At 39.2% G+C, this 121,896-nt stretch overlaps 4 protein-coding genes across 10 annotated transcripts; all 4 read left to right on the top strand.

The window, feature by feature from the left end:
• Positions 1-659: 659 nt before the first annotated feature.
• On the top strand, positions 660-10,778 carry LOC146639509 (tropomyosin alpha-1 chain-like). Of its 5 annotated transcripts, XM_085353110.1 has the most exons (10): positions 660-849; positions 1,654-1,779; positions 3,792-3,925; positions 4,972-5,089; positions 5,238-5,308; positions 5,389-5,464; positions 5,583-5,645; positions 5,882-5,951; positions 6,567-6,645; positions 7,018-7,095. In XM_085353110.1, the coding sequence occupies exons 1-10, from the start codon at positions 736-738 to the stop codon at positions 7,019-7,021; spliced, it is 855 nt and encodes a 284-aa protein (XP_085209236.1). In that variant the 5' UTR covers positions 660-735; the 3' UTR covers positions 7,022-7,095. The 5 variants fall into 5 exon arrangements, with proteins under 5 accessions (XP_085209236.1, XP_085209244.1, XP_085209228.1 ...); XM_085353118.1 differs by lacking the exons at positions 6,567-6,645; positions 7,018-7,095 and adding an exon at positions 10,696-10,778; XM_085353102.1 differs by lacking the exon at positions 7,018-7,095 and having other exon boundaries at positions 6,567-6,649.
• Positions 10,779-11,993: 1,215 nt separating this feature from the next.
• Positions 11,994-18,516, top strand: fbxo22 (F-box protein 22). Its single transcript, XM_085353090.1, has 7 exons — positions 11,994-12,170; positions 12,435-12,567; positions 13,565-13,652; positions 15,568-15,660; positions 16,724-16,876; positions 16,964-17,129; positions 17,508-18,516. Exons 1-7 carry the CDS (start codon positions 12,040-12,042, stop codon positions 17,899-17,901), a joined length of 1,158 nt encoding a protein of 385 aa, XP_085209216.1. The 5' UTR covers positions 11,994-12,039; the 3' UTR covers positions 17,902-18,516.
• A 1,991-nt stretch (positions 18,517-20,507) lies between these two features.
• Positions 20,508-70,968, top strand: LOC146639507 (transmembrane protein 266-like). The gene is made up of 10 exons (XM_085351178.1): positions 20,508-20,743; positions 32,606-32,797; positions 57,298-57,452; positions 58,843-58,916; positions 60,061-60,117; positions 61,520-61,658; positions 64,655-64,770; positions 65,582-65,777; positions 70,179-70,241; positions 70,328-70,968. Exons 1-10 carry the CDS (start codon positions 20,508-20,510, stop codon positions 70,966-70,968), a joined length of 1,869 nt encoding a protein of 622 aa, XP_085207304.1.
• A 12,926-nt stretch (positions 70,969-83,894) lies between these two features.
• Positions 83,895-87,769, top strand: isl2b (ISL LIM homeobox 2b). Of its 3 annotated transcripts, none has more exons than XM_085353076.1 (6): positions 83,895-83,952; positions 84,312-84,501; positions 84,896-85,158; positions 86,225-86,508; positions 87,202-87,369; positions 87,653-87,769. In XM_085353076.1, the coding sequence occupies exons 1-6, from the start codon at positions 83,895-83,897 to the stop codon at positions 87,767-87,769; spliced, it is 1,080 nt and encodes a 359-aa protein (XP_085209202.1). The 3 variants fall into 3 exon arrangements, with proteins under 3 accessions (XP_085209202.1, XP_085209194.1, XP_085209185.1); XM_085353068.1 differs by having other exon boundaries at positions 86,222-86,508; XM_085353059.1 differs by having other exon boundaries at positions 86,222-86,520.
• Positions 87,770-121,896: the final 34,127 nt, after the last annotated feature.

Raw genomic sequence — 121,896 nt, 5'->3', positions numbered from 1 at the left:
GCTTTGATGCAAGAACTGGTACCATAATTCTTTAAGTGTTTATTTCTGGATACAGAACAAAATGTTTGATTAAGTAAGCAAGTAAGTAAAATTGATTTATATAGCAAATTTTAAGGCAAAAACAACCACAAAGTGCTTTGGAAAGGTATTAAAAATGTGGTTTTGGCCCAGTTTGGTGGATGCAGTTTGGCTCTGTTGTGTAAAAAGTAGGTTTTAAAATAATTATAGGATAAACGTCAGTTGATGTCTTAAATGTACATTTTCTCACATGTATTGTAGTTTGTGGCTTATCCTTCTGGGTGCTAACTGAGTCGTCATTACCAACGCATTTATTCCAAATAACCCCCCTCAGAGAACTACTCTTTGAGTCCTGACACTTTACTTCCACTTGGAAGGTGTTAGAAACAGGAGTGGACGTCTTGCTGTGAGAGGGTAGTGCCTTCCTGACGTCTGTACCCCATGTATAGTCATAGAAGTGGTCAAATGTCTCGGAAGAGCGAATCAGTGAAGAGATTTAGGAAAAAAAGAAGGGTCTCCACGTTGGCAAGCAGCTGTAGTTCATTCCGAAACTGTATTCGGTATCCAGTAACTGCCCAGCCAAAATACATATTTGACTCACTACAGACTAACCGAGCTCGCACTCCAGCTTGGCGTTCAGAGTGGTCCAGACGCTCCGATCCCTTCATTCAGTTTCTTTTGTTTGGTTTACGCAGAGACCGCCGACACTAACCAGCCATGGATGCCATCAAGAAGAAGATGCAGATGCTCAAGCTCGACAAGGAGAATGCCTTGGACAGAGCTGAGCAGGCCGAGTCAGATAAGAAAGCATCTGAGGACAGAAGCAAACAGGTCGGCATCCAGTGTGAAACTCGCTCTGATGCTTTTACGCAGCAGTGCCATTGGCACGTTGCGCAAGGCGCTGCATGATTCTTTCCGATGATCTCCCACTGAGGATTATTATTTGATTAAAAAAAAATCACTTTTAAATAATAACCTTAAAAATAGCTTTTCTTTTAGCGTTTCTTTACTCCATATGTTGACTGCATGAGGTTGGCACGATTGGAAACTGCACATTTCTAGTTGGATCCTTTATTCATTAGTTATGCTGTTAAGCAATGAGATAAATATCAATTTCAAGGGCGACCTTGGCTCAGGGGGTTGGGAATCGCATCTGTAACCGGAAGGTCGCCGGTTCGATCCCTGGGCTCTCTGTCCTGGTCGTTGTGTCCTTGGGCAAGACACTTTACCTTACTGACAAGACACTACCTCCCACTTTACCTAGCCACAGCTACCCTGGGCCGATGCCCCAGGGCAGCTGTGGCTACAACTGTAGCTTGCCTCCACCAGTGTATGAATGGGAGAGTGAATGAATAGTGTTATTGTAAAGCGCTTTGGGTGCCTTGAAAAGCGCTATATAAATCCAATCCATTATTATTATCATTTAAGAAATCCTTAAATAATAGTAATTAATAGAATTAATAGAAATAATAGTCTTTTAATAGAAATTCATTCGTTTAGTAACAAATATATATGTGTGTGTCCCTTTTTTAATTAATAAAAGCGTGTTTTGATTCCGCGTTGTTTGTGTTGAGAATTAATCTGAGAAAATCATCCTCACGTAAATAAAAATCTTCTCGTTTCTCTGCGTACCAGCTTGATGATGACCTGGTAGCACTGCAGAAGAAGCTGAAGGCAACTGAGGATGAGTTGGACAAATACTCTGAAGCCCTGAAGGAGGCCCAGGAGAAATTGGAGCTCGCAGAGAAGAAAGCCACAGATGTGAGTTTGGGCCGAAGGAACCCATTTGGCGCACCCACTGCCTAATGATATGACCTTGATACACTCCTTTTGAGTCCCGTCTGGAAACTAAGATCACCAGCCATGAAACAGACACCCTAATGCTTAAGTTATGCATTAATCAATTATAAGAGAGTTGTGGGCTTCATAAGAATATATGGATAGTTAAATTTAGCTCTTGTGCTGTATAAGGTAAAGTCACAGCTCACTGGCTTACCGTTGCGTTCCACCACCATTTGGACGAATCTGAGGGCCAGTGTCTGATTTCAGTCGTGTATTTTACAAGCATATTATGAAGTGCATTTTGACAGATTTGTGGCCCTGTTGGCCACAGAACGTACTCCGCGGTTATACTCAACCCAGATGAAATTACCAGTTTATTGGCAGCGTTCATTCTTACGCCAATAAAGCCTAATTGATGACGTCAGGAGCAGAGACGACGTCAGCAGCAGCAACAAAATTTTTAACATCCGTGAGATAGACTCATGTTGACTGATTTAATGACAGAGTATAAACATAGCAATATATTTGAATATTATAGACTACAATAGAGCATGGGTGTCTTCTGTGCTCTTTAAGCCAGTTTAGTGCAGGAAGACAAAGTTCTGCAGGTCTAATTAGCACAATTATGAATATCGAGAACATTAATAACACTGTCCGAATAATTAAACTTATAATGTGTGTATTATGTGTGTATAAGTGATTTAAGGCACTCTCTTGCTGTCTTTAGATTAAGTTGATGTTTGGAACTGTGATTTTGAAAGGCTTAGCTCAAATTAGCAGTAGGGGACGCACTTAAACTAACTGGTTCATAATGTAGTTTTGTCGTAGCCAAAAAGCATTAAAATGGCTTGATAAATATTTTAAAAGACCATTACTAATAATTATGATCCACATATTCAGTTCACTAAATTTATTCAACTATTTTCGAGTAAAATGAGTTACTTCCGGGGTTGGTGGCACGTCCCAATCCTCATCAGCGGTTGATTAAAGGCGGTGGGGGCAGGGATCAAACGCGCCGCATCTCCAAGTGTGCTTGTGTCTGCGTGTGGGGAAGCACGCAAAAAACGGAGAGAAAACTAGCTTAGCTGAGACAAACAGAGCAAAAAAATGGCCGGTGGGAGCTCCCTGGAAGCGGTGAAAAAGAAAATCAAGTCATTGCAGGAGCAGGCCGATGCGGCGGAGGACCGGGCGGCGTTACTACAGCGGGACCTGAACCAGGAGAGGAGTGCGAGGGAAGCAGTAAGCGGCTAATGACTCTATAAGGCAATTAGTCCCCGGGGAGCCCAGAGCATTAGGAGTAAATCTGGTCAAAAAGCATGGTTGCTAAGTAGGCCCAGACCGCCTCGGTATATGGTCGAAAACAGGTAGCAGGTTGGCGAGTTTGAAATTAGCCCACCGATGGATGTGAGTAAGGGATGGGTGGATGCGAAAGGACTCCACCCGGTAGATCCCGAATAAACAAAACGGTCCTTTTCAAGTAAGCTAACGGCACAGCAGCCCCGCAACACCGCAGGTCCAGTGAGATAAAGCCCTCCCTTGTGTGACTGGCTAGTTTAGGCACAGGGACCTCCATTTATCCACCTTGCGACATAACAAAACGTAGCCGTTTAGCTAATTTGTTTAAGACTAAATCACAGCGAGCCACGAAATTACAGGTTTGGCTGGGAAAACGCCAGAGAGGGTGGATAAGTTTGTCTCCTTTAAGAAATCCTGTTGTATTCTAACCAAAAAAAAGGTTAGAATAAAATGTGTTAGAAAAAGAGAAATGACGCACACTCTTTAACTGGTGTTGGAAAATGTACATAAACAACCTGCATCCCTCTATTGGACAAGCTGACCCAGGCCAATCTCTCCAGGGAGAGCATGAGTTATTTTATCTGCCTAAGATCTCACAGCAGCTGAAAGCCTGCAGAGCCAAACATAACACACGAATTTCAGTTAAATGAATAAACTTGTTGTGCCTGTAGATGACTGGTGTTGTGCTCTCCTAGGCTGAGGGTGATGTAGCTTCCCTGAACAGACGTATCCAGCTGGTTGAGGAGGAGTTGGACCGTGCTCAGGAGCGTCTGGCCACAGCTCTGACCAAGCTGGAGGAGGCTGAGAAGGCTGCTGATGAGAGCGAGAGGTGGGTATTTTGCATCTGGAAAACTGGCACTAAACGGGCACCGCTCTCCCACCCCTCTTATATTATTCATACTCATTTGCAGAGTACTGTAATGGAAAAAGGGTGACAAAGAAGGGTTAAGACAAGCTCGGAAAAGAAAATCCTGCGTTGAGTCTCTTGTTGTTGCTAACTTTTAAAAGGCAAGGCAAGTTTATTTATATAGCACAATTCAACAGCAAGGTGATTCAAAGTGCTTTACAGAGACATTAAAAAACAGAAAGCATGATTTAAACTGGAAAAAAGAGGAAGGAAAGGTAAATAAAATCAGTAGTTAAAATGTAAGTTTTGAAATTTAAGCTTAAAAGTTAAACAGTGTGGATTTGGTGCTTTATTCAAATGCAGCTGAGAACAGGTGAGTTAAAAGCATTAAACATAAATGGAAATTTAAGTATGAAGCGCTTTAATACTGGATTTTGCTAAACTTTATTATATTATAAAACCAAACATTTGCACATGACACATGCTCTTTGAGTGTCACTTAAGATTGGGCTCACTGCTGCCACCGGTGGCTTGAAGTTGTATTGTATCACTCTTCACAAATGTGCAGGTATTTAAATAATTGCATTTAATTTAATTGTTGCTTTGTGTAATATTATAATATTGAGATGGTTACTGTTTCTTTATGATCGAAAATGCATAGCTCCTGATCAGTGGCTAATCCACACCTGTGGAAATTTAATAGAACGTTATTCCGGTTCATGCCCATGATTTTGTGTTGTGCTTCATTTGGTATTCAATTCATCCTTATCCTCTCAGACAGTTGCCATGTGCTTGGCAGAACATGACAGATGAGGATGTGTGTTAAGTATTTAGACACTTTGTCCATATAGTCATGTAGTGGTCTCTCTCTCTCTCTAATTTTATCTCTACTTCACTAATACAAGGTATTGGTATGATCCATATGCTTTGCACTAAATGTTTCTTTTAAGAGTGGAATTTCCTGTTCCTCTATGACGCATAGTGTAAACATTACTAAGACTCACCTTATACCACTTCCCTTCCCTCAGAGGCATGAAGGTCATTGAGAACAGGGCAATGAAGGACGAGGAGAAGATGGAGCTGCAGGAGATCCAGCTGAAGGAGGCCAAACACATCGCTGAGGAGGCTGACCGCAAATATGAGGAGGCGAGTTTCTCAGCTGTTCAGTGCACCCTGAACTTTGACAATTGTTCAGTTATTTACTTTGATGCAATGCTTGACATGTCTGACCAGTATAGGATGCACTAATGTGTTAAGCTAGTGTGGGACTAAACTTAAGGAGTTGTGACTTCAGGTTGCCCGTAAGCTGGTGATCATTGAGGGTGACTTGGAACGTACAGAAGAGCGTGCTGAGCTGTCTGAGAGGTAATGATCACATTTTCCTCACACCTCTCTTGCTTTCTGTGGTTTTTCTCTACGTGTTTAATCACACCATAACTCTGCAGCAAATGCTCTGAGCTTGAGGAGGAGCTGAAAACTGTGCAGAACAACCTGAAGTCTCTGGAGGCCCAGGCAGAAAAGGTAAGATTATTGACAAATATTCATAGTATAAACCTATAAAGTTTGTTTGAAACTTATTTTTGTTGCATTTTCATGTTTTGTATATTTGAGTGACTCTGCCCTGTGTATGTAACCACAGTACTCACAGAAGGAGGACAAGTACGAGGAGGAGATCAAGGTCCTGACAGACAGGCTAAAGGAGGTGAGTTAGAGTTATCAGTGAGTCATACGTTTATGTATCCTAAATTAAATTTTAAATAGAAGCTTCTCTTGAAACTGAAGATTGAATCGATTGCATTACTTAATTGAATAAATATGCTGTGTGTGTGTGTATATTTTTTACTCATACTTAAGGGCTTCCTTTCCTCTGGGGCTGTGGTTATTAATTTCCATTAGGAGGTTTACATTACCAATGTTTTATTGCTGTCCTCCACATAGGCTGAGACCCGTGCCGAGTTCGCTGAGAGATCAGTTGCCAAGCTGGAGAAGACCATTGATGACCTTGAGGGTATGAATGTTTTACACTTGGTTTTTAGTCTTTGGTGCAGCGTTTCATGTTCATTTTCCATATAAGCAAACATCTGTTACTCTTATTACAAAATTTATTGATGCAAAAAGCAACCCAGTGACAAGTCTTCGTCTAAAGTAGAGTCCTGGTTTCTGAAAGGGAAACTAATAAAAGGCAAATCTCTCATGTGGGGCTGTTTGAGGTATTTATCTGGTCAGCAGGTTGTTAAATAATCCCCAGGACAAATATCTACACTGTCAGTTGTCTGCCAGAAGAAAAACAAAACTAATAAGCAGAACCTGCCATGATATGATTCATGTTAGCATCAACATTTCTCACTGCAGTACAGTTTGGCATGGTGGTGTATTGAGCGTTCAAGGCCAGCTAGCCCCGAGAAGTGTTCACAGGGTCACGGAACATGTGAGGCAGTTTCTCGGTGACTCCTCAGGAATTTGACACGGTGTCAGCAGCTGTTCATGTTCCTTCCTATTTCTGTCCTGCCTTTTTATTTCAGTTCCTCAGTTTGCATTTTCTTTTGGCTTTCATTTCTTGACGCTGTTATTTTTCTGTTCACTGCCCCCTCACTGCCACTCTATAATAATTGCAACTCTATAGATGAGCTGTATGCCCAGAAACTGAAGTACAAGGCCATCAGCGAGGAGCTGGACCACGCCCTCAACGACATGACTTCCATGTAATTCACAACACGCTTGTTTCCGTGCTGTCTTAGAGCTTTATCTCCTTAACCACAGCAACAACATACAGTAGCGCCCTCTTGTGGCATGTTTGAGTGCCGTGACTTAACTCTGCTAAACTACAACTTTAAATCCTTCCGTGCTTGTCTAACACTAATTTATGAGTGACCTAATCATGTTTGATTTCTTTTTAAAAAAAATATATTTTAATACAATTTTTTTTGCAGACCTTTTAACATGAGTGCTTACTTAGTAGAGCTTGTTCCCTGTCTCAGTTCTTAGTTCTGCATCCATTTTTCTCTCTCATGTCATATGTTTTCATTCTTTTATTTCTCCCTCCAACATTTTTGTTCTTTTGTTTTTGTTCACAGCTAAATTCTCACACTCTTCACTCCAGAAGCTGCTTGAGCATCATCCTTTCTCTCCTGTGCAGCACAGCCCTACTTTCTGTCTCCTTTGTCTATTTATTTCTTTACTGCCCTGGCAGTACTGCACATTGGTCTTTCAGACCTTTGAGCCACATTGCTTTATATAAAATAAACATTTTTCCATCTATGTCATCCTTTTCTTTTTCTCTCGCAATGCTTCTTCATTTCCATTTGTCCTTTTTTGTTATTATTTTACCTTCTTTGTGTTTTAATTTATACTGTTTAGTAGCTTTTGAATAAACTCCTGAGTTACTTGTAGTGGCAGTGAATTGTATTCAATTTTTTAATCAGCTGATTGGGGATTTTATATCTTTAGTTATATTTTATTGTTTTAAGGCTTCCTCACACCTTCAGATTCAGCTGTAGTTAAATGCAGTTGATGTACTTTAGAAATAGCAAGTTAACATTTTCAATACTCATTGAGTGTTTGCAGATGTGAACGTAGCCAAAAAAATAAAACCAAAAAATAAAACACTCCTCATATTGTAGGTCTAAATAGCAAATCAACTAGACTCCAAGCCAGTATTGGCAGACATGGTCACTAAAACTACTACTATAGATTTTTTTATTTTATTTTATTTATTTATTTATTTTTAATTCTTTAATTTAAAGAATGCTAATACAGTCACAGGGGCTATTGCAGAGAAATGCGACTGTAAATTATAAACAATTGAGTAGGATAAGATTTGTTTAGTTTCACTTGCTAAATTAAATCTATTGAAACTCGAATGGGATTGGCCACAAAATTGTAAGGCTGTTTGGGGTGGCCCAAATGTCTTATGTCATAGTCACAGTAGTTCACATGAACTAATTGCATGCAGATTGAACCTCATAGATTTAAAGTAGAAATAGAAAGTTCCCCACAAATGGTGACATAGTTGCTACAGAATGGCAATTTAACTGTAGAATTACATGCTCTGCAATGTTCCCTTTATATAGGAATATACACAGAGTTCAACTAGGTGCCAACCGGTTGAGTCAAGTCCACTGCTTCAATGAGGTGACATTGTTGCGCAGATAAGATGTGTTCATTGGTACAGGCTGCACAAACTGTCTGCAGTCAGAGTTGGACCAGGTTAACTCCCATCAGGTGACCTCTGCAGTTCTCTGGTGATTGAAAGTGGCTGCTGCAGCTAGATGCAAAAAGATCCAGTACAAACATGTGCATCATCATTATTTTTCTATTTGTGAGTGTGTGTTGTTTTGTCCCCTAACTAATCCCAAGGTGGTTGCAGTCTTATCATTCTAGTCTAAGTAATTAATAAGCAGTGAAAAGGAAACAGTGTTTGTAAAACCAGTAGTGTGTGTGAGTTTTCTGTGGTTAGCCAAGATGGCAGGCTTATGACTGTCTTTAAAAAAACAAAAACATATTTCTTGAGCCTTCTGTGTTCATTAGGTCAGGAAATCAACAAACTTATTTTGTGATTACCTTCAAAGCGTCACTCTTTATACTAACCTCCTTTCTTTGTCTTTCCTTTTTCTCCTACCTGCTTTCTGACTGTCAAGACCACCTATACAAGCAGCTTGAGAAAAATCGTCTTCTCACCAATGAACTGAGAGTAGCTCTAAACGAGGCATAAACTGGAAGGGAATCTTGTATGCTTTAATGTTTCTGAAATTCCAGTCACCAGGAATGTTGTTGTACTGTTTATTTAAATAACTATACACAGCAGCAGTTATGTCTTAAAAACAAAACAAGTTACGCTTTCAAAAAAGTGGGAATACAAGTGAGAGATTTTCACATGCATGTTCCAATAACTGCTTCAAGTGGAAGGTTACACAGGTTCAGGAGAGGGACGAAATTCAGTTGATATATTTTCTCAGTTATTGTCAGGGCTACATAATTGAAATCTGGTCTGCAATATGTGCTTCTATCCATGAAAAGGAGGCCTTGGAATATTGCAATGGACTGAACAAATATCATCACTTTTAAAATTACTTGGATTATACCCAGATTTTCCTTTTTGTACTTGGGTGAGATGGATGGTTGGACAGGTGTGTAGTTTTTACTTGTAGCATTTCAGCGAAGCATTCACATTTTAATTATGAATTGCAATAATTTAATAAATTCAATTATGTAGCACTAGTTTACAGCAGCAGTCACCTAAAGCACTAAATATTATAATGTAAAGGCCCTGAAGATTAGAGGGAAACCCCAACAATCAAACAATTCCCTTTGAGGAAGCACTCTGTGACAATAGGGAAAAGGAACTGTCTTTTAACAGGGAGATCTTGGGGAGGATGGCAGCATACTGTGATTGGTTGGGGTGTGAGGAGAAAGATGACTAAACGCACCAAGAGAGACTAGATGGAAAAATAATGGTATACAATAGTGGCATGTAAATGCATCAGGGGTGAAGAGGGAAGTGAAGAAATCCTGAGTGCGTCATTGGACGTCCTCCAGCAGCCTTAACTTGTAGCAGTATAAATAACTAAAGCTTTATTCAAAATAATTTTGTTTTTCAAATGTAATCTTAAAAGTAAAGAGTTTTTTTCCCAAACTTCAACTGGGAGCTCATTTGATAGGAGAGGAGCCAGATATCTGAAGGCTCTGTCTCCCATTCTACTTTTAGAAATTCTAGGAACAACAAGTAAGCCTGCAGTCTGAGAGCGAAGTGCTTTGTTGGGAACTGTTCCCACAAACCTCATAGTTATCTGTAGAGATGTCTGCCTTCTCCAAGAATATAATAAAACTACATGGTGCTCACCTTGCGATGCTAAAAGTGCCAAATAATTGGGTTGTGACTTCAGGAAAGAAACATTCCAGCTGAATTTTTCCCAATGTTTATTTTGGGGCGCTTTAAGCATCACAAGGCAAGATGTTGCTTGCCTTGTGATGCTTAAAGCAAGGCAAGCAACATTTAGTTTCATTATATATCCTCAGGACATAGCAGCTTAAGCCAAAACAGTGTAGCTGGATAAAGAGAACTTCAAAGAAAAGGTGTGCAGTTTTATTTAGCGGCGAACTGTTTGTTAATCGTAGCACAGGAGGAGATTGATCATATGATTCACCTGTAGCAACAAGGAAGTGTTGGCGGTAAGGAAGATGTGAATAACAGATTTCACAGTACCCCCTGTATGATCTGTCAGTAATTTGTCTAAGTGAATGGGGAAGAAAAAAGGACGTGGAGTGTGCATATACAATAAAAGTAAAGTGATACTGGTCCAATAGTAAAAGGAGACAATTATTAGTGCTTAGAAGAGTTTTCAGTTTTTTCCTCAAAAGTGCTAGGGTTTTATACTTTGGTCAATTCCACTGCCAAATCATATATTACAAAAAAGGAAAGCTTTTCCCCCTCCCCTTGCATAAACTCACCACGTCTATTCTTGACCACAGCCCTGTCAATAGTGTGAGTTTTTACTATTTCTAGTATACTTTAAATAAAAGTTCAAATCTGATTAGTTATATCAGAAAATCTAAATAACTTGAGGATATCGACTCCGCTAATAAGTGCTGACCTCTTACTGGGAAAAAAAAAACAAACTGGGGTATGTAACGATATCCAGCATATGTTTGTCACTGTACCTGAGGTAAACCTTTGTCTGACTATATTCTGTGTCTCTTGCAACTGTTTTTCTTTCTTTTTTTGGATTTTAACTGATGCAATGCTATATTAACAGATAAACTCACACGTGCTAAAGAAGAGGGCCTGAGCATAAAGCAGATGCTGGATCATACTCTAATGGAGATGGTTAACCTTTGACCTAGCTCTGTTCCCCTCCTCACATTGCCTCATCTGCTCTGAATATGGCTGGCTCCCATATGACTATGACTGCTACACGCAAAGCTGGAGCTTGTGTTTGTCTCCTCTGACCGTGGCATCTTGAAGACACAAGCTCTGCGCAAGTTAGAAGCTCATCTACAGTTTCCTTTATGCACTGTAGTCAAAGGTCATTTAAAGTTTACTGTACATCTTTAATTGTTTACATGTACGTGTGGGGAATTTGCACTTTTTTGGGGAATATACTGCACATGATCGTCATGAATGAAGCCATAATTTAAGCCAAGGTTATGAAAGGGACTTTTATTATGTGTACTTTTGTAAAGTTGCTTATGTGTTAGTTTCTTTTTGTATTGTAAAAATGTATTCACTGTAAGTGATATTCTCTTCCAGTTTAGCAAGGAAGGAATTCTTAGCACAGTAGCGAAACTCATTATATTGTTTCAACTAAGCAAACTAAATACTTGTGGCGTACTTATCTATGTAGGTGTTTTCTTTTTGAAACACTCATTTTTGTTTTTTATCTTGGAGATGTACAAATCATAAATAAATATGCGAATCAACCTGGCTGTTGCAATTGTTAATTGTTCTTGGAAGAAAGAAGCTTGAGTTTCCCCCAAGACCTTGACTGCCTGCTTCCAAGGAGTCAAGGTCTTGGAGTGATGAATCCTCAGAACCTGGACTTGAACATTATTGAAGAAGTGTGGGATCATCAAGAAACCTGGAGAACTCTGAAAACCACTTCAAGAAAGTTTACATACAAGAGTTCAGGCTGTTTCTCATTTTCCTAGCAAAATTTAAAGAAATAAAGGGTTACTCAAGAAATTTGCATAGTAGTGTTAAAAAAAAAAAGTTTTCTTGATGCCATCTCAACATGCAAAGGCAAACACAAGATTAAACTTTTCTAGCTTGGGGGGAAAAAGGCAACTGGACCTCCCTAAACTTGTTGTTACAGCTCTCATCCAAAGGCATATGGGTCTAGAGATGAAAATGCCCGAATTGTACCTTTAATAAAAATAAATTAAATCATCTTTATCATCCAATTATTTAAGGTTTGATTATGTGTTGGATCAAAGTGAAAGATTTTCACATGCCTGTAGGGGTGCCTTAACTGCTATAGTTCCTCCTCGCCGCAGGGAGGCGCCAATAAACAGGCTATCCCTCTACAGCGGTGGGAGTGCAGGGGTCGAAGTTCGTAGTTGGAGTCTGTGTTGTGAGTCTCACGACTACTACAGAGCGAAACATGAGCGAGAACTCAGATTTTGTTGATTTTTTTCCGGATTCTAAGGCAGAGTACGTACTCAGCAATGTTGCGGAAGTGGTTGAGAGGATTCTTACGTTCATACCAACCAAATCGCTTCTCCAGCTCGCGAGGTAGGTGGTTGATCTTTGTACGCATCACTGTGAGCTAACGCTAATGGCCGCCGATAGAAGTGAAACTCCGACGCAAAAACTTACGGAAGAGCTAAAGCAGCAGCTAGCCTAGCGGTTGTTATTGTCTGTTGGACTCTAATCAAGGGCTTGCTTTCAGCTACTCTGCCTGGATATAAAGACGAGCTGAGTCTTTCTTTCTTTTTTTTAACTAAGCGATTGTACCTGGTCAGCAAGTGAGACAGAGTTTATCTTTTACCGTTTCAGTGTGTGCAGACTCTGGAGAAACTGTGCTCGCAGAGTGCTTAGGACTCAGCAACAGCTGACCTGGGTGTCGGCCTCTGGACATCCCAGCACGGAGTCCCATGCCCTCAATAGCATCTTAGCCGAAGAAGTGGAGGTAAACTTTAAAACTCTCATAGAATGGTATTTAAATAATTAGTGACACTAAATGAAAACGTTAAAGATAAATGTGAGTAGACAGCTCTTGGTTAATAGTTTTAAAACAGCATACCAGTACCCTATATGCTACCCACTCCTTGAGTAAGCTATCCATCGCGCAAAAAATTTGTTCAGCTTTATTTCAAACACTTCCCGAGAGTTCACCATGGGCCTCACACTTGTATAAAGGCCGTACATTAACATCTGTATCAAACTGACCCCACCCCCTCCTTTCTTGTCACATTGGTGCGAGCTAGATCTCCTGCTATAAGCAGGCACCAACCTGCTGTCCTCCCTGGAACACCCTGCTGTCTTCAAGCAAAAAGGTGTTGCATCAAGCCAGGAACCTTCCTTATTATGCATACCTCAGAGAATTTCTCTGTAACGTCCAGAGGTGTCTCAGGGAGAACATTTGCTCCAAACAATCTGAACTGTGGTCACCTTACCTGATAGATTTGGCTACTTACAACTTCATCCTCAACCCCAACATAGAATTTAAGTTATAGGGTTGCATTTTTGACACAATGGAGAAAATCCAAAGAGCATCACAAATGCGCACGTGCAAGCAGTATTAAAGATTTCAAGTTGAAGTGGAGAATCTCAAAAGATATGTAGCCTTTATGCTACTAAGATTGCTATGATATGAACTTTGTGTTATACATATCCTCCTGAGACCCAGCCTATTCACTTATGTTCTCTGTAATGGAGGGTTGTTTTTGGTCTATATCTTTTGACTTATTTGAACTACCCTACTATGTCCTGATGTACTGAATAGAGGACATCGTGGCCTTTCCAATGATATCTCATGTGCTTGTGTAACCTCTTTTAGCTCCAAAGAGGCAGGATATCACACAAAAAAAAGTTAAGCTAAAAGAGACTTTATTGTTTGGTTCTCAGGAGGGTATGATCAGGAACTGTTTTTTTTTCTAAAAACTCTAATTCAAATAATTTTACAGAAAGTATACCTGCTGCCTAAAACAGTTCTGGTAATGGCAGACTCTGAGATCCTCAATGGAGGAGCCTTTTGCTACAAACAGAACAAAGGTTGGTACAAAATATATTTCTTTTGTAAACTGTATACTTCCCTTAAGGCACAACTCTCTCATACATTATTATTGACTTAACTGCAAGGTGCAAATGCATAATCCTCTAGGAAAGCAGAAGTGTCTTTACAACATATTCTATAAATAAGTACTTCTAATAAGAGCTTATTTTAGTGTCATTTTGTAACAGTAAGTCTGTTTGTATAAACATTTGCAGGCTAGTGTTTGTTTGGTATCTTTAATTACCTGCCATACTTCCTTGAAATGATATTTGAGGTGCACCTATTCTATCCATATAGACAACGTTGCACATGTTTTTTAGAAGCGTTTGTTTGAAGAGAGCATACAGAGAACATTGTTATTTGAATTCTAGAAAACTTTAAAACTGTTGCACCCTGAACAGTTTTTGAAAGGTGAAAAACCTGCCCAGTTTCTCAAATGAAGCTGTTCAAAGCATCTTAGATAACTTAATTACAGTTCTTTTATGGATTTAGGTCCACTATCTTCTGTCTCCTCTCCCATTAGTCACACAGGCCTAGAGATCGCTTGATGCCAATGGCAACCTTTCCCGTCCATAGGGAAAAACTGTGTATTCCACAACAGGTTGGCGTGTGATTGCTTGCACTCACTGGGTGAAATTGCACCACAAACCTTGTTGTGATTGCCCTAGTTTGCATGGAAGTTGTGCATTACCCCTGAAACCAATGAAAATGGTGACTTTAACAGAGAAAAGCATTTCTTTTTATGGTTTGTGTTACAGTTTCACTACTGCCTGGTAAGTATTTTGGAAATTCTGACAGACAAGTCTTCGTCTTCTATGCAAACTACTACTACTGCGACTACAGTAACCTGCTAGTCACCAGAACAATTACAACAAGGTTTTTGGAGCAGAGCTGTTAACTTCTTTGTGGCCAATTTTATGATAGCGAGTGTCAAGAACTTTCAGCAACCATTCACCAACTAGTTGTGGAATACATTATTTCACTGGTGACTGCTGGTTATCAGGAGGGGGTCACTGACTGACTGGTCTCTGGGCCGCCATGAACAAGGCTTTAAAGACTTGATTTGTTTTTTTTGTTTTTTTAGCGACTGCTAGCAGTCTCCCATAACTACTTGCAACTGGTTGGGGAATACACATTTTTCATTAGCAGGTGGTGGTCACTAGGGGAAAAATGTGTGCTGTGTGACTGGATCTTAGAAAAAACTATTTTGATGCTTACTTATCTTTGTTAACCAAGGCTTTTTTCCTCAGGCTCCGTGCACACTCCTGTAAATGATAGTATATGATGTGTCACTTATATGGCATCCGTAGTGTTTTCGTATTGTTTATTATTTAGTCAAATCAAAAATTCATTTTATGATGGGATATTCTAAATAATATTAATAGACTAGTCAGTTTATAATCTGTGTACTATTAAGGAGCAATTTCAGCGGTGTCAAACAAACTGGACACAAGTCAGGACTTGTTTACGATGAAGTACAAAAAATAAAAAGCCATATCAAAAACAATTTAAAGCATAATAGAATAAAACATAAACCAGCGAGTCAAAATCTTATCTGTATAAATAAAAAATGTCTTCAGTTGCTTTTAAAAGAATAAGTAAAGTCTGTACAGTGTAAATATAGTGAAAGAAAATTCCAAAACCAAAACCCAGATCCCCAAAAGTTTTGAACAACAAGGTGGGCAAAGAGCCCTGCAGCAGAGCAGTTGGGGACATGGAGACTCTTAGTCCACTTTGTTGCTATGGCTAATGCTTTGTCATTCAGACTGTATGTTTGGAATCGTCATGCTATAAAACAAAATGGACATATATCACATGCTGCCCTAATGGTATTAATCACAACGTAAAGTGTTTCCACAGTAGTACACTTGTGTGGCCTTTCTTCTCATTAACATGTTTTTTTCCCCACTGAAGCAAAAAAGAGTCGCAACAGTCTCGACGCAGAACTGAACGAGCTCTTCCCCAGAGGCTGTGATGTCATGGGCGTTGCTACACCAGGAATAGTCTGTAAGTGTTCCTTATTTCTGTCTCTCATATTTCTTCATTTATGAGGAAGAAAATAAAATTTCCCCCTCAAACCAAAATAAATCATGTGATTTGATATAAAACACTATTATTTTTAATGAGTTTCAAAGCTATCATGATACAAATGTGGCTTTTGGTTAATATACTACCATGCTCTAAATATGAAAGCTAACCACTTTTCAAGCATATTCAAGGAGAATACTTCATATATCAGCAGGGAGGACTCGCATTAATCCCCACCACTGCTGCCTAGTTAGAAAGTACCACTGGTGGCTTGCATCTCTGTGCCTCTCTCGCTGATAGATTGCCTAGTCTGCCTGATGCTGTGCTCCCCATTTCTCTATATAATCACAGCCCTCTGCAGAAGTGACACTCCATCAGCCATGTTCTCTTTCCTCAAGATGATGGCTTATCAGGCTCCCATCGTCTATCAGGTTTAATGGAAGCCTCAGCCGTTTGTGATAACACTCGCATTTTGTGATATAGTAGCCTAAGGTCACCACAGGGTCAACACGCCCAGCTAATTCAACTAAATTAGATCTTTAATCAGATAAGGCTGAGAGTTTGTGTAGTAACACTTAAACATTGGTTCTATGTTTAAAACTGTTCTCACCCCTGTAGCACACACCCAGTTCAGTGCTGAATCCACTACCAGCTGCAGTTCCTCTCATAGCCACTAGATGGTGACTCTTTGAAACTTTAGATACATTTGGTGAACTTCTCACTTCAAATGAAAAATGAAAGAGAATTTCCTTGAGGTGGCTTTAGTTAATTTCTTCTTTGGTTCTATTGATGGTAATATCAATTGTCAAAAACTGTAAATCTTTAAGGGTTGTTTCCTTCATTAGTAGGTCACCACTGGTTTCCTCTTGTGTCATACCTCTGCTCAATATTTTTTTTCTTTTTTAAACATTTGAGTTTTCAGTACATCTATAACTAAGTATAAGGATAAACAATGCTGCTGATGCTGGTTAACAAATAATCCATTAAAACATGCATAAAAACGTATACTTTTATGGTGCTTCATGATTGGCTCTCTGTACAGTGACACCCAGCGGCTCTTGCAGCAACCCTCCCCAGGAGTACCAAGATGGGGGAGCTGGCTTTGCAATCATGCTTCCAGCTATTGAGGGTGTCCAGATCCAGCCTTTTCACTTTTGTAAGAGAACCATCTCCCCGACAGCCCTTAAAGAAGCAGGTAAGCATCGACTACCTGCTTGTTAGTTATTCAATAATATAAACTTCAATAAAATCTTTAATGTTTTGTTTTGTTATTTCTTTCCAGGACTAGTTGACAACCCAGAGCTACGTGTGATACTGATTTTCTTCTATGAGGCATATAAACCAGGAGGCGCACGCTTCCTTAACCAGATACTAGAGCCGCTTTCGAAGACCAAAGCTCTGATTGCTGGAGGCCTGGTAGAGAATGCCTTCGCTCCTTCCAGATACTGGTGAGTTAATTTCCCGAGTGTAAACTAGATATTTTATGGGGTAAATGTAGTAGTGGATTTCCTGCAAATATTTTTGGTCTGATCCTGTGGTAGTTTATCAAATGGTATTTCAGTCTGTATATGGAAAAATACAAGAGTATAATTGACTGCCCCCACTCAGAGACAACAATCACGATCTACTGCTACAGGGTAAATATTAGCTGTTCAAAACAGAAGTTTGACATCTAAATTTCTCCATTGGGTATCTCCTTTATCTCACTACCAATAGGATGTAATTGATTTTGATAATTAACTGGTAGTGTCTGAGGTAAATTATGAATAGCCTTTTCAGTATGCACTCTACAATACTCACACATTCCATGATCTCTCACTCTGTAGCTGTAGCCAGGGTTCATATGGTGTGATAGGCCTGGCCCTGAGTGGGCCTAAAGTTCAGGGGGCGTCTGTGCTGTTGGAGGAAGACGTCATCAGCGCAAAAGCGGCTGAAGCCACAATCCGACGACTAAAGGCAGCCAAAATTCCAGAGAAAAACACCCTGGGATTTATGTTTGCCTGCGTGGGGAGAGGGCAGAACTACTACAACAACCAGAGCAATGTCGAGGCAGATGCTTTCCGCAAGGTGTTCCCCAACACCCCGCTCTTTGGGCTGTTTGGAAACGGCGAGATTGGCTGCGACCGAATCATAAAAGATGACTACACACTGTGTGACACTGACACGGACAACCTGCAGCACGAGTACACTACTGTCATGACCCTGGTCCATCTAGGCTGAATGTCCTGCAGCAGCGGTCAACACACAGGATGAAAGATGACACGTCATGCTTTTGTTTGTAACAGCAGTCGAGAGCAACAAACATTGTGTACAGAGTAACGGTACAGCATAGAAGAATATCGCTGTCACTATTTCTACTCATAAAGACGAACAGTAATCTTTTTAACCCTCAGTGTAATGGCAGCATGTGGCATAGTATCCCTTGGAGACTGTGTGGAAACCCAGGCTTTATATTAAAACCAGTGCATTCATACAGTTCAGACATAACAATACAAACTCGGAAGAATGTGATATAGCACATATAATAAAATGCAAGAAAAAGGGCCCCTATTATGCTCACTTAGGAACTGCAATGTTTACTTTGTATCTGAAGGAATTAGCTCACATGCACTATGAAGTGCTGCAGAACTGTTTCTTACCTCATATCTTTAATAGTTTGTTAGGAAAATCCCAGATGGTCCTGATTGGTCAGATGGCACTATGAACGTGAGGGCGTGCTTAGTACACACAGAGCAACATAAAATATTAGCCACATTATGAAGAGGTTCTGACATTCTTTGTGAATGATCATTTTATATGTAAATAACTGAAATCACAACACATCTGTTTTCTGTAACTTGCTTATGTAAATGCTTTTTTTTTTTTCTTTTTCTTTTTTTTTTTTAAATTGCTGCTATAGCATCAGTATTTTAGCAGTGCAGTACGACTAGCTGAAAATTACTTTGAGAATTCCTACTTTACTTGATGGGCTCTGTTTGCATCACACTTTCATATTCACTTTTGTTATATGGCAGCACAACCAGAAAAAATATGGAAAGGATTTAATCTTATTGGGATTTGTAGTCATCATTGGATCATTTGGTGCACTTTGCTCATGGTTAGCTTAGCTGGGTCAGACAGCCAGGCTGGTACTGTGTCACTGTGCTCCATAGTGATAGATAAGTCACTGAAGAAAGCCTGGCCTGCAAAGGAGAAGTTTCAGGAAGTTCAGTAGGAGTGTTTTCTATGGGAACGTGTAACTCCCGGTAACTTTGAAAACCATTATATACATAAAAAGACAAACAAACAAAAAAACTTGGGGTATAATTGGGGCACTTTAATATTCATGATTCTGCAAATGCACTTTTAATTCATGTGATGACTCTGGGCCTTCCTCAAAACATCCAGCCAAGGTTTTACACATCTGTCTTACCAATGGATAATGTACACGCCACTGTAGCCTACAAGTTCATACTGATAGGATTCACAATTATTGAATTGGGTCCAGAAAATACAGTTTGTCTCCCCCCCACCCACCCACGCTAAGTTACATCTGCCACTACCTGCTCCCAACTGTTGGGCTTAAAGTCACATCAGCTAACTAAGCTCCTAGAGAATGGGACCAAATAGCTGCCCTGTTGGGTGTGCAAGTGACACCTACTTACTTTTAGTATTGGCTCTCCTGCACTTTCTGACTTTATAAAGCAGGTGTTGATGGTTGGAAATAATTGAAGAAATGTGAAAAGCTGTCAGAATTGTACAATACTTTAGGACGCTGTAATGTTATACACATCTTGGCTTTTTCCTCAGATGGCCCTGTCTTTTAATACATTCTCTGGTTGCTTTGAAAAAAAAAAAAACTGAGATAAAGGTGCAATTTCCAAGTTATACTGTGTTTGTCAGGTAGTTGTATGTTGAAAAATGGCTTACGTTTTCTGTAAAAACTGCAATGATTGTAGCAAAAAGTGGATGTTTTCAAGAAATGTACATTATTTTTTACTTTTTGAAAGACTATTTGCAGCTTAGTTGATGTGTTTCTCTTTTTGTTCATTTTTCCCCATCTTTAATCGTTTTTGGAGAAGAAATTAAACTGAATCTAAATGGCTTAATGAACAAACTTGTTTTGGTGTTGAAGTTCTTTTCTAAATGTGCCAAATCATATCTCTTTTGCTCATCTCAATAAATTACACCCAAAAACAATATAAATAGATATCTGTTATCTTGTTTTCTTAAACCCACTATTTTTGAACGCACTGTGAATCTTTGAAAGACAGCCTTTGAGCCCACTGGGTGCTAAGCATCCGTCTTCGGTTGTAACTACAGGCTAACTACAGTTAATTTAGATCACCGGTTTTCGTTTTTTGCGCACACCCTGAAATTGCACCTCAGCCTATAACATCTCCAGCAGCCCACGTCCAGGCGTGTTTAAATAAAGGAAGAGACGCTTCAGTCTGATTGATGTGCGCTTTAACCATCGACTGGCTAATCCCGATGAATGACAAACGGTTAAGCCAATTGCTGTAAAGGCAATTTATATTCCCATAGTATCTTTATTTTGGGAAACCATAAAAAACGCTCATGACACGGAGAGGGACGACCAACCAGGCGTAAAGCTAATAAAATCATCTGTGGCGATAATCCGCTCTCAAATTGGCCTCATTCGGGAATTGAGAAAAATTACTCTCAGGCTTTCTTTTTCTCTCACACATACATACATACACACGCACGCGCGCGCACACACACATCCACCCCACGGCCAACATTTTTAGACTGCTATGTCGTGACCGGAGCGATGCAAATGTCACACGATTCGCTGGCTACTGTCAGTCTACGGAACAAAAGCGTCAATGTTTTGGTGGCCTTTGGATGAAATTCGCTTCGCGTTGCCCGGCTGCAGCTGTGGAAGGGGGTCGTTAGAGACCCGAGGCTTCATCGGGGCTCGCTTCAGCACCTGGACAGCTCCCCTCGCAGGGTTCCCCGCTGCGCTCGCCGGGGAAACCCTCGGCTGGGGAGCGGAACCTGGATCTGGATCTGGATCAAGCCTCATCAATCTCAGCGAGGAGGAGGCTGCACTTAAAGGGCCGTTATTTCACCGCTCTGATAACAATTACAGCTAATATGATCTTGCCGAGTGACGATGCTTCTTGCATTTGAGCTTCAGCCCCTCTTTGGTTTTGCACTGAAATCCGAGCAGCGGAAGCAGCAGCAGCAGCAACGGCGGCGGTGGTGGTGCTCGTCCAATGCAAAAGTGCTAAGGATAGCTGCAGCCTACACACCGTGCGAGCCTGCTGCTGCTTCACTTACATTGATCACCGCCGAGAGAGACATTTCTATCAGCAAGGGGGCAGCGGGAGGCACAATTACCCGTCAACAATGTAAATCTCACACAGGTAGGTCCTTCGTGCCACATAATTCATGTAAGTGCAGAGTGGATCTGTTAGTAGTTGCACACACAACTGTCATTTAGTTTCTCTCATGACAGCAAGTGAATCAGTGCAGGTTTATATCAGGTGCTATTATTACTCTGATGGAGCGTGGGAAGTCTGACATGCTTCCAACTCTGTTGGAGTGCTAAATATTTGAGAGAGAAGAGAAGATAAAAGCTTTATGACTGAGCAAAAGTTTACTTTTGCACAAGTTTTACTGTGTATTCTTTTGAGATTCTGCTAGTCTTTTTGTTTAAATAACCGCACAAAATGTAGACTTCAGATTATTAATATTTGTAAATATTATAATCTGATTGCCACTTTTGAAAACTTGCAGGGCTTGCACAACAGATATTTATCACTATGTTGTGAAGAAGCTTAATTTGGAAAGCCAGTTTGATACACTATCAAATGTCAGATCACTATAATAAAATGTGTTGGCCACGAGTTATGTGTTGGAAGCAAGCTGCCAAATTTCAAATTTTTCCAAGGCATTAAAGAAAGACGACAATTTAGAGTAAGTAAACGGTAAATAAATTAGTGCACTAAAATTGTGACAGTGTTAAAACTGGCATTATTAGAGTGTTTAACAGTGTGCGTGCACAATTTCGAAATTTGAGGTGTGGCTGATTTTACCTACATTTACACTTATATCCATAAGTTGTTAAAAAGGATACTTGTATACTTTATGTACTGTACTGTAATGAATGTATTCTTCTCAGGGTTCAGCATGAAAGCAGCATCTCTCAGGTGGGAAGTTGACCTGCAGCACTAAAACAGACAGAAGTGAGTGGAAACCTTTTGACAACCTCCACCACATCTCTATCTCCTCCATCACCCAGGATCATGGCTAATTCTGAGTAAGTACAGCGTACACACAATTTTGACCACTGATTGATTTTTTTAAAATTTTTTCCTCATTATCTGTTAAATTTGCAAACTGGTATACCAAAAAACTGAACTCCTACACATTTCCTGTCTTAGAAAAACCCCCAATCAAAGTGTCATTAAATGACAGAAAAATAATCACATAAACGCTACACTGTGTCAGCTGGACATAAGACTTTTTTTTAATCACTCTTCCTTTTTCTTCTTATTTTCCCAGTGTGCCCATTTTTTTTTTTTTTTTTAGATTTCCTCTTTTGCCATTTCCCGGTTTTCCATTTCTACAATAATGATCTTTATTCACTCAGACACTGCGCCCGTTGAGGTATCTCTGACCCTCCTCACTCTGAATGCACAGGCACATGCTGAAATGCAGATTCATGCAAACACACCTGCACAATGCTGACTGTAGAGCGTCTGTTCTACAACCTTAAACGCAGGTCACTATGTTAATATCTTCTGTGGAGCAACATCCGCTATATTCTTTATTGTGCCCCGTGACCATTACAAATGACCACAATTCTTTCAGCATACATCTCCACCCCCAGTTTTCTCCAAGCTTTCCCTTTTTAATCTTCCCTCTTCAACCTGTGTACTAAGAACAGCTGATGCATTACTGAGGGAACATGCTGTAGCCTGTGTGTATGTTTTGAATGTGTGAAGGCAAAGTAAGAGATATGGGAGAATGCTGAAAATCATTATTCTGTGTCACTTCATGATTCTGCTGGTAGTATGACTCTGTAATTTGTTTCATTGTAACCAACTGCATTTATTCTCTTGACCTAGATGAATAGCTCTAAAGCTTTGCTACATTTGCGCTTTTTTGAGAGAACCGGTTCTGCTGATGGTCCCATATGAAGCACAGCTCAGCAGCTCTCAGTAGCAGTGCTGTCTCATGTTGTGTTTAAGGTGAAACGCATCCTAAAACAGATGACTGTGGCCCACATTTGCACTCGAAACTAATGATTACGCAGTATGTTATAGGCAGAACGAAAAAAATTTAATATTTTTATTGCTCTTAACATCCAGCCACTTGTGCACTATTCACCACCTCATCTTGGTTTTTAAGGATGAGATGTCACCGGATTTATTTACATTTATGTTTCAGGCAAATTTGCAAGGCTGATTCTACATTAGCACATCTTTTCAGCTTCATAACAATTTGGTTTAAGTTAAAGCGAAATTTAAAGCAAGCAATAATTATAAAATACACAAATTCATATATAAAAAAGTAAACCCGATAAAAACCAAAAACTTACACCGAGAAAAGCACGGAGAAGGAGAGAGACAGCTCATGATCCAGAGCATACCACATCATCTGTCACATATGGTGGAGGCAATGTTATAGCATAGGCTTGTATGGCTGCCAGTGGATCAGGGTCACTATTGTTTACTGATGTTATGACTTAGGATAGAAGGAACAGGATGAATTCTGAAGTGTATAGGCTATACTCTCTGCTCAGATTCAGACAAATTAGGCTTGATTGGACTGATGGGATGCCACTTTGCAGTGCAGCTATATAATGACCCAAAGGATACTGCAAAAGCAACTCAAGGGTTTCTTAAGGCAAAGAAATTGGCTATTCTTTAATGGCAAAGTCAGTCACCTGATCTCAACCCAAGAAAGTAGCTTTTTCGTTATTAAATACAAAGCAGAGAGCAGAAAGACCCACAAACAAGCAGCAACTGAAGGTGGCTGCGTCATCCTAATGGAGGAGATCTGGTGGTGTCCATGTGTTCTTTCCTCAGGCGGTCATTAACTCTCTCTTAATCCGAGTGTAGAAACAATCCTAAATATTAAAATTATGTTAGTTTGTCTAACAAATATGTACATAAATGTACTAAAAGTTCCATAATTTCTAAAGACTTGCTGTATTTCGTTCTTACGCCCCTTGAATTGAAGCTAAAAGTGTAATCTAGTTACTTACTTTCCACCACAGCTTTATTTTTGCTGCAGTTCCATATTTTCTCACCTAACAATGCTCGAGGTTTGTAGCTTGACTGAAGCTTTAGAGAAAGATGTGCTCATGTTCACAGAGTCTCACTTTGTGGAAATAATTTATACAGTAAACTACATTTTAGTTTAGATTTTCCCTTTTGGAACTTTGAGGGTTCCTTGAAGCTCGACGGGACCATTCATCTTTCTCACCCCATTGCTGTTTACACTGATGTTAATGCAGTGCTAGTGGGAGGTTGGAGAGGCTGTACAGTTTTTCTTTTTTAGTTTGGAGGGTGGGAGTTTATATGCTCATCATATCTTTCTGGGCTATTGGAAGAAACACTGCCTTTGACCTTATAATCCCTTCATTCTACTATACTGATGTTATATGCACCTATGCACAATAACAAATCTGGGTCATGGAATCTCCATTCACATGGTGCATTAATTGTTCCTGTAAATATAGTTCACCCCTTGCAATTTAAATACAACACAATAAAAAGACACAAGTGTTTCTTCTGTTTTAGCTATACTTCATGTACAGGCGACACCTCAAATGCACTCCTATGATTTCTCTTACGTTTGGCAGTGGAGAAGAAACCACTGTTAAAATCAGCTTTACGAGTCTACAGAACTCCGTGTTTCCAGCCTTTAAAGCTTTCAAGACCAATTTTCCTTCAAGTGTCTGTAGAAATTAAAATAATCTATTATTGGATACTGACACAGTGTAAAAAGGTCCATGGACCTCTCCATTATGAGGGAGACATCTGCTGTCTTAGTCCTGCCCCACAAGGGTCTCTGTGTCTCCCGTGTCTTCTGCTGCTTGTATCTGTAAAGGTCAGATAAGAGACTGGTCACAGCAGGGCCAGAACAGTCCATTGTGCAGTCTTCCAATTCATCATAGGTTAATCTGCAATATTATTAATGAGCTAATGTGCCTGGCAGACTTCATTAATATCCACTGGCATGAAATTATGCAAGTTTTTCTGGAAGTTGAATTGGGTTTTCTAGGAAATTACCCAAGGCAGTTTGTAAATTCTGCAGAAGTGACAGGTACTACAAGCTCGACGTTTTGTTAAACACCAAGATTTGTTAGCAAAGTTGCTGCTTTGAAATGACTGGTGGCTGTTGGCATTGTTGTTTTGGAAAGGCTTGAATGATGCCAGAATCATAAATTCTGTCTTTCTTTTTCCTTATGCATATTACTTTGTCTGTGGGTCAACATTAAAAATCATCATTAGACTTTTGCTGTCTTGGAAGCAAAAGACTATATTGTGTTGTATTTAGTATGGAATATATTTTATGTAGACATATATATGGTTCAAGTATTGTGTCTTACTACAGGATATAACTTGTGAAATACTCTACAGCTGGCTGTTCCAGACTCATGTGAGATGATGAGTCTGTAACACTAATACACAATGATGCCCAGCTTCTCCAAAGTTCTCCACAGCAGCTGGTGAGAGCAGTGAACATCTGCTTTTTCTTCAGTGTTCTGGCCAAGTATGGGAGTATTTTAGATCCTCAGGCGTTGGCCTCAAACAACCCAGTCTAACATGTGTGTGTTGATCTTGTAGTCCACCGAGGCCATAAACTGAGTGGAGTGTGGTTCTGTATAAAATGCGCCTGGATGTTTATATATTTTCTCTACACCCCCAGACTGTGTATTTGCAAAGCTGCCACTGGGCCTTTGGAGGGGAGGTGATAGGCAGCGTAGCACCTGTGCTTGATGTAATGTTTGCGCTGAAATGATGGCTTACAGTTTTTATGTTTCATTTTACTGATAGATGCGTATGTTTACACTGTATATCAACACAGTAAAGCACAGCAATGTTGGACATATATTTCACAAATTCCCATTTTTACGGCAACATTTTTCTCCGTACTACATACTACCTGTGCACATGTCGAATCCAATAACACCACAACACTTTATCACTGCTAATGTAGTGGTGGTTTTTCAGAACAGAGTAGATTGTATTTCTTATAATTCAGAGTTTGTAGTTGGACTTTATGATTTATTGAAGTTGCAAAAAAGTAAATGCAATTATGAAGTGAGTTTAAAGTCAAATTGATTCTAAGTGTAGGCTTCCATACATTTTAAAGCTTTTTTTTTTTTGCAGAGAAACCCCAAAGTCCCTCAAGCCCAGAGGTGTCCCATCTTCTATAAATCGAATTGAGTCTATTTATCTGTTTATTTTTCAAAACTTTTATGGAAGGGAAGCTCTTGAGGAACGGGACAAAGATATTTCAACAAGAGCAATTTATCTACAGCTGCATTAGCGCTTCAGTTTATGCTTTGAGCTAAATGCTGACTTCTGTATGTTATTATATGCTCACAATGCTAACATGGCATCTTAGTTTGGTGTAATAAAATGCTAACATTTGCTAATGAGCAAACTGAGGCTCATGAGTGAGACGCTTTCACATGTTTGAGGAACAACACTCTTCGGTGCCGCCGGCCCACAGTTACTTAACATGACCTTATGTTTTGCTCAGTGAAATCCCTTGAGCAGCTTTTGTCACACAACGACCTTTCATACCTGGCCCACAACACCACAATCCACTATTTAATTTTATCTGCCACCCTCAGGGAGACCTTTTCCCCTGAATATCACTCCTTTCCTGTGGGTACTCTTCTGCAGTTTGCAGTCGTGTTAGTCTTTCCATGAAATAATTTCAGAATTTTGCAATTGCCCCTTTCTGTTAGATAAGAGCGTCATGGTTATCTGGAAAGGTCAGTATTTGTATTAAAGACAGCAGAATTTTTTTTATTTTTTGCACTTGGATAGAAACAGAGGTATATTTGCCTTTTAGGTTTTCGGGTTCATTGGATTTCATGTTAATACACTGAAGACATTACCATCTTTAATATTAAACAATTATAATAAAGCTGCAGCAAAGCGACATTTTACGCAAGGAGATAAATAAATTCTTTATGTAATATGTGTAATTATTAAAGCTGTTAAAGTCTATGATGTAAACTTAATTGGTCCACTTTTTCACTCTTCCAGTCCAGATAAATATAATAAAATGGGCATACACTATAATAGATGACATGCACAGGAAGGTTTTAAGTTTCACAAAGTGAAGCAGGAAAAACTAAGATGAAAAGATTTCTCAAAAAAAATCTTAAAATTCACGATAAAGCCCTTTCCCTTAGATAGGAAAATTGCTGAACATTGTGGAAATCCATAGCCTGGGTCAGCACCTTTTCCTGATATCTTGACTGCCAGCCAGGCAGAGCACCAGACACATGGGCTGCTAGGCTCTGGACAGCTTGTGTCTGTCATGAGTAGTTATGTGTATGGTCCTGATTGTTTGGGAAAACAGCCAAACCTGCTGCTGTACTGTGGATGAGAGGTGGTATGGATGAGATGTTGTTTGCAGGAAAAGAGTGGAGAAAACAACTATCAGACCTACACACTACGGTATCATATTGAACATATCCAGCCTCAAAGTAAAATATGCCTGCAGGATTTTGTCACTGAGGCATATAGATACATTTTTACAGTACAGCAGTATACTCCATCTCATGTGCTATAATGGAAGATAAACCCCCCCACAATGCATCTCATTGGGGTTTAGTGCAACACTGGTCACAGAGCAGTAACGATGATGTTGCATTACAAATGTTCTCCTTTAAAAAAAAGAAAACACCCAAAACCCAACGTGTAATCTCTGGTCTTCAGGCAAACATCTGCTAACTTCTCCCAGGTTTACAATTATGGATATGGATTATGGATGATTATAGATATTTGTGCTTTTTTTCCAACTTTTGGAAAACTTTGTTTACATAAAAAACTACTCTCCATTTTTGAAACTTAATGAATGTTCAGATTTTAACGCATCTGCTGCTTCACAGTTATTCCTTTAAGTTGTTCATTATTTTATGTCCCTACACGTGTACTGTACCTTGTCTTTAGCAAAGTCATGCCATGTTATGAACAGGGCAGAAAGAGCTATTGTCTGTTATTCATTTTTAATGATGTAATATCCATATATTTCACTCATATAAAACATATTGCATTATTGAACACGAGTCAACAAAATAACAGAATAACCTCTAGTCCATATATTCATAACTATAAAGAATAAATATCGTCAAAGTAATGCAAGGCCCTCTTGCCAAGGGAAATCATCCCTTCAAATTGGGATGAGGACAGCTGCTTTGAGACTAGACGGCAATAACACTTCTAGAAAGTGAAGCCTTTTAATAATGAAAAACCAAAGACACTGTTCTCAGAAACTCCCAGAAACTCTGGTCTTTATTTATTTATTTATTATTAAAGAAGGCTTCACCATTATTTATATCAGTATCAACATAAAAACTTGTCTGTGCATTATTCTGGTATCTATTAGCTCCTGGTTGTAACTTCTCATCAGTCAAACAAACTACTTCTGCTTGAACAGCTGCTTGGAAAATTCATCTGGTTGTGGTTTACTGACTTCCTGCCTACATCAAAAGAATTTGGCAAAAGTTTTTGTTCTTTCTTCTCTCCTCTAATTTGGTTTGATTAAATGAAAAAAAAAGGAGATTCAAAGATTCACTTATTCCTTAAGTAATTTATATTCAGGCCTTGTGGAAAAAACACATCATGATCTATTCCGAGTGACTGGTGTCTATTTCTGTCTTTCCCAGAACCTCAGTTTACACAGACAAAGCGTTTTGGGGTCACTGATCACATCCCCCATAAATAATCCTTGTAGAATACACCTCCTGACGAGAAATGTAACTCATTCAACTTCTGTGTGAGTGGTTGAGTTTCCAAACGTTCTCGTTACTCTCTTGTTACGTTTATGTGTCAAAAAACACTCCAGTTTGGTGCTTTTTTAATGTTACAGTTACATAATTTAAGAAGCAACAAACTGATAACAGCTTGGTGTAGCACTGTAATCCAGTTGGATTTGTACTGGCGATACAAATATAACCCTATTTAATATTATTTTTTATAAATCAGAAAGTGGGTTTGGGCATTACATCTGCATACCTTTCAGTATGTAGGAAATGTATATGTCTTCACCAAACCTTATAGCAAAGAGCTATTGTTTAAAACTACATTAAAGTAGTTCTCTAATAATTAGCTTTGGTGTATTATGCTAGCATTGATTAATGATGGTGTTGGTCTTATGCAGATATGCGGAAGGCCCTAAAGAATGCTGATAAGCTACTAACTCGACAGCCAGAGATTTATTACCAACTACCCATGTATGCTTATCCACGGGGAAACAAGTGGACAGATTTGTTCTTTTGCAGACTTATCAAGTTCATTTCTTGCAGTTCCTTCTTTCCCCCTACACATGAAATAGAACTTCAAATACAGGAAACTGATTGAAAAGTTGATTTAGAGCATGGTTTTCTAAGTTCTGGGTGCTGAATGGCAGTTTAGAGAGAGCTATTTTGGCCTGCTGCCCTCTCACAAGGGTTCGCCACAGCAGCCACAGCCTCATGTTAGATTTGGCAAATGTTTTATGCCAGATTTCTTTCTCTGATCGAACCCTAAAGTGATTTGTGGATCCTCCTGGAATCAAACCAAAGACCTTTCACTTGTTTGTCAAATATGTAAACCACTACACTACGGAGCCACTGAGTCACATAACACAGAGAGGCAGAAAAAAAATGCATCAGTCACTTTTAGTTAGTGTTTGTAATGTTCCTGTTTATACAATGGTGGTTTATGTTGGCAGGTGTAATTGTTGTGCTACATTGTGGTTTTTCAGCCTTTAGTTGAGTGGCTGTTTTTTTTCTGACTCCAGCTGTATTTGTGTATGTTGGCACTGTTGAGTCTGCAATGATGGCGTGAACAGAAGTGTTAATACTGAAGAGACATGATCCGTTGGCTTCATTCTGTGCTGTTATAATATGACATGACTGTTGAATGAATTAAATACACAGTGGTGGAGTCTTTCCTTGTCGTGCTTGCAGGCCACACAACATGTTACCAGAGACTGCCACTGAGAACCCAGGCTTAGAAAGATGCAAGAAAGTTTCAAGTTTTCTTCTGAAAAACTTTCATGTATTATCTGACTAAAAATACACTTAACAAAAGGAGCAGGACATTTGATTTAAGTTGTTAACTAAATTGACCCAGTTCACACCGCAAATCTTGAACTTCTTATTTTGAAATTTGCAACTGACAAAAACAGAGGTCAATGATATCCTAGCTTGCCACTATTAACAGTGGTAAATGGCCTGTATTTATATAGCGCTTTACTAGTCCCTAAGGACCCCAAAGCGCTTTACATATCCTGTCATCCACCCATTCACACACACATTCACACACTGGTGATGGCAAGCTACGTTGTAGCCACAGCCACCCTGGGCGCACTGACAGAGGCGAGGCTGCTGGACACTGGCGCCACCAGGCCCTCTGACCACCACCAGTAGGCAACGGGTGACGTGTCTTGCCCAAGGACACAACGACCGAGACTGTCCAAGCCGGGGCTCGAACCGGCAACCTTCCGATTACAAGGCGAACTCCCAACTCTTGAGCCACGATCGCCCCAAGCAGTGCTGCCAGTATGATTCAGTAGTAAAAAAATCTAGGTAGAAAAAAACAGACAATTAAAAAATATAAAACCATCCTCCTGCAGCTCTCCCCTCTCTGTTTTACACCCCTCCCACCAATAAATAAAAGAATAAAATAAGGATTTGTGTTCATGCACTGTTCTCTGCTTAACCACTCTACAACACCACTTATTATCTACTTTGTGGACTTTTTAAGTCTCTTGTACTACTTTGTAAAGTGTTTAAAAAGGAACTGTGAGTCTCTACAGTATGAAATCCGAGTCCAGGCCACACAACCATTATCAACAATTAATTTTTTTTGAGTGCCTCAGCCATGATGTAAATAGAGAGTAGGCGGAAATATTGCGTGACCATGACATACGATGGTTTATGTTTGTTAGTATCACATGCTTCTGCAGCAAAATTTTGAGAATTCAGTGTCGGTCCTGTGCTTAGTGGCCAAATTTCTCACGTCGCTACCAGCTTGAGAGCCTAAAAAGATGGATGTCATTTTCCCTCAGTTTGTTCCTGCTCTGTCCTCATTTCTCTTCCTTGGTGAAATAGAGCACAGGGGCCTTTACTTTTACCACATTGTTTCTTTTCCTCATCAACTTATCAGCTCTACATTACCATTTCCTTTTTCACTTTGCCCTTTCTGTTGTCAGGCTTCCTTCCCCGCGTCTCCATCCTGACCCCTTTCTCTCTACCTCGCTTCCTTTTTATCGCTTTTACTTTTGTGTTGCATCTGCTTCGACACTTCTAGTTCTCCTCCTGAGCCTTTTTAGTCTTCCATCCTCATTTGTCACTTTTTCTTGTGCCTGTCTGGTTCCAGCCGTAATTGAGGTTTTTTTTTTTTTTAATAACCCCTGGTTTCTTTACACTCACACCACTCCTCTATTTCCCCCTTGCCTTTCACCTTTTTTTCTGACTTCCTTTGACGTTTGAAGGAGAGTGGGGATCCACTCAGCTGACAAAGAGAGAGGCAGTGACGTCACAGCAGACATGATACACCAGCATCTGCTCTGGTCTAAAAATACACACCACAGGGCACACACAGTCAGTCTGCAGCTGCACTCAGCGTTTGTTTTCACACGCTCTGCTGAGATGGCCCAGCTTTTACACAACTGGGGCTTGTGGGCACGCTGGGCTACATGCTGCTGGCCTTAAACCGAACACCCAAGATGTGTTCAGATATTAAGACTCCGGGTTGATGCGGGTGCTGAAATGAACCCCGTGGAGGCTGCAAGGAATGTCAAATTGTTCAAAGCCCTTACTGCTGACTGATAAAATCTGTGGCACTTAGATATCTTAGAAAGTGTTCAAGATTTTTTTTGGGGGGAGTTTCATTTATAGTAATTGTTTATTCAGTTGTCACACCAATTGTCTGTTATTGTTGTCTGTTCAGCAATTTTGTGATAAAAATATTTATACATGTCTGTAATCCGGGTAATGCAGTTTTACTGATAGAAGGAGAACTGTAGCCTATGTTCAAAACAGTTGTGCTTATTGAAATTTAAAAATAAACTAAAGTGCAAAGTAAATCTGGGAGCAATTGAAAGTTCAACTGGGACAAGCATTTGCATTTGTATGGTTTCAGTCATGTACCACTATAAAAAAACAAACAAAGAAAATACAAGTAAAAAGTCAGTATTCACCTCTTAGTGCCCAGCTGCTCATTACTTAAATGCTGTTCAGCTGTTTAGATTATATAGTAAGCCAGTTTGAGGACAGCCACTCAAACTTTCAGTGATCTTTTGGAGGAAGGGGCACCTGTATCTCTGCTGCTCCTTAACAGTGGAGTACATACTGTAGTCGTTCTTTGGTGCTGCGTGGGTGTTAAACCTCCCCAACCCTATGCTTATTCCCTAATGCCATTACAGTAAATAAGAATGTTTTCCTTGTGAAGCTGCTGGGCAGCATAATAATAATAATAATAATAATAATTATTATTATTATTATTTTAATTGCACCACTTTTTTGATACATACATATAGGTCTTCAACAAACCTTGCCTATTTTCTCTGTAAATTTTTCTTTGCCATCAATGATAAAATTATGAGTTTGATAAAGGTATCTGAAAAATGTGATCATTTCTCAAATAATGCTTGTCTTTTTCTGTTTTTCTCCACTGCGTGCTTGTCTGTGTGCATGTCATTTGTCTGTTTGTTGTTGCTGGCATGTAACTAGCGAAGTGGAGCAGGCAGGTCTGTCAGATTTGGAGATCATCTCCCAGCCGGTGGAGGATGAGAACCAGTGCTTGGCTCCTCCAGTCCAGCTGGTGAGTTTTGGCTACAGAGATCTGCCCCTTGCAGCTCTGGACCTCTCCCTGGCTGGCTCACAGCTGCTCTCCAATGCAGATGAAGATGAAAACAGGGAAGGGTGAGTGAAACTTGTGTTTTATATGTATATATGTAAAATTTGTTTCTCTAAACTCTGTGCTGTCCTATAAAAAACTGCATGAAACATTATTACTTGTATTGGAATTAACAGGGTAAGATTCACCGAGGTACTGCTAATCAAATGTGCTTGATTAACTGATTATCAGCAATTGTGTCCACCTCTGTGAAAGCAGATGTTTGGGCAGTTTGCTAGTTGAGAGCAGCAGGTGTGTGTTAATACAATGGAAAAAAAAAATCGCCAGTAAAATTTAAGAAGCATGATAGTAAATTAAGAAAAAAGACTGAACAAGTGTAGCTTGTTTGGATGGGTTCCCAGGAGGAAGCCTCTTCTCTCTAAAAAGAACATGGCACCACATCTCGGGTCTGTAAAGATGCATCTGAACAAATCACAAGACTTCTGGAACAACGTCCTTTGGACAGACATGACCAAAGTGAAAATATTTGGCCATAATGCATAAACGTGAATCAGTTGTGGTGAAAATCAAACACAGCATATCAACACAAATACGTCATACCTCAAGCACAGAGGTACTGGGGAGATGATTTGGGTTTTCTTTGCAGCTGCAGGACCTGGGCACCTTGCAGTCACTGAGTGAGCCACGAACTCCTCTGTTTACCAAAGTATTCTTGAGTCAAATGTGAGGCCATCTGTCTGACAGCTAAAGCCTGGCCTAAATTGGGTCATGCAATGATAATGGCTGAAACAGAACAAAATCAAGGCATTGCAATGGCCCACTGAAAGTCCAGACCTCCACTTATTTGAGGTCTAGACTGCTGTGGTCCTGCTGTGGTGGGACCTTAAGGGATCTGAGCACAAACTAATGTCCACAAACCTGAATGAACTGAAGCAATGTTCTAAAGAAGAGTCATACAGAAAACCATTACTTCACGTTATTGCTGCTAAATGTGGTTCTAAAAGCTACTGAATCATGTGGTATACTTTTTCATAGCACTGCATGCCTCATACCTCAGTCCCAGTTCTTCTATACTGTTTAGGTACAGAAAGTAGGTATGTATTAGCACATTTTGCAGTCCTATATTTATATGCACTTATGCTGTTATATATTTTTATTTCATGTGTACTGTACATGTATGCATGTGTCTAAATTTTATATTTAGAGGCATGCAACCTTCCAGTGTTAAGACCATTAACACAGCCATTGTGGAACAGGCACTTAAATCTGCTGTCTGCGGTTATCGCAGCCAACAATGTAGATTTTAAGTTTACATAAAACAGCAGCCACTGTTTGTAGACTTACACACCAACACACACATGCACACGACCCATCACACTTGCATAAATGCCACATGGTATGCAAGATTATCATCCATCATGTGTTAAATCTCCCGCCCCAAGTCCTTGACTTGCTGTCCCCGTTGCTCAGTATTACGTCCATTTATCATTAAGTGACAACCTCTGGGTTGTCCTGCGTCCATAAGTTAACTGAGATCAATTCATCATTTCAGGCTAAATATCTGCCCTCCTCGCCTGCCTGCTGACAATAGGAGCCTTTATTGTAAGTGACATTTTACAGTGCATGAGCCAGAAGCCGATAGTATCACACACTTAATTTCTTTTACTGTCTAACTATACATGCTGTCACGTTTAATTACTTTATTGAGTCCGCAGTTGATCAAAAGTTGGCAGTTAAAGGTTGTACGCCTCCACGCTTCCAAGTTTTCCTTAGTCTTTGATGTTTAAGTAATTTAAATCCTGAAAATGATCAAAAGCTGTTCCATAATGATTTGTGCTTTGTATCCATATTATACAGTAACTAGTCATTATTATCTTGTGTTTTTTTTTCTTTTATTCATACTTTTCCCTATGACTGGGAATCCTGGACTTTTCCATGATTCTCAGGTAAACTTTACGAAAATGGGACTCAAGTTTAATCAGAATCAGAATACTTTAAGGAAATCGTGTGGCTACAGTTGTTCCAAGACAAAGTACTAGAAGTAGCACTTTGTAGTAGTAGTAGTACTTTACACTCTAGTACTTTATTATAAAGTACTAGAGTGTAAAATGTTAAACATATCTCAGTTACTGTGAGCGAGACAATAATTTTGTCTCAGTAATTGTGTGATACTTACGAACTGCTTATCACAGTCCTTGTTATTCTATCCTTTCACATGATTGTGCAAATTTTAGGTTTGACATATGGATATGAGGTCAGATCACAGCTGTCTTTGAGATTAGTCACAACATTAACAACCTTTTTTTTCACCATGCAAAATCTGCCCACCGTCCAGTCTTTGCATTCTGTCCAGCAACTGTGACTCAAACCTGGCTCTTAGCGTGAGATCTCACTAGGATGCACATAAACACCATAAGCTGTACTACAGGATCCAAAACATGCACACATACACAAACACACACAACATATCCATACATGCTGCCTCATCCAAGTACTCCGTTTGACACCAAATCAGGTCTCACTCCATTGGTTCGCTTCAGTTAGCCTCTCATGGCCAGAAACAGATGGATTTCACAGACGCATCGTGCTGACACTCACACTGCGCCAGTATTACAACCAGTACAGTCCTTGTGTGTCCTATTCCAGATCAGGGTCACTGGTACCATGCATTTCCTTCCCTATACTTAATGGTTAGATGTTTCAGTGTTTGTTGTGAATGTGCTGTGACACCACCAGCTCAGTGTCTGGATTTGGTGTTGTTAGGAAACACTTTAGTGTACAGATATGAATTATGAATGCAGCATTTCCTATTGTAGCTCAACCTGTGACATATACCTGGAAGGCATTTCTTAAACCAAGAGTTATCCGGTAAATGGGTCACGTCCCTGCCGTTGTAATCACAAAAATGAGAACAGCAATCTCTCCAAATGAGCTTGGGTTTGAGGGCATGAGACTAAATTTCTCCTTCTGGTCCAGATGCTGAAAAACTTTAAGAAGCCCTGCTGTAAGAGGCTAGAACAACAGATTTAGCAGACACCGTTTTAAAGGTTATTTTACCAGTGGGCTCAATTTACTCAAAACGAGCTTAGCGTGATGGGGTCACTATTTCATATTCAAGCCATTAGTGTAAAACGTCTGCCTGTAAAAACGCTGCCAGTGGGAGTTGTAAAAGTCATCATTCTTTCTTTTAGCTTTAATGAAATTCCATTTAAATCCACCAGGCATGAGCTTCAGTAACGTGTACTTTGCATCTTCTCTAAACCTTAAACGATGTACTAATCTTTCAAATTAATCACTGTTACCGGTCCTTGTCGCTGGCCTTTGGTTTGTCCGGTTTGTTAGGATGTTCCCATATCTCCTCCTTTGTGGCTAATGTGTAGAAATTTCAAAAACCTTTGCTGTTTATAGGTCTCGTGTCAGATCACATTTTTTTTTCTAAACTATGAGATTTTGAGATTTAACAAAAGCCCTCTGAAGTAGTCATAAGCAAGCACTGGATGTGAAAATCGTAAAATATTTAAAAAAAACAAAGTGCCTACTGACATTAAGGCCATTAGAAAATGCAAGATGTTGCAAGTGTGTCCAAATGAACGCGTCACTCAGCCTGACGCCCTCCAAGACCCGAATCTATTTTATTCTGTGGGTTTCAGCACCGCTGGGCTTTCGGTGATTACGCCTGTGCCTCCGTCTCCTCATTACCGTATCGATCTACCTTTCAAAGAGACAGCAGCCATTAGCCCTCCTTAAATGACATTCACAAACATCACGCCCCATGCCCCATCATCATGTTTTACTATGTTCCCCTGCGGCAGTGGGCAGCTTTCTTAAATCAGCGCTTTAACATCACCTCCCAGTGAGTTGACTTTGTTGGGTCGTAACAGTGTGTACGCACCATCCTGCCCGTATCTGTCTTCGCCTTCAGAATGCAAATGGGAAACACTGGAGTGCATCTACCAGAGTGACTGATGGGTAAACTCACCTTTAGGGAAATGGGGCAGGGGAAATGAACCTTTCTTATGGGCGTGAGGAATGATGAAGTGAAGTTGAGAGGAGGCAAGACAGCGGCAGCGCGATGGCAATCCACAGTCATCAAAATGAAAATGTATGTCGGAGAGAAATCTGTTGGCTGCTCCGCTGACTTTACCTGGGAAAGTCGATTGCCACCGACACCACACCCCCGCAGACCCCGCCACTTTCAGTCTGCATTAGATGGCTCATTGGCTTTCTGAGAGTGAAAGAGCGTCATGAAGAAAACAGTGCATGGGAAATGTTTAGGCATGCTCTGTAGCGATGTTTGGCAAAACGAGAGTGCACGCCCATGAAAGTGAGAATGTCACAAGCATGGTAGAGGTGTTTCATCAACAAGGTGATGGTTCATTGGTTGAGGGGCTGAAGTTATTTTCAGTGGCAGTTTGGGAATGTGTTACTGTCAGCTAAACTTTTCTCGTCTACTCATTCCAGAGAGAAAGTGGGTGTAAATGAAAAATATGCAAATTCAAAACAGATATGTTTTCTCTTTAAAGACACAGTTTACAGTAAATTTAATGTACCAGCTTGCAGCATATTTTAAAGTTATTGAACTAATCACTTTTGTTGATGAGATCCTGAAATGAAAATCTGCATGGAAAATAAATCACACATTTATATGTTGGGAGTGGAAGACAAGGCACAAGCTGTTTTTCTTTTTTCCTCCTCTCACAGATTTACAGATTAATTGCAAAATGAAAAGCAGTTTGTGTTATTATGGTTTGCCAATACTATAAAGATGCAGCGTGTTTCATAGCAGGATGCAAGCAGAGGGGATTAATCAAGAGAAAAGGCTCCTGTGTCAAGCTGCCACTGTGTGATGAAGCACCTACTGTCAGGCATGTTCGCATATCATAGCCTTTAGCATTGTGAAGGTGGAGCTGACCTTACTGCTATCTCTCTCGTATAGTGTGCTGCCCTCACTTCACACAGTGGGAAAGTAGTCACTCACAGATCGCCGCTCATTTATTTACTTTTCCTCTCTCTTCCTTACACACACACACACACACACACACACACACACACACACACACACACACACACACACACACATACATATGTATATGCATGCATGAACAGAAGGAGAGTACGTAGAGGATATATAGACTGAGAACAGAAAGGAAACAAGGCCAGGCCTGAAAAGCTTTCTCACTGCATTGCGTAGTGGTTGTTATCTAACCCTCTGTAATCATGGTTCACTTCATATTCCAGTTTATACTGGGCTGTCACACCTCATTAGGAACAATAGTGCTCCTTCATTGATGCTTCTGCACATTTAGATAGGCTCTTCTTTCTCTCTCTTTCACCACCTTTTTACATATTTCCATTGTTTCTCTGTATTCTTGCTTCTTCTCTTATTCCCTCAGCTTCTTGCTTCTTTTCACATTCACCGTCTCATCTTTTTCTGCCGAATTTCACACAAAGTACACCTTCCCATACTGAATACCAATCTCGACTGTAACTAGACTAAATGCCAAAAAAGCTCTCTTTTTTTGCATTGCTGTACCACCAGTACAGAAGCCCCTTCACAATCCTGCAGGAACATCCAGGATTGTCATTCGGTGGTGATGTTGAAGAAAGGTGGACAGGTTGGAGATTTCCACCACCAGCTTTCTGTACTGTTGCCTAACAGAATGTTCCTATCAGGAGAGAAGTGGGCGACATTGTGGGAGGTGGTTGTTCTAGCTAGCATCAGGGGGCAGTTGCAGTGTTAGCAGTTTTGGCGCCATGGTAAGTGGAGTGTAGTTATTATTAGAGTTGGGCCCATCCATCTTCCTGTCTAGGAAAAATGCTGGGAGGACCAAGGTGGCGTGGGCTTGTGTTCAGCACTTTCATGGCCGCCCACTCTCCCCATAGTCATCAAGCTGCTTTTGTTTGTTTGCTCACTTTTTTTTATGTTGAAGGGTTCTTTTGGTGCATTTCAGCTTGTATTTGTGTTGGCTGCTGCTAGTGTGCGACTTCATCGGAAAAAGATTTTTGGGCGTAACAAAGAATGACAGAGAAGAAGATCTGCAGGTACGGCATTAATCAAAGGCTCCGTTTTTGGTTTAAACTGAACATAAGACTGATGATGACAATATGATGATGATGACTTCTTAACAAAATTACATATTTTTTGAAAGAATTTCCAGCTTTACCGTATTTTCTCTTATTTTAAACTTGAAAAACACATTTTGAGCCAAATGGACTATCCCTATAATCAGCCAGACAGAAAGTAGACCAGCTTTTTGTAAGCCAACTGCTTGATAAAGCCTATCGTGATGATTAGAACTCTGCGTATAGTGCAAACATTATATAGAATAAAATTTAACCTTCAACTAAAATAAAAAAATTGCAGCAGCTGCTCAGCCTGCTCTGTACCTGAACTTATATCACTTCCAGCCTCCGAGGTCTGATGTGCACATAAAAAGGTATGAAAAGCTGGTCATGGTATGGGGTATGATGCTGACATTGTGCTAAGGGATAAGGGGAACTAGCTGATCTTATTATTGTCTGAGCTCAAGGGATCTAGATAAAAAGTGCAGTGTAAAATTATATTAAAATTCAAGTTGCCAGACCAGTCCAGCCCCTGCTCCTGGACTGCAATTACAAGTGCACACCTGAGCAGTGGAATGGTGTCACCTCCCATCGTTGTGATGGGCGCATGGTTGCCAGACATGGAGACAGAAGCATATGTTGCTGATACGGCTGGTCCAAATGTGCAAGGAGTCCAGGGTTAGGTACCAACACCAGATGGTTCATCTAAATCTGTAGTGAGCAGGGGTGGGGGGGAGGAAAAAAAAAAGGACTCCTACCCTTTACCACCCAACAGCTTTAGGCCAGGGTTCCAAATGTTCTATTTTGGAAATAACTACTGGCCCATTTTCAAGTCTTAGAAAGTGGTTGATGAAGGAAAATAAACACTTCCCTCTTTATACAATCACAAACAACTCTGGAGTGATTTTGTCATCAAATTGGTTCTGAGATTAGACTTTTTAAAAACGTGGGCATGAACGAAACTGTTACTGTTTTGAATAGTGGGACTTTTAAACCTTTCTTGTTAAAACATCTCAGAGCAATCTTGATTTCATGAATATGTCAAATAAGAAAGACGTTTGTTAACCTGAATTTGGAGGTGTGAGATCTGTGCTGCTAGTTAGTATTTTTGTTGATAGCACACTATTTTTACTCAACCTGCTTTAACTTTGTTAGAGAGCAAAGATTAAATATTGAAGTCTTACTTTTTGGAATAATGCATTCTCTGAAGGCTTTCACCCGGTCGAGCCAATTTGGCCTGATTTAATTAGAGAGAACGGGAAGTTGTCTGAGACGGCGACCAGGGAGTGACCGTCCTTCTCGTTATCTCCCAGACTTCTTAATTCCTCTGCCAATGGGACAGCTGTAGGCCTGTATAGTGTAGGAGTTCACTGTTTGCCAAATCACAATTATCCATAACTTTTGAGGAAAAATAAACATGGTGAACCTTTACTGCCAGGGATGGCCTGAAATATAAACCAAAATTTTTAGATTTTGAAACGATAACTGTATAGATGATAGATTCTGTAGTTTGCCACCCTGCCATTACTGTTCCTCCTGCAAAGCAGTTAATTTAACACTAAATCACTATGTGTACATTGTTTTATTGAAACTGGTTTTCATACAATAATTGGCCTGCTCATTTACCATAAGATGCAATATTTTTGTCACAAAAAATGGTAATTTTGATACACAAAACGACCAGTTTCTAGTAGAAAGCCATGCCATATATACCACATATAACCATGTTCACATTGCACATGGCACAAAGGAGAAGAGTTGAAGTGTCTGAGTAAAAGTCGAGACCACTTTGAAAGTTTTGTTGCAGATTTCTGTGTGTTTACATCTGTATTTAAAGCATAATTTATCTAACAAACTGATATCTTACTCCCCAAAACAAAATAATTATATGTGATCTGTGTTCATTAAAAACAAAGGTTAGCTAATAACTGTGCATGAAACACACTGATACTCAGAAAGTTTTGCTGGCTGAAGAGTTTTACTCATTTACTATAACAAAAGTGGTTGCTAGGGAAATGGTAGTTTACTTAAATTTTGATCTTAAATGCTTTCCTGATTAGTTTATGGTCTAATTTGCTAGTTTTTAGTTGTACTGACTACAGCCTGATGTTCATTTTTTAAGTCATGGTCCCCATTAGATTTAAAAAAGATCTCAGTCAGATCTACCCCCTTTCTCACCAGTTTTGGGTTCAAAACATCACAACAACCAAAATGCTAAGTTCGACACATCATGACAAGGCTTCTCTATCCAAGTGTTGATATAATAGTGGCTTTGTCCAGTCTAAGAGTATATTTCTATACATACATACACACACACACACACTAATCAATGTGTGGGACTCAAGTCATCTAAAGAAATCTCTTAAATGTTGACACCTGGCTTTTTAAAAAACATTTTTTTAAATATATTTTAGCCTTTTTTAAGAGGGAATAGTAAGGAAAGCTTACAGTAAATCAAAGATAATGTGTGCTCCTACTAACCTTTGGTATATGGGTTGCCTGCTGAACCAGCTACAGTAGTGTGCTTATTTTAATCTATCTCATAATAATTAAGACACAATTGACATCTTTTATTATGAATTTACTTTTCTTTTGGTCAGTGAAAATTCGTATTGTATTGTGTATTTTTTTTACTCTGTACTAAAGCAGTAGTGACATGGCACATGTTAAGATCTAAAGAAACACATGGAGATTTCAGTTTCTGATGTAAAGTGTAATAATATTGATCCTTAAAAGCCAATTTATTAGAGTGTTTTGCTCAGCTGCATCCTAAGGTGCATGGTCATTTAGCTCTGTTATCAGGGATATGTGAAAGTGTTGTTTTGAAAGCACCATGCACAGTCTCATTAGTCTTTCTTGTCCATGACGTCAAAACCTGTCAGGTTTTGTTTCCTGCATCTTAAATAAGCAGCAAAATGGTTTGAGATTTACTCAATTCTGAACTGACATCCATAACGATCTGCAGTCGTGACGCTATACTGATTAAAGCTTGCTGTGATTGGGTGCATGCACCCTTATCAGTGCACATATACAGTATGCGATATACACACGGAATACAGAATACATCAAATGCAGGCATACACACACAGAGACACACACGCGCACATACTGACCTTCCAGTCCCCTTGTAACATACAAATGAGTCTTTCCTCAGCGCTCCCACGGGACACAGGGGGGAAGCTGAACACCAGTTGCCCTTGTTCGTTGTGTTTTGCACTACTCACGGTAAACTTAAGCCTCTAGCTGCTGCAGGTTCAGCGTAATCTAAAATCTTTCTTGTAGCCTACACATAACATCAATGTGATGTCTTTTAGCATCAAGCTTAAAGGCTTGTAATTATGCAGCTCTGGGAAGTATGGCATAAAATGCATCTATAACCATATAAAAGTAGTATGGTGGCATTCTCTGTATGACTCAGTCTCAGATTCAAAGATGTGTAGTGAGTGAAAATTGGAAATGAAATGTAAAGCCCTGGTTCCTAGCAATAATAATTTAATATAATTTAATATAAACGACACTAGTTAAGACTTTTGAATGTAAAATTAAATTAAGAAACAGCTGCTACTGGCAGTTCTAAAAAAACTACAGTCTCCGGCTTTGTAGTTGCTTTGTGCCTCTTATAGGTCTTTCTTTGTAGGTTGGCTTCACTTTGTAACAACGAGTGATATCAGACCTTTGATGCAGAGGTTGTGTCCCTGGCTTCTATTAGAGTTGCACAGTCATTACTATTTGTTACTTTTAAAAACATGTAATACTTTATGTTACTTGAGAACTCTGTGGAGAAAGTAATGTGCTTCACTACACATTACATTAGCTTTGCATTGCTCCACAACACTGACAGATGGCCTCTGATCTCTGATTCACTGTAAGAAAATCAACACCTGTACTGGTATAAAATATTAAAAATCCTTATCCTAATAAGAACACACACAATATTTCTTTTAGTCTGTAAATTTGTAAATTTTCAGGTTTGCTTTTGTGTACACTGGCTGTCACCATTTAGACAGTAATCATTTAAACTTGAATCCTTTTGCCTCTACCGGCGCTGTGCAAATAAGTGAACGATTAGTATAAATAATTTGCCCGTCTGGAGATGTTGTTTATGTAAGAAGGTAAATGCGGTACTAAAAATGCAGTCGCTATATTTACTTTTAGATTGCAAAAGTCAAAGAAAAAAAAGGAGTCAGTGCTTTTCTGGTGTTTTGGGGCTTACCTTCTCATTGCTGATGTGTTGTGATGAATGGCACACAGGCATTGGTAATGGGGAAACTTTCAAATGTAAAATTAATTACCTGCAATCTGACAGCATCGGGAAAACTCAGCATGTATTTTATGCTTAGCTGGTACGCCTTCTTTTCCAGGCTTGCCTGCTGTCAAGCTCTGTCTGTTTCTATGCTTCCTATCTGGTTCACCATTTTTATTTGCTGGGACTAAATTTGTCATTGGCGGGTAGAGACTTTGCCTAAGGGATGCACATAATCATTACTTCAGAATAAGGCTTTTATCCCTTGTCTTCTTTTTTGTTAAAATCAAATTATGTAATTCTAGCAGTGCCTTTTCACAGTATGCTTTATCACACTCTGTAGCGGTTTCTGGTTTGGTACTAACGAACTGTGCTTTTGTCTTACACTTGTAGAGTTTCCTCCAATTGTTTTAATGATATACTGTACACCATGCTAAGATATGTCAAGTTTTTGGCTAATAACTCTTTGTAAATCACCTTTTTGTTGTGAAAATTATATTTATATGTCTATGAAACTCTGTTGTATTAGCATTTAAAAAAAAAAATTAACTAAAGAAATGGGAACAAGTTATTTGTTTTATGACAGGCTGTGTGTAACAAACTGCCAAAAGATGCAATTTGCAAGTTGTCTGTTATATGTAGACACAACAATGGCTCATCCTTTGTGTCAGGTGTTCCACATATTTATTGGAAAAGGTCAGGTACGAGGACTGGAATGAAAATGAGTAAAAAAAGCAGTTGAAGTCCAAAGAAAAATGTTTAAAGAGCTGGAAAAGCATGAAAACTACCATAAAAAATAAATTACAAGAAAATCTGGCTCCTCTGAATGCACCTACGTGGACCTCAGGGCAGCAGCGCATGTGCATGAAAATGGCTCAGGATGATAAAGATTAAGCAAAGAAACAAACAAGACAATAAATGCTAAATTAAATGAACACAGTGCAGCAGTTTTTGTTCTCTGTCTCTGTATGGGTATAAATGTGTTTGTTCCACCGGGGTCACATTTCTAGCATAGCACTGCAATATAAATAAGTGTTGAGATGATCTCACTTAACTTCTAAATTCACACTCACACTTCTCTTCCCAGGATTAGCTGTCATCGCTATTTTCAAAGCTCCTCGGGCACCTAGCCAATAATAGAACTCAAGTCAAAGAATTTTTTTTTTTTAGTAGTTTTGGCTAAAAATAAAAATTACAGCAGGTTTTGCCCCAATTCATTACATCAGATATCACTAATGCATTGCCAAGATTCAGCTGAATTTATTACATCATGGAAATGCAGTCCAGTCCATCAGGTCACTATAATGTGACACCACCATTAGCTGTAAACTAGTTTGAACAATTGACCATTAACTTGGCTCTCATCCCATGTTTAAATCCAATGATTATGAATCAAACCAATAAAAAAAGGAGAATTTGTTCTATTATTAATAATTATGAATTTAAGTCTTCACATCTCCTAAATAATAATTTTAGATATTTATACATCCATAAAGAAATTAACAACAACGGTTCATCAATCAAGCCTCGTCTTTCCTTAAGCACAATAAAAAGTCTTGAGTTTATTGTGTTGCCATTGCTGATAATCTGCCAATATGGCAGAATAAAAGGAAGGATAAAATAAGGAGACGCAGAAGTATAGCACTTGAACTCTAATATGTACAAAGAGTAAACGTTTAAGAAGCATCTCTGCAGTGGAGTACTTTATCTGATGAGACCATCAGGTGCTGTTAGTCTGACAGTCCCAGTGTTTGGTGGCTCACTCGACATGCTCGTATTGATCACTTTGCCTGATTTAATCTCCCTCCTCTATTTCCCTGTCGAGCTTCTCTCAGTCTCACCAGTAGAGGGGAACACTGACAGCTATATCAACCTGCTAAATGTGCACTGATATCAGAAGGGATGCAGAGCCAAGGGAAGGAGCGCAGAGAATAGCGAGATAATAGCAGACATAAAGCAGAAGTGTAGAGAGACAGAAATGCAGAAATATCTTTGTGTTTGTGTTCAAATAGTCTGTCGTGCAAGTTGACCAAAAATTACAAAGGCACTATAACTGTTATTTGGTAAATCAATATTAGGTTGTGAAAAAGCCAAAGACAGTCTGAAAACAACCGGTTTGAGGGGTGACCTTGTCCACTAAATGTGCTTGTCTGCTACTGATTTGGGCCAGGTGGTTCTGTCAGACTGTCAGGGCCGACGGGGTCAGAGAAACAACATTTGCCACTGTTCTGTTGCTTTAATAAGACTCATTAATATACTGCATGTGTCACCAGCAGCGTCTGACTGCGTCCCCTCTGGGCTGGGCTAGTTTTGGCATGACATGAAGTTAAGGACACACACAGTCGCTGAATTCAGCCTATTTGTCATACATATCAAGGATGAGTCTTCAAACCGCCTGTGAACTCTCACCTCTTATTTATCTGTGTTGTGTTGTATCGACTTGCGTGGTCCTTTATCCTGTATAAAGCAGGTGGATGTTATTGATTTTGGACAGATTGTTCCACAGATTTATTGCTTTGCTGACTCATTTTAATATCCTCACATAATAGATTCGATCTTGAATATCTTTTGAGGCACTATAAACACATGAGTTTACAGGGACTATTTAGGGCTTGTGTGTGTGTGTGGGGAATTGTGCATATATACTAAACTATAATAAATGACCTATTAATTTCACCTGGTTGGGTAAACCTTCTCATGTTTATTGCACATATGTGCATGGTTTATCCTTGTCTTCGAGTTTGAGATATGACTGTCCAGTGCCTCTTAATGGCCCATGGGAGTAATACATTTTATCTTGCTCCATGAGCAAGTTTAGATTTGTGCTTAATGATTCAGTTTTAGCCTGCTATCCATCAGAAAAGGAGCTAGCTTCTCATTTAACTCAATGTATGCCTAGTTCTTTTTGATGTTACTTTATATTTCAAGCTTTGATTTCTTGTTTGAAGAAACTCAAATCTGTCAATTTTGCTTGGTTCCCCTCTGACTACACAATGTGTTGTTTGCCAGCTTACTGGAGATCAGTACAAGCAGTTTTCTTAAACGATGATAATGACTTCATTAGAAGGCAGTATTTGTAAAGGTGAGTTGGTCATTTATTATGAGCATCAATTTTTAAAATATAATAATCATACTGTAAAAAAAAAAAAAAATATTTAGTAACTTATTTGTGCAGAAAAACATTGAAACACTGTATGTGTATATACCAAAAGTTATCTTTCAGCACTGATCCCTTGATGAGCATTAATAGATGTAACTGTTTAAAATGGCTAAAGTTGCTAAAATTTGTTTTAGCTTATCTAATTTGTCTGTTTCACAGAGCATCTGACGGTGGTGTTACTAGGGTCTGTTGGGAGCATGTGCCTCCCTCCAACCAGTGGGTCATCTCCATTATGTTATTGTAAATTTAATAATGTTAATAATGTTAGGTATCCTCCACTGTCATTGCAAACTTTGCACTGTACCCTGCTGTAGTTTAAAGTTTATTAGTCCTTGGTGCACCTCCACTGGCCTGGGACCCCAAGCATTTATTGGCCATGCGTGGTGGCGGCTGGAATAGAGGACAGGGTCTCTATAAAAATTGTATAAAATTGTATAATATACATGGCAAGATTGGAAAAAAAGTTTTTAAAGAAAAATATGCCAATTTATGAGGAAAGCAGGCTTTCTATGGTATCTAAAAGTGATCACCACTGCCATGAAGGGATATACAGTAAAATTTACCAAGATGTGGACCTTGCCTTTAAAAATTGCTTTTAATACTCTTCTTTGTAATTGGCTTGACTTTGGCATAATTGCTGTGATCCATTAAAGCTTGAGAAGACTGTACCCTTTAAAATTGTTGTGAGGATAATATTTCATTTTTCTGCACTTCATTTTACTACTCCCCCTCAAAGAGTTTTATAGTACTTGTAATGTTTTTCTTATTATTATTTTTACCCCCTTGCAGAGGTTTGATGAAGCATGAAATCATTTGATGCACTTTTATGGACCGTCAGATCCTATGGTAAAAGTTTCACGTCCGGAAATCGAGTTTGTTTCCACCAGAGACATGTCTGGATTGACTTGAAGGCATGGAGTAGTTTTTCAAACTATGGCTTACGACGGTGACTTTCACAGACAGGAAACCAGACCCCCCCCCCCCCCCCCCGTACACACAAGCATCTACTATTTACCTATTTAATAAGATAAATTGGATCACTGAAAAAGATCAGTTGTTCATCTCGATTTTAAACAAAGTATATTGAAATATTGACAACAAAAAACCTGCTGTAGTGTGTGACATGGTTAATTGTCAGTATGTACGGGTGGATTAAAATATGAATGAAAAACAAACGTGGAGTGTTGGCAAAGCAGCTTGCTAAACTTATTACACTTAGAGATTCTCATAGATGCTAATCTGACCCTACACTTGGTCACCTTGCCTGTTTATTAGACTGGACATAATCAGAGGTACCATCCCCTCGCCATTCATTGTCAAAGCTGTCCTTACTAATGTACTAAATGAGTTAAATTTAATCTTGTATACATCATACAAGTTGGCCATGGTGGTTAGCAGGGCAAAGCTGTTACAATCATCTGTTACAAAGATAAATCACTGAAACTGGTTTACTAGCTATGCTATGCTAGCTGTGTTTCTACAAAAAGTGCAGATCGTAACTGATCTCACAGCACTGAGAGCAGACCCAGCGACAACTTGCCTTGCATGTGCAGAAAAAAGAAGGCTCTTACGTTAATGTTGTTAATGATATAACAACATTATATCATTGTCATTGTCAAAGGAAGACAGACACACACTCAAAACAGAGAGAGCTGCAGTCTCTTACGAGATTAAAATAAGCACAGCTTTCAGCCAATAACTGACTCCAGCCACAAGACGGCAGTAATGTAGTGGCTGGATGCACATATTGACAGGTGAGGAGCTTTATGACAGCACTGTCTGAGATGAAAGGAGAGAGACTGCTTTACTTTGGTATATTTTCATTTATTTCTGTTTTTAGATTTGACAAGGCCTTGTTTATCCTTTCAAAACTATACCTTACTTGCATTACTTGAATTGACAAGAATCTATTGTACTTATAATTATTTAATAATTACTTTAAATGAAACAAGTTTGGATAAATTCAGCTTCAGCAAATCATGGTAAAGAAGTTGCATAACGATACAGTCATGTGAAAGGAAAGTTTCGTGCAAACTATATATACCCTTGCTGCTGCTGTTGGACCAGGTGTGTGTTAACACAATGCCACAATTTTCAGTAAATATCCCAGCAAATTCACCTCAAGGCCAGACTGCCCAGAGGAACTGCAAAAAACCCCCATACAAACAAGAGATACATCTCTGACTCATAAAAGAAGAGAAGCTTTTAAAAAAAATTTAATTGCAAAATCTGCTGCAGATTTATTGTCATTGTTTTTTTTGTTTCATTGCTTATATATATATATATATATATATATATATATATATATATATATTAGGGGTGCAACGATACACAAAATTCACGGTTCGGTTCGGTTCGATACTTTGGTGTCACGGTTCGATGTTTTTTCGATACAAAAAAATGTTCATGCCTTTTTAATTTGTCATTTATTAAAATTATAAATATATATTTTAACTCAAAAGTACAGTTTTTAAATTTAACCCTAACCCTTGTGCGCGTTTTTTATTTTGACAGCGAATGCGCACCTGCGGACCACTTATGTGCATCCCTGGTTATTTAGCTCGTCATATTGCAGCCACAGAAATTCTTTTGTCCATGAAACCATAAAGCTGCACTTTCTTTTTGCCTTATAGTCTCATTTGTCATAACTTCTCCGTTTTGTGGTAAGCTTTTCTTTGGCTGTCACTTCTTCACCCCGACCTGTCTTATTTGGCTCAGCAGAACTAAAATATATATACAGCTACTTTTACACACGGACTCACATAAGCTCAGCGATTCTCTGCGCGATCAACCTCTCACATGTTTAAGCTTGCTGCGGGAGATTTCACTTGTCATGTTTGCATAGTAAGCTAACGATTAATAAGACGATGTCAGAGGAATTGGTGCACAAATTATCATCACTCACAGATCAGTGCTGTCATTGCAAAGTGAAAGCAAAAAAACAAGCGCAAATTCAAACGCGATTTCAATATGTCACATATTGACAGTGGCTCACCGATGCCAATGACATAATTACCCAGCTACATTTCTGAAAGAATGCAAAAGCATTGACATATATTTTTCCTACAATAGCCCGACGGGCAGGGAAGAGATAGATTTTTGTAGCCCGACTGGAAAGATCGCTAGCTCCGGGACGTCGGGCTAGCGATTTTGCAAGCCCTGTATCTGATTGAGGAATCACTCATCTTTGGAAAAGAGAGTTTATTACAGAGAAATGTCTCTTTCCAAAATAAAAGCTATACTATCCGCTTCTTCTGGGCTATATTCTCAGCAGCATAAGGAGAATCACGTGCTAACAGCTGTCTAAATGACTCGGGTAAAGTTAGTAGCATGCTTGTTGTTTTTGTCTTTGCACTAGGATGATGTCGGCGTAAATGTGCAGTCATATTCGTTGTGTTCCCACTAGTGCTTTCAGGTTAATCTCGTTGAAATGACCTTAACGCCACAACACGGCAAATCTCCGTTAACGAGCTACCGCCGATCGCCCCGTGCATGGGGCTAGACGGCCAACACGTTAACGAGCTAACTGCGCTAACACACTAGTTCACACCAATGTAATTAAGCATTGCATGGCACATCCAACATACTGTTTTACTTTAGTCCATGACTCGCTTACCTTCAGGGTCATACGTCACATGAAAACCAAAATAATTCCAAACGCCAGATCTGAATGAGGGTGGGGGAGGTCCATCTTGCAAGGAGAGCTTAACTTCTGTCTCGCTAGCTTGCCCTGCGCTCTTCCTCCTGACTATGCTGTCTGTGTTGAGCGCTCAGTGGATCTGCGCTCGACAGTGCAGCCTAGGCGGAGTAGTCGAACGCAGATTCACTGAGCGCTCAACACAGACAGCATCGTCAGAAGGAAAGTTGATAAAATAAATTACAAATGTTGTATTGTTCGATACATATGCGTACCGAACCGAAAGCACTGTATCGAACGGTTCAATATCGATACGAATATCGTTGCACCCCTAATAAATATATATATATATATATATATATATATATATATATATAAATATATATATATATATATATATATAAAACACCCAGCACGCCCCTGCGGGCGGTTTATCCTTAAGCTCGGGTCCTCTACCAGAGGCCTGGGAGCTTGAGGGTCCTGCGCAGTATCTTAGCTGTTCCCAGGACTGCGCTCTTCTGGACAGAGATCTCCGATGTTGTTCCCGGGATCTGCTGGAGCCACTCGCCTAGCTTGGGAGTCACCGCACCTAGTGCTCCGATTACCACGGGGACCACCGTTACCTTCACCCTCCACATCCTCTCGAGCTCTTCTCTGAGCCCTTGGTATTTCTCCAGCTTCTCGTGTTCCTTCTTCCTGATATTGCTGTCATTCGGAACCGCTACATCGATCACTACGGCCGTCTTCTTCTTTTTGTCTACCACCACTATGTCCGGTTGGTTAGCCACCACCATTTTGTCCGTCTGTATCTGGAAGTCCCACAGGATCTTAGCTCGGTCATTCTCCACCACCCTTGGGGGCATCTCCCATTTTGACCTCGGGACTTCCAGGTTATACTTGGCACAGATGTTCCTGTACACTATGCCGGCCACTTGGTTATGGCGTTCCATGTATGCCTTGCCTGCTAGCATCTTGCACCCTGCTGTTATGTGCTGGATTGTCTCTGGGGCATCTTTACACAGCCTGCACCTGGGGTCTTGCCTGGTGTGATAGACCCCAGCCTCTATGGATCTTGTGCTCAGAGCTTGTTCTTGTGCTGCCATGATTAGTGCCTCTGTGCTGTCTTTCAGTCCAGCTTTGTCCAGCCACTGGTAGGATTTCTGGATATCAGCCACCTCCTCTATCTGCCGGTGGTACATACCGTGCAGGGGCCTGTCCTTCCATGATGGTTCCTCGTCTCCCTCCTCTTTCTTGGGTTTCTGCTGCCTGAGGTATTCACTGAGCACTCGGTCAGTTGGGGCCATCTTCCCAATGTATTCTTGGATGTTCGTTGTCTCATCCTGGACTGTGGTGCTGACACTCACCAGTCCCCGGCCCCCTTCCTTCCGCTTAGCGTACAGCCTCAGGGTGCTGGACTTGGGGTGAAACCCTCCATGCATGGTGAGGAGCTTTCTTGTCTTTATGTCAGACAAGAAATATATATATATATATATATATATATATATATATATATATATATATATATATATATATATATATATATATATATATATATAAGGACCCCAAGAAGGGACCGGTCCCCTCCAACTACCGACCAATAACCTGCCTCAGTACTACATGGAAGCTCCTGTCAGGCATCATATCGGCTAAGATGAACAGGCACATGGGTCAATACATGAGCGGGACACAGAAAGGAATTGGCAAGAATACCAGAGGCGCAAAACACCAGCTACTGGTAGACAGAACAATCAGCCGAGACTGCAAGACCAGACTGACCAACCTGTGCACTGCCTGGATTGATTACAAGAAGGCCTATGACTCAATGCCCCACAGCTGGATACTGGAATGCCTAGAATTGTACAAGATCAATGGGACCCTAAGAGCCTTCATCAGGAACTCAATGGGGATGTGGCGTACAACACTAGAGGCCAACTCCAAGCCCATAGCACAAGTCACCATCAAGTGCGGGATCTACCAAGGAGATGCTCTGTCCCCACTGCTGTTCTGCATAGGCCTGAACCCCCTCAGTGAGATCATTAACAAGACTGGCTACGGATACCGACTACGGAACGGAGCAATTGTCAGCCACCTCCTGTACATGGATGACATCAAGCTGTATGCCAAGTGTGAACGAGACATCGATTCACTGATCCACACTACCAGGCTATACAGCAATGACATTGGAATGTCGTTCGGACTGGAGAAGTGTAGTCGGATGGTAACAAAGAGAGGGAAGGTAGTCAGAACTGAGGGGATTGAACTACCAGAAGGCAACATTGCAGACATAGAGGACAGTTACAAGTACTTGGGGATCCCGCAGGCGAATGGGAACCATGAAGAGGCCGCTAGAAAAGCTGCAACCACCAAGTACCTGCAGAGGGTCAGGCAAGTCCTGAGGAGTCAGCTGAATGGTAAGAACAAGATCCGGGCCATCAATCAGAATCAGAATCAGAATACTTTATTGATCCCTGGGGGAAATTATTTTTTGTTACAGTGCTCCATTTTAAACCAACATTAAGACAAGACAGACAATACGCTAACTAAGAATAGTACAATATATACATATATATACATACATACATACATAAGTCACTTATAAATAAATATTTGGAAAAGAAACATGTGTAGTTGTAGCAGCAAACAGTGTGTTAAGTGGATGCGTTGTACAGGGAGATGGCCACAGGCAGGAATGATTTCCTGTGTCGTTCAGTGGTGCTTTTCGGTAATCTCAGTCTCTCACTGAACGAGCTCCTGTGACTGACCAACATGTCATGGAGTGGGTGGGAGGTGTTATCCAACATTGTCTTTATCTTGGACAGCATCCGCCTCTCCGACACCACCTTGAGGGAGTCCAGCTCCATCCCCACAACATTGCTGGCCTTACGGATCAGTTTATTAAATCTGTTGGCATCTGCGACCCTCTGCCCGTGATCAGGTACCCTGCTGGGGTAATAGGCTGGCCAAAGGAGGAGATAGAAGCCACTGACATAAAGACAAGAAAGCTCCTTACCATGCATGGAGGGTTTCACCCCAAGTCCAGCACCCTGAGGCTGTACGCTAAGCGGAAGGAAGGGGGCCGGGGACTGGTGAGTGTCAGCACCACAGTCCAGGATGAGACAACGAACATCCAAGAATACATTGGGAAGATGGCCCCAACTGACCGAGTGCTCAGTGAATACCTCAGGCAGCAGAAACCCAAGAAAGAGGAGGGAGACGAGGAACCATCATGGAAGGACAGGCCCCTGCACGGTATGTACCACCGGCAGATAGAGGAGGTGGCTGATATCCAGAAATCCTACCAGTGGCTGGACAAAGCTGGACTGAAAGACAGCACAGAGGCACTAATCATGGCAGCACAAGAACAAGCTCTGAGCACAAGATCCATAGAGGCTGGGGTCTATCACACCAGACAAGACCCCAGGTGCAGGCTGTGTAAAGATGCCCCAGAGACAATCCAGCACATAACAGCAGGGTGCAAGATGCTAGCAGGCAAGGCATACATGGAACGCCATAACCAAGTGGCCGGCATAGTGTACAGGAACATCTGTGCTGAGTATAACCTGGAAGTCCCGAGGTCAAAATGGGAGATGCCCCCAAGGGTGGTGGAGAATGACCGAGCTAAGATCCTGTGGGACTTCCAGATACAGACGGACAAAATGGTGGTGGCTAACCAACCGGACATAGTGGTGGTAGACAAACAGAAGAAGACGGCCGTAGTGATCGATGTAGCGGTTCCGAATGACAGCAATATCAGGAAGAAGGAACACGAGAAGCTGGAGAAATACCAAGGGCTCAGAGAAGAGCTCGAGAGGATGTGGAGGGTGAAGGTAACGGTGGTCCCCGTGGTAATCGGAGCACTAGGTGCGGTGACTCCCAAGCTAGGCGAGTGGCTCCAGCAGATCCCGGGAACAACATCGGAGATCTCTGTCCAGAAGAGCGCAGTCCTGGGAACAGCTAAGATACTGCGCAGGACCCTCAAGCTCCCAGGCCTCTGGTAGAGGACCCGAGCTTGAAGGATAAACCGCCCGCAGGGGCGTGCTGGGTGTTTTTTTTTTTTAATATATATATTTTCTTCATTTTTTAACAAATATAGTGATGAAAAGTAAGATCAACCTTCAAACTTTAAAAGAATAGTTGCTTTGCATTGTATACACCTAACATGAGCAGCAGTGCACAGGTTGCTAGAAGAAAAACTTGCATTGCATGGAAGAAACTAACACACAAGGATCAGTGTTTTGGAGATAATATTTGTTTGCTACAAGAGCAAGTTCTGTTTGTCTGTTTTGGTCTTAACTGCAAACAGACCAAGTAAAAAACAGTTCTGTCAACTCAGCTTTCTCTTTTAGCGTCTAGCTCAGTTTCATTATGTTACTTTAGGTTTAACACTTTTTGGGAAGCCTTTTTTGTTCTTATTGTAGTGTACTTAATTGCTATTACATTCACTTCTCTTGTATTCTATTCAGTTCAATTCTTATTTATACAGCGCCAAATGACAACAACCATCACCTCGAGGCGCTTTATACTGTAAGGTAGACCCTACAAAAATAATAATAATATAATAATAAGACTTCTGGAACAACTTACTTAGGACAGATGAGACCAAAGTGAAAATATTTCATATATATAAGGCACAGTGTCATGTTTGGCAAAAACCAAACACAGCATATCAGCTCATACACCTTATACTAGCTGTCAAGCACGGTGGTGCAGGGGTGGTAATGTGAAATTTGAGGCCATTTGTCCACCAGTTGAAGGTTGGCCAAAGTTAGGTCGTGTAACAGGACAATAATCCCAAACACAGCAGCAAAGCTACAACAGAATGGATATAGGTGTAATAGGGCCTTAAGAGAACTGTACATAAATGAATGTCCACCAGCCTCAATGAACTGAAGCAATGTTGTAAAGAAGAGCGAGCAGGAATTCCTCCATAACAATGTAAGAAATGTATAAATTCATGTAGAAAATGATTGCTAACTAACGGTGGTGCTACAGGATATTGAATAATGAAATGTACTTGGCTGTTCACATGTCTGCACAGAATTTTGTTAAAACTTTCTTTCTCTCGTAACTGCATATTTAGCCATGGTAAGTAACAAGGATCAAATCAGTTACACAGGATAAGTGAAATCAACTGTGGGTCCCTGATTGAGTTTGGTCAAGACTGCACAAAAATTTTCTTTAGATAATTTGCTCAGCGTGTCAGATTATGATGTATATTTATGCAAAATCTCCAAAAGCTTAATCAGTTTGTCAATTTCCTATTTTGCACATTGTGATTTGAGCTCTCTAACTCTGAGAAACTTTATGGCCTTGAAGGTGTTAACACTAACTCCAAAACAACTGAAAGCACATGTATTAAAAATATGCATCACAAATACATCAATATTTTCTTATCGCAGGATGCCCAGGTGTTCTGGAATATAGGCTGATACACATAATGGCATCATACCTGGCATCCACAGAGTCTCTGCAAGACTGGTGGTGCAGATTTTATACCATCTGGAGCTTGCACACTTGTGCCACCCCACCCAGTGCCAAGAAGATGATTGCTATCAGCATGATTATGCCTTTATTACATTAGCCGTGCATTGTTTACAGACTTGTGGCTCTACCCATGCCAGGCTGTAAGGAATACTTTTATGTGAGAAAGCAGTGGGGGGGTGGAGTGATCAGCTCGACAGCTGCTAAAAACATTTTCCTCATTGCTACGTAAACGTGCCACTGCGGGAGGAAATTATAAAGAGGGGCCCTCTGAAAATGCTTTTGTTAGGATTTCCTTCTTAAGGGATATTCTTGATTTTACTGTGAATAATAATTTTGCAGGTTCTGTTTCAACACTTGCACTTGATCGGATAATCAAAAATACGTGTGAAGTGAGTATATAGTATACACTATATACTTGCCTCAAAGATTTCTGGTAGTAGATGATAAAAATGGACTTTTATGCTTCAAGTACTCCTAGAGTTCATTAATATCATCCCTTCTAACACAGCATTTAAAAGAAGTAATTTCAAGGATAGACAGAAATTCCTCCAACATTTTAAAACAGGGAACGTGGAGAGTTTAGATATGACTTCTGTGATGAATATAGCAAATTCATTTTGAAGCTATGGTGAAAATGGAGCCATTTTGCCACCGTTGCAGCTCATATTAGTGGCATGCCAAGGAATGAAGACATGATCAGAGGAGGGAAATGCTCTGCCAATGTCTGCCTCTTCTATGCCAGAGCATGGGGAGAAGGGAAAGGTGGTGGGCAGTGCCAACTTTCCATACCAGCTGGAGAGCCGGTGAAAGGCATTGTTTCTCTCAGCTCCTGTCAGCCCTTGTAGTAGCTGATCTGTATGACCATCCCACTATTTCAAAATAGAATTAGGCTATCTCGCCAGACACACTAGTGGCCTAAATGCTGATTTCTTACAGTGAAAATAAAGCTTAGTCTGAAATGTATTGAAATGTTAATCTGTCATTTTATCTTAAACATAAACCAGTCTGTCTGTTTTTAAATTATATGACAGACTATCATTTTCTATACAGTAACATTGATGTTTTATTTAAACCTGTATGCCGTAGCCAAAGAAATAGGCCACAGACACTGGGTTATTAAAATTAATTACATTTTTTTCCCTTCATTCCACACCACATTTAACTTATGTCCCAAGCTAAACATGTGAAATCATTCCTTCTTAGCAGCATCCTCTACAGTGACTCCCTTCATTCCCATATAAAAAAGAGGCCATCAGTATTCCACTCACACTGCTGATGGTCAGAACACTAGTTCACAGAGCTTCACTGTCTTTTTCTCTGTCAATGCTCCCTCTGAGTACACTTTTCTTTGGCCATCACTACCAAACTTTGGCCAGATTTAAACAGACATCACCTTTCATAAGTGTAAACTACCACCCTCTCTTGGCCATGTCGGGGAGTTCAGCTGTTCATATTCATATACCTACTGAAATATAATTACTGGGGTCATGCAATCAGTCACAGAGAGTTCTGCAGTCAGAAATGCAATTCTAAATGGTATATATAAACATGATATGTACACATATCAGTACTTTATTTTGTGCTATTTTTTTAACCTAAATTTTCATTTCTACCGTGTACATTAAACAGTTAAAGTAGATAAAAGGATAAATCTACACAGTCAAAAAGTCAGTGGTTTTGGATCCTGGTTTAGCTCAGTGCATTGAGCGGGTGCCCATGGGCCTGGGTTCGAGACCGACCTGTGGCCCTTTGCCTCTTGTCTTCCCCCTTTTCTCTCTGACCCCGCTTTCCTGTCATTTCTTCACTGAATCTAACAATAAAGTTGATAAAGACCCAAAAAAAAGGCAGTGGTTTTTATTAAGGGTTCGGTTGTGGTTTTACAAGCTTCTGACTCTGCTTTGGTATTTAAATTAAAATCGTAAATGCTGGTTGAAATTTACGTTGCATTAAAATATCCCCCCCTTCCTTGTCCCTTTAGGTCCAACTGGCTGAAGCCGTGCTGTGGGCATCGAGTGGCCCTGTGGCAGGTCTGTCTGCTCAGTGCTGGCTTCAATTGCATCCTGGTGGCCTGCGTTATCCTGGTGGTGCTTTTCCTGTCTTTGGAGCTGCTCATAGACACCAAACTCTTACAATGTAAACAGTGTGCTTTTATTTGTCCCGTTTTAGCCGGTACTATTATGTAAGGAAAAATCTGCTGAGCATGCATATTCTTATCCATTAATACACAGTGTGACGTTCATAAAACACTTGGGAGGCATATAGTAGCAGCTCCACTGGAGCAGTGGGGAGTTAAACAGTTTAGTGTCCTCGAGAATTAAACACTGATGCTGTGTCTGCACTGTGCCCTACCTTCTGCTAGGATCACATTAAGGAAATATAGTTTCAGAAATATATAAGGTGTGCCATTATTTTTTTTCATTATTGTTTACACTGGACTTTCTCTATACATCAACCTGGGCAGTCATCGCTGCTTTGCAGCCTAAATGTCTTTAAAGGGAACCCTTTTAAGGTCAAGCAGAAGTATAAGTAATGTAAATAATGCATTTAAAGAAGCTGAAACTATCTTCACTTTACTGAGCTTCAAAAGAAAAGGGCTTCTTCCATATTACTATAAACAGCTATGATATTATAATAGGAGTTATTTTTCTACAGAATAAGTACCTGTACCAGATACTTGATATTTTTACTTATATTGAACTTTCGCTTGTTGTATCTGTGCTTTTGATCAAATAAAGCCTCTCAATATATCTTCCAATAATGCCATTATGAAAATACATGCTGCTGTTTACAAAGACCTAATTTTCCATTAAAATAAATGCATATGACTTAGATTGTGTTTACAGTCATGGTCACATATTGTAGAGTTTACAGTTACACAATACGTGCAACTCCGAAATCTGGCTCTTATACTATTTCACCTCAGTATGTATAGTAATTTATTTAAAAAAAAACAAACAAAAACAACAAAAATAACCCCTGTAAAGATCCATTACATTTATTGTAGGTGCCATTGAAACTATTAGTAATTTTCTGTTGAACTTCTTGTGATAATGTCCACATTTAACTGTATTTTGTGCGCATTTTTGCTGTTTGTGTAGTCCTACTACACAAACAACTTGTGGAGCTGGACAATAAATGGTTATGATGGAGAGTGATGGATAGAGGTGATAATGAACCAAGATTCTTGTCAGTGGCAGCAGGCAGCCATCCTCATCGATTACTGGCCAGCGTCCAGCTCTGTTGATACTCGAGTCTCGCTGTGGGGACTGCAGGACTCTAGTCACTTTAGATCTATTGTAATCTAGTTCTCAAGTCCACTACCTGCCCCACAAGAGAAATAGCAGATGGGCAATAACATGGGATTGGGCAAGAGAGTGCAGAAACATATTAGTAGTATAGGAAGTGGGTATGCTGGTAGCACAGTGAGTTAATGGATGGACATGATTACACCAATTAGTTTTCTTACACTGTGCACCTTAAGGACAGTGCAAATAAACATTTATTCTGTTTCCTCTCTAAATAGTTTCCAATGCGTTCCAATTTGCCAGCATTATCCACTGGATCAGCCTTATCATTCTGTCACTCTTCTTCTCAGAGGTAAGATCTGTATATTATTCTCAATTACGTCACATTTTGGTTCCATCATTAACATAATCTCTTTTACTTTCCGAAATCTTTGCTCTTGGGCCAACGTAATAATCACAGAACGTTTAAATTGCAAAGATTCACTAAGATCTCACTTTTCTTGTTCATTTGCAATTAAATTAAACCAGCTAAACTATGTAACACCTCCATATCTGCAAACCAGGTTCAAACCTAAGGGAACTAGAGTAGGTAGTTGCTACCATTTATATTCCAATATTGTCTAGTCTTGATTAAGCTATAGCTTAAAAATGCTACCTGGAAGCAGAATCAGAATTAAATTTAAGCCATTGTTTGATAAAGTAATGTCTTTTCATTACTTTGTGATTATGAAAATAACATAAAGAGGAGAATATGGCCTAGAGGCCTCCACTCCAGTGCAAACCAATTACCCTGACAGCCTCAGCCCCAATGCCCTAACCCAAACTTTAATTACCGGTGAGCCAGCATGAGCAATAATTAAAGCTGAGCTTACAGAGCAGTGGGGATGGGGTTACAGTGATGTGATCCATGCACACAGGGCACCCACTGGCATCACAGAAGAAGAGGTGCACCAGCCAGTCCCCCTGCACCAATCAGAAAACACAATTCTTACATGTGGGCGGAGCAGCTGCTCGTCTCACCTGATACCAGCATTATTGTCTAACATGTGCTCCAGATGATGGATTAGCAGGACCACCTCTAGCTAATTAGAGTGTAAATCAATGTCCCTGCTTAACAGTGTACTGCAGCTAGCCACATTTTCCAGAGCATAAGTAGAATTTGATATGTGTGTATGTGTTTTCGCAAATTTCATGCCATATTTCCATCAACAGAAATAATTATGCAATAACAGATTTACCACAGAGTATTATCAGTGGAAGGTATCATGTAGAAGTGCAGTAACTAAATACCTCCACTGAGATATTTAATGTAAATGTAATTTATATATTTATTTTTGGATACTTTTCTATTAAGAAGAAAATACTTTCTTTCCCATATATTAGAAAATTAGCAATTTTTGGATGTAAACATGACTTAAAGGAGTCTTTCACATCTATCAGCTTGCTGCCTCAATTATTCATTTCAAAATATCCCTTTATCTCTCTGTGTGCCTCAGACTGTCTTCAGAATTGTTGTTCTTGGGATCTGGGACTACATAGAAAACAAAGTTGAGGTTAGTACTGCTATACCGACAAATCTTCATGTCAGATTTTAGTATATTATGTTTAATTCAGTTTAATCTGAATATTTATTTTTAACGTTTTCTATTTTTATTATTTTTAATTTAGCCTCCGGTTCTTGCATGGTATGACCATACTGACCTTTCCCACTTAAACACTCTTATTGACCTTCTTGATGAAGGTTGATGGAAAGATTGTATAATTAATAACATCAAGGTAAACATGACATTTCTACATGCTAAAAACTCACTAGCTGGAGGTTAACAGAAACACTGGAAACATTTGAAAATAGCTGGTTGTGCCCAAGGTAAGAAAACTATACCAACCATACAAAAATAAATGAGATATAAAAAGGTTGTTAGCAGCACTGACTCATGCTTATGTGACAACTTTTGAACCTTTTGACAGGGCCACAGCCTGCTATCTGTTTTCACCAGTAGTGCTAAGCTGTGTCAGCCAGTTTCTGGTAGACAGATGAGAAGTACGATCAGAACGTTAAATTAAATACATTAAAAACGAAAAATTGATAGCGTGTGGTTATTCTCTTTAATGCAATCTTCTTGTGGAGCAATGCGTCATTTGCGACAGATCAAAATATAGCATCCTTTGCTATTACTAATCTCTCACTGGATGCCCTATTCCAGTTATTTGCTGTCGTGTGTTTGCAGCTGCTGGTATTCCTGCATTAAAATCGATAACCTTTAACTCAATTTAAATTTTTGGGAAAAAAAGGAGTCACAGGGAATTGGTTTTAGTGAATAAAGTGGGTGATATACAATGATTATGTTGGTGTGTCCCAAAAAATTGGGTGCCCTTTATTGCAATCTTACTGAACTTAATGCTGGCAGTATGACACTGGAGGAGGAGTTCATGGGGCACAATTCCATTAATTTTGAAGAAAATGAAGTGCACATTTCTGGCTGTTCTGGGACTTTTTTCATTGAAATCTGCAGCTTCCACATTACACTGAAGGTAGTTTGTTGGAGCCACAGTTTCCTTTCTGTTTGTTTGTTGAGGTCCATGGTGAAAATGCAAGTGCACTGAAAGTAGTTAGAAGTGACTTACGGGGAGCGATCTAAAAGTAGTCGAGAGTCGTAAGAGGTCGCTTTAAGGCATGGTATTTTTATTTTTGTTTGTGATCGCATCTGTTCATGTCAACTGAACCTCAGATAGAATTCAATTAGGTAAATAAGGACTTTACCAAAATGTTAAAATATTCCTCTGAAGCAAAAAACTACATACATCCATGAATAAAATCCACATATAAATATTATATTTGAGTCTCGCTAAATCAAGACCATAGAACTGGGGTCAGGGGTTGAGGGTTAACGGAATGGAGTTATGGCTCGTACGCTGAACTTGTTTTAATTCTGTATTTACTTTTGTCCCAAAAAGGTGTTTGATGGTGCAGTTATTGTGCTGTCCCTGGCCCCAATGGTGGCATCCACAGTGGCCAATGGGCCCAGCAGCCCCTGGGACGCCATCAGCCTCATCATCACACTACGCATTTGGAGGGTCAAGAGGATCATTGATGGTAAGGCAGACAAAAACTCTTTTTCCATCAAAATCCAGACTCAATTTCCAGAAATTTGAAAGTGACACATAAAATTCACACAGCATGCCAGTGGTCTTCTTCTTTTTTTTTTTCAAAGGGGTCACACAGATGCAGCTAAGTGACCCCATTCTTTCCATGATTATACAAATTATTTGTGATTCAGAACAATACAGCTATTGATCATTCCTCAGAGTAAATTGCTTCCACTCTGCTACTCTAACTTGTATTGATTGCAAGCGTCTAGCTAAGTAGATTCACAGAAGCCATAATGAATATAGTGGTTGTTCTCTCCTATGCTAATATAGACTGGTTCGATATCCGCTCAGAGGTCACCCTCATGACGGATCTCTGAATGCATACAGGATGAGGTGCATGCAGAGCACATAGGAATTCAGTGTACAGTTCGTCCACGTCCAGTATTTTAATGTAAATATGTGTCTGTTGTTTTCTACAAAGCTTTAATACAGAGTTTAGGGAAACACACACCCACACATTCTATTTCTTTTTTTTTTTGTTAACATTAACGTGCAGCTGCTCACGTGATTTCTAGGGAGGGAACATGTGATTTTCCTGGCGCACCTCAAACTACTAGGGAAAAAAAGTGAACACAACCCAAAAAATATAAAGTTAAAGGACTGGCTCAGTTATCACATGACAGTCATCAAATCTTTGGAAAAAAGAGTTTGAGATATAAAGTGGCAAAGTTTGTGCAAGAGTGAATTTCACCACAATTTGTCATGATCATCAGGTAATGTTAATCTCTCAAACTTTGAAATTAGTTCTCTAGAAACAAAACAACCAAAAAACAGAAAAAAATCTCCATCATTATCAGTTTGACTCACCAGCGCTTGAACACTGCTTAACAATGAACCAGGAAGGTTAAGTTGCTATTTTTTCATGCTGAATGTAAGCTAGAGGTTGGTCTAAATCACTGAATATGAATTATCTATACTTTATTATAAATGCCTAATAAGATGTTTTTGATTTTCTGCATTGACCTCTGATACCAAAATTTGTAGTACAGATAAACGTCTGTAAAATACAAATCCAACAAGCTATTATGCAACACCTTGAGCAAAGCATATGTATATAGTGTGTACATAATATATAATGAAATGTAATTAAAAAAAAGAAATGTAACTTTTGGGTGTAGCAGATTGGAGAGAGAGTTGATTTTATGGCTTCAATACACAAGGGATCTGTGAAACATGTGAGTGGAGAAAGTGCAGCAAGGAATCTGTGAGGATTGTGGATGTTTTCATGCACTGATTGTGTTAAAATGCACTTATTCTACATCATGTAACCTGACATACAGTCTAGAAAAGTCTAGAAAATGTGTTTATTTTTCATGCATTCACCAATTCCATGCAAGGCACTGGCCTGCCTTTAGGTTCAGTGCCTGGGACACTGGGACAGAGGCCAGGGCAATCAAACCACCACCAACACTGGACTCTGAGAAGTTGTTGGATTAATTGTGGTGTGAATTACACTGTTGTGCAAGTGCTGGCAGAAACTGTCACCACAGCTGTGGCACACACATGCACGCACAGACACTATAATCACATAACCAACCCTGCTAAACTTGTAAATGCACAGTGCCACACAAATGTATTGCATTGTGTAGCTAAATAATTGAAGCTCTGATTGAGCTTTTCATGCTGGTTTGATTTCTGACTGAACTGACCCCATCTAATGTCTTCTCCTGTTTGATGTGTGTGCGCGTGCGCAACATTACTATAAATAGATACAAGGAGCATGTGGCAATGGCTGTGTGCTTTGCTCAGCTACTCTCTGTAGCAAAAGGCCTAGTTTCATTGTCATCTCAGCATGTTCAGAAAAATCCTAGTGTGTCCTTGTGACTAGGACCCATAGAATTAATGATTATATTTGACAAGTTTATGCCACTCATTGCAGGATACGCAGCATTAGCATGTGTGATATCATGTGGCAGACTTACAAATGTGACAAAAAAAGGTGTAAAAGACTGATTGTCTTCCAACTGTGTTGACAGCAGCAGTCCACAATTATTCTCACCATTCTTTTTTTAGGTTCCTTCATGTCCTACTCCACAAAGTGTGTCATGTATAAATAAAATACAAATTATAGGAAGAGCTGTTACTGACTGACAGAAAAGCAAGAGTTATTAAAGGTCAAATAAAGTATTCTAGCAACACTCCAGCAATAAACTCTTATTAGATGAAGATGAAGTAGAAGGTGATCGTCTGCTGGCCATGCAAAAGTACACATTCAGAAAATTCTATCAGAAAAACATTGAAACATACCACACATGCCACAATAGCAGCATTTATTTAAAGAATCTTAAAGCTTCACATTTCTGTTTTTATCACATTAAGTGATATCAGCATGCAAACAGACTGAGTATTCATGTCTGTGACATTTTTACAATATATGTGCGCTTGATTCATTTTCTAATTACTGCTCACTGTTCTGCTCAGGATAAGTTGGAGAAGGGTAGATTGATGCAAGACATTAACCACAAGTGTCTGAATGTCAGGCCAAAATACCTGTGTTTTTTGGTGTTCTTTGAAGACCCTCGCATCTAAAGTGGTTTCCAGGACCACAATGGAGTTGTGTCTTCACTTTAAGGTGCTGTTTTTGTAAAGGTCCAGTGACATGTTTGCACTGAATATAGGCTGAGAATGTACTTACACTTTATGACTCATTAAGTCAGATCAAAATCTTTTGCATCTAGTTTCATTCTTTAGTATTCAGTATAGTGTTACTAATTGCATTAATAAAGGTTGTGTGTGTGATGACAGAGTTCTTAGGAACAAATGACACAGGGTCAAGAAATATCTCTGCCCTCTGACCTTGATGTGCTTGATGTAAATTGCCTTAACTAACTGAACCAGCTCTGTTACCTGTGACACTTTTGTTAGTAAGTCTTAATGCCTCTTTATACATTACAAATATTTTCAGCCCATTCTCGTTCTCACCCTTCTCTCCAATTTTAGCGTATGTGTTACAAGTCAAAGTTGAAATGGAACTGGAGATCCAGCAGTGTGAGAAGACCAAGGCTGTGAGAGAGGAGCAGCTGGAGCGTCTCACTCAGATTTGTCAGGAGCAGGCTGTGAGTACCAACACATCTGAGATTTACTTTGCATTACTTACTTTTAATTGATGTGGAAAGGTTTTCTAATGGCGACTTTACAGTACAAAACTTTGATGGTCTCATTTTCTGTAGTAGTGCCTGTGTAAAACTCGAAGGACATTAACTGACAAGAATAGAGCTTTAAAAGCACCTTGGATGCAGGCACAATAATTTGTGTTGGCTAATAGCGCATGTAGTCATACTGCATTGTATTGCAATGAAGAACATTTATTTTAACTTTAGACGCCATGGATCTAGCTGTCCTTATTAAACTCTTTACTGCACTAAAGGACTGATTAAGGATACACGTTGTTCTTGGTCACATAAGCGACTGTAAGTTGATCTCTCACCAGAAGAGGGCAGCAAAACATCACAAACATGTTTCCTGCTTACCTGATTCGGATCAGCAGAAGAAAATGGAAACACACTCTGACACTCCCACAATTATGATGAAGACAGTTACCAAATTCTGGTTCTTTAAAAAAAAGGAGACAGTATTTCACAGTATCTGTATAAAAAATGTTTGCTTGTTTCTACTTTTGTGTATTCCAGAAACATGCTTTCTTTTCCTGTTTTTTCTCTTATTCCTGCACCACCTCATCCTTCCCTGTCCTCTCTCTTCCCTTTCTTCTATTTTGTTTTTGTCTCGTTTTGCTGTTCTCCAAATTTTTTATCGGGCTTCAATTTTCACGTTCCTGCACTTTCTCAAACTACTTGCTCACCCTTTTCTACAACCCCCTGTGACTTTCCATATTTATTTGTGTTTTTCCTCTTCATATTTATTCTTAAGTTTGAGATCAGGCAACTGAGGGCACATCTGGCCCAGCAGGACCTGGACCTTGCAGCAGAGCGTGAAGCAGCCATGCAGATCCACCATGTTTGGGACAAACAGGGCAGGAATTTTCAGGTTGTGGAAGGTTTGCCTCCTGGGGAGTCTGACGATGAGGGTGGTCAGAGAAACCCCAGGGAGCCACATGTCACTTCAGGTATAGTATAGCTTTTAAAACTGAGCTTATATCAACTGAAGGGTGTTTGAATTGGTTATAAAAGATAAATTAAAAAACTGAAAATGACTGAATCAAAGACTAAAATCTGTAACTTCAAAAAATAGCACAGTGGTTAGCACTGTTGCTTCATAGCAAAAAGATCTGAAATCACAGGCTGGCTGGTGAATTTTTGTGTGGACCTTGTTCTCCCCGTGCCAGCATGGCTCTGGCTTCTTCCCACAGTCCAAAGATATGTATATTAGGATAATTGGGACTTCTAAATTGGCTTTAGGTATGAATGCTAGTGTCAATGGTTGTATCTTCATCTGCCCTGCAACAGACTGGTGAACATTCCATGCTGTGTAGTCAAATGTTTGTGCATGCTGGAGGTATTTTCCCTCTTTGTTTTGATCAGTTTTGAGGGTCATTACTCGAAAAAAGTAAAATAAAGTAAAATAAAGTAAAAAAAATTGTTATGCATATTATAAAGAACACTCCTCTTAAAGTTGTGCAGTATGTTACTTAATTACACCCAAGAGAAAGACTTACGTTAACGTTACTTTCATCTTATTCTGTAAAATGACCTGAAACTCATTGTCTTATAATTATCAATTAACAATATAAACCTTTAGCACTCACCAAGCTTTAAAATCACTCTGGGTTCTTGGCTAGCTTAGAGTTAGCACGCTGCGCTTGTGAAGATCTGAAGTTGTGTTAACAGTATGATGCAGTTGTTTTTGTCCTGGAGCAGTCTCCACTTTACCATCATTCTCTCATACTTTTGTGCAATAAAATTAAAAGTAATGTCCATTCCATGCTGTAGACTGCTCCAATATTTTTCATCTCTGACTACGAACTGAAATCAGCTGATCGTTGCGAGAATGCAAGAACCGATAAGTGGGATCAATAGGCAGGCAGACTAACGATTCCAAGGAATTGGACTGCTGGGAACCAGTTCTCTACAAAAACCAGTTCTTGATTCTCATCCATGCTTAGACTCTGAACTGGACATGCATGGATGGATGAATGGATTGATTGGTTATATACCCTACCAGGTGCAAATTTTGTTTGAGGAAACAGTGTAACAAACCAGAAGAGAGGTGCAACATAAAGTATGTACATAATTATATGGAACAAAAAGTCTGTTACACGGTAGCATCAGGTGAACTGAATGCCAGAGCAGTGTACACTTAATCTGGAGCAGTACCCCTGGAGCATCTTTGAGGCCAAGCTCTTAGCCCTTCCATGCTCACATGCAATACCCATCTGACCGCAGGCGCTCTGGGATCAATGCGGGGGCAAAAAAGCTTTTAGCATCTGGTGAATCCTGGAGAAAACAAGTATGTTCACTGACACTACGTCAGGTTGCATGGCTTCTGTCATGCCCCAACTATCTCTCTTACTGCCCCCCTCATGGCAAGGCCAGCGGAGCAATCCCAAACTGACTGGGCTGTTTCAGGTACAGAGTGTTCTGTGCATTGGGCCTTGTTAGTAGGGAGTCGGCTCCTGTCAACATCTGTTCCCCTTCACCTGCAAACCACAATAGGGCACCAAGAGGCTCCATGGTGGCCACAATATTACCCCGAGGGCATAGTGGGAAATCTGGCACACAGAAACAAGTGGGGCTTTTTACAGAAACATGGTCACTGGGATGAGCACTTAGACCACAAAGCTCAAGTCAAGTCAGGTGAACTCAATTCAAGCTTATTTGTTTTACACACAATGTTTCAGCTGGCTTCTCACCCTCCACATGGAGAGCCATTAAACCTCCAAGCGCTCATAAAAGGCAAGAATAAGCTATATATCAGGAGTGTGATGATTTTGACACCTACATGTACTCTGAATGCTGCAATAGTACAGAAACAGTAAAACAAAAGGTGGATCAACATTCTTGATTGTAGTGAGCATTTTTAAAAAACCCTACTGTGACTATTAAAAGAAATGCTTAAGTTAGATATTACACTAAAAGAGCACAGGTCTTTCTATTTCAAACCCAATTTTGTTACCTAATCTTAACCAAACCGAGACTGAAAGACAAACATTCAAAGAATAAGTCTAATGCAGTTTCATTCACTACATGTCCTTCCTTATAAAGACCTGCCTTAATTTCAGGATGAAATGCATGAAGGCATATTTTTTCCTATCATAGGATAGGTGGGCATCTTGTGGTCGAGTTGAGTATTGCAAAAAAAAAACTGAAAATGGGTAGAAATGGGAACAAAATGACACACAAGCTGGAAAAACCTTTACTCAACTCTTCTTAAGTCAAGAACTTATAACGTTACAATTCAGTTTTTGCCTCCCAGGGTTACCATAAGGTTACAATAAGAGGCTGGCGAGCATTACAAACAAATTGATATCAGTGATGACATTAGATAAAAACTCATGGGATCACCATATAGTATTGTACATTGTATAGAGAGACCACTAATGTCTCTAAAGAATTTTGAGCACAAAAAATGCACAAAATATCAGATATTCTGTTGTTGAGTCCAGATGACAGACTGACACTTTTAAATTCTTCTTGTACTTCTTTCGGGTGTTCTGCTTTGGGGTCACTGGAGCAGCTCATCTGCTTCCATCTCAGTCTTTCCCTAGCATCCTCTTCTGTCACACCAACCCTCTGGATGTTCTCCGTCACTGCATCCTTGAATCTTCTCAGTGGTCTTCGACTGATCTTCGCCGTCCTTTGTCTGTTATATACACTTTATTTAGCCTTACCTCTCTGACTTTGTCTTTAATGCAATCAACCTAAGCTGTCCCTCTAATGACACTTTTAGTTAGCGTGGCTAAAAGGTCTCTATAGACAGGTGTTGGACACTAACTCTTCAGAAACATTGTGTTATAAAATCAAAAGTCATATGTTCCAAATCTAAAGTTATCTTTAATTTTTATATGTCACCATTAGTTTCCATAATTGTTCTGTTTCCCAGGATCTGTCCCAACTATTTCACCTGTGGTTTATTGCTTGGTGTGCTAAAATAATTTTATAGTTGTAGTTTGAACTAAAAGAACCTCGGCATGTCACCTCTCCTTTTCCACAGAGATGACGACTTGGTAACTTGACTGTCACAGAAAGAAGAGGAGAGTCTTTATGTATGCTGGACTGCGCATTCTTTTTTCTTAAGACTCATGTGTTATTAATTGTGGAGTGATTGTCTCAGCCTTGTTTTAGTGAGTGCAATGCTTCCTCTCCAGGGGTGGCTCAGGGATTAATATTTTAGACTGAAAAATAAATGAAATTACCCATCAGAGTCTGCAGCATGTCCCGCGGGACAGGGGCTAGCACTCAGGGTACTCTGGGTTCGCACTCAGCCAGCGGACAGTGAGCTTAAGACCAATCAAGCGAACAGAAGAGCACAGCAGATCACAGTTATTCACCATGCACACTGAGGCAGGCTAGACTGGAGGGCTCAGAGCCTGAACAAAGAGCTCCTAGACTCTCTCACTCTCCCCCATTTCTCTAATCCCTGAAACCAACCCCACCCTGTCTCTGTCCCAGTTTATTCCTAGTACACTAAGGTTTGGCTAATGCACAAATGTAGCAGTGCGTGATCCAGGCCACTTGTCTATAAAGCACCTGTGGCCTGGGGCAGAAGTCATCTCTGTCAATATTCTGTTGTAAACATACAAGATATTTTCCATTTGGACTAGTTTGCACTATGAACATTGACATGGACCAAGGTTTGGACAAATAGGTGTGTAATCCAAACCCAGTGACTTACACATGATTATTAGGATGTGTCCGTTAAAGTATATTTAATCCTAATCTCACACTACTGTAAGATAATTATACTTTTGATTCCATTTTATATTCATAATAGTTAAAAAGTGTTTACAGTACTGTTAGTAACAACAGTAATTAGATTTGTTTAGTTTGTTTAGTTATCATGTCAACTATACATGAGAGGATACAAAACACTGTATGACAGGCAAGAAAAACTGGGCCTGGCATCTTTTAGCAAATAGATTATATATACTTGCCCTAACATATACTGGACGTGTCCATGCCCCAGCATCCAATTGGTTGGTTTAGTGCTATGCAGAGGTTTGCAGACACACATGCACATGCTGTAGTTGTGATATACATTCACTGGCATTTCATTCGCCTGTTTGTGACATAGATTTAATAAGGTGTTGGAAACATTTCTCGGAAATGTTTTTCCATAGGGATATGACAGCATCACATAGTTAACCATCCACGATGTGAATCTCCTGTTGCACAGCAAGCCAAAGAAACAAATAAAGAGGATGGTTAAAAAGTACGGATGAGTGGAAGTAAGAATGCAACCAGAAAAATTGATTCTGAAAAAAATATTCATGCATGTTTCAGTATTTTAATTTAGAAATCAGCTGAAACAAAAATAACTGTCATTGTTTTATTCTCTATTTTTAACTCAGATCCAGTTGTACGTGATGACATGAACAACTACATCAGCCAATATTACAGTGAAGCAAGCAGCGGTAAGTGACAGTAGCAAATAAAAAAAGCCATATTTGTATGGATGTCTTTATCTGCATATACTTTTTCTAAACACGTGTCTGTCAAGATGCTGGGGCTTCTGGCTTAGGTGCACGGGTCATCACAACAGCAGCCATTGACGTTCACCTACCCACCAGTACAAACGTCATCCAGTCAAATCCTATGCTTGCTATGGAGCGGGTGGGCAGCGCTGTAAGTGATGCCTCCACCAGCATATCACGGTCCAGTGGCAGCCTCACAGCCCGCCCCCACAGCCTGAGTAGCCATACTCCGGGTTCATCAATGACAGACTGCAGCAGCAGCGCAGCTCAGGACTTCAGTCTGAGCTACAGCTCCCATCGCTGCTGCCCCCCTTCCTTCTCAGGCCAGGACCCCTGCAAGGACCCCAGCATGGTGGTGCAGGAGCTACTCTCCTCCCTCTCTGAGGACTCCTGCCTTGCTCAAAAGGGCCTAGTAGTAGACCCTGTCAACCTCAAGCTTCCCAGTCCAACTGGCTCAGAAAATGCCAGCCCCGAACTGGACAACAGAATAAACATTTTCAATCGCAGGAACCAAGAGGAGAGACGGGGCCGGGGAAGGGGTTGTGTGCTGTTGCAGACCAAGCCACTGATCCACCTGCAGGGCAGCAGCACTGAGCCGTCACTGGAGGAGAAGTACCGGCTACTGGGACCAGCTGACTCACCTCTAGGGCATATGTCTGATACATAAGCAAGCGTTATTTACACAGGAACAGAAGCTTTTACTCTTTTTATTTTTTACTGCCATCCCATTTGGCATATATCTGAACTTTTGTGACAGATCAAACCTCATGAGAGGGACCACACAAGATTTGAAAATTGGATTCATCTGTTACTGAGTAAATCGAGACTTAGCCAATTCAGAGCAAGCTCAAGCCTTAGCTTCTAGCTAACAGCGATGCTCCTTGAGTTGTTGTTTTCAGCTGTCATTAGTAGAAATTAAAAATGATCATTTTTAGGCCCTTTGGCATCCTGTCTAACCTCCCCTGTTTCTCCTTAATAGATTTTTGAAATCCAAAAAACCCCAGATATAGCACAACAAAGACAATACCACCCTATCAAAGGGGCATGTGTTTTTGGACACATTCTTCATCAGGAATTCTCACTTTGAATAGGTCCTAAATGCACTGAACTTTACGTGAATTAAAACCAGCAAAGGGCCATTCAAGCCTATACTGAACAAAAACATAAATGCTGAGCAGTGTTGCCATCTTAGACACTGCTCTTGAGAATTTCAAGCAGTAAAAGGAGTGTTTTCTATTGCTTTTTGTTGTTGTTCTGTTTCTTTTCAGTTTTATTTTCAAGTTTAAACATTAATTATGCTGTTCTTTGTTTAAACAGCCACAGGGTAAATACTGTAAGACTGGCTAAACTATTGAAAAGCCAATTTTCTACCTTTGCCTTTTTGTCACCTGTTTGATTTAAAGACCATGGACCATCATCAAAATTTATTAAATAGCAGTTTTGTTTTCAGAAGTTGTTAGTAGGGTATATTTGTGTGGTTGAAATGAAACGGTAACTGACTGGGCTCTTCACATGGAACTAGACTGGAGTGCTTGTAGCATGAACCTTTAAAAGAAATGTGCCATAAACGGTGAGCAAATTCTTTGCACTTTAATGTTTACAGACACTTTTGTAAACTTCATATGGAGGAAGTCATTGCCAAATGAAGGTGTTGTCAATTGAATGAAAATAGCAAAAAATAAAAGATAGTATTTCTTTAACTGCTCTTAGATCACTGACTCTTGTGAATTTATGATGTTAAATGATTTAAAGGTGTACCAAAGATACTTCACCAGGATAAAACATAATTGAACCGTGTGATTACTCTTATCAAAGATGTTCTTTTCACACGCTTCTTGCTGCACACGCCACTGTCACGTTGTTTCATTAGCGTCATCTTCTTATTTGCATATGATTTTGAAAAATTTTAATTATTTAAGGTTATTAACATTGGACCTGTCACAACAACCACTAATTGGTGAAGTCACTGTAAGTGTGTCGTGAGAGGAGACATCCCCCCTAATTACCCTCCCGTATCATTAATTCAGAAGATAAACTGCTGTTACATTTTGTTGCTTGTCAAATGTTTACAAGTATCCAGAGAATGTTTTAATTGTTAATAACGATTATGGTTGTAGTTACACTATCGACACAAGTTTTCAGAGTTCAGTATTTAATTTGCAAAACGGACTTTGAGGATTGGTATTACTATTCTTTTTTAATTAATTCATAAATGAGACCGTATCTATCTATTACACATTACAATATATTATTACAATAATAAGATAATAAGGTTAATATCAGTTTTAATTTCTAAGAAATCTCGATCTTTCTCTCTTTTTGAAGAGCAAAGAATACAGAGTAACAAAACCACAGACCAGTCTTATGGACATAGATGGTAGAAAAGTGTTCATCTTAGACCAAATAAGTGTCGATGTAGTGAGTAGGGCGCATTCAAAATGTGAAATTTAGAAATAAATAGAATAACTTTATTGTCTTAAAGCTGGAATCATTAATTCAGAAGATAAACTATCGAACTATTTGAAAGCTATATGTAGCTATAAGTAACTATAACTGTAACTATAAGTAACAAAGAAGTTACTTTATACATTTCTTAAGTTCATATATATATTTTAAAAAAGCTATTTTGCAATAGTTGCTCCATGTAGCCATAACTGTTTCAATTTCTTAAATAAGACTCACACATTAAATAATCATGGATATATTGTACCTAAACAATAAACAATACAGAGCTGCACAATTCAAGCATTGTCACTTGAGAAAAAAATGGCATGAATTGAGCTTAGTAAGAAAAAAATGTCTGGAAAAAAAAAAAGCTTCAGCAGCCAACTGTGTTTTTTTTTAAACAGCTGACATGTAATGTGATAACCTGAATCTGCAACTTATTAGACATTACCAGACTCATCACATCAGTCTACTTCACAAAAACAACAATGCCTATCGCATGCCGGGGAACAAGTAAATAAATAATGATCCGCTTGGCTCCTGACACACACAAAGGAATCCAGTTGAATATGGGTGCCAAACCCTGCCAAACCCTGGTACTCTGCCTCTAACCTAAACTCCTTCCAGCTCAACCAGCCATGTAAAAGAAGCGATAACTCATATGGTTCAATTTCCAACTCAACCCTGAACAGCACTGTCCAGTGATGAAACTAAAGTACTAGTATAGGCATCCGTGAGAAAGTACATTTACCTAGTTAATTAGACTGTCTGTAAGTGTCCCATCACTTTCAGAAGACATCCTAAGAAGTAAATTGCTTTTGGGATCTCTCCAATGAAACCACTGGGTAGGTCTTGTCACACTCACAGGAGGTACATTTACAGTGACCATTAGACACTTAATAATTGAAATGTTTTAATAATGGCACAGAGGGAGTCCCTTTAGCTACATTAACATTACATGATCATTGTTTTCATTCTCGTTAACAAAGGAAAACCAATGGATTAGATTTGCATTATCGAGCCCTTTGGTACTGTAAGACTAAGGAGCATATATCTGTGTTTCTTCTTTCCTTTAATATGCAAGTTCCTAATCTATAGTAACATTAAGGCTCCCATTACTAAAATATAAACTAAACTAATAACTAAACAAATTCTGTAAATGATAGACGAAGAACTTTGAACAGTCACTGCAGATTTTCGTGTGTATTAATGGAATTATCTGTGGACCCTTGAGATCAAGAGGACCCCACCTCTGAAAGTTTGAAAGTCATTGTGGAAAAGATAAGCTATTTGTTTTAGAAAATCAAAAAACAGCTTTATTACTATTTTATTAGCTAATGTATCTTTAGCTAAAAGAAAGCTGCTATACAACAAAAAGAGCGTACTTTGTAGCAGAATATATCTTTTTTAATAATGTCTAACTTAAGGTGTCTTTGTCATCCTGGTTCTACCATGATCAGAGTATGAAGTGCATGATCACATCAGCCAATCACATGGGAGCAGCTCAGTTCATTTAGGCATGTATTATAGACATTGTGAACATCCTGCTTAACTTTTAACAGGTAAAGACCTTAAAGAGTTACTAGAGTCTATAGACAAAAACTGACTCCGTATTAGATATTTGCTAGGCAACACAGTTGCTTAAAGTTTTAAAGCAACTGTTAGTTATCAAGGTATTTGCATTCATTTTAAAGGTCAATAATGTCAGTGTTTATGACTTCAGAAGGACAGCGAAGCAAAGTAAATCCAAAATATGATGGAAATTGGGCTGAATCTTATTCTGGACTGTTGCGGATTCTTGAGGTATGCTTGCTCTATGTTCACTGTAAAATTTGGGTTAAAATAAATCTTTTGAGATAAGTAATAATAATAATAACAACTAATAACTGGTAGTTCACATGAAATCTAAAATAATCTGGACTGGTTGTGTTCTTATCTATGGCTAAACTTTAGCGTACTAATAAAGTTATCATTCAAGCTTAGCTTACTTAAAAACAAATCAAACTTCATAGTATTAAATAAGGATATAGGTTTTATAACCTACACTGAGCCACAGGGATGTCTGAAATTTTTGGCTTCACTTCTGGAGAATCTTGTCATTGATCTTTATTCATAATTTGTACAGTATTTCTCTACAGACACATTTCTTTTTTCTTTTTTTTACTTCTGCCTTCTTACTTTTTTTGACACCCTAGTTACCAGCATCTAACAGTGCACTTGACTAAAACGGGGTTTGTTGGTGGTGATGCAAGAGCAGGGAATCCTGCCGTGTGCTGCCAGCTTTATAACAAAAAAGTTAAAAATAGGTTACATTTCATGACTTCTTATAAAGGCTCAAATTAATTGCAGTTATGTTTAAAAAGCGTTAGTCTGCCATTTAGAAGATGTGCACCACTGGAGCACTGACTGTGATGTAAAATGAACTGGAATATGAAGAATGTTTACACCATTAAAACCAACAGGTATACAGGAAAAAAAAGTGTTCTTCCGAGGGACCTTACTGATGCAACTCCAAAGAGCTCTTGCTTGTCAATGTGACTTTTTATAAAGTGCATGTAAGAGATTTTGAATACGGTCCTGTGACACAGAACAGCTGGGTATATATTAAATAGAGTAAAGCTCATTGAGAACAAATAGATGTGGGGAACACAGCTGCTGTGGCCTGACAGATTGAGAACACATCTCACACAGGACACTCCTTCAAGAGGCTCTGATGTAGGAGAAAAATACAAATAAATTATAAATCATTCTTTAAAAAGCTTCTCAGGTTTTCTTTTTGAAACATACTTCTTAAGTGCACAGGATCCAGAGGTTTGCCTGGTGGAAAAAATCCACTCGGGAGACTGTTGTCATGGCTACAGAAGATTTTTTTTCTCTGCATTTACATAAAACAGTTTCTTGTGGTACCCTCCCCTCAGATTCTTCCTTTGCTTCTTTGGGTAAAAGTGGGTCAACAGCAGAAAAAAAGAGAACTCGAAACAAGACCCTGTGAGTGACTAAGCTCAATCACTTCAGTTCTCTGGAGGAATAATATCAATTATTAAACCTGTTTGTAGTAAAGTATGAAGATAAATAAAGTCAGAAACTACATTTGCCTGAGTCTGATTTTGCAAAGTTTTTGTAATTTTTTTGTAAACTTTACAAATTTTGTAAAATTATTAAAATTCTTTGGCTTTTTTTTCACTTATTTTCGAAAAAAAAAAAAAACCCCAACAAAACAACAAAATATTGTGCATTGCTCCTTCATATGTTAACGTAATCAAAAGAAGTTGTACACTATCATGTGAAAATCACAAGGGCGCTACTCACTTAGCCCTTTGGGATAAGGAACATCAGCTTGTGCTCCAAGAACCTCAATAAAATACTGAACATCTAAATGTATTCAGCAATCCAGCATGTAAGAAGACAGCTATGCTTGACTGGATACATAAAGAATAAATTAACAAACATTTTTTTAAAGGAAAACTTTTGGGAAATGTTTTTTCTGCAGTTAACATATTTTTTAAAAATCCTGTTGAAGTACATTTACATATTCAGCATTCTACTTTTGCAACAAATGCACAATCAGTCTAAACACACATTTACACACATGGTTTTAGGAGATGTGAGCACACTCAGTGAAAATGTTAACTGCAAACTGCAAACTTTATAAAATGAATAAAAAACACAAGTTTTGTCAACTGCAAAGCCTATACTGTGTTTCCTACAATATGAATATGTAATAATAATACTGTAGGTACAAATATGGGTTAAAATAACATGCAAATTACACTCAGTGTACAGAAGGTCAACTAAAAATTCAAAAAATAAAAATAAATTCTATTCTCTCCTTAAAATGTTTCAGAACAAGAAGCAGGGTTTCTATCAGATTGACCCGATCTTTCATTTTTGTACTAATTACTTATTTGTTCAGAATGAGTAGAAAAGTAATTCACCAATAAATCATTCAGTTGTTTTCTTAATGATTTTTCTTGCCTTAAAAGTCTAGATAGTCTTTAATTTTTCAACTGCGCATGAGTGATTCGATATTTTGCTGTATCTCTGGACACTAGTGCAGTCACTGACATCCTGACTTCAGTAGCCTTTAATTTGGCCTTACTTTGTAGCCTCAGCTAAATCACAATCACTGTCCCGACTAGAGCTCAGGGTGTCTGCCAGCGCGTGCTGGGGCCCTGCAGCATTTCCATCTGGCCTCTGGGGAGTCGCACATCAATTGCTCTCAGCTAAATGCACTCACATATGAATATTTTAGTACAATTTAATGTTTCAGCTACAGCCCCAGAGGAGCAGAGCATCAATTTGTGAACACAGTTCTCCTGGAGTTAAAAGCCAGGCCGGATAATACAGTATGAAAGGCGCTGTCAATCTAGAGGGCCTTTTTTCACTTGAGAAAAAAACAAACAAAAAAAAGCCCCAAGAAAAGCAGACCCTTTGCCTTCAGTATCCAACTGGAAACAAACAGCTTTTTCAGGAGAAAAAATGACTGAGGCAGCAGTCGGCAGGTTTTTGGTTCACCAGAGTCACCAGTAGTTTTGCCAGGTCAGTCAGTTTTCCCAGAGCTCTGGCTGTCTGCCATTTAGTTTCGCCATGCTCATAAACATACACGCACTCTCCCACACACACCATGTGCACACACACTCACACAGCTGGTGGAGGCAGCAGGTCAGGGAATCTTGCACCTGCTGTCCTGTTAATAAAATACCCCAAAGTGATGCTGAAACCTCTTCCTTCACACAGAAAAGCTCCCCTCAGGTGTAAGGACATGAGTGCTTTACAAAACCGGGAAATCCTGACACAGCTAAGATTATCAGCTGGTCTGTAAGCAGACTCTCTTTTTTTTGTTAGGAAAAAAAAATAGAAAAATGTCTATTTAAAAGCCCCCATCACAGTGTGAGTGTGGTAAAAAATAAACACATGGAGATCACAATAAAAACGACTTACTTTCTGCCACCACTCCAAAACTCATTTCAGTTAGGTCCATAAATTTTTGGACAATTTCCCAATTTTTGTAAATTTAAGAGTGCAGAATTTCAGCTTTATAGCCAGCTGTTAACTTGTTTTTTCATGACAATAGAAGCAGATAGAAGATGTGACGTTGATTCCAAGTGTGGCTGCTTTTCACTGGAACTCTCAATATGAGAGCCAAAGACCAAAATAAACCCATCAGAGAAATAAAAAAAGAAAATGAATCAACATTCTTAAAAAGAACGAATGTGCCGGCCAGCTCAGCTACACCAAAAAACCAGACAACTAAACATAGTGAAGAACAACAAGTTCACAACATCTAACCAAGTCAAACACACAGTCAGGCAGCAGGTATATCATGGTCAAAGTCTACAATCAAGACAGCACTTTACAAATTAAAACATACTAAGTGTTTACAACAAGAGAAAAGTATGGAGAAAGAGAGAAACAGCTTGTGATCAGAACATGGTGGAGGCATCAGGATGTAGTGGAACCACGCCAGTATTGTTAAAAAGATGATGTGACTACTGATAGAAGTGATAATGATAGAAGTACCATTTATTCTGAAGAGTACAGCACTCAGATTCGATTAGATGCTGCAAATGGTCACAGTCTAAATTGGCCACCTGATTTCAGCCCCAACAAAGAATGTGTTTCATCCTTTTCAGTTACTGAAGACCAAATTAAGAGCCAAAAAAACTCAAATTAAAGCTGAAAGACTGCATTTCAGTTGCACATCGATCTAAAATCTATTGTGATGGTGTACAGAGGCAAAAAATAAAAAACATTTTATTGTCCAAAAACCTTATGAATCCATCTGTACTAAAACTAGACAAAATGCAGATACAATGCTACAGTAAACTTAACAAAATTACTTAATCAATAAACAATTAGTAAAATGAATTTGTTAATAGTAAAACATAAACATAAAACTGAACATTAGAAGTATATACATGATATGATTCATTGTGGTGAGGCCCTCACACTAACTGATGGTCTTGTTTTGACTGGTCCGAACAAAGATATTTCTTTGCTCATTTAAGTGACATCCTGTTGGTAAAGTCACTGATAAGCGATAACAAGATGCCTGCTCTGTGCTGATGAGAGCAGCTGATAAGAAAAATACAAGATGTGCATTTGTAAAATAAAACAGGCGGCTGACAGTTACACTAATAAGGTAATAATGGTGCAGGTTTTTCAGTCCAACAATGCAGAGCTGCCCTGAGGCACCAATCAAAAATTAATACTAATTATCACGTGAATACTGCATTAACTCTGAAGAATGATGAATTATAAATCTGCAACATGGTTACCCTCTCAGAACGACCTCACTTGCATAAAGGAAGTGTTTTTGTGCTCTTTTTTTTTTTCTAGCACAGGCATTTTTGAGGACATATAACACTGAAAAACACACAACAATAAAACAATGTTATGTATTGAAATAATTACAGTGACTTCAGAAGATTTTGATCAGATCTTAGAATCTGGATGTTTGAATGAATTTTTTTTTAGCGGAAATATTTAAATGAGCATGTCAAAACAAAAAATCTTATGCAGGGGTAAAATGTGTTACACTAATAGTAGAAGTCTTGGTTATTATGTATCAGTTATGTTTATTTTTATTTGAATAAACGGGTGTATTTAAATCAGATAAAAGTAATCTTCAATTAAAAGTGAATTTTAAGTGATTATTAAAAATATTCCAGTTCATGATTTTTGTGTTTGGTTTTTATAAAAAAAAAATTAAAATGACACTGCATAAAAAAATGCATTGAGTCATTGGTTTGAGACAGATAAACAGTGTGTCCATTACAATTTTCGGCTTATGGCAAATCTGCACATCACTGGGGAGAAAGACAGCAGTTATGTCACAACACACATGCAGCGAAAAAGACACACACAGCCATACACAAAGGAATGCACACACATCACAAAACCTCACATTTGCATACACAAAAAATTAGCATAACATCCAAAATTCAGTTCATTCACCAGGTCACACAGTAGTATGATGTTATCTCTGCTGTTCAGCCCCTTAATTAATGTGAAAATATAAATGTAAACTGACTTGAGGTGTGAGATTTTTTCCCCTCTGAGACTGTATATATTAAAACTTCATTTACTTTTTGAATACATACCAAGCTTCATTTAAACCAGCAATGACAGACAATTCATGAGCAAATCACACATGTACACACTGTGGCCTGGCAAATACGACAGACATGATGAATAAACAAAAAAACATGTTCTCAGTTGTTCTAACTTTTCATGAACAAGTCCAACATGTCCAAAATGAAAAATGCTTTTGGAAAAATGACACATATCTTTTTAATTATAACAATGTGTGTCGATATGAAAGAAAAAAAGATGCTCCAGCAGAGATATACAAACTGGCACAATGTCAACTGAATCCAGCTTGTGGAGGGTTTGAACGGATGGGCGTTGTAAATAACTTATAGGTCTGACAATGGAGGCAAAGTGCCATCGAACCCAAAACATTCAAGAGCAAACGAGTCACTGTGAAAAGTTCAGTAATGCGGAGCGGGAATGCCCAACTGAATTCCAAACAAGAATATTTGGCTCTTGCCAAAGTTTAAGTGGATGAGTTCAGTCACACATATATATTTCATGAGGTTAATGGGCCCCATCAAACAGTGATTAGAGATTCTTCTGGGAGGCTTTTATTCCAGAGTGACAACTAGGTTGGCTGGGCCAGATCAAGTCAGTAACAGGTCACAAACAATGTTGCTGTGTGTGATATTTCCTGACACTGCAGACTGAATATATAAATAAAACACACGCAACCCTTGACCCCACAGTATTAGCCACACCACAGTGACGGTACCTGATACTTTTTATTCAGAGTTTTATTCTTTAGACTACACATTCTGGCTAAAACACTGCCCAAAAAAAGTTGAATGATTAAGAGCACCAAACGTAATGGATGTTTCTACAGAATCGACCAGGCCTTGTCAATTCTTTATTAATATTATGATATATTTCCATGATATCGCTTTATAATTCTTCCTCAGGAGGAAAGGTAGCAATGACAGAGACATAAATTTCCTTCATTTTATTTATAGTACTTAACTTTTAGCCTAGCACAAACCTGATCAGGATACACGGCCCTGACAAACGTTTCTTGAGATTTGAACTCAATTAGATCTGAAATAGTTCAACAGCCAGGTGAGTAGACACTCGGGGGAGGATTAAAAAGGAAGTTCTCGGCTGTAAAGAGAACCATAACATTTTAGGTTTACAAAGCCATCAAAGATCTTCAGTGACCATGACTGAGCCCATGAAAGTTAAAGTAATGGTTATAATGAGCCCACTTAAGGTTGGGCGAAAAGGTCATGTGAAAGCATACACCATTCTGTCTGGTTTCAAAAACATCAGCAACAACTTTCTTTATTATTTAAACCCCTTCTGAAATGGTAAAAACAGTGGCTTTAATATCATACTGCTTTCTGAAATATATTTTATATTTAATGCAACCTAAAGTGACCGATGCTGGTGAATCAGACATATTGAATCAGTCACACACAACATATTGTTTTAATACTAAACAGACTAAAGCCTAGTCTAGAAATAAAGATCAATATGAGTTGAATTGGAATACCTATGATGTAGTCTAATGCAACCTAATTCAATTGAAATACCATTAGATCTGCAAGCTGACAGTTCTATTGAACAATCACAGGTTACAAAATTAGGTCACTGATCTAAAAGAAAGACATTTTATATGCACGAGAACATTGTGATGAAAAATCCAATATGCATAATAAAATATATATCTGGACATCTGGCTCTTTCATGTCTATCCAAGCACTTCACTATATAAATGTATCAATATTATAATATTATAATAGAGAATACGCTATAGAGTGAGCCTGGGTTTACCAGATATGACGTTATTGTATGATTCCTTGTGTGCATTCTTATTACTTGGAATATTAAGGCAAAAATAAAAGCGAAAGTAAAGTAAACAAGAAAAAAGTGCTTTTTAAAAAAAAAAATAATTCTGTTTGGAGCTAAACTGCTAACCATGTTTCTTGTTGATATTAAGTAAAAGATACAATGTTTAATATTAGGCATTGCACATAGACTGTATAATAGGAAGTGGCTTACATGTGACTTAACGTACTCAAGAAAGTGGATTTCATTTTTCTAAAGCAGAACAGCAGAGAGATATTGACCATTAGCATACATAATTATATGTATGCTAATGGTAAAAAATCACAAGTTTTTACCATTAGCATTTTTGCTTATAAATGTAGATTTCATTTAATAAAATTCAATTCTCTCTAGAAAACTAAACACCATCAAAACCTACATGTATTTCTCAAAGCTACACTTTATAAATCAGCTACTTCTGCTAATTTTGGTAATTTTGAGTGGTAAAAACTGGATTACTCTGGTGATTAGGCATGACAGCCCTCTTCCCACCTCGCTGATGGCACCACTGGCAGCAGTGCAATTTGATTTGCTTTTTATGAGTTAAAATCTCAAAGAATCTGCTGTAACTCTTTACAGAACTTTGGACACATTTTTTTACCCTTAGCATGAACCAGAGTTGAAGGATATTATCAACACTTATTTGGGAGCCCTTCTGTCAGTTGTTGTGCTTGTTAAACCCGTGCAAACAAGAGAGAATATAGAGGAGGAAGATGCAGAAAAATATCTAGAGTTGAAAATAAACTGACAAAGAGAAACAAAAATATCAACAGAAACATCACAAGATAACATTCAACGATTATTATTGCCCAAGGAGAAACTCAGACGTCCAAATCGAGAACAAAAAGATTCTAATTGTTTGGTTTAACTAATTCTATGGAACATATAGAAAAAGACAGAGAGAGAGGGGAGAGAGAAAAAATTGAGTGTTTTGCAATTATTTCAATATTTATTTCTTATCAAATTTTTGCATATGGACTTGACCCTGACAGAGTGTGGAAATGACTGTCACAATGGTTCCGAATGCAATTGCTGAGCCGACAATTTTCATTTTCCCATGCAGAGATCCTTTTAATATAATTAAACTGGGAAAAGTGACCTTACATGTAAAAATCAACATCTCGGACTGTTGAGAATGCTTTCATTAGTTGTTTCCATCTACTCACAAAGACCAGTAAACTTTAATTGTATGATTAATTAAAGTAGACCTGTGGAAATTCATAGATCTGTAGTTCTCTTTAGTTAGCTTTAGTTTTCTTGTAGATTGACTAACTGATTTATTTGATGCCAGTCCTAATTGCTATGCTCAGCCCCACGCTCAATTCTGCCCTTTAACACGCAGTTCTGGTTTTCCTCCAGTAGGTGGCCTTGTTCTCATAGATGAGCAGACCGAACAGAGCAGAAGACTTTGACTGTGCTCAGAAACACTGAATTTATTTATAAAAGTACTTATAACTGAACTAATGTCTTATTTTGGGTTCAAAGACACTTAAAAGAAGATATGGGCGGTAATATGCACGGACTTTTCTTCCAGGCTTGCAAATGTGATATGGAAGAAAGCAGCAACATATTTTGCCATGGCAGATTTAGTTTGCTCTATCTGATATTTAAGATAGTTTATTTGATTAATCAATAATTCATTGGAAGCAATATGGAAATGCTGCACCTCTTGAATCTATGCAGTACAGCTGAACCGAGCTGAACACTGACGAGTAATTCCCAAGGTGCTCTAAATAATATCATCTTTAATAATCAGGCTCATTTCATTGAGTAAAGAAGGATTTTAATCTTAAGAGTAGTTTTAGTAAAAACATAAGGATCATTTAGATGTTTTTTTTTATTTTAATGGTAAATGATTCAACAGGATTTTGATAATGAACATATTTTTCTTACCAACACGAGTCAAAATGATTCGTTGCCTTTATACGGTTTTATTTTATCTTTGTTAAAAAACAAACAAAATATGAACATCTTTACTCCGACGCTTTTGTCAGTCATACACATCAACGAGATTTATTTATTATTTGCCAGAATGGAGGAGAGGTGAGGTGGAGCGATTGGAGAGTCCGATGTTGACGTAATGACGTCAGAAGAACAGCGCGTGGGACCCTGCAGCCTCTTCGGCCCCCCTCCAGTCCGGAGAGACACAAGTTATCAGGGAGGCAGGCGAAGGGGCAGTTCATCTTCTTACATCTTTTCCTCGTCTACAATCCCCTCTACCCGTCCTGTATGGTGGATATTATTTTCAGCTCTTCTTTCTTGGGTGATATGGGGGATCATTCCAAAAGTAAGTAAGCCAAGCTGTTCGGTCAAGTTTTAAGTGGCAGATTTTGTTTTCGTCGCTGTGGCTACATGATATATTGGGCAGTGCGCCGATTATTTCACTTATTTTCTCAGTAATACTAAAGTAATTTGTGTGGCTGTGTGTTTCAGGTGAGATTGTGATAAACGAAACGATTCCGTATTTTGCTTTTTGAGTACTGGCTAAAGTCCCCAGCTGTTACATAACAGCAAGTGTTGTCAAGTCTGCAAAACAGAGAAGTTACTTTAAAACCCCCCCTCACAGTGAAACATTATAGAAATAAATGGTGCAGCTGTTTGTCGTGTTTCTTTCGGATGCATTGTCAGTCTGTGGACTCTTTGCAGAGAAGCCAGGATTCGCGATGTGTGTAGGATGTGGAAGTCAGATCCATGACCAGTACATACTGAGAGTCTCTCCCGATCTGGAGTGGCACGCAGCCTGTCTAAAGTGTGCGGAGTGCAGCCAGTACTTGGATGAGACCTGTACTTGTTTCGTCCGGGACGGCAAAACCTACTGCAAAAGAGATTATGTAAGGTAGGATTAAAAAAAATCCCCTAATTATCGAGTGATATTAGTCGGTATAAATTTAATGTTGGATGTATTTAGGCTATTGATTACAATTTCTATTATGAAAAAAGTGAGTGAACTGTGGACACAAAATAAAATCTAAATCACAAGAAAACCTCTGTAACATACATCCTAAATGCGCAATTTATTATAAAATTTTGCACTAACGAAAAACATATCTAGGCCTACACACTGCTTTAACATGTTATCAATGAAAATATATGATATGATGCCTTAAACGCTTAAAAGAGCTAAAACTTACATCTTTGACTGAACACCCCAAAGTTTGTGTGTGTGTGTGTGTTGTTATTTACATTTCCCGCAGATTTTTAATGCTATTCAATGAATCTATTCTTGCCAGGCTGTTTGGAATTAAATGCGCAAAATGCAACCTGGGATTCAGCAGCAGCGATTTGGTGATGAGAGCTCGGGATAACGTGTACCACATCGAGTGTTTTCGGTGCTCCGTGTGCAGCAGGCAACTGCTGCCGGGAGACGAGTTTTCTCTCCGGGAAGAGGAGCTGCTGTGCCGGGCAGACCACAGCCTGCTGCTGGAGAGGAGCTCCGCAGGAAGCCCCGTCAGTCCCGGACACATCCACTCCAACAGACCGCTGCACCTGGCAGGTCAGTTATTATTATTATTATTATTATTATTATTATTATTATTATTATTATTATTGTTCTTGTTGGCCCTGTGCATTTATTGAAACTATGTCCTAAAAACGCTCTTTTATAAAAACTTGTAAATTATAAGAGTTTATGTACAAATTATGAATAAAATCCTTGTAAAATGGTCAAGGTTTATTCTTATTATTATTATTTAAAACTTCTTCCGCTCCTCAGCATGCAAGTAATTTGTTGTGATTGGACTGTGTGTGTGTGTGTGTGTGTGTGTGTGTGTGTGTGTGTGTGTGTTTGTGTGCGTCAGCTGTGTGCTGCGACCTTTCTTAGGGCTAATTTCATAATTGATCTCGTTAGGAGTAACCTGCTCTGTTGCCATTATCTGAATAATCTGGTATTTGAGTCGGCTGTGACAGTGTGTGCGTGTGTGTACGTGTGTTCGCAGAGATCCTGAGGGCGTTTGACCACAGAAAGAAAATAAAGTAAACGTGAGAATTATGCTCACAACTTCCTGATTAGTAAAACAGAACAGGTTTGTACACGTCAGTAAAACACAGGTCTCTAGCTGTGCCATAGCTGCTCCTTTTTCACATTTAATAAAAATGTTCCATTTTATGGCGACAGCGATTCACGACGTGAGTTCAGCCGGAAAGTGCAGCCTTGAAAAACAGTTATTAATTGTAACAAATCGATTTTTACGCTTATTGTGCGTTATTTTATTACACTGCGAGAGACTGTAGAAATCATAATTGTTTTTCTTATCTTCAGATAAAAAATTAAAGCAGCGGGCATTTCTGGCAATATTGATTTAAACAGCAGTTTACTGGAACGTGGTTTAAAAACGTTGCAGAGTTTTTTTTCTTGTCTTAGTTTAATTCACGTCAGGCTGATGAATATGGCTGGTTTTTCCTGCATAATGCAAATCCATCTAAAGTGATTTAGAAGGCGAAAGTGCACAGATTGAGACGAATGGGCTGCAGAGTAATTGTATCAAAACATTAATGTTTCCTGTACAAGACCTTCTTAGTGTGTCACAGTCACTGACAGACCCTTTCTCCGTCCTCAGCAGATCCTGTAACGGTGCGGCAGGCTCCGCATCGGAACCACGTCCACAAGCAGTCGGAGAAGACAACGCGGGTCAGGACGGTGCTGAACGAGAAACAGCTCCACACGTTGCGGACCTGCTACAACGCCAACCCGAGGCCGGACGCGCTGATGAAGGAGCAGCTGGTGGAAATGACTGGCCTGAGCCCAAGGGTTATCCGGGTCTGGTTCCAGAACAAGCGCTGCAAAGACAAAAAGAAATCTATCCTCATGAAGCAGCTCCAGCAGCAGCAGCAGAGCGATAAGACTGTAAGCATCTTCGTAAGTTTGACCGCTTAATTACTATCTTCAATCGTTCTTTCATTTAAAGCCATGACCTGAATGTGAACTCGGTTATTTGTTTGATGCTGCCATACATCTTTGTGACATACAAGTTCTCCTGCAAAGTTGCAAACAGATGCAACTCCCACGAAAATAACCTGATAGCTTGTGAATTTTTTCTTTTTGTTTGCTTTGTGAATTTTTATTTTTCCATTAGTAGAAGCTAATCCTTTGCGTTTAACCTTTTGTAAACTTGTGATTCGACTTACCTTTACTTAGAGTGAGGCCCAGTGCACCCTTGCAGTGCTATGCTGTATTCAAACTTTATGTCAATGAATAATAAATCACCTACTTTGACTTCAGCTGCCTGCCATAAAAGATAAAAAGGGTTCTCTGTATACAAGCTTTCTCTGTATTAGATCAGTTTTTCAGTCTTTTTTCCGCCCCTAAAAAAACTTCAATAAAAACCCCGTCCTTTATTTATTATTTATTATTATTTATTTTCCTCCCACAAATATTGCACTCATCACAAGTGGTCCATGAAGATGAGCATGTGCAGGGTTTATAGGGGTCAGAAGGATAAACAGAAGTTCTCTGAACACCACAGTTGTTGACAAATTCTTCCTTGCAGAAAAGAGACACATCGTTCTTATTCTGTGTGTTTTTGTAAAATATTCTCAGAGCCTGCAGGGCCTCACGGGGACGCCACTTGTGGCTGGGAGTCCAATTCGACACGAGGGGAACGTGCAGGGAAACCCAGTGGAGGTTCAGACCTACCAGCCTCCGTGGAAAGCTTTGAGTGAATTCGCCCTGCAGAGCGACCTGGATCAGCCAGCTTTTCAACAACTGGTGTGTGTGTTCAGGACAGACTGAATGTGACATGATTTATACAGGCTGCTGGTGCACTGCATGTGCACGAAAACAATAGCCAGTAAATTCTGTAGCATGCGGTCAAATACAGATATGCAACACATGCACGCACTCACATGCAAAGTAATTATATTGGGCCACGTGTGCGTCGTGTGCTTTGCAAAAGTAAAGCTGGACTTTCACACTTTCACACTTGCAAAAAACAAAAACTAAAAAAAAAGGTACTAAAGCAGTATTCTGGTACGTTGTTTTCTGCTCTCAGGTGTCTTTCTCTGAATCGGGATCTCTCGGGAACTCCTCGGGCAGCGACGTGACTTCTTTGTCTTCTCAGTTACCGGACACCCCGAACAGTATGGTACCCAGCCCGGTGGAGACGTGAAACGGGGCCATCCATCCATCCTAATGGTCATCCCTCCTGCAAGGACAGTTGCAGCATGATCCCGGTCCCTTGCATGTGACCAACTCATCACATCGCCCGAATTTTCAGTGGAGAAAGCATTTTTTTTCCTGACACGCAGAAGTCGGAACCAAGAGAGCACCAATTGACTCCGACTTTTCTTTTTCTTTCTTTTTCTCCGGAGTTTTCATTGACAAAAAACTAAGCAGAACAATTGTTGCATGACTTGATACGGAGAACGAAGATGTACAGAATACCTCCCGATGGATATATTACAACAAACCAACCGTCAGAAACAAATTGGAAACATTTCCACGGTGATCCAGATGGACATCTTGCAATTTAATGTGATCATAATGTGTCTTGTTTTTTTTCAACATGAGAATTTTTGATACATTCATTTCGTTGTCGAGTCCAGTTGACGTTTTGTCTTAAGCTCAGAGCATGATAATCTGCAAAGTATTCGTGTTGTAAAATATTTTATCTTAAGGGCAAGAAACAGGTTGTTTGAGCTTCTCGAACAAAAAGTAAATTATTGTTATATTATTTATTGTTAGGAAAGCGATTCGCTAAGGGATTATTAACTGAGAAAAAAATAAAAACACTGAATACATAAAGTGTCTTCGTGACCAGTCATTGTACAGGCGCATTATTATTTCACATGTGCATTTATAAAGCAATGCAATTTAATATATTTTAAAAAACGCTTTAAAATTAGTAACTACTGCCCATCTGCCACTTTATGGACCTAATTAAGATTTTCAGGCGCTTTTATTGTGATAAAAATAAATTCAGTCCAGTCCCAAATACAGGGAACAGATTTTCACTCTTCCTGACAGCGTGTAATTTCTGATTAAAAAAACACAGCAACAAATTACCTACAAATTTCATTCTAGGGCGTGTTTCGTATTTTAAAAGCATTAATTTCTGCTACGCTGAATATGTTGTTTGTCCTGTTCAACCTAAGTGAAGCTGGCTCTGTGGTCTTATCACCCCCCTCCATCTTGCGGTGTATTCCCCTTCGGTTATATGGCAGGAATCGGCCAGTGGTCATTTACTATCTCGGGGGCAAAAATCTGCTGTAAATTCTGCTCAGTCCAGTTACTCTAGTTGAGTCACAAGCCGGTCTAGACAGCGCGCAGGGATCGGCGACCTCTTATCTAGTCCTGGCATCACCTGCAAACGATACACTGACTGAAGCCACAACAAACTAAACACCCCCCACCTTTGACACACTCAAACCCTCAGCAAAGCCCCTCGTAACTGAGGGGAACTGAGAGCAGCTCGTAAAGGGTCACTTCTCCTCTTCGGTTTATTTTCCTTTACTAAATTGCGTTATTGCACTCGGGTCAGCCGAGATGACAGCTCAGACTAAATGGACTGGCATATCTTGCACTGTGTAACAAACCACACACAAACCAAAGTCATCATTTATGTGAAATCTGTGGATAAAGCATTTTAAGATGTACGTAGGAATTTACTCACTTTAATTTTTTTTTGTTAGGTATTTAGTCTATTACATTTGCTCTAAAGAATTTCTCACTCAATGCACTTTTGGTTCTGTGGAATCTAAAACAAAAGGGAAGATACAAGAGTGAAAAGCGTCTTCAGTGCCAACAACAGACTTAATGGTTTCGGATAATTCTCTTAATCGATTTCTATCGGAAATAACTAGAAACATTTTGAGCATCGTTTCCTTTCTTTTAGACTCAATATAGTGATTTATTTTTCGTATTTACACCGGGCGCCTTTTCACCAAAACAAATGTTTGCAGTTTTTGTTTTTCGTGCTCTGTCAGTGTCTTAATTGTGAAGCTGAATGACAAAGGGCAGATAATAGATTTGTAATCGAGCTATTTCAAATAAGATAGGCAAACAATGCGAGCTGATTAAGATAACATAGATAAGCGAGGAATAACAATGGCGTTTACAGGCAAGAATGCGAGGCCTATTAACTCTCCCTCCCAGAAAATCATTAAGGGACGTTTTCCTATAATGTATGGACGCTGTTGCAATTTCTATTATTATTTTAAAACAATAATAATAAAAAAATAATAAAATCAAATCGAGCCACATTTGTTAAAATAACACAAGCTCAGGCTTTATTTGTGGAGTTACATCATCGATTCTGCTTAAAGTGAAAAATAATTCCTTTGTTGCTTAGATGCTCTTCAAGTCTGTTTTAAAATCCGGACATGCTTCAAATGTAACTGAAAAAAAGAGAACTTTCACTGAATTAGAAAAGGGCGAACTCTTCAATAACCTTTAAACGCACAATTACACTCGACAAAAATCATTTGACTCAGGCGTTCGGGTGTGAAGTTTATTTTCCATCTTGTGTTTTCAGTTCTTATGCGATCCCGCGCTGCCAATACAGATCAGAGATCAGACCCTCTGACATCTATACAATGAGCTTAAGTAGCCCAGCTGCTGGGAGTACGATCTTCTATCACTTCCATCAGTGGGCGTTTCCTCCCAGTGTGTTAAATAAGAACCAAAATAAACACCGCTGATCCCTGCTCAGTAGACGCACTAACACACACGCACCTAAGGCTACTTTGTCTGCAGCTCTCACTCTTTTCCATACAGACTTAATTTTAATGGAGACATTGTAGGCTTTGTTGTGTCCCGGTTCGTTGCATTAAAGCTATGACAGATACCCTGTTAAATCCAGAGGTGTGGACTCGAGTCACATGACTTGGACTCGAGTCAGACTCGAGTCATTAATTTTATGACTTTAGACTTGACTTGAAAAAATGTTCTAAGACTTGTGACTTGACTTGGACTTTTACACCAATGACTTGGGACTTGAATTGGACTTGAACCGGTTTACTTGAAAAGACTTGATATTTTACCCCAAATATAAAATTTAACATGCATATTATATAGAGATTGAAAATGTGACGTCATTCACGGGTAGAACCGCAAAGGATTCTGGGAACTCGTGGCAAGCGGTACTAGGCTTTCAATTAAAATCAGTTATACAGCGATAAAAAGAAACACAAAAATGTCAAGAAGCTGTTGTATTATTAACTGCAATAGCCGGTCGCATGACAGCCACGGGAAGCCGACGGGTAAAGAGATCGGTTGTTATCGGATTACGTCGTTGAAGAGAAATTGTTCGAGCCATGTTTCCGAAGTAACAAAGAGGCGACGGGTGTCCTGGATTGCAGCCATTCTAAGACCAAATATAACGTCCCAGAACACTCCAGCTCACAGTTAGTCTGCTCCAAGCATTTACACAAAGGTCAGTCTGCTGTTGTAGTTAATGCGTCATTTTTCTTAACATAATTGGTGATATAGGTTACAAGCAAGTCTGGCGCTGAACAGAAAGTGTCGCGCTATGCTCCTTTATTTATTGTGCATAAATAGTGAATTGTCCTGACACAATATTGCGTTTCGCTTCTGTTATTATGGTACATTGACAAAAACATATACTTTTATTCACAGGATAAAACAGGTTTTTGTATCACTAATTGCCCAGTACGATTACAGCATACAATATTATTGTCACTGCTACATTTCTGTGATGCTACCAGAAATTATTTCCACTACTAATTAATTACCGTTGAGCTCAAAGGTTATATTAATAAACGGTTAAGGAATGTGTATTTATGACGACAATTTGTGAGACTGGTAAACTTATGATATGTACGATGGTCTTTCGTTCTACACGGTGCATTTCAAGGTCCTGCACCCATCCGGCGGTAAACTGTACCTGGGCTTGTTGCAGTGACCTGAAGTTACTAAACTTCATGAGTGTGTGCACTCACTCCAAGAACCGTATGATTATAAATATGCATATAAATATGCTACGATGAGATAGCTGACTTCATCTAACTAGCAAATGTTGTCCAGGCTACGTTGGTGATGCAGTTTTTTTTAATATGTATGATATTTTTGTCATGCGATTTTAAAGCTGGTCCTACAACCGCATCCAAGAATAACATGCAGCTTATCTCAGAACCGTCGGTGAAAATTATTCTTGGAGCTAGGTTTAATTGAGCTGCATTTTAAAGAGGTGCAATTTTACAATTTGTGTATATTTTCTAAGTTCACTATTTTTTCATGTGTTGAGAAAAACACAGATTTTAAAATTACATGGTCTAATATTTACATTTAGCATAACTGCAACATGCTTTTTTTTTTTTTTTTTTTAAAGACTCGAAAGGACTTGAAATTCAAAGTTTCAGACTTGAGACTTGACTCGGACTTTTACACCAGTGACTTGAGACTCGACTCTGACTTGCCTGACATTACTTGAGACTTGACTTGAGACTTGAGGATAAAGACTTGAGACTTACTTGAGACTTGCAAAACAATGACTTGGTCCCACCTCTGACAGATACCCTGTTAAATCTATACCTCCCAACTTTGACCCAGAACCACCGACACCCGATTAACTTCTAGCAGAGCTGATAACGAGTCTGCGCGTGTCATGTTGCCACAGTGCAACTAGATGCTGTTGGAGGGAGTGACACGATGTCATTAATGATTAAGAGGAGGAGTCCATTTAAAGGTGTGATGTAATTCTCTAATTGGTGGAGGGGTGGGCGTAATTAGATCAGGAGGGAAGTAGCAGTGCCGCCCTCCTCAAGACGCATCTTTCACGAGTGGATCACTTATTTATTTATTAGATTTTTTTTTCGACAAGTTTTTGTTCTGTTTTCTAGAGAAAAACAAGAAATGCACAAGGAAATAACAATGCCTCGTTTTGGATTTCCACATCCGTTTTTGCATTCGTCGTCCCCCCCCCCAAACAACAACTGTAGCTAATATTCAAAATGGCACTCTATATGATTTAATAGAACGGGTCAGATATTTATGGACCTTCATCACTTTATAATTATTATTTATTCTTATTAATGATCCTTAATTGCTGTTAAATTTTAACGTTTTCTAGGTATTGCTACGGCACTAGTTTATCTTGAGCTCTTTAGGCCCCAATGAAGTCATTTCCTCATGAAATTGCTGCTTTCTTTCTTACTTTTTCTTGCTTGGTAATTTTTAGTAATAATCTACAGTAATCCTGCACTGAACACGAACACATTCATAATACACATTCGCGTTCATCAAACGTAGCAGTTTGCCGTTTACTAAATGTGATATTACATCTGATAAAGTTAAAATAATAATACAGAAAAATAAAGACACTCCGAACTCGTTTTTCCTTTTCTTTTTTTTCTTTTGATGAATTTTAGGTAATCAGTGGTTAAAGTGAAGCTATCCAACTATTTAGGCACATAGACAAAAAAAAAAATGGGACACAGAGTAAAGAGATTAATGTACTTTGTGTCGATTTGACTTGCATAAGTAATTTTAAAAAATGTAGAACTGTCATATTATGTGAACCACCCACTTAATCTAACAGCCTTGCCATTGGTAGACCACAAATTATTATTATTATTAGTATTATTGTTAAACTAACATCCTCATGTTGACCGTCTCTGATTTTCTCATCAAGACAGTTTATATTCTGCTTTTAGAAAGGTTGAATTTCGTACGGATAGAAAAACAAAAAGAAAAAAAGTGGACGACAGAAAACTGCTTTTAGAAAAAAAAGTGAGCTCATACTGTTCAATTAGCATTACTACATAGTCGAAATTTTGTAAAAGTGGCGTGTGCATGATTTCTGTGAAGTCTCTGCGAAAGTTTCGACTCTTGAGTTCCACTGTGACCTTGGTGTAGCTTTGGGGGCCACCAGCAGAGGAACAGCCGGGACGAACTTCAAGTCCGAAACTCTCAAGGGAAGCTTTCTGACAAACTGACTTAATGCAGAGACATATCTGGACGTTTTGTTCTATTTTAAAAGAGGGAGAGAGAGAGAGAGAGAGAGAGAGAGAGAGAGAGAGAGAGAGAGACAAGACAAAAGGGGGCTCAGTGTGGTGGGGTAAGAGAACACGTTTGGAAACAATGAGTTGACTGAGATTCTCAGTAGATTTATTAAAATTAAATAATTTAATATGACAAAGATGTGAAGCAAAGTCTACTTATTCTGGCATTCTGGCTAACTAACTAGGAAGCAAACCTAGAAATGAATTACTCCTTTAAAAATTATTGATTCCTATGAAATAAAAAAAAATCTTTATTTGTCTTATTTGTTCTAATGTGAAACAGCCAAAAAAAAAACCAAGCATTGCCCTCAGTATGAAATTCAATGCATCTTATTCTGTATTTACACGTTTTCTGCACCTCTGGCAAGGTGTTAAATGTGAAATTTAAGGACCAATTTATCTTAGATGGGTAATAGCCAATTTAACATCTGGTGACAAGAATTTAATCATCTGTACTCTTAGGTTACAGTGATGATGAAAGGATAGTGTCAACATCTGTGTGTATTACCTTGCATCTTGTGCACTATTGATCCTGGAGAATAAATGCTGCTTTTACGGGAAAATGACACAGTGAGTAAATATCCACATATTATCCTGTAAACATTTTAAATCCCTGAGGTGTGATGAGATATTTTAGAATGCTGAATTTAAAAAAATTGTCCCTTTATGTGCTGTGACCTATTTTGACCGACATGTTTTATTTTTAAGGCCAATTTTCTATCTCGATTTAAATGAGTTAAAACTGCAAAAGGAGGGAACTTTGCATGCAGCAAAGTTTCTTTCTTATATTCTATGGTACTTTAGGTGAATCTGTTGGGAAAGACATTGCAACAGTAGCAACTTGCATTACACCACAAAAGCCATATGTGTGTGCACTGAAGCATGCATGCTCTCATCCGTGCATGCAAAAGTTTCTGGGCATGTTGTGTGCGTGAGCAGGGATGGTGAGCAGACCTCAGGCTTACCTGGAACACACACAGAGAGCCACAATCAGCCTCTCTGGTATCGCTGCTGAGACAGTGTCAGATCTCTGTAAATCACAGCGCCCCACCCACACATAAATCTACTGCAAAAACAACACACCAACACCCATTAGGAGGAGAGAGAAAGGCTGGAGCCGCCCCGCTTTACAATGACTTGCTATAAAACACAATGAGGGTTCACCTGTACTTGCCACCTCCCTTTGAGAAGGAAAACTGTCATTAGCCGAACAAAAAGGATAAACAAGTGTCACTGGAAGCAAACAATGAGGCAGTGAGCGTGAGTCACTTAAGATGAGAAACGGCATCAAAAGGTTTGAGGGAGACACACTGGCGTTCGTGAGGGTCATATCAGTGTCAGTTCAGGAATTCAAGAATGTTTTGTGTTTTAGATTTAGGACTAAAGCTCAATTAACCTCCTGACTCACGAGTTAAAATTTGGAAAGAAATAACCTTTAATTATAGCATTCAGAGCAGAAAATGAAATGTAAATGCCGCTGAAATACTGTTCCTGTCAGCTTCAAATACAGTGACTCATCTTTTCATGAAAGAGGGAAATTAAGTTCAAGTTTATATTGATCTTTTCATCCAAGGGAGGCCATAGTTTGTCAAAAACACATATATATGCACTCACTGAAGTATACGTAATTTTATATATGTGTGCTTTACATCTATTTGCATCTGTTGGATGTGGAAATATTTTTAAATATCAATGCAAAATCGTTCCTAAAAAACAGGCGTTAGGTCCACCTTTTCATCAGTGCCACAGCAGCAGCAGCAGCAGCAGCAGCAGCAGCCTGGAAACGCCCACATACTGTGACCAGCTTAAGAAATGGTCCTCGGCACTGAGGACACACAGGGAGCAGCACAAATGGTCCTGAGTCAGTGAGAGATAAAGAGAACAAAATGAAAAAAGGGGGAAGAGGGTACAAAAAGGGAGGGGAGGGCTCTGTATGCCAACTGCTGTGATCCCCTCGTCCCAAGACAGTCCTGCCACTTTAAGAAATGAAGCAATATCATTAATGGAGGCCTCTGAGGGCTGACATCTTGCTCCAATTCACCAGTCCCCCGTCCATCACACTATTACGGTAGGCCCAGCAGTATTAAAATCCAATCACTCCTCTGGCTAGTTTGATTAAGGAGGGCAACTGCACAAAGGAGGGGCTCTGACCCATTGTTGCCTTTGCCAGGGAGTCCCCAGAGGCTGGAACAGGTTTTGGCCACAGACAGGGCCCAGTCACAACCCTTTAGACTGATGCAGAGTCAGTCCAAAATGTTGAAATTTTTTGTTTTGTTTTCTCTTACACTTGTCAGCATGGGCAGAGGCTCATGTCAAACAATGGTCAGACATAGCTTGCAGAAATGACTCATGCTGGATGAAGCGTGTTTATTTGGGAAAAGGAAACTGAATTTTTCAAATTCACTGTGGGTTATGTGAGGCCAACATCCAAGAGTTATATTAAAAAAAACCCAAATACAGCGCCACACACACTTAGGATATCAAATAATACAGAAAGACAGCTACTTAAAAATGCATATGCTGTTTTTATTTTTATTTATTTATTTATTTTTACATCAACACAGCGGATCTTTCAACTGTAAGAATATGGCCGTTTGCAACTTTGATCCAGACTCATATATCTTCATGTCTATTTGATAAGTAGACATTCATGATTCCCAGAGGATAAATCCAACAACTTTCAGGTTTCCTCATTCTTCCACCAGTGACACTGATATTTCACAACAGTGGATGAATAAGTAGCTGGGAAACATTTTCTAGTGCTCAGAGGATGTAGTGGCTTTGACTTGGTGATACTGTTATATTACTACACTATCAGCACACTACACAAGTCAAGTTTTCATTTATTCTGTCAATTATAGCATCATAGCTTTTAGATTTAATGGACTGACACAAAGTCTTTTACAAATATTTAAAGGATGAGTCCCATTAACTTAGGTGATGATGGGATTTTTACTCAAACGACATCATCATGATGTACGCACAACACTTCTAATTTAAATTAATTCTCAAACCACCGCTGTATTCTTAAACACTTCATTCTCATACAGGTGCTAGTACTGTGGACTTATTTGTTACTGTTTTCGTTTTCATTAGAAGTTTCTGGATTCCCTGTCTGCATCATTATATTCAACATCCCTGTTTTTTCTCATTTTGTATTCGAGTGTCTCAGTATTCCAGTACTGGTGAGAAATGTGACATTTAAAAAACTAAATATTGAAAGCATCTTCATAATAAATCATCATCACCAATATAGATGCAGATTCCCAAAATAGAGAAGAAAACACTGTGAATGAAAAGACTGATGTCCGTTCACAAATCTTTTTGACCTTTTTTCCTTGTGTTGTTATTTGTTATGGAAAAGTGATTAATTGGTTTTTTAGCCAGTAAATTGCTTTTTTTGTTCATTTATTTATTTATTTTTATACAAGGCCACTGCTGCTCTGCTTGGGTTCCATTTCATCGGTCAGATTGTGTCTGGGAAAAAAGGCAGCATCACAGGTACAGACCCTAGAGCAAATTAAAACCAGAAGGCCAGGGCGAGCCTCTTCGACCACAGTGACATAAATTACTGGGATTTACAAGATTTTTAAAACACTTTTAACAATACTCCCCTTTTAATGTGCTCTCTGTTTAATAATGCACTTTAGGTTTTAAGAGCATGATAAACAAACCAATAATTCACTTTTTTATCATCTGAGGGTGAAGCCCTTCAGGACTGCCTTCTACAGCAGTGTTCAAAGGGTCCACAAACAGATGAAATGAATGGCTGTCGCAAGATGTTTTGGGCAACAGTTGAGACGTAACTGGTGATCACTTTTCTTTCTTGAGGATTAAAGTACACTAGGGTTCATTTTCCCAAGAACTGGGCAACATTTAAAAGGGACACCGATACTGAAACGAATAAACAAAAGTACTTGTAACAGAAGTTACTGGCTTGTGTCATGAGATGGGGCAGGAAGACTCTTCGGTCATGTGCATGGTCCTCTGGATATTCAACATTAAAAGGCGAGGCAAGTTTTTAATGTAAGAAAAGAACCTATCACTGTGCGTCTGTTTAAGTGGTAAAAAAAAGGCAGCAAAGAGCTAGAGAACTATAGATTTACATCCTGCTCCCCCTGTAAAAAACTGCATTTTTTTAGACTCATGTTAAGTCAACATGGCTCCGTTGTGCTATACACTCATTTAAGTGTGTGTGTGCGTGCGCGTGTGTGTGCGTGTGTGTGTGTGTGTGTGTCAGTAGGTAAGTGAGATCTGGGAAAGCTCACGGTAGCGTTTGGCTGGACTTTTCAGTGTGCAAAGCCTCACAGGATAAGTTAATGATTCTCCTGACTGCCAAGACATATAAAGAGGACTCAGCAAGGCTTTCATAAATCTTCAAACAATGAAATTCAAAGATTAGTCATCTTTCAGCAAGCAAAGAATGTTATAGTGTGAAAAAAGGATAAACATAGAACAAATGTCTTCCTATGGGAACTGAGACGCTATTGTCATAAATGTAAGCATAAGCAGTGCAAGACCTAGTCTGTGCTAGAGCGAGGAACTGGAACTGAACGCACACCCACACTGACACACTCACAAAGACTGATGCGCATGTATGCTTTATGGACCTACGCTCTCCCCTTGCACTAACACACATTACCCAACCCACTACCAGCCACCACAAATCACTAGGCCATCTCATATAATCCTACGCCAGGCAGTGCCACAGCATTAAACGTCCAAACAAATTGTCCTTCGTCAAGTGCTCGCTGCAGGGGAAGACATAAAGCAAAACCAGATAGCTGGGCAGAACTATAGGCTTGGATCTAGAGCAGTGGCAGTCTCTTCGTAGCTTTAGGAAACAGAACGATAAAGTCTTTGCGACTCTCAGCCTGTCAGCCTACATTAAACTTCCCTTTGCAACTTTTTGTGAAAGAGATTTCAAGGATAACAGAGGCACTGAAGGACCACTCGATAAGACAAACGGGCACATGTGCTCTTCTCTCATCTTATTCCTGCAACGGTTTATCAGAGTCAAATAAAGTAAACTCCTTCAGTTCTTTAGAGTCACAAGACTACAGTTTCACAAATAACTCCTTTTTAGACTAGATTAAAAATAAAACATGCATGTATAAGCGAGCAAATCCTTTGAATGCCTGCTTTCAAGTAGATTTATAGATTTTTATCTGCTCTTGTTCTGTGGCTCTGGAGATGGAGATCCACTAGTGGATTATTATGAATTTTTTATACAGATAGCCATGGTGCCCAGATGGTGACTCCAAAGGATGATTGTAACTTCTGACTATTCATCTAGCACCAACTTTATCAAAAAAGTATTTCTGGGAGTTGGGTGTTATGTGAAATTGTTACCTGTATTAAATAAAGAACTATGAACAATTCATCTAAGATAGAGCTAAATCTACACATATTTAAGCTGGTTGTTGTTAGCTAGTATACTTTATTCACCTTTAACGTTAAGCATCAATAGCTGTACAACATTTGATTTTTACTTTTTTCATATTGTTTTTTATTTCAACCGTAACCCATAAAGGAAATGGTCATCCCCTTGCTTTATTTGGTAATGTGCTGTTTTTTGCAACAATGACACGAAGCACAAACAATAACGCAACATATTAAAGAACAAAAGAGATACATGTTTGTTCCTAGTGTAGACATCCTGGACATCCTTTACTGGGAGATCTGAGATATGCATTGGTCTAATAGGAGCTGGAAGTGGGCATGGTCAGGTTTCTGATAAGAGTGAGGGCACGGCTGTATCTGGGAGATCTGAGAAATGCCGAAGGCTCTTGTGAAAAGGAAGCTAGACTTAAGCTGCTGAAGAGACTTATCTTTACAGTTTCCTATACCACCTGCTGACAGATCCCAAGACTGTGTAAATTCCTCTGCCCCTTGAAATGACTCCGACCAGACAATGAGACGACACTTTGTGTACTGATGTTTACTATAACACAGAGAACAGAAGAGATTTTACAAGGTATGTGGGACACAAAGACAAACACAAGTTACATGTGTTGCAAATTGTGTTTGAAAATGGACAATCCTTGAAGTAAACTAATGGAGCGTGCTTTATACCCTGTCTGCATATACTCACTCTGTGATTTAGCACAAAACTCCTGCAGGATACATCAGTATATTAAGTAAGTATATTAATTTACTGTATTTATCAGAAGCTTTGCTTTGATGACTCAGTAGCATGAGTACATTTTACTTAAAAAATCTCCTCTAAATAGTCATACAGTTTTGTTCAAATTTGTAGATGACAAGAGGATGATTCAATGTGTGAAGAACTCCAGGGTTGGAAACATGGCTCAGTGTTATTGTAAAATGACGGTGTATAAGTCACTCCTGAGATGGCTTTTGTACTATTGGAAAGAGTTATTTACATCCGAAGAGCTGGGGGCATTTATCATCCGGGGATAGTGGCTCCCCTTCAAAGTTTTCCTTTTTATGACGTGCATTATTTCTCGTGCACACACATAAACAAAGCCAGGGCTGCCGGCACTGAATCAGCAGACTGTGTCACCGAGTGGCCTCTGGGTCAGGCCAGCTTTCTTGTGCCGCCAGTGCTTACATTAGCATGTGAAAGGCTAAAGCTGTTCCAAATATTCCCTCTAAACATTTATCCTGCCTGAACCCCGCATGGAAAAATTCCAGGGAGAGGGATGGATGTAGGATGCAACTACTAATTAGCTTTTGTCATGACAAATCAATTAACAAGGTGACAAAATGCATGTTCAACCAATAAACAGAGAAAAAAGGATTCTAACTGACTGAAAAAAAAAGTTATTTACTCTTGGGTTTGATTAGGAAATAAGTTTGCGTAGTTGGGATTTAGGAGTTTATATATTTGCATTTTATTTCCATTTTCACATGGGTTTAAAACATGTTCCACATGTCTCTTCCTTCATCAGAAAAGTCCAGCCTGTCTATAGTATGGCAGGCAGGCAGGCACCGGGAGTCTGTGTTTACACTGGAAGTGCCTGGAAATGAATTTCCCCACACTAGTCTCATTTGTCTTATCAATCTGTAAATGTGCTGCCTTGATGATGGAGAGGCACATTTAAAACATTCAAAAAGGTGTTTCTCATATGCTTGAAACTGGCTTCATTCCTCTTTATGCAAAGCAATAAGCACCAAGGAGCAGCTAGAAGTGAAAAAACAACATCCTGTTACTTGGAAGCACCCAATTTTTGCTGCTGCACTGCTGCACATTTTTTAAATTAGCAGAGTGCGTCTGCTGGGGGAGGACCTTGGTGGGGCGTATAAATATTCAAAAGGTACATGTCGTATTCCCAGTCTGCTCATTCTGTTAACTTTTCCACACTGCGAGCTGAATCATCTGTCATTCACCCTAATTTAATCATCAGCCACTCTCATTCAATTATCCAATATAATATGCAAATGAGGTGAACAATGGCCAGCTCGTGCTAATTATGTACATCAGAATAATTAAATTGGATAGAAGTGGTGGAGGGGAACTGGACAATCATAAAATGGGGAGCAGATTCTTTAATTAAGGCTGCAAAAATTTTATTAGAATCTGTAATCTGCCCGTAAATTGTTGAATGGTGGCCATGCACAGGGGGGACATTACTCTTATTGGAAAGCGCTCCCTGAAGACTGGTTCACGGAAGCACAGTGGCTCATATCAAGGGCAAATCCATTCTAAAACAGGATTCCTATTTATTATAGCAGTGATCCTGGAATGTGAGCATAAACAACTTCCCTCAAAAGACTGCAAACCGTAAAACTGTTATCATACTAAAAAATCTTTTACAAAGAGAAGCGATGACTATTGTTGGCACTGTGACAAAATAAAGCAAATAAAATGTCAATACAACTTAGTGAGCAAAATGTTCTCTTTTCTTCTTGGTTGTTGCCCCACCTTAATGAACAATCAGAACTCTATTTAAACTGGATTTTCAGTCAGCAATAAGCAGAACTAAATGATGTAAATTGTGCATTCTGTGCCAAGTCAGCAGAGCATGCCTGGCAGCCAGTTAGACAGAGAAACACCACCCCTAATCCTCTCCTCTGCTACTGCATGCATGCAGGCACTGCTGCCTTCCTACAACAGCACAGCCATGTCCAGCAGCACAACACAAAACAGTTTGCCATGGGACACACAATGGCTCAGTCCGAGGACCAGCAGACAGCGAGCAGCAGGGCTCTGGACGAGGTGCTGAAGCCACTGAAATATTTACAGAGGAGTGTTTTGTTGCTTTTGTGCTGAGTGATTGAAGGGAGCTGTTCAGGCAGTCTGTGTGGTGCTGCTGCTGTTGAAAAGGAAGTCACTGGATTAAATACAGGAAAGGGCAATACATAGATCACTTTTTGTCTTTTAAAATTAAAAATATTTGTATTTCAAAGATTTATCTGTTTTTCTGCCTTGAAGAAAAGAGCAGGGGCGTTTGAAGTTTGAAGAAGTTAGAATCCTGCATATTCCATCACCCTCTGTGGCGACAGACAACAACACCTCGGTAACACCGTGGTCTATCCCGCCTGAACCAGACAGTATTTGTTAAACATGTCAGGGTGACAGAACAGCAGCAGGTCAGGAGCTCAGTAGATTAAAGTGGGAGTGAGTTTGAGTGAGGATGTAGAGACATGTAAACTGACACATGACAAAATACACTGCAGTGATAGCTTGTCCACTATCTCCCGCTCTGCCAATATATCCACAGTAGATGTGCCCATAGAGAAATACGATTGTTTACACTGCACATCCTCTTTGTAGTGCATAATCTTTATGTTAAACCAACATAAAATACTAGTAGATTCTCTTTTTCAATCAGTGAACTTTTTTCCTTATTTAGGAAATTTGCAACATTGACGGTGTTAGGTGTGCAAATAGCTTAAAGACAGACATTTTCTGAATATTTTTTTCATTTTAGATCATAAATGCTGCTCTTAAACTTTGTTTCAGTGTTTAGTGACTATGTTGCATATATTCTAGGATAACCAGCTAACAGTCAGTTGACGTGACAATAAGAAATCACAGTTTTGCGTCCCAGTAAACTTCAAAAAATAAATAAATTCATCTTTTTTTTCTACGTTTGGAAGAAATGTAAAGTATATTGACTGCAAGCACATATTTAGCATCTAATTTTTAAAGTCAGCTGATTTCATTTTGTCACCATTGTCGCTGACTGAGTGAATGCTGTGCTCCTCCTTTTAACATTTTTTCCCAAACCTTGTGGGGATTAGGTGTGCCTCAGTGTCACTGCATATTGAAATAAAGTGTAGTACCTTTAAGATCTTAAATTGAGTTAGTGTAGCCTGCATATTTTTGTAAAACTACTCCAAAAAGTCATCACTACCATCTGAATAAATATTTTCATTCAAATGGCACTGCATTTAGTAATCTCGCATGAGTCATTCCACTCGTGTCTGTCACACAGCTTATTGTCCAGCCAGCTGTACAAACTTGGAAATATTTACTCTTCTCATCGTGACTGGTTCTGTAGTAATCAAGTTAAAGAAACCGTATATATTATAGACAACTGCAGTCTGACTTTTGGATTTCTTTAAACTTGAATCACTGACCACACATTCAACCTTTGCGTCACGTCTTTGACTGGCTCTGAGTCTGTGCTGTCTAACAGATTTTTTTTTTAGGAGGAAATATTTCACAAGTAAGCTCTGAGTTACAGCAGGGGCAAGGGAGGAAATCACATTAGAATAATTAAAAGTAATCACACTGAAACTCTGATATATGGACTCTTTCTCAGCTCTTGTTCCTCCTGTTTGTTTGTTTATGGCTTAGTGCCTGTCTTTCTCAACAGAACAGTTTGCAGATGATCTTAAAAAGCAAACTTATTTATAGACACTTCTCCTAAAACACCCAAAGCAAATAACAGAAAAAATGTGTTCTCTGCCTTCTCATATTACTCAGGTTGCAAGCTTGAAAAACAGCAGGTTTGCTGAGTTTGGCTGACGCAATAAACAACACTATCTCATAGCTCTGTCTTATCCACCCTGAAGATGGATGGGCGGGGGCCAAAGGTCACACTTGTTCATTCTTGCAGAGGAAACATCTTATCCTAATGACAGTTTAGAGGTAAAATGAGAATACTTTTCCCTGAGTACTGGCACATTAGGATGGACTTGTGGCAAACAAGACTTAGTCCCTCACATATGTATTAATATTAAGGCAACAAAAAAGCGATCATTTGGTAGTGATTTAAAGCGATATACTGAAGAAGTCATACACTGTGTTTTTTGTCCTAATGTCTGTTAAGTAATGAGTATAAAACGTAATTTACACATTGAGTAAAGCATAAATATGTAACGTAAGTAGAATTGAGTGACTCAAGTAGAGTAACATCTCAGTGACATATTGAACTGTGCTTTCAAATAAATATAAGGTATTTATTATTTTGACAGCAGAAAATCTGCTCATTGTTCTAAACATTTTTCCAAGATACTCCCTTTGTGAGAATATTACTTGTGCAAATCATCAGGGGTGTAACTGACTTACATTCAGCATAATAAAAAAAATGTTTGCAGTCTGTCTGCAAAGAAGGAGACGTTAAATGTTGAGGTTTAGCTGTCAAAGTCCACATCCTGAAAAGAAATCACTGTGCTGAGATGAAAGGATGGAAAGCAACAGGCTGGACAAGCGATTACTTGATTTCACCTAATTATCCAAGTTGTCTAAACTAATTATGTAATTAGTGTCCAGGTCCAACCCAATAAATGTTAAACTTGTTCACAGCAAGTACACAAACAAACACCAACATGTCTGATCTCTCAGAGTGCTGTGACTTAAACCCCTTTCAGGATTTATAATGAGTCAGCAAACATTTTCATTGCACATTTGCACCACTTTCCACCCTAAATCAGAGAGACGGACTTCCTCCTATAAATACCATGGACAGGTATCTCTTACTCAGTGGCATGCTTAGCACAGGATGGAGACCTGTATGCCAATACCTCCACAGTGTAAGGGACTGATTGTGTGTGGGGTTGCCTGGTCACACTTAATGCTGCACTAAGACATTTGAGTATGGAGCACATCTATTGTACCTCAGCCAACGGTGCTCTGTGGCACTCTTGTCCTCTGAAAACCAAGGCAGGAAAGAGGAAGAGAGAAGAAGCGCTCCTTTCCACCTCCTCTGCCTAAAATCAATGCATCTCTTGGACACCACAGGGTCAGGGCTGTCAAATGGCACTAAAGAGACATCATTAGGTCTCCTAGATGCCACGGGGTACTTCTTGATGGACTCTTCTGAGACACTATCAAAGACAAGTGAGCCTCTGTGCAAAAGGTAACGTTTTAAAAGATAGATACACACCAGGGTATGAGGACTAAATCTTGGATAAATGCATAGTGAAGTGAAGCCTCTTTTCTCCTTCTCACCCGGCCATGCTGCTGTAAGTAACACAGCTCCAGAATTCCCAGACAATAACTCTCTCATATCCATGACTATAAGTTACATTTACTGGCTACTGTGAAAACTGCTGTTATGATGTGACTGTGGAATGAACAAGGGAACAAGGGGCAGGTTTCTCACACATATTCAGTGACAGGAGCACAGCCGATCAAACAGCTGGCTGTCATTAGAGCATGGCAGCTGGGGCTTACATGGTAGCTGGCAGGAGCAGACAGTGAGGGCCGACGCTGACACAGACAGGAATCAGTAACGTAGATGTAAGATATGTCATACTGCTGGTACAATTTCTTTTGAAGAACTGGAATAAACATCAGGCAAAAAAGAAAAGTGACATTAATCATGTTTATTAGTAACGTACTGTGCAGTGAGTGAGAGGCAGAGTACATCCTGAACAGGCTGCCAGTCCACTGCTTTGCCAAACAACAGCCTTAGCATAATATCTCAATGGACTACGACTAAAATGCAAACCATGACCATCAAAATCCGAGGAAATAAGGGGATGTACTTCTATTTCTCCTAAATAAACTTAAAAAACCCTTCCTCACACTTACATTTGTACCTGAATGAAAAATTGGCAACTTTTAACTGCTACAATGAAAAAACAAAACAAAACAAAAAACCCCAAAAATAAAAATAATGAATAATGCAGACAGTAAATGAAAGGCACCTTTTGCTGGATGGCAGTGGAAAGTGACAAAGGAAAATTTGATAGTCGAAGAGGAAATAGAGGAAGTTCTGTGCCAAAACGACTGCTTCTGAAGCAATGCCAGCAAGCTGTAGTGGAAAGAGACAAGACAGATCCTGGAAAAGTGGATATTCTTGGGGAAAACAATTAGACATACATTAAATAAAAATAAACCTTATATCATATTTCTCTCTGTTTATTTATTTATTTGACCTTTTTAAAAAAGTATTTATTTTTTGTTCATATGAAATGTCCATCTGGCATATAGCAGCAAAGTACAGAGGAGCAGGGAATGACAAAACATTCTCCAACAATGGGAAAATCCACCAACAAAGGGAAACTGAAACTCAATACTCTAACCTTTAGAAAGAGTCCACCATGACAAAGCACTATTGGGATATCACACATTTGTCTGGCAGTGACAGTTCCAGAGAACTTTCTCTCTCCGCCCACTGTAGGACAAATCACTGGTAATTGGCCTATTACCCTGTCACCAGGTCTGCTTCTGTAGTCAGGCTCTATGAGCCCTGTGACGAGCCAGTGGAGGGATCTGTCTCACCTTGTCTGAGTGGCTCAGGTATGTCTGCCCCCAAGGGACTGCAGTCCACTTCTCTTAAAGGTATACCCTGCAGAGAGAGCTGTCCATCACCAGACCTCCCAGTGTGTCAGAATACATCAAGTCAGCTCTGCAGGCTGCGCCGCGTTCGATCATTGCTGCTAAGAGCCCTTTTTCAGCTTTCCCCTTCTCCAAGACAATTCCACTCATTCACATCGTTGTTAGAGCTGTCAGTCACTGCGGACTTTACATGCAGCAGTAATTACAATTTCAAACTACTCACAGTCTCCCTACTCTGTGTGTCACATGTCACGATAGGACTTAAGCTTGTTGTTATGACAATCTTTACCTAAAAGGGTTTGCTAAAGCATCTATTGTCAGTTTGTCAGTCTTTGGACATGAAAGTTTATTGTGATTTACCTCAAATTACAGACTTCTCTGTGATCTTTTAAGAGGTAGGTTATGTTAAAATGCACACCTTTATGATGCTATGTCACTCATTTTATGTAATGTGGCTCTAGTTTCAAATTTCCAGACCTAAAAGATATCTTTTGCATATAATCACAATAGTAATTTGTATATCATTTGTATATATTTACAAATTACTATTGTGGAGTGACATTTACAATAATCATGAAGATTTGAAAGTCTTAAGCATCTTAAAATAACATGTTTATATTTCTCTGGCTTTTAAGCAGAAGAAATATGGCTCTTGCAATTATATCATCATAAACAATGAAAAAACTACATGAAATGTGAATAGCACAAAAGTATTTACAATAACTAATGCTGAAATCTAAACAAGCTGAAATGTTTACAGGTAGCAAGCTGAGAAGAATAATCCTTCAAGCACTGTCATGTAAGACAGTGCTTGAAGGATTTGAGTCATTTACTGACTGACCAGTACTTCACACTTGCTCTCAATTCAGCCGCATTTTGTTTATTGTGGATTAAAACCCCTTTTCCTCGGCCTCTCCAATAATGGATGGCTGGCCTTTCCTCATTCCATTAACTCAAGCATAATTTGATCTCTGAATAAATTTTAATGAACACAAATTTCACTGCGAGCAGACAGTTAGTTAATTGTAGCATTTTAAGAGTGACAGTATCTGTGCGTTACCTAATTGTATCTCAGTGACTGGCCGTGATCATTTACGCCACAAGGCATCACTAGAAGACTCTGCCAGCACCCAGTGAAAAGTGGGCTCAATTAAAAACTCTTCATAAATATTAAACACTATCTATCAGCAAGTTATTCATATAAATGATGTATCCACTTGTAAGCACAGACGATCAACATCTGAATGTCCTCTGTAAATACAGCTCAGTCATGGAATCCTTGCTCTGTTCTAATTCCAGAGCTGGCCAGTTTTAAACAGGCACCGTGCCAGGCCAGCACTTCGCCATGCTAGCTAACAGAGAGGTGGTAGTACTAATGTTTGGCTCATGTTCATACGGTAAGTGATCGCCTTCGTCAAAGCAGGGAAACCCTGCACAGGGCTGATTCGTCTGTCACCATGATGAAGGAGGCCTGCTGAAAGACAGAGAAAGCTTGGAGGGAAAAATAGGACTGGTGAATTTATTCATAGTTACAATAAAGCATGTGATATTTCACAGCTGAAACTCATAATAATGCAAATCTAACAGTCTACCTGCAAATATGTTAATAACAATTTGCTAGAGTTGTTTCCCCACAAGACAGATGTCAGATTACTAAATATGAAAACAAAAAATTCTACTAAAAAGCATCAGATGATACTTTGATAAATTAAAAAAAAAAAAAGGCACAATTTTAAATTTAAATTACTTACATTTTCATTGCATAAAATTTCAAAGCGCATTGTATCTTCTCATAGATGATTAGTCTCGGTGAGAATCCCACAGCATTGCAGCATGAATAATAGCACATGTCTCTATATTATTAATAAGCTCAGGGCTGAAGCTGGTTAGTAGAAGTCACGGTGACAGATGCTTTCTGGTTGGGTGCCAAAAGAAAGGCAAGTGAGAAGTCTCGGAAGTGTTTGCAGCAGGGTATAACAGAGCCCTGCAGGTCATGTTAGCCCTGTTCAGAAAACCACGGCTAAACACTGAGCCAAACTAGGGAAGCTTTACAGAGCCAACCTTCCAATCCCAGAATTAACACTTCAGAAGGACATTATAGTCTGAGCTCAAAGGAAGCTTGTTAGATAGAAAGAATGTAAAGCACAGACAGAAAAGGACAGAAGCACGGAGAAATAAAGAGGAGGAAAACCAGACAGTACAAGTAACAGTGGAAAATAGGGAAGTCATCTTTTAAACTTGATATCAACTGGAGTTTTTGGGACTGTGACACACTTACTGTAAATGTATAGGAGTCTAGTTAACAAAAAATAGCGAGTAATGTCAAATGAAGAACTGTGTACCACACTTTGTGATAATTAGGAAATAGGATTTAAAAAAAAAGAACAAAACAAACTTTTAATAATATGACATCCTATCATGTTCCCTCGATTCTAGCTTAGATATTTTTAATACCTGATGATACATTATAATAATAATTACAATAATAATTATTTTGCATAATAAATCACATAATCTCTAATGCTATCTTTATACAATGTGTAATTTGTGTTTTATAGTTTTATGGTATTTGGAAACACTTCTTAGAATCAACTTTCTGTTAGACTCTCAATTCAGTGGCCTCACAGACCACAAATGCAACAGTCAAAGCCATTTGATTTGGGTGTTTTCTAATATGAGCCATGTGTGTTTCATTCTTTTGAATGATTCTGACAAGTCCACATTGTTTAGTCTGCCTCGTTCCGTTTATATGAAAATGTGACAAATTCAACATCGCTGCCGTCTTTTGATTAAAAGATAGGCTTTAAAAATAACCCATTATTGCACCGTGAAACAAATTAAATTACCAGAGAAAACAGAGAATTTCTTATATAACCAATAAGGATTCTTTCAGGGAGGTATTTATGTGAACGCTACAAATGTGTGGCTCAAATTTTTTAGCTTGAAAAGCTATAGACGAGCTTTGAGCCGTTGAGATTTAATTTTAAGAAATCCACGCAAACAGAGGTGACTCTATCTTGCATTTATACTGTTGCCGGATTCATTTGTGACTCTGAATGCAGTGCTAATTCCTCAGACACTGTATTCAATTATTCATGCCAAGTACATAACTTTTCAATTAACTAATTGCCAGGCTCTGGAGAGCTCTGTGTACATGGTGCCCCGGGCAGGTCATCAGCAGCTATGAAGGCAAATTCTTCACCTGCATCCTTAATACACACTGACTTTAAGAGAAAATAATTTCATAAATATTTAAGAGAACAAAGTGAGCTTTTAAAATTATATACCCACAGAATGAAGTAAAACCTTGATCAGTCAAAGATTTTATAATTTTGCAGACATGCCATTCAACCACCTGCACATCACCTATGTTATCTTTATCTGAAAAAAAAAACATAGCCAGAAATATTTAATGTTTTTTAAAAATATGCTATGTATCCTATTTTAATTATAGTAGCATTCAAAGATTTCAATAAGCACGAAATGGGTTGGAGCAGTGATGGTTGAGGAAGTAGCAGACAGCTGTAAGGAAACTGTTTGACTCACTTCCCAAATTCTGCCATGTTCCTCACAATCTAATCTCTCTGACCTGCTGACCTGCCCACAGAGATAAGAAGCAAGAACAAAAGGGGGTTCCCATGACCAAGCGAGCCTGCGGTTCTACATTGACAGCTATGATGGATTTGCATGGATTCTGTAGTTTCTCATCTTCAAGGACTTGCAACACCAGCACATCAAATAAAACCCTTTTTTAAAAATCTTTGTGTTTATGAAACATTACTAATATATCAAAACAAGACACATATAATATCTAAAATCCAACGGCCAGCTGCGGAGATAAAAAAAAAAAAAGGAGCCAGGGTGGAAGTGGCAAAAACTGCAGTAACTCCCAAGACTTGTAACATTTCAAACTTTACAGCAATAAAAAAGCATGTATAGAGCCTGGTACAGAATATAGTTTTGGCCATATGGATAGCTTACCCCGTCATAACTGCTTTTCATGGTATTTTATTATTATTATTACTGGATAAGTGAGTTAGGGATGTGGCCTTGCTGACAGACAGATGTCCAGATATAGGCTGCAGGGTGTGTGCTAGGCCTCATTCATTGCTCTGAGTCTTTAAATAGTAAATCTTTACCTTGTTGATATGCTGTTTGTACTTTATGGATTTTATAGGGTTCTATGGCTAATATTTTGAATTACTTTGTGGTACAGGCCATTCCAAAAGTTTGTGCTTCAGTATTTGTAAGTGAAATTCTAGCGTTCAATAATTTGTTAAGTTGCTGATACTAATTAGCTGATATGTGTGTCTGCTCATTTCCCATAGAGTGTTTGAATATAGCTTGCTAACCCAGCTATTTAAAGAGCACTAAAAATGTAGCACATTACCCTTTCGTTCATACAAGGCAACTTCTGGCTCAGAAAAAAAAAAAATCAGCTTGGTAGAAAAATGGTCACACAAAATAAGTTGAAAAAAAAACCAGCTGCTATGTCCAACTTTTGCAAATCCTAATTATAGATAACTTCATTTTGCAGTATATAAAGGCTGGAAGTTGTGAATAGCAGAAACTTTTTTCATCTGTTTTTCTGCAACCATTTAAGATTTCAACATGAGCGAGACCTCACTCAGAACAAAAAAATGTGTCCAACATTTCAACCAGAAATAGAAGTCAAGGGGAGAGGCTGAGATTTGTGATATTTTAAAGCAAGCTCCTGTTTATTCCTTGTCATAAACATCTCAGTGTCCATGATAACTTTCTCCATCTGGTCCTCATTCTCAAACCAATACTCACTGGAATAACAGCAGACATTATAAACCACAAAATATATCAGCCTAAAGAAGCTAGGCACGGAGCTGTGGCCATTCCAGATCGAGCAGATTTGAATATGGTTACAGTACGACTGCTTCCTCCTCCAGGCAGGTAAACAATGTAATAGGAAACTGTCACAACTGATTTGAGGGGCATACAGCCAATGAGGGGGGACGATATGACATGTCTCCTCAGATCACAGCTTTCTGATGGCAATCTGTTTAGCTGGAGAGTGTGTAAAGAGTAGCAGATCATGCGAGGGGAGGGAGAAGTGGAGAATGCAGGCAAGGGCAAAAAAGAGAAATGATGATGGTAGAAGCGTAGAACGGGACCAAGATGACGAGATGAGAAAGAGCATGAGGAGGAAGCAGAGGAAAAAAGAAAGGGGAGGTGACAGGGTGAGTGCTGGATAGTGATAATACTGGCTCCTTTCAGTCCATGCACAGGGGTAAGGTGAGACTCCCTCCAAACTGTGCTTTCTGGGCAGTGGCCCAAACCTGGGGCTGCCTGATTGATTTGCCCAGTAAAAAGCCCACTTGTGCAGCTGTGCCATAGCTGATTTCTCCCAACCAGCCTTATGCAGCTCCCACTGCGGAGAAACCACATTAACCAACATGTAGAAAAGGCTGCTGAGAGCAAATGAAGGTGACAGCACTTTTCTTGACAGCCAGAAGATTTAGAAACAGTTTTTACTACATAAAATACAGTGTAATCAGAATAAATAAGACATGTTTGACCTGCTTCTAGGTATGTAATATGTTGGATCTATTTTATTATTAAATGTATAATGTTATTTAATGAGACAAAGGATAAAATGCAGAAATATTTATTTACCATTGTTTTTATTGCTGTAGTAACAGGTACAGTTTAAAGCACAGTGGAAAACAGCTGAGTATAGGGGGATGCTACAGGAAGCTTCTTCTCAGTTTCTTACAGGTGGGCAACGTATTCCCTGGATGTACATCTCTCTAGATGTGCTGGTAAATCATAACTTCAACCAAAATTGATCTGATATCCATTATTGTTCCTTGTTGTTCCCTCCTTTGCCACTGATACAAAAACATAAACATGGTTAAAATATGTCTAATGTCAGTTAATACACAATATTAACAATGTCTTCTTTTGGCTGAATAATTATCCATGAGTTTTTACATTGAGATCTGTGTGCAGAGATGTGCTCTTTCTGTTCCTGTGTGAATCAAACCTTCCCCGATTAGACATTTAGAGTGGATGGGATAAGGCGGGCCCCAGGTGGCCCCCTCTGTTAAATGGCAGATTAAAGAGTGCACAACTAATTTCTTTAGGCTAATCTTATTAAAGGAAAAACAGCTGTCAACTGTCACCATGTGAATACAAACGGTCTGCAACAAGCTCAGAAGTGCGTCTGCGCCATGTTGGTGGGATGCACATACAAACACTATTTCATGTATGTTTGTTGCCTGCAAATTTTAATATAACACATATTGTTTATTCAAAACCAAGGGCATCCTAAAAGCTGAAACACAATATTGCAACCTCTTTGTCTTCCATTATATTCGCCCCTAATCATAGTTTCTAGGCTACGCTAAACTGCATCAAGCAATACATACAGCCTTTTTTTTAAAATCTGTAAATATAGGCAAGGATTAAAACTGGCTCTTTGTAAAGCAGTAACTCATTGTGAAGCTAAGGTATATTTAAACTGTGATTTTACTACACTGCAAGTAATTAAAGCTATATTTCCATTGGAAAGAATGAAACTTTTTACAAGATCAGCATCTTTTCATGGTCATCACTCGCTCACATTCACTGTAGTTGGAATTTTGGCCCTGTGCCCTCTGACATGAGCTGACACCAGGTGCTCAGTACCCCAGGGTATTTTGAAGACCCCCCAGTTTAAAGCCTCATCACCTCTGAATCCCCACCCACATAATCCCACCACTCAGATACACACAAACTGACAGGATCCCTTTTTAACACTACATTTCTTTCAACATTTTACATAGGACCATTATTATATTCTTTTCATCATTTGAAAAAAAGGTTCGTTTGACTAGCAGTGGCTTATGACACCCAAGTACCGCAGCCTACACACTTCAGCGCCGCAACATCACGGCCTTTTGATTGCTCCACCTCTCTGTAATTGCTGGTGATTAACCCTGGCATGGGAGTCGGCCAGAAAGAGTTCCTCTCCCTTCTCTGCTGACAGTTCTTGTCAGTGGGTTTGAGGGGCAATTTGGCTGCTGACATGCCTTCCCCAGTCTCTTGTTACTGGGGAACTATGCTGTGCTTGACCCAGCACTGCGAGACTATCTGCTGAATTTCTCCCCCTCCTTCTTTCTCTTCTCTGCATTTCTCCTTTTTGCTCTCAGTTTGTTCGTCTCTTTTGTGTCATTACGTCTCTTATCCTTGCTCTAACCTTATTCTTTTTCTTCCACTTTTGCTTCAACACTCCTTCGATCTCTCTTTCCCTCTTTCTTTTTTATATTTGTCTGTCTTTCTGCTAGAGTTCACATCGGACAACCCGACTCCATGGCTTTAGTGCCTGGGCTGCCTGTGCCTGCCTGCTTGCAGGACTGCAAGGGGCAACAAACAATGGGCATATTGTTAATCTGTCCGTAAGAAAGCCTTATCTTGTTGTAGACATGGTATTAAATTTCGGAGTGGCCCCATGCGGCCAGGCTGGGGGAGGGACGTGTGAGGGGGGGGGAGAGAGAGAGAGATGGGGGGGGGACGATGTGAATAATAAGCTGTGTAATCTCTTCACCTACTCCAAACAGCTTAACCCTGTCAGTAGTTGCTGGTCCAGTGGCACCCTGGACCTAGGTTAATATTTACTGTATGCAACCCAAGCATGTATGACAACACTGGTTACAGTTTAATGAGTGAATGTAGATGTTATCCAATAATTCAAGTGTTTTTGTTTTTGATTTTGTCAGGCAGATTGTAAAACTGTTTGTTTGCTTGTATATTACAATACTGTAATTTTGATCCTTTGGGTAACTATCATAATATCATTTCAGCCTCAAAATCCCTAAAAATAATCTACAATAATAAGCAAACAATAAATATTGATATTTTCAATGTGCTGGAATGATCTTAAAATTGTGGGATATTGTCTGTTTAGCTCATCTTTCTTAACTCTAAGATCCAATCCAAATTCCAGAACAGATGCTTTATCTGGTTGAGGGGAAGAGGATTAGAATAGCTACAAATTACATTTTATAGTTTGGGGACAGTACCCATTCTTCCCTGAAAAATCTTTACTTGTCATTTGTTCACTCACACAATGTCATAAGGAAGACGTAAATATTTAGTTTGAGATGCTTACAGTGGTTTCAACATTTTTAAACTAAAAAGACTAAAGATCCCACCTGTGGTGAGGGATCATTCAAGATGAGCTTACTCGGGGGTGTGCACCCAAAGTCCGGATCCCAGAGTTCAAAGTGGACCCCCTGTGATTACAGGAAATAAGAAGGTGGATCAGGAGATCAGAAAAGTGTGGAACACATGCACACATTGCCATCCTTTTTACATCCAGGACCACAGCGCATTGTTGAGTGAGATGAAAACCATGATTATGCTACTTTAACAAGCAAAACAGATGTTGTACAGCAAAGATTTTCCAAGCTGCAGATGAGAAACTAAAAATGACATTACAGCAGTGTTGCAGAGTTATAAATTCGTCATTTGTTTCATTAAGTAAATGAAATAAGTAACATCACAAATCAGCAACTATGTCAAGTAATATTGGCGCTACTTGTACCTGCTGTCAGGTGTCTGGCAAACAGCAATGATAAAGCTGATTTTTTGTTTTTTTGAGACAATAAAAAAAAGCTGACATTAAATTGACACATCCGCTGTGACAAAACACCATTTTTGACTTGTTCTCCTCTTATACCACTGCTGATGAGGAGGTATTGAAGCCTATCATCCGCGAGAATGCTGCACTGAGTACCTGGTACCTGATTATGGTCAAAAAACCCTTTTCAAAGCCCTCTGTGAAGCAACTGTTGCTATTTGTGAGAAGGCACATTATGAAACAAACACATCAGTAAAATAACAGAAAGCTTAATAATAACAAGCTTGTCTTTATTTGCATGCAATTTCCAGGTATAAGACTGTACTGTGAACTTCCTGTGTGGCATAGTGTAGAGGGAAATTTGCAGGACTTACTTAACCTGTAAGGAATACCAGACTAACCTGGCTTGACTATAATTTCACAACTTTCCTCACCATGAAATAAACTGCCTTTATTGATTTGTTATGAACATATGAAAGAGGTTTATGTTTATGACATGCATGCAAAAATGAGAATCTTTTATTGCTTTTATTTCTATCTGATGCAACAAAATCGCACACACTATATATTGTAATAAAAGCATGATAAAGTGTAATTTGCAATTACTGTCTCAGGTGTGAAGTGGCACTCAGTGTTGCTGCAGCGTTTTCTATCAGTGTCTCCCTGGAGACGATGTGATTCGTGGTCTTTTCTGCTGACAGGAGGTTGGTGGCAAGCCCAGACAGCAGAGACAGAAACACCACTGTCAACTCAAGCTGCTCTCCAGCAGCACCTACTGGAGTATGCATGAGCCTACAGACTAAATACAGAGTCTATGTAGAAACACAGCCCATGCCACCTATTGCACTGTTTTTTCATCTTGTTATTTAGAATATTAGACTTCCTTAAGGCAATCAACTAATGTGTACTGACAGCAAAACTATCTATACCTAAATGTGTTTTCATTTCAGAATCCTGCAGTGACCTGTTGCAAAATTGTTTGGCGTTATTAGTTGAATAAAGACTGAACATTATCACAATTATAAAGGAAAGAGGCGGTGGACACTGTGTGTGTTACCGTGAAACCCTGGTGAGAGACAGTACAATAGGGAGAAGCTGCTGTTCCAGGTTGGAAGGAAGAGGATTATTGTAAAGAGTGGATACTTGAGCTGTATAAACTGTGCTTCATCATGTCTTACCATTCACATGAATAATCACTACGGAACACACAATAAAGCTTTGATACACAACAGAACATAGCAGAAGTGAGAATTTACCGATATAGATATAAGAGCAAATTCAATTCGAAACTGGAAATAAAAATGATAAAAAACATACACAAAAGTACAATGATTATATATGAGTCATGACCATCTTTTTATCATACTAAATGCATGGGGGTAATAAAAAGTCCAAATTTATACAATTAATATCATAGTTTTCCTAAAGTCCAGTCTTTGCTCATCAGTGTATAAATATGGCAAGTAGTTATTATCTCGCTCCCAAATGATTTACAGCAATAATGGGAAGGCCAGTCTGCTGGGTCAGTTCAAGGAAACCTGTGGGGAAGCAACATTACCAAAATAAAAATCAGTCATTGTCCATTTCAGGCTTACAAAGAATCAGGAAGAAAATTTTTGTGTGTGTGTGTGTGTGTGTGTGTGTGTGTGTGTCTAAGAGGGAAAGACAGACAGACAGAAAAGCAAGCAAGAGGATGGATGGGCACATCCCTAGAAATGGCAAATGCTACTAATGTGTTGTGTGTGAGCTTGTCTTTATTTATTAGGGACGTTTAGGGTCAATGTCTTGGAGACTGTCCATGTACATTACATGCATATTCTGGCTGCAAGTTCAGGAGCTGGTTATTTATGTGGACAAGAGCAGCTGCTTCTCCCTTTGAGAACTACAGTCATCACTCTTTGCAGGGAGAGAGAGGTGTATTTTATTTGCAGTTACTCAAAAAACTGAAGGCTCTCATACAGATGCGCAATAGCTACTGATACAAAATCTAAGGAACTGCCTCTCATTGTCATTATAGCTGCAGAATAAGGCTAATGCAACAAGAAAAAAATCATGATGAGCAATAATAATAAAGAAAATATACATAAAATGTTGTACAGGCCACAGGTTTAATATAAACTGATATGTATTTATAACATGTTTTCCCTGAGTCGGTCTGTATTTTCTGCTAGACTCATGTTATTTGTTGGATCAGTATAAGTCGATCACAAAACACTCCAAGCTTCAGTAAAGATTTTGAATCAGTTTACTGAACAATGTTCAAGAATCCAACAGAAATAAAAAAAACATGAGAACCATGCAATTTTTTTCCCCTTTTTTAGCCTCTATTTTGGACATACTGAGGATGATGACTTTTTGTGCCTATTGCATGTATTCTGTTTGGCAATGATATCTACCTATGAGGTGCATGACTGGAAATTAGAAATAAGAAATTACAAGTCTGGCTTTCTTTACCTTTGTCTGAAATCTGAAACAGAACAGTTGCTTCAAAAGTTACTCTGAATATTAAGTTTTGCTTTCTAAGTGAAGAGAAAGCAACAACTATAAGCATGATAGGTGCAGCTTAATGAACTCTCAGTTATGTCTGTCTACTCTCAGTCCTGGCACTGAAGACAAAATTCTCCAGGTTGCATCTTTAGAGAATAAGCAGATTAACAAATCCCAGAGGTTCTTTGAAAGGCAGTTGTTGTGATCTAGGTATCTTTTTTGCCTCTGTAGTCTTTTTAGTTAATGACTTGACTTACTTAAGTGGTGCTGATCAATATGCACCGGAGGTAAACTTGCTGAAGTTACTGTCTGGGCTGGCATCAGCACACTTCACACCAGTAGGAAGTAAAAACACAGGATTAGGAGGGGAGAATGTGTTGATCCAAATGTATCATTCATATGAGTTTGACCTTGGTGACGGAGAACACGTAATAAAGACAGCAGTCTTTGGTGGTGCATTCAGCAAAAAATGAAGTTTGAACTGAGTGTGAGGGTATGAGAGAGACAGGGAGGCAGACTGAAACATTAACAAAATATGAAGGGAACAGAAAAACAAGTTTTACAAAAACATTAACCAACAGTAAATAAAATAAAAGAGTGCACGAAACAAGACAATAAATGACTGAGGATAGTTGTTGCATGCAAATACAGAGAAAGAATGAACGATGATAAAACAATATGTGTGAGAATGATGTGGCTTTTGTGTCCTTCCTGTGGTCCATTACTGTAAAGACAAACCCCGAACGAAACAGATCCCAGTGGACCACCATGGCTGTTGTGGGTTTTTACAGCTTCCTGGTTTGTCTCAGTGTGAATGTGTGTGTGAGTTTCTGTGCTCCAGGTATTGCTCATATTGTGGGGACCTACAGTGGCAATAGGGGGATGTGTCATCCCTACAAAAAAAACAAAACAAAAAAAAACAAACAAACAAAAAACCCCAAACAAATTCCTATTATATAAATATGTAAAGTTTAAAGTTTTTAGGTGAGGGTTTGGTTAAAGTTTGGGTATCTGTTGGGTAAATTAATGTAATTGCATATAAGTTATTATGTGTAAGTGTGTGTGGGTTCCCCTGCTATTTTATATGCACTTATAAACAAAATGCATAAAAGTATTTTTTGAGGTCTTAGAAAATTATTTGTAGTCGATGGCAAATACCAAAGATACAAGTATGTGTGTTATTGTTTACCCCAGAGCGTTAGCACCATATCTTTATGAGGAATAGCTAGCAACTAAAGATGGGATCCCTCACTAGCATCACAGTCCTCTCTGGCTCACACTACTCAACATTAGCGATAACGCAAGAAGACTAATCTCTCTCACACCACATAAGCACACACAAACACTTCACACATGGGAAAGAAAGGTTCAGGGGAAGCCCACTTTAGATGAGAACCGTACCCACTTGCTTATCTTACATACACTCTTCACACAAGAAGATTTACAGGAGACTGTCTTCAAGAGCCAAAAAAACACAATAAAGTCAACTAACTTTTGTAACACTCGACAGCCTATAACTTTGGCTAATGTTTGCAAAATGTGCAGTGTGTCAGCCTTCCTGACACACTGATCAAATTTTAAGTGGTATTCATCCATTTCGGGTAGTCTGCATTTTCTGTTTTGGTTTTAAAAAATGAATTAGTAATTGCTTGGAGAGCTCAAAAGTTCCAAGATTCGATAGAGCAAACTTTCGAGCCATTAATAAGTTTTTCAGTAGCATAAACAGAATCTCTTTATTGTTCTACCTATTGCATTAGGATTCATATATCCCCTTTAAACAACAACCACACCCATATCAAAGTGTTTTCTTGTTTTGCAGCTCAAACCAATACTTTCTCCCTAATGCACACAAAAACCTTACTTCATATTCCACAATCGTGTAGATTATGATATTGATCACCCTTCTCTGTAAAAGCATTATAAATATAAAGAGCATTTCTCCATTAACGGAGAGTAGGAAGCTGGCTAATGCTAATGAGCCTCAGAGTGGCCATTCCAGTCCATTAAGGGCTCTTAGCGCTGGGAAATGATTGTGTTTTTGTAGGGAGAAAAACTAACACAGTCACGCGGACTCACAACTTACACACAGGGAGGTTAATGATAAATGGTACTAATGGACTTTCTGTACATTTAAGGGGAGAAAAAATAGGAGATTGGAAAATGAGAAAATGTATTTGTTGCTGTAAACTTGAAAGACTCAATTCATTTGAGGATCTAATTTGATTTCTAATGCATGACATGGAAGTGAAGGAGTTTTATGAAGCTCAGGAAAGTTACACTGCTAATGTTACGTCATGGATTTTAAGAAGTTGTTATAAGATTAACTTTGTATGGCAAGGGTGCTTCAGTAGTTACTGATGTAATAATAATGCAAAATTATATACTAGGATACAAGGGTAAGAACACCTTGAATAATGATGTATGCAGTCATGTCATAAAGAAAATTTCCACAGGACTCTAAGCAACCTAATGAATCTTGGAGTGTACAAGTACACCCTATAAATTAAACTTGAATCATTAGCTTGAACCAGCTTTAGCAGCAATAACTTAAAAAAAACATTTTCTCTATTACTTCATCAGTCTCTCACATTGTTGTGAAGGAATTTTGGCCCATTTGCCACATTGCTTCATTTCATTGAGGTTTGTGGGCATTTGTTTTTGCATGGCTCTCTTTGGGTTTCACCACAGCATTTTAAACAGGTAGAGGTCTGGACTTTGACTGGGACAGTGAAACATCTTCATTCTTTCCATTCTGTTGGAGATTTGCTGCTGTGCTTTGGATCATTGTCCTGTTGTATGAGCAAATATCAGCCAAGCTTTAGCTGTTAGATAGATGTTTTCACATTTGACTCTAGAATACTTTGGTATACAGGTTTTATGGTTGACCCAATAAAAGCAAGGTGTCCAGGTCCTGCGTTTGCAAAACAAGAAAAATCATTACCCCTACACCACAGTGCCTCAAAGTTTGCATGAGGTTTTTGTGGTGGTAAACTGTGTTTGCAGACTGGCCATAATGTGGTACTATGCATTATGGCTAAATATCTCCCCTTTGGTCATTATTCCAGAAGTCTTGTGGTTTGTTCAGATACAACTTTTTCTCCTGACAATCCTTCTAAACAAGCTATATGCATTTTTACAACTGTATTGTAATGAACTTGAAAATGTAAAATGTTAACTGAGTTACAGTAGCTGACTCTGAGGCCTTTAGACTGTGAATGCTCCAGACCTGCAAACATCTAAAACATATGGTTTTATAGAGGCGCTTAAAAGTGCATTTCTTCTAGATAACATCTTGATTCTTGTTTTGAAAAGGACATATTAAAGACAAAGGACCCTTATTGTGAAAAGGTCTGGTAAAGGTCAGGACATTAAACAAAGGGCAAACAGTGTGTGCCTGTGCTTTATTCTGAAACCCAGCAAAGGAATGCACATGGGACTGTGTTAAGGATTGGTGGTGGAGGTGCAGTTGGGGTCTGACTAAACAGTCTGTCTATTGAAACAACAGGAGACTGAGGGGGTGAGAAAGGGAGAGAAATACAATGAGAAAATAAGAATCAGGGGGGAAAAATGGGAAGAAAGATCATCCAGGGGTGAGAGCAAGCATGTGAGAAAAAGAGTTGGAGGTAGTGTGTAGCTGAGTGTGAGAGACACAGGAATAAATGGTGGATGCAGGGAGGAGGAGGGAGGGGCAGTGACTACCTGTCTGGAGAATCAGTGTTCCCTTCCGACCTGTAACGCTACTCCATCTGCATTGTTCAGTGACGGACAGAACAAGACACAGTCAAGAACGGCTAGCCAAGCTGGGGTATCAAATTATTCTAAGGGAGGAAAGATTTACCCTGCACCCCCGCCCCAGCCAGCCCACCCTCATCTACCCACATTCTCCTTCCTTCCTTTTTCTCCCTCTCTCTTTCTCTCTCCCCCTTCTCTCTCTCTCTCAGTCTCCCCCTTTTTGATCCCTAGCCATTCCTGCTTAATCTCAAAAGGCAACGCATGCGCTTAACCTCCACATACACACACAAATGTCCATGGACAAACGCAACAGAAACAAATAACATACCAGCACACAATTACACACACGCTGAAACATGCTCACGCACTACAATGCATGTGTGAATGCAGACTCACAGACACACAAAGGGGTTAGAATGGAGAATGAAAAGTTGAGAAGAAGCAGGTCTGTGTGAGACCAGCAGCAGGGAGGTCTCTTCTAATCCTGGGAGTCCAGAAAGAGAAGGAGCAGGAGGAGGAGGAGAACACGCAAGGAAACTGTCAGAAGGAAGGCGTTAGTCAGCCACCTGGGAGAAAAGAATACATACATAGAATTATTTTTGTAGACTTTAATAAATGAAGGAGGGGATCAGGAAAGTGTCCACAATGAGCCTTCATATTTGATTACCAGGCTCTTATTCTTTGGAGCTGCTTCTTTTAAACACAGCTGTTGTTTTTGAGTGTTAAATGCTCATTGCTGATAAGAAGTCTGTAGTAATGAGTTT

This window comes from Diplotaxodon limnothrissa, linkage group LG1 (assembly GCF_057381915.1).
Source record: "Diplotaxodon limnothrissa isolate DT_005_m linkage group LG1, D_limnothrissa_male_GT1.1, whole genome shotgun sequence".
Lineage (NCBI taxonomy): Eukaryota > Metazoa > Chordata > Actinopteri > Cichliformes > Cichlidae > Diplotaxodon > Diplotaxodon limnothrissa.
The sequence above is the reverse complement of the archived record's forward strand: the minus strand, read 5'-3'. Positions and strand labels throughout refer to the sequence as shown.

Coding starts and splice junctions, on each gene's coding strand:
- fbxo22 (XM_085353090.1), top strand. CDS start 12,040: ATGAGCGAGAACTCAGATTTTGTTGATTTTTTTCCGGATTCTAAGGCA. Junction 12,171..12,434: donor TCGCTTCTCCAGCTCGCGAG/GTAGGTGGTTGA, acceptor TTACCGTTTCAG/TGTGTGCAGACTCTGGAGAA. Junction 13,653..15,567: donor TTGCTACAAACAGAACAAAG/GTTGGTACAAAA, acceptor TCCCCACTGAAG/CAAAAAAGAGTCGCAACAGT.
- LOC146639509 (XM_085353118.1), top strand. CDS start 736: ATGGATGCCATCAAGAAGAAGATGCAGATGCTCAAGCTCGACAAGGAG. Junction 850..1,653: donor CTGAGGACAGAAGCAAACAG/GTCGGCATCCAG, acceptor TCTGCGTACCAG/CTTGATGATGACCTGGTAGC. Junction 5,465..5,582: donor TGGAGGCCCAGGCAGAAAAG/GTAAGATTATTG, acceptor ATGTAACCACAG/TACTCACAGAAGGAGGACAA.
- LOC146639507 (XM_085351178.1), top strand. CDS start 20,508: ATGTTTTGGTGGCCTTTGGATGAAATTCGCTTCGCGTTGCCCGGCTGC. Junction 20,744..32,605: donor GAGGCTGCACTTAAAGGGCC/GTTATTTCACCG, acceptor GCATGTAACTAG/CGAAGTGGAGCAGGCAGGTC. Junction 65,778..70,178: donor GGAGCCACATGTCACTTCAG/GTATAGTATAGC, acceptor TTTTTAACTCAG/ATCCAGTTGTACGTGATGAC.
- isl2b (XM_085353059.1), top strand. CDS start 83,895: ATGGTGGATATTATTTTCAGCTCTTCTTTCTTGGGTGATATGGGGGAT. Junction 84,502..84,895: donor TGCAAAAGAGATTATGTAAG/GTAGGATTAAAA, acceptor TATTCTTGCCAG/GCTGTTTGGAATTAAATGCG. Junction 85,159..86,221: donor CAGACCGCTGCACCTGGCAG/GTCAGTTATTAT, acceptor CTCCGTCCTCAG/CAGATCCTGTAACGGTGCGG.